The sequence below is a fragment of the Pelobates fuscus genome, chromosome 3 (assembly GCF_036172605.1).
Source record: "Pelobates fuscus isolate aPelFus1 chromosome 3, aPelFus1.pri, whole genome shotgun sequence".
NCBI lineage: Eukaryota > Metazoa > Chordata > Amphibia > Anura > Pelobatidae > Pelobates > Pelobates fuscus.
In genome coordinates this window covers 113,728,914-113,849,002 of record NC_086319.1, presented here as the reverse complement: position 1 = coordinate 113,849,002, position 120,089 = coordinate 113,728,914, and the positions used below count along the sequence as shown (strand labels likewise).

Sequence of the window (120,089 nt, the reverse complement as noted above, 5' to 3'; positions counted from 1 at the left end):
AGCTACTGATAAGAGTTAGAAATGGGATTTTTGCTAGAAAATATTCTAATTGTGTATTTTGTTATTTACATAGAAGTGATTAATGGCTGTTGTATGATAAGGTAAATTGGTTGATTTACGTGAGTTTATTTTGCATCATGTTATTTAAAGTACATGTTTCTAGAGACAGCTTTATGGGCTGTTAAATGCATAATGTTCTCAACTGTCTTATTTAACCCATCAAGTCTGTTCATAGTTTAGTATTTCGTTTTGCAGAACAGAATGTTGCTTCTCTGACTTATTTTATTAGTTATAATATAGTGTAGTGTTGAAAGTACGTCAGCCACCACCCTAGAGATGACGCCTAGTACAAAAGGAGGTTGGCCCTGCCAGTCCCGTGACCTCCACCTGATTACCATTATCTACAGTCACGTACGCTCCTAAAGTAACGTCATTTCCACCCTTACCATGCCCTCACCTCCTGTCTCTTCTTTTCCCACACACATCATGGTCGTCACTTCCACCCTTGTCATCATTTCCTTCCCCGCCCCTGTCATGGCTGCCTCCATTATGAGGCCTACCCCTATCATGCTCATCCTATCTTAAGACATGCTGTTTTCCTTAAACTCTACATATTATGAACAGGAAAGTTATAATTACTAAAACAATCCTGCTATTTGTTTCCCTGTATCAGAAATGTGTCTGTGACAATGATGGAGAAAAAAAAAAAATATATATATATATATATATATATATATATCGTTTCACATGTAAGTAACAAATGTGTTTTAACTTTGTGTACAAAAATTGATAAAATGCTGGAAAAGGGTTATAAAAAGGGTTATAAAGAATGTTTACCCAAAGAAATTTCTAATAAACAAAGCTTTCTTGAACAAATGGTAATATAGTTAAAGGATTGGTCTTAGAATGTTTTGATCTAATTGAAAAGGAACCAGAAAACATTATAAGCATAACTATTTACAAATGGAATAAGGATTTAGATACTAGCATAAACTATGAAGAATGGAGAAGGTGGGAGTGTGCTCCAATCTGTCTTTATTGGAAAATGATAGCCTCCAAGAAAATAAAAAACTGATTAACATAAATGTTGACGTAAGCCCAGATATTTTATTATTACATATACATTTAAGTTGAGACTTTGGGCATTATAATGTATTGATTCCATCTAACAGCAAGTGCATTAACAGCCAGAAACTGGAAACCAAAAAAAAAAGGTAAATTAATGTATAGCTATTTATAAAGCTTAACAAAAATCTTCATTATCTTTTTCATTTATCTCGCAGATAACAATGTTATTTGTCTATTTTGTATGTTTTAATACATTATCAGTGAAGAGCAAAATAAGTTTTATCCCCTTTGCGAGACATAAAATTGTGATAATGTATATTTGTGATGTATGTACGAATTATATTTTGAGATATGTCATAAAAAAAAAAAGGAGAGAGTCAGGGATAGCGTCTGTCTCCACAGGCAAAAGTCTGTCGTGGGAGATGTAGTGGGTTAGCAACTGTGGGATACCCACGGAGTGAAGCGTTCGAGGCCTGTTCAGACAGATGTGCTTGTTAGCCTTTTATTATTTTTCTATAGGGAAAGCATAGGGTCAGTTAATAGTTGTTGTAAATGGGCTATTTGCGGCCTCCATAGCGGAAGAGAATCCTACCTGCCTCCTCATTTCTACCTGGTCTTGAATGCTGATGGATCCTTATTCTCCCCCCCTATCAGTCCTATAGATCTCGTCACCCTCATCCTCTCCTTTACCACCCTCCCCCTCCAATCCATTTCTCCCGTCCGCTCTTCCTCCCTTCCGCCCATCCACCACCCTGCCCACCTCCACTGCTACATCACCTGTCTGCTCCCTTACCTGCGCATCTCCTCTTACTCCTTCCACCGATCCCTCCCCTTCGTCTGTCTCCCCTCCTACTCCACCTTCTTCTCCTCCTCCCTCATCTCCTGTCCTTCCTACTCCACCTTCTTCTCCTCCTCCCTCATCTCCTGTCCTTCCTATTCCACCTTCTCCTCCTCCTCCCTCACCTCCTGTCCTTCCTACTCCACCTTCTCCTCCCTCATCTCCTGTCCTTCCTACTCCACCTTCTCCTCCTCCTCCCTCATCTCCTGTCCTTCCTACTCCACCTTCTTCTCCTCCTCCCTCATCTCCTGTCCTTCCTATTCCACCTTCTCCTCCTCCTCCCTCACCTCCTGTCCTTCCTACTCCACCTTCTCCTCCTCCTCCCTCATCTCCTGTCCTTCCTACTCCACCTTCTCCTCCTCCTCCCTCATCTCCTGTCCTTCCTACTCCACCTTCTCCTCCTCCTACTCCTCCCGTCCCTCCTACTCCACCCGCTACTCATTCCTCCATCTCCCCACCACCATATCTATATCCTTTATATCAGTGATGGCGAACCTATGGCACGCGTGCCACAGGTGGCACGCCGGGCCCTTTCTGTGGGCACGCGGCCATAGCTTTGCCATCACTGCAGAGTAGGCGCCTGCCTGCCCTAAACGGCAGGCGCCTACTCTGCTTCCGTGTCGGGAGGATCGGAAGCAGGGCGGAGGGATCGAGGAACTGTGAATGGAAAGACAGATACCCTCAATATCACACAGAAATGCGAAATGTCTGAAGGAAGACGTGCTAATATCTACACTGACTCAAGATATGCCCTGGGTGTGGCACATGATTTTGGATCAATCTGGAAGACAAGAAGTTTTCACAAAGAAATTGGCACACCAGTTAGCATAGCACGGCTTTTAAGAAGTTGGTGGATGCCCTACTCCTTCTGAAGAAGTGGCCATACTGAAGGTGAAGGCCCACGGAAAACTGCTGCCGAACAAGCCGCAAGTGCACCAAGGGAAGTGGACGGAAGAGTGTCCGCTAAAGAAACTTCTATTTTCACCATGATCCTATCTACAGATCTCAAGCTCCTTAAGGAATAACACCAGCTGCTGACCCTGAAGAAATACAAAGCTGGAAAACAGAAAGGGGCAACCCTTAAAGACGGGCTGTACTCCAACACTCTCAAGTTCTGTTTACTCAAAAGCATGCGCTGGGCAGTGGTCCAGTGGGCCCATGGAGCTTTATACCTATCCAAGACCCTCATGAACTCTTTGATCTATAAATACTCTGAAGCACCTAGAATTACTCCTCCGATCAACGGTTACTGCCGATCCTGTGTCATTTGTGCCGAGGACAACTCAGGCAGAAAAAGGAGGAAAATCCTAAGCATCTAGCTAAACTTCACTATCCCTTTCAAGAATCCAAGTGACTATATCCAGGTGCCAGAGAGTTGCCGGTTCAGATATGCAATAGTTATAATAAGACATTTTGTCAGGATGACCAGAGGCCTAGCCGGTCATCAATGTGACAACCAAGACCATATACCCAGTAATGCATCGTGAAAGTTGCAGAGATCACTCAGTGGATTCACCATTCCAGATTCAAGACTCTCTCTGCTACATGGGAAGTAACATTTGTTGATCTTGACAAACCTTTGATTCTAAGGAAAAGTTACTTTAAAAGATGTCAACAAGTAGGTGTTTTGACGGCCATAATAACGCCTGACCACCTGCCATTGATGGAAAGCCGAGGACCCCAAAAAGGAGACCTTGTGAAGCTAAAGAGATCCAGACGCCAAGCTTCTTCAGGATTATCTGCCCATCTTGAGTTTGTGGTGATATCAATATTGACTAAATGATTTAAGTCCACCTACACTGACATAGCATGGGACAGGTTTCATACTTTGATGAATAAGTAAATGTGCCCTAGCCAAGGTTATTATGTCCATACACATAATACATGACAAGGTACTCTTGACACACCACATTCATGCTTCAGAACAAAAAGGAGCACCCCTGTAAAAGACAGGTTGACCTGTACACATATATATATATATATATATATTGATGCCATAGGTGTGCCAAGGGGGGTACCAGATGATTTCACAGTAAAAGACGAGGGTTGAGTCCATAACCATCACTGCTAATGAAATTTTGTACTATATTTATTACATCCGACTGCACTTTGCAATAACACCAAGTTAGCGGTCATGGGGTTTCTGTGTCTTTGGGCTAACAAGTCTTCTGGTATTAACAAATAAAGTTTATCTTTTAGTAACTAACATTTTAAGGGGGGACTGTTGTAGAATTATTAGGTCTCATAAAATTGTCTTAAAAGAATGCTTTGTTAGAAGGAAATGTGCGTCAGCGGAACATTAGATTCCTGTTGAATTAAACATTGTAGCCAGTGAACAACATGGTTTGTCTCAATAAAGCATGTGACAGCTAAAGCATAAAATGTATATTTACTAAAAGCCTTGAAAAACTAACCTTGAAACTAACAGTGCCAGCTACTCAAAATGGCTGCCAAAGCACCCCTCCCATCGAGTGAACACCTCGTGCTAACAAGATGGTGCTGGAATCCGGGGGAGAACTTCATGACGACAGTAATGACATAAGATGGCACACCCAGTAGGGCGTGCTTTGAATGAACCACTTAACACTTAACCAATTATTAATGCATAAATCAATGTTATCTTGAATTCTTTAGTGATGTAATAATGCCTTTATAAGGGTCTGCGCACCCATTTCCTGTGCTCTTGCCATTACATTTCCTGAAGTTCTTTCATTAACCTGAACCCTGTGTCTCAGTGTGAAATTACTTCTGCGTGCACGCAACTTTGTTATCTTTAATTTGGACAGGAACAGATAGTCATTCAAACTTATTGGTTTGCATAAAATAATCCACTACAGAAGTATAGTCACTAAACATCCCTCAGAATTAAATCCTTTCTTTACAAAAAAATGAATTCAAAAAACACCGCTTGGTATATATGTATTTTGTATTTCTATAGACATTACCTGTTAAAGTGACACTATGGTCACCATAACAACTACAGCTTAATGTAGTTGTTCTGGTGTCTATAGCCTGTCCTTGCAGGCCTTTTAATGTAAACACTGCATCCAAGACTTGGGAACTAGGACATCCCACATAAAGTCCAAAATGCATGAATTCGTGTAGGCTCATAACAGCTTGATGGACCGTGTGTAGCAGATGGAGTCCCAGTTGGAATCATATGAATATAAGCTCATAGACCAAGATGACAGGTCCAGGAGGAATAACCTGCCCTTGAGGGGTATACCTGAAAGTGTTTAATGGGATGCGTTGATGTCGTACCTACATGCTTTGTTTAAAGTGCTGGCCCCAGACATTCCTCCAGATATGTTTTCACTGGATAGGGCGCCAGGATGCGAAATCTACCTGCTTCCACTCCACTAGATGTTTTGGTGCGTATGCACCAATTTCCATGCTAAAGACTTGATCCTATGTGGAAGCAGAGCCATAGGTGATCTCCCACAAGAATATAAGGAAGAAACGTATAATGTATGATTGTCTGTGGGCGTCTCCCTTGCATGGGAGAATTGCATAAAAGCAGAATGTGACTCATTAAACCAGAGTTCTTCTTCACCCTCAATCTAGAGTCCTGTTTCTTATTGGGGGGAATCTGCTACAAGGGATTGCTATGCTCTGCATGCTCCCTTGGATAATCACTACTAAGCTCTTTTAACCCCTTAAGGACACATGACATGTGTGACATGTCACGATTCCCTTTTATTCCAGAAGTTTGGTCCTTAAGGGGTTAAGAGCTTGTTCCTTGCTTGCTCTCGGAAGGAGTCTACGGTGGTTATGGTGTCGGCTGGAGTGCTTGGAGCCCTCTGTAAGCGCTAGGAGCATCCTTCAACGGAGGTACCCAGTCGGGGTGCCAGGTGATCTGTTACACTATGTTTTTAAGATGGAAGCGACACGATTTGGCGATCGACTGGACATGAGGGGTGGAGGAGAGTTTGGAGTCAAAGAACACCTAGGCAGTGAGCCTGTGAGGTAGAGCTGATGGTAGTGCCATTGACTTGATACATGCATATGGGGAGCAACGCTTGAGGGAGGAAAGACGAGAAGTTCTGTTTAAAACAGGTAAAGTTTAAGAAAATGAGCAGCCATGTACACCCTGTTCCAAATTGTTATGCAAATTTTATTTAAGTGTCACAAAGATTAAATATTTTGTTTTTCAGTTTAACTCATGGATGGCATTGTGTCTCAGGGCTCTTTTGATCACTAAAAACAATCTCGGACACCTGTGATAATTAGATTGCCAGATGAACCCAATTTAAGGAAAAACTACTAAAGGAGGGTGTTCCACATTATTAAGCAGAGCACCATTTTCATGCAATATGAGGCAGAAAAAGGATCTATCTGCTGCCGAAAAGAGTTAGTTCAATGCATTGGACGATGTATGAAAACATTAGATATTTCACGAAAACTTAAGCTTGATCATTGCACTATTAAGAGATTTGTAGCTGATTCAGAGCACAGACGGGTTTGTGCAGATAAAGGCACATTGAGGAAGATTTCGGTCAGATCCATGCATTTGATCAAGAGAGCAGCTGATAAAAATACCATTAGATAGCAGCAAACAAATATTTGAAGCTGCTGGTGCCGCTGGAGTCCCACAGACATCAAGGTGTAGAGTCCTCCAGAGTCTTGCAACTGTGCATAAACCTTCTATTCGGCAACACCATTAACCAATGCTCACAAGCAAAAACGTCTGCATTGGGCAGAAAAATACATGAAGACTAATTTTCAAACAGTCCTGTTCACTGATGAGTGCCGTGCAACCCTGGATGGTCCAGATGGATGGAGTAGTGGATGGTTGGTGGACAGCCACCCTGTTCCAACAAGACTGCGACATCAGCAAGGCAGTGGTGGAGTCATATTTTGGGCTGGAATCATGGGAAGAGAGCTCATCGGCCCCTCTAGGGTCCCTAAAGGTGCAAAGATGACCTCTGCAAAGTATGTGGAGTTTCTGACTGACCACTTTCTTCCCTGGTACAGAAGGAAGAACTATGCTTTCTGTAATAAAATAATCTTCATGCATGACAATGCACCATCTCATGCTGCAAAGAATACCTCTGCATCAATGGCTGCTATGGGGATAGAAGGAGAGAACGTCATGGCCACCATCCTCCCCTGACCTCAGTCCTATTGAGAACCTTTGGAGCATCCTCAAGCAAAAGATTTATGAGGGTGGGAGACAGTTTACATCCAAACAGCAGCTCTGGGAGGCTATTCTGACATCTTGCAAACAAATTCAAGCAGAAACTGTCCAAAAACTCACAGTTCAATGGATGCAAGACTTGTGAAGCTGCTATCAAATACGGGGTCCTATGTTAAAATGTAACGTGACCTGTTAAAATGTTTAAAAAGTTAAAATGTTGATATAAGTTGATTGAAATAGCTTTTAATTTCAGTAAATATGCTGCAAACACAACAAATGACAATTTTCGGTTCTTTACAACCTATAAAGTGTTTTGAAAATTACTGTGCGTAATAATTTGGAACAGTGCATTGTTAGATTTTTATGTTTAAAAAAAAAATACTGTTATCATTAGGAGGTTTGTTCAATAAAATTTTAATTGTACTCTTAATAGTTGATAACATGAGAATTATGCTGACTGTTATTTACATCAATTATTTAGTTAAATGAGAAAAATATAATGCGCATAATAATTTGGAACAGGGTGTAGTTAGAAATAGCAGATAAGCAGTCAGAGACGCAAGTCAGGAGGAACGATGAGAGATAAGAAGAGTACAGATAGATTTGTGTGTCATCTGCATAGAAGTTATATTGGAAGCCTAAAGAGAGGATGCGTTTACCAAGGGAGGCAGTATAGATCGAGAACTTTAGGGGACCAAGGATAGAAACTTAGGGAACACTGACAGAGAGGGATTGTGGAAAAGAGGAAGAGCCATAAAAAACAAACAAACACTGAAAGAGCACTGGGAGGGGTAGGAGGAGAACCAGAAAAGAGCAGAGTCCCATAGTCAGAGGTTATGGAGGATGAGAAGAAGTTGTTAATAAACAACAGTGTTGAAAGCAGCAGAAAAGCCAAGGAGAATTAGGAAAGACTAGGAATTACTGGCTTTAGCAACAATGGGCTAAGATTTAATTAAATTAAATTATTGGAATACTTTGACCAGGGCATGTATGACAGAGTGACAAGCGTGGAATCCAGACTGAAGCAGGTCAGAGAGAAAGTCGGTCAATCTAGCATATACAACTCTCTCGAGAATTTCGGAGGCAAACGGTAGAAGTGAGATAGAACAGTAGTGGGATAGGGGATTATTTAGTTTTTCAAATTATCAGAATGATGGTTGTGTGCTTGAAGAGTGAAGGAAATATTCCAGAAGAGACGGAGAGATTGAATATTTAGTCAGGAGCAGAGCAAGAGAAGAAGACCGAGCACAGGTACAGGGAGGTTGCAGGGCTTATTGTATTATATATGAAGTCAATAAACCTTCACTCTAGGGTGTTACAGTATGTCAGGCCCGGTGCTGGTCTTTAAAGTTATCCAAAATGCATGAAAAAGATAACACTCCAAGGACTTGTGGATATTATAATAAAACAACTTTGCCAACACAAAAATATTGACAGTAAGCAGAATACATCAACCGAATTGAGGTATCACTTTGATGCTATGTGTGACAGACCACCTGGCACCCCGGTCAATCGCTGCTTCCTAGTACTTGCGAGTACCATAAGCACTGCACTGGAACACCATAACCACTGTAAACCCCACGAACCGCCGCAGCTTGGTTCGGGGTCTCGCCGTTCTCCACCCAACCTGGAACCATGACCAGGATCCAGCTTCCAGTGGGTAGACCTCTCCTTGTCCAGAGAGCATAGCAGGAACAGCTCTTATTAGAGATAGTGATAATACTCACGGGAGTATAGTGATTAGAGCAATCCCCAGAGTGAATGTAGTTCTCCAATCCCCCAAACATGAGCCAAGACTTTATGAAGGGGTAAACAAATCTCTATTTAATGGGAGTCACATGTGGCCTTTTATGACAATCCCCATGCAAGGGGTACGCCCATATGGACCTTGTTGGGGACTCCAACACAAAGACAAAGACCAATAAGAACAGTGAGTAAAAGCCTGACACTCCCATAACAAACATAAAATCCCTTCTCCCTGCTTGGGAGATAATTGGATCAGTAACTGTACTATTTCTAATCCAATTATCTCCAAGCACAGAAAAATCATACTTTTTCCAAAAAACCCCAAAAGTACCCTAAAAATACATAAAACCCCACAAATGTTACATCCCGTGATAGCACTGATCTGGGTGACCAACATATCCAAAAATCACCCAGATCATTTCAAGGCTTTAGAAATTTTATGGAAGTCATAGTTTTTACCGACCGCAGGCATGGTCTCATTAATGAAAATAGTTCCATAGAATTGCGGCTAAGTGCCGCTGGAAGGCTGACCGGGAACAGCGAAGTTTTCATGCCGAAAATAGTTCCAGGGCATACGCGGCTAAGTCCCCCTGAAGTCTAATCGCGGTTTAGCCATAGGAACCCAGACGAACACTTAGACCACAGAGGTACAAATTGCAACAATGTATCAATTAAGCTTAACAAACTCCAGGGTTTCGTGCGGCTGTTCGGTAAAAGAACCATATAGTCCCAATTGCACGAACAGAGCCTGTTTAAAGTATTTTAGCCAGGTCTATTGCAGGGGCCATAGTCACAGGGTAAGAGGCTGGCAAACAGGTTCTCCAAAAACTTGTGGCAAGCTCACAGGAAAAGGGGAGCTTGTCATACTATGTAAGACTGAAAATAGGCTAAATTTGCATTAGAAGTGGAATTCGCTGGATCCAAATGAGTTCAGAGTTTGGGCTGAACTGTGAATGGCACCCTAGTTAGTGAAAGGCTGAATGTGGGCAGAATACGTCTTGAATGTCAGTGATAGAGCGATAATGCGGGCCGAACAAACAAACTTGCGGTTTGTGGGAGAAATAGCTACCCCAGCCTTCTTACCTTGTAAATCATACTATAGACTATGTTTTAATCTTACATGGGCCGGCCTTGGGAGATGTGTTTTCTATATAAGTGCAAGATTAGCCTTTTTTGGGCTCTGTGTCACAGCTTAGGAGATCCAGGCCATGCCAATATTCCAGCTTTGCATTGGGGGTCCCCACTCTGTGAGCTACAGCAATGTAAGTAGAATTTTGAGAACTTGTGGGGGATGTATTTTGTGATCTGTCCCATTTGTTCCTCGCCCCCTTTAGGTCAAAACAGTACAGTCACAATAGTAGTCACCCCTCTCCATTAACAGCTGCGTAAATTAGGAACAGGTGATCAGTCTGGGTAACCCTACTTGACATCCTTTGGGGGTCAGTCATCCCGCCACAGCGAGAAAAGTGTTAGGGACAGGACCAGATAGGTGGCAACAGAGAGGGGGAGAAGCTTACACATTACAAGACCATGTTGTCGGGGTCCTGAAACAAGCCTGTACCAACATGCCCCTGTTACAGTGTTCAATGGGGTCTGCGGAGAGGTGTCAATTTTCCCCCCATTTCGTTCTCCCACTGAGACCCAAAGCCTGTTTAAAGTGTAAAGCACCCATCCTGTGATGTTGTGTGTGGATGAAGCAAGATTGAAGTGAAAGCCACCAGTCAGCACATGTGTCAGAAGGCTTTGGATCTGTCAGTAGGGGAAGGTATGTAGGCAATATGGAAATGTCGGGTTGAGAGGGATCAGTGAATAAAGTAACACTTAGCTGGTATGGGACCATAAGACTGCAGTAGGTACATTACAACAATAGTTAGGAAGTATGTCACACCCACAACCCATTCTCCCACCTCCCAGCCATATACCTATATTTGACAGAGGTAAAATGTGTATACAATAATAAGCAAAAGTTAACTATACACAGTAGAAATCATCGCGGTCTGATTAAATACAAGAGAAAGGCTCTAGCACCCATACAATTCGCTACCCCTTAAAACTCCTGCCCCCTAGTAAATATGGCTCCTGTACAGATGTGTAGGAGATCACGTATCTGTACAAGTACTCGGCAGGGCATTTTCTTCAGATGGAAATAGCTGTAATAGCTACTTCAGGTGCGGTTCTCAATCCATACCAGTCGCGAGTGAGTTCAGCGCTGGACGTGCCGGCCAAGGTTAGGTGAAGTCAGAAGGTGGCCTGAGTAGTTAAGAGAGCTGGGTCGGTTCCCAGCATCAAGGTGTGAGTTTTACCAGTTTGAAAGGCAACAAGCGTGTCCGCAAATAGAATGGATCTTATTATGTTGCAGAAACTCTGCCACAGGTTTCTATTCCCTCCGTCTTTGCAGAGTAACTAGTGAAAGATTTTGGTGGAGGGAGAGCACTGCATCTTGGTATTGGAGTACATTATCTTTGCAATATTTGATTATGGCTTCCATAGTGGAATAATAATTGGTGATCATGTCACGAGGCACAGATCAGCTCTGTCAATTAGACACTTGTCATCTGGTATGTTAGGCAGCAGGTGTTTGAAGAATTCCTCAATTTTTCGTGTCAGCGGTCCTTTATTGGGTGTTTCAGGGAGGCAGGGATGCCCAAATAATAGATCCCAGGATGTAGTAGAACTACAACTCCCATGAGACTTTGCCACTCTAAAAGCATTCCAAAGGGATGGAAAGCATCATGGAAGCTGTAGTTTTAAAGCATTTGGGGATCTACCTTTTGGGCACCCCTGCTCTAATGAACCTGTTACCAAACTTTGTTTCCTTCACATAGATTAGGTGCAAAAAGATTACGGGCATGTTGTTATTTAAAGGACCAGTTTAAAAGAAAAACAAATCCAGGATTTTTGGGGACACCAACATGTATTCAGTGGGACTGGTAATAGATACTGTACTGTAGGATGCCCTTGATGACAGATTCAAAGCCACAGATCCACAAACAAAAGGAAACAAATATTTTTATAGACCGAATTTATTGCACCAAAGCTCCCCATAAAATTGGGAATGGTTAATATAATACAGTGCATGTTATGGAAAATATTTACAAAATAGGAAGACTGCTCTGTACATTGTCACAGAATTCATCTAAATAATTTAAAGTAAGCAAACCAACACAAACAAATACATTTTATAGCATACCAGGAAGATCATAAAATACACAAACAGGGTGAGTATCAGTTCTTTAGGCATGTAATTAAGACATAAGGTTTTATTATCAGGACTTTGGTCAAATGCACGAGGCCTTTTTTTCGTATTGCAAAAGTAGTTTTAAAATTGGCGCTTAGTATCTCTGCAAGAAAGTTAAAAATATTAATAATCTCATATTATGCGAATCCTGTGTAAAGTGTGAGCAGGCCTAGAATATATATTATATCGTATTTTATGAAAAAAATAGGTCAGATAGAAAAGATAAAAGTTTAATCGCCACAGCGCTCTGTAATTTCTTCAATAAGCAGAATGTTTAGTTGTATGACATTTTCAATATCATTTTAAAAGCCCTTTTTTGTTGAAGGGTGTCATCATGATCTGCTTTTTCAAAAACAAAAATAGCTGAAAAAAGTGTTAATAGTCTCCCGTTTTGACATGCTATAGTAAATAGTGAAATATTATTCAGATCCATTGATTTTATATATAAAACACAAACGTACACATTTAAAATTCTGTGATCCAAAATACCATAGAGCGTAATCTGTTTCTTTCATACGTGACTGAACAAGATTTACATGTTTTTGTACAAATGCAAATACAATAAAATAAAGTGCATGCAATTTATTAGAATCTGCTGTAAACAATCTGCATGCATGCAACATAAAGACAAAATAATGCAGGACAGATTTCTGCAAAATTGAGGATATTTAAACTTCTACTTTCTCTCCTTGTAATTTGCTTCGAATGAAAATATATAGGGAGATTGAGATATTTAAAGACCCCTGCTTATTTATTAGAGATACACTACAGGTATAAACGGCAACTGTCTGAGGACATAAATTGTTCAAACGTGGCAGTACAGCTCAAACAGTTAGCCATCTGGACAAAAACACACACACAAAAAAATGGCTTGATGTCACTAATCAAATGTAAAAAATGCATTCCTACATTCTGCTCACTGAAACAGTCATCAGTCATCATTTATAAATATTCAAATAATTCTGCAGCGCCATATAATAGAAAAATGAAGCATCCAAGCAACTTTGAGAGAATTCTGACACAGGAATAAGAGGTTATGACTGCCCTGGTTATATGAAATTACCAATCAAAGAAACTGCATGCAGCTCTAACCATTACACACATATTTCAACTCACTAGCCATTGGCAACTGAAAATGTAGCCCTGGCTTGGCTTGTTGAAATTGTAAGCCCTGTGTGTGTATATAATCTACATTTCATTATCAGGGTTATTCACTAATTTCATATTTAGACCAAAATAGTTGAGAACAGAATTGGCAAATTGTGATCTAAACAAAAAGTGAGCTATCATACAATCGAAATTCTTAACAATACACTTTCATGTGTGTGAGACAGAATGGTTTTCTAATTATAACGCATTATAAATTATACATACAAATAATCTCTCATTAGAAATTCAAATATTGGTGATGAATAAGGTTCACACACCACTGTGACATCCCACAATTCCTAGCTTGTATATTACACTAGGAATTGTGGGACGAAAGTACACGCATCACTTGTCTATATATGTATGTATAGATTGAATCTGGACATAGCTGAAGGTGAACCGGTCAATTTATTCAGCTCCCACATCACAGCAGCTATCATAACTGGGCAATAAGATTTACCTGGAGTCTGAACGCACTAACATTAAACAGACATAGCAAACTGGAAGAATACTTAAGTTCAAAGAGAACAGTCTGGACAGAATAAGGCAGAAAGAAATGTAAATGCAGAATAACCTGAATATAAAATATTCTGCAGAGATCTAAGGGGGAAAATATGTATCAAAGTACTTTGGGAAGTGAGGGTTATATTCTGTCATTACTTTGACTATATTTATTAGTGTTCTAAAAATAATCTAAAAATGGATGGTTTTCTTTATAGTAAATTCCATCCGTTTTCACCAAAACTTCTATTTCCAAAGACTGGCAAATTTAGAGTGAAGGATAAAAGAGAAGCAAAATTGAATGTTTTAATGTTTAAAAAAAAAAAAAAAAAAAAAAAAGATGGCTAGGGAGCAAAACATATAAAAAAGCCAACAGCTTTAATAAACTGCGCCAGCAATTTGCCAAAAATGGACAAAGTGTCTGCAAAGTATTGATAAATCAACCCCATATGGTTATTCTATCTCAAAACGGTGACAAGACTACAGAAGACAAACTTAAATTCAAACCCAGAATCAATTTGAGGAGTAGAATAAAATTACTTATGCAAAGTTAAATATGTGAAATATATTATTAAATCCAGCTTTTAGTATATCCCAACAAAGTGAGCACAATATTGACCTCAGGAAAAAATGAAGCGCAAACGATGCATTCGCTCAACATTGAACTGAAACAGGCTAAAATATCTAAACTGAGATTATACTCAAGTTGAAGATGTATTTATTTTTGTCAATTGGGCAGCTTTGGCCTACAATTTGTAATTCGGTTTTCAGTTCACTTTTATGTGAATAAACACTCAAACACTAAACAAATAGACATCAAATAAACACCAGGTTTTAGAAGCCGTGGAATTCAACGAGAAGTCCCCTTGCAGAAAACAGGACTCTTGTGCTGTATGCTATAGTAGAAACAACTACTAAAGGGAAAGAAGATTTGTTTGAATATTTATTAGCACTGCACTATATTATTTACATCAGAAATAATTATTATTGCAAAGATTGACTTTGTGTTCGAATGTGAGGTAGTAGAAAAAGCTAAAATCATACCCTCAGGGATTATTTACCTTCATAGAACATAAAACGTGGTGTTGGAACTACTCTGATGAATAATAAATAATTTTGTAATTTGTAAAAAGAATAAAAAAAAGTAAAATAAAATAAAAAATCCCATGTTAAAAATCAATTATAAAGGCAAGCTCCAGGCTAGTTATCCAGATTTAATGCATTCTATGCACAGGAAAAAATACATTTTAAGATAATAAATGTATATTTATTTTTTAAGTCCCTATATTTGCTTTCCCAAAATAAGGGAGCGGCTGAGATCTCAACTGATACTGTGCCACTTAAGCTTACTTAAGGGGTTTATTGGATGTAGCCGATCCAGAGTTAAGCAGTCAACTTTCTACTGAAGGCTGTAGAGCAGGTGGTAGTGCAAAGTAACAGGGACACAGTACTTTTAAAGGAACACTATAGGCATCCAGACCACTTCATCTCATTGAAATGGTCTGGGTACACTGTCTCTGTCCTCTTAACCTTGCAATTGTAATTACTGCAGCTATTACAAAACTGCAATAATTACCTTTTAGGGTTATCTCCACCTCTAGTGGAGGTCTACCAGATAGCGACTGGAAGTACTTTGCAGGAGGACATCCAGCGTCAGCTAACACCCCATAGGAAAGCACGGATACTATGCTTTCCTACGGGCAAATCCTAATGCACGTGAGGAGCCTCACTCAGCACAGAGGGACATCGGTGCTGAAATCAGGTGTCAAAATGTATTTTAACCCTTTCAGCGCTGAGAGGCTGTAATGAAGGGGTGGGGGGGAAAGTGGGGTAGAGGATGCTATACAACTAGGAACACAACTTTGTAATCCTCCTTTAATATAAGAACATTCTAGGCATGATGAAATCTACCATATAAGGCTATAAATGGACTCCAAAGTGAGTACAATCTTATTAGGACAGTGACAAAAAGAAATAAGGTAGGTGGGGTGGATGCACAGCTGAAGCACATTAAATAAAAAATAAAAACTATGAACATGATCATAAATTGTCCAGGTCTTGTACTGGTACATCCCTTTAACGTGAAACTGTGTGACATAAGAGGGTGGTGACAGGCTAAATTATTTTCTTTCCATAGCAGCAGTATGTTTAGAACTAATTAGGAAATAATGTCTTATTAAAGTGGCAAAACTTTGCAGGTTTTACGTTTAAACTAATCCTTTTTGTTCCTCGATTTCTTAGGGTGGTTTTTTTTTTTTTTTTTTTAATGAAGCATAATACAATTCTGAAATACTTTTTCTAATGGGGAGTGCAATCTTTGGTAATGGGTCGCGCTTAAGCAAATTTCCATTTCAGTTGTTTTTTTAAATAGAAACTGCAATGTATATATGGCAAGGATAAGCCACCGCTTGTGGCTGTCTTTCTAACAGCCACTAGAGGTGCTTCCACAAAACGGACCAAGTAAAATTCAGTCACATGACATGTAAGCACCATTAGAAGGTAATTATTCAATGCTTTCTTATGGAGAAGCTTAGGATGAGCATGTGCCTCAGGTCTCAAATGCTCCTCTAGGAGAAGCATTGAATTGGACCATTGTAGAGATGGCCATTGCTCCTCTATAACATTGCAGGGGGGAGAGGTAAGCAGTACCAAGAGAGCCTCAGGGCTGGAGAAAGGTAAGTTAGAAGATTTATTGTATTCAAATTTATTGGAAAAGGGTGGGAGGAACCGCTAGAACTAGAGACAGGATACTAAAGCACTAGGAATACAGGATTGTATTCCTAACACTTCCCTGTTCTCTTAAGATGTTGGGGCATAAGGAAAAGTAAGAGGACAGAAAAATAAACTGACAGGACAATTTTCTTTGGTTAACTTTACAGGACACACCAACATTTTTTCTAGGTTGACTATAACTTTTAGAGCATTATATGTCCCAACAGGAATTAATGCATATAACATTCTCTCAGAGGCAATAGTAATGAATAGCCTATTTGAAGAAGAAGGAAGCAATACACCTATATTATTTGGAGTTTTGCAATTCACCTAGTAGAAATTCTAAAGCTTTTATATTTGAACTCTTCATTAATAGCATTTTTTTTCCTTGAAATGTGTGCCAATAAAGATTAACAGAAAAAAACATTAGCAAAAAAAATTAAATTAGGTAAAATCCGGACGTTGCATATCCATCCTTGGCTTGTTTGTTCATGCTGTGTTACAGACCTATTTACAAAGAAAAAACAAAAATCAAAGTCCCCATAACTTGTTTAAAAGGTTCGTAAAAAAATAAAGAATCCCACAGTTCTGATACTCTTAAAAATGAGCCTATTTTAATTTGCATGGTACCCTTTTCAAAAAAAGTTTCATTTTGCAAACCCCAAAGATCAATGATGCAAAGCACAATCTGTCGATATTTTGGCGCTGACTATGTTCACCGATGCAGGTACTGATATGACCTATTGGTTTCACTGAATACGTCTGTCATCCCTCCTGCCGAGATGTGAAAAGGTCCAAAAGACGAATATTTTCTCCAGGTATTAAGTAACGGAGTTCATTTCCTGCATTCCCTTTAAAGAAGGATTTGTGCAACATATGGAGAGTGAGTACTGGCTACGGCTGCCAACAAAGGAAGATCACTGGATTCAATTCTGGTTGGAAAGAAAGAAAATAAATATCATTCGCACATCTCTTAACCCTGTAAGAACGGAGGCAATTGTCAAAGTTTTGACCAAAACAACAATTGGAATTTGAGCTAAATGTTTGTTCAACTATAAAGTGGCCATTTTATTAATTCCAAATGTCTGCTTGCACAGTATTGATTCTTTTGATAAAGTAATTAGTCACTGTTTGCCTACAGAAAAAAAATGCAATAGTGTGGAGTTGTGGTCTTACCCAAGAATCTCATTGAGCTCCTTCACGTGAACTCTGGTCTGACCTTTCAGATATTCTGACAGCATCCGGCTTTTAAAATACAGTTCCTGCAGCCGATTTTCCAGATGCATGATACACTATGGGAAGCGATAGATAATGTTATCATAACGTATAAGAAAAAATATTCCATTAACACTAAGAATATAGATTCGTATGATATGAATGGTATTTGTTATTCAAGCATACACACGCGTGTATACACACACACACACACACACACACACAGTCCTGGAGAGTGTTTCTTAAATGAGGTATAAAGGCTGTGACTGTGCTGCGGTCATGCAAACGCAAAAGCCTGACACACTCCTCTTGTGGTATGCGAAGAAGAAGAATAATAAACATTGTGGGTAGGGAAAAAGAGAGGTTCAAACTTTGTAAAATAAATTTCTTCCTTCTGCTCTTTCTGTATTTTCCAAATACAACCATGAACCAATAACCAAAAAGATAAAGCTAGCATTAAGCGCCATTTAAAATAACACCATCATCACACATATTTGATTTGATATGCTTTACAAAAGATTTAATATACCATATATATTCGAGTATAAGACAAGTTTTTCGGCACATTTTTTGTGCTGAAAACCCCCCACTCGTCTTATACTTGAGTCACTGTCTGTATTATGGCAACTTACATTGCCATAATACAGACCAGGACCGCCGGGCTCATTAGAAGCCCGGTGGTCCTGTTGGGGGCTGGCAGCGAGCTGTAACTTATCTTTCCTGCAGCTCCTGTCAGCTCCCTTCTCCGTGCCGGTCAGCTCCACTGTAAGTCTCGCGAGAGCCGCGGCGTCAGGGCATTGCCATGGCTCCGCGTGGCATGCAGACCGCGAGACTTACAGTGGAGCTGAAAGGTGAGCCCACACACACATTCTGCGTTCTATACACACACACACATTCTATACACACACACACACACACATTCTGCATTCTATACACACACACACACACACATTCTGCATTCTATACACACACACACACACATTCTGCATTCTATACACACACACATTCTATACACACACACACACACATTCTGCATTCTATACACACACACATTCTATACACACACACACACACATTCTGCATTCTATACACACACACACACACACACATTCTGCATTCTATACACACACACACATTCTGCATTCTATACACACACACACATTCTGCATTCTATACACACACACACACACACACATTCTGCATTCTATACACACACACACACACACACACATTCTGCATTCTATACATACACACACACACACACACATTCTGCATTCTATACACACACACACACACACACATTCTGCATTCTATACACACACACACACACACACACACATTCTGCATTCTATACACACACACACACACACACACACATTCTGCATTCTATACACACACACACACACACACACACACACACACATTCTGCATTCTATACACACACACACACACACACACACACACACACACACACACATTCTGCATTCTATACACACACACACACACACATTCTGCATTCTATACACACACACACACACATTCTGCATTCTATACACACACACACATTCTGCATTCTATACACACACACACACACACATTCTGCATTCTATACACACACACACACACATTCTGCATTCTATACACACACACACACACACACACACACATTCTATACACACACACACACACACACACACATTCTGCATTCTATACACACACACACACACACACACACACACACATTCTGCATTCTATACACACACACACACACACACATTCTGCATTCTATACACACACACACACACACACATTCTGCATTCTATACACACACATTCTGCATTCTATACACACACACACACACACACATTCTGCATTCTATACACACACACACACACATTCTGCATTCTATACACACACACACACACACATTCTGCATTCTATACACACACACACACACACACATTCTGCATTCTATACACACACACACACACACACATTCTGCATTCTATACACACACACACACACACACATTCTGCATTCTATACACACACACACACACATTCTGCATTCTATACACACACACACACACATTCTGCATTCTATACACACACACACACACATTCTGCATTCTATACACACACACACACACACATTCTGCATTCTATACACACACACACACACACATTCTGCATTCTATACACACACACACACACACATTCTGCATTCTATACACACACACACACACACATTCTGCATTCTATACACACACACACACACACACATTCTGCATTCTATACACACACACACACACACACATTCTGCATTCTATACACACACACACACACACACATTCTGCATTCTATACACACACACACACACACACATTCTGCATTCTATACACACACACACACACACATTCTGCATTCTATACACACACACACACACACATTCTGCATTCTATACACACACACACACACATTCTGCATTCTATACACACACACACACACACATTCTGCATTCTATACACACACACACACACACATTCTGCATTCTATACACACACACACACACACATTCTGCATTCTATACACACACACACACACACACACACACATTCTGCATTCTATACACACACACACATTCTGCATTCTATACAAAAAAAACACACACACACACATTCTATACACACACACACACACTCTGCATTCTATACACACATTCTGCATTCTATACACACACACACACATTCTGCATTCTATACACACACACACACACACACACATTCTGCATTCTATACACACACACACACACACATTCTGCATTCTATACACACACACACACATTCTGCATTCATTATATACACACACTGTAAATAAATATTCAATTAATATAATTTTGGGGGGATCTAATTTTATTTAGAATTTTTTTTTCCCCAGTTTTTTGGGGTAAATTTAGGGGTCTCAACTTATATTCGGGTCGACTTATACTCGAGTATATACGGTATTTAGAAACACTTTGCAAATGATTTATCGACACAAAGTCTCAGACTTTAATGGTGACTTCTGTAGATAAATCATTTTGGAAGGTTTTTTCATTTTGATACAAAAATAAATACGTATAAGTAATCATACTCACAAAATTTGCTGACAAGTTGTGTTTATATAGCTGGAGAGTGGAATGAAGCAAACTGGAGACGAGGCTGGATACCAGCACTTCTTTTCCCAGTTTGTTATCTGTTGTCCGTCTCTGGCTACTGGCCACTTGCACTGTCCATTTATCTACGTCTGCGATAATGCAGACAGCTTCCGCAATGGGCTCATCCAAAACTGGATGCTTAAAAAGTAAAACAACAAAAAGTCAGATGTTAATTTTGGACAAAAAGGTCAAGTATTTTAGGTAAGTAATAATCAAATCTTGACTATATTACAATTGACTTCATGTAGGTTATATATTTTATTACCTCCTACCAGTTATACAATTTGCTAATAAAAGATTATTTTTTGTTAAAAAAAGTGCCAGTTTGTGTTTTTGACACACCATATTAACAATTTTTGTGTGTAATTCTGAATTTCAGTTTTTGCTAAATTATTAATTTAATCTGAAATTATAACTGATAAGTTTGTGACTAAAGTGCAAGTAGCTCAAGTCTCCCTAAATCCGCGATATTTCATAATTACAAAAAACATACAGTTCTGTCCCTTTAAAAATGGTGCCTCTTTTGATTGTATGACAACAGAATATGTGCATTGTTTTAACCTAAACATATTTTTGAAAAAGATGCCCTACGTATTTAAAAAAAGCAATACAACAGAAATTAAAGCTTAATATAACCGTAAAAAGCTTTGAAGAAAGAAAGAATGAAAAGCGCATTGCGATTAAGAAGAAAAAGAAAAATATCAGACAGAACTAGTACTCAAAATTAAGTAAAAGACTGTAGAAGAGCAAAGGGGAGAAAAACAAAAAAGAATTAAGGTTAATACAAATGCAAAGAGTGAGATCATATCTTATATTAACAATCAACATCATAATATCAGAAGAACCAATTTAAAATGTGTCTCTCCATGAAGGTTCCTTTTAATATAATTTACCTGTACAGCATGAGACAAGTCTGACATCAGGCACTGCCTTAACCTGTCCTCGCTCCCTATCCCTTGAAGAACAAAGTCCGGTACATAGGAAGAGCAGTAGCCAGCTAACAAAGATCTCCCAAAATTGGCAATGTTGGGTTTTACAGAGTTTACTTCAACCAGTTTCGACCTGTGAGACAGTTCATATTATGTCAGTCATTTGCAAACAATTCTGCAGTTGCAATAAATGTAGAACTAAACTTGTTGGCGAAGCACATCCGTCAACATGCTCAACAAATAAGTGCTGTCCAAAGTGGGACAAAATTATTATTACTAATAACAATATGCTAGGCAAGGGTCCAGGCGCCTGACGATCCCTCTGCGCCGCCAAACCTCTAAAGAAAACCAGGTGATGGATGCCAGCGTTCATGCTGGAATCATAACCACTACAGCCTCTGTGGTTTTTATGGAGTTTAACCCCTTAAGGACACATGACATGTGTGACATGTCATAATTCCCTTTTATTCCAGAAGTTTGGTCCTTAAGGGGTTAAAGCGCCCCTTTAATTGTTAAGCCTTTGTAATGCTTTTTTGTCATGTACGTCAATACACACTGCAGGTGCCATTAAATCACATTGGGGCTCTCTTTTCATAGGCAAATATATATTAAATATTGACCCATTTTTTATTTAAATTAATTAGTATTTATATACTTAACATATTCCACAGTGCTTTACAATTAGAGAAAGGGATAAAGAAAGCCATGCTAAAACAAGCTTACAAGCAAACCATCATGAATTTTAGCAACACCTTAAAACACAGTTGCAACCATACGTACACAATGAAATTTCATTGTTTTTTGTTTTTTTTATATTTTTTGTGCACTTTTACATGTAAACCTATTTTTCTGGATTCAGTGCATTCACTGTGCAATATTTACATCAGGTATTTAAAAACAGAAATAGAACAAACAAAAAAAATATATAACTATACATTTGCTAACAATTTGCCAGCAGAGTGAACAAATTAAATCTATGCCCTGTAAGGTTAGTTTATGATTGGCTTAAGAAGAGCATGCTTTCAAAATTGTCAAAAAATAAAAGTAGACATATTTGTGAGTGAGATAATTACTCTTCACTGACAAGAAAGGAAGACAGACACTTTAACCCCTTAAGGACACATGACATGTCTGACACGTCATGATTCCCTTTTATTCCAGAAGTTTGGTCCTTAAGGGGTTAAGTATTTGTCGGTTATAGACTGTTCTAAGTCAATAAATGCCATGCTGTGGAGTCGGTACATGAAACGTTCTACAACGACTTCTCAAATTATGGTACCACCGACTCCGATTCCTTATAGTATATAATTGTTATGTGCTGTGGAGTCTGAGTTACTAAAATTGAGGAGTCTGAAGTTTTGTGTACGGATTCCACCACTCTGTGTAAATACAAAAATAATATGCATTTTCAAATGTGATTACCCTGGAAAAGAAATTTCTTCTTCCTCCATCCAATCTTCTTGTTCAGCTCCATAATAGTGTATGCTTGGCCTGTGACTCTCATGGCTTGTATCCTCACTCTCACTGTCGCCCAATGCACTGTCTGAACTCTCGTTCCTCGGAATGTCCCAATCAGTGCTCAGGGGAACTTGAGAGTTTTCTTTATCCCCATGGGGGACAGAAACAGAGACTTTGTCTCTTTGGTCCTGCTCAGCAAAGCAGTTTTTACATAAATTTGGATGAGAAAAATGTATTAAATTAGAAGCAGGTTTGTTATGGTTTGTGTGCAGACTGTTAGAAAGTCCTAAACTGCTGTCACAATCTGATCTGTCCTTAATATCTTCTCTTGGAATTTCACCGATAATCGGTGCTTCGATAGAACCATCCTCCGGAAAGTATTCATCAAACACACTAAGGTTTTCTGCTTGAAACATGTTCCAGTTCTGAATTTTGCTGGTTACTCTGTGAAGTTTTTCAGCAGAACCACTTCGACTTTTTTGGTCCGCAATATTTAGTTTTGTCTCGACCTTCTGTACAGCAGTAAGTGTTTTCTGTTCCTTCCCTTGAGTAATTTGGTGCTTATTAATCTGATTGACTACAGTCTGGCTTTTAACCTCTATATCCGAGTCAGGTGACATAGAATCTCCAATCAGAAATTTTACCTTATTCAAAGGAAAACCAGAACTACAAGGCATTGCCACAGACTGGGGCTTATCTGGAGGCTTTTTCTCTACTAAAATTTCACTGCTTCCCATTCCTTTGACGGACAAGCTTTCAAGACCAAATGTTTTTTCACCCTTCTCCACTTTCACTGCTGGTTCAATCCCTGCTACTGGCATGCTATATTTATCAAGGGGAGCAGCCCCTACGTTAATTACTTTCTCTATTTTGGTATCCAAGAAAGATCTTGGTTTGTCCTTGTAGATTTTGGAATAAGAGGTTTCACTTTCCTCTTGACCAACAGAAAGAGGGGATGTCGGACTTGCATCCAAAGATGCTGCCACAGAATTTTTACAAGTGCCATGCACCTCATTTTTTTGGGTCGCATCTATTTTACTATTTTCCGAGTCTGTAAGAGGACATTTACAACACTGACATTTGTTTTCACAAGGTGCAGTTTCATCTGCATCTCTGGTTAACAAACACCCTTTGTTCTTGTGCATGGTTATAAGTACATAGTCTGACTCTTCCACCTCTCCTTTCTGAAGCATTGTAGTTATGACTGTGCCTGGCATAACAATGGCCTCATCTTCCCCACTCTCCAAAAGATGTGTCTCTTGGAGTTCAGAGCATCTGATGAAGTAGGTTAGAAAGTAGAGTAACCGCTGCACAAGATCCTGCCGTTTGCCTATCACCACTGTTCGTGCCAAACGCACAGGAGAACCAATCGCTCCATATAAGTCCCCTATGAATAAAGAGTAAAAAAAAAAAAAAAAAAGATTTAATATATCAACAGATGTCTGGAAAATATTTCATTAGTTTTACTTCTAATGTATAATATAGGCAACATTGGTCACAACCATGAAACTAAGAAAAGGCACAATTGAACACATGAATATGATCCTTTATAACCTAATCAAATATATTAATGAGGACTCTTTTTCAAGGCTCAGGAATCACTGGCCCATCAAGGCCCTGGGATAGAAAGGAGTATTGTACTTTACATTATATCACATACAGCAAGTGACTTTCACCTCTTTTTTTTTCACAAAATCCACTGTAGTCGATTAGTTGCACAGCAAATGGTGGAGAAATGAAAAACAAATAGCAAAATTCAAAGTAAAATAGCTGAATATCTTTTCTTTAAATTGCCTATTCTGGCTTGAATTTTGTAGTTTGATATTCAAGTCATTGGTTTGCTAGCACATTTCGGCCATCAACCATGTAACAGCACATAATTTACACATTTTTCCTGGTTACAAAAACAGATAAAAAGGATTATAGCGAGGGGGAGGGGCCTGATATCCGAGAGGAGCAAACACATGCTGTGCGAGCTCCTGCTCCAAGCAATGATTTAGAGCACTAAGCGACTGACTATTTGCATGTCTGACTGCACAACAACACTTGCCTGAAAGGGGCGAACACGCAGCTATTTTTCGGCCTACAGGCGGACCTGGCGTGGGAGAGACGGCCGCTCTCCTGGCGCCCTGACAGGCTGACCTGACGAGATTGTGCAGATCGGTTCTCCCCCACCTCTGGACTGATGGGGATCATCCCAGTCCCCACGGGTCTGCAAACATATCAAGCTGACCTCCTCTGCTGTGCACCTTAACAAGATGGTGGCTGTCCTCTCCCTGAGAGAGCCCCGACACACACAATATGAGGTGGTCTATCTTAACCCTACAGGAAACTTCATGGAGCGGCTGGAAAAGCTCTTTACCCGTTTCTGTGATGCCCCGGTAGCACGGCAGGTGGCCATAGCACCTCCGCTACAAGGGGAAACTCAGGAGAACAGTACTTGGCTGCAGAGTGAACCTCCCAGGGCGATCACTCTTTTGGCACTCATCTACCCACAACTACTAGCCCGCCTGGGTTGAAGGCCAAGAGGGGCACGACCCCAAAGCATCGCACACAGAGACGGAGGACAAACCACTCTTAGCGGCGCCGTGCTCGTAGGTTCCTCTGTTTCACTCCAAGGGGAAAGGACTTGAATTTTTAGGGATCTCAAGTCCGTGGCGCAAGGATGCAGGCCTGTAACCCGACCTGGGGCAGGTGGGATGCTCCACAACTCGGCCAGATATAGTTGCCTTCCTGACCCTTCATACTCTTGCACAAGATTTCCCAATCTCAGGTGTAAGCTGACTGTTTAATTGTCACCCAGGACAGTGCCACAGTGACTATACTGGGACTTACAACCATCTGCCGATACTTTGTAATGTGATAATACGATCACTGCTGTCCAGACCACCTTCTTAAATTTAATGTGCTCCAGTTATTGTATAATTTTACTTAGTTTGCCTAGCATGTTAATTCAACCTAGTCTGTTACAGCACTTTTCCTGTCTAGAGAGCCGACTCTGCTTCAAAGTTCCTATAGATTCTAGACCGGTATGCCTAGCCAGTTCCACTCCATACTCTTACTCTGCATAAATAGACTAAGACATGTCTGATCCTGCTAGTTTATATATAGGAAATATAGAATGAAAATTATTTATTTCATACATTAAAATGGCCGTACAACAGCCAAATTGGACAATTGCCTGCTGGTGAATATAGTGGGAATGAAGTTTAAATGTATAGTCTCATGATAGAACTGTTAATCCAACTCTGGCGTTTTTTATGGAATTATTGGAAAATATAGTAATTTGACATGTATGCCTTGCTAGCTTACTAAACAAAAACAAAAAAAATTTACCGTTAAAACTTTGCTTCTACTAAAACAAAAAATGTGCCTGAATAGCAAATGTCACTTCTTGTATTGCCCAGTAAACTTTAATATACCTTGATACCGCTGTTGTGGCGTACTAAGGCTGTTTGTTAATTTTGTGCACAACAAAAAAATAAATAAAATAATATATACGGTATATATAAAAACAAAAAAAACAGGATTATAGCACTCTTACTTACATAACATTAAATGGGACGTATGCATGGTCATTCATTAAGCTAAGAGCTGACCAGGGAAGTTCCGATTTTAGGAAAAAATAAACAAATTTGTAAACCAGCTATTTTTCAACTCCCCTATTATGGCCTAAAATTTGGAATTCTATGCCAAGTTTCTGGTTTAATAAATAAACCTGATACAACTACATTATAATTTTGGAAGAAGTCTCTTACACTACAAGAGAAAATTTCACAGATTTACATGAACTAAATTAGATTATTATTTAGAGGACAATTACCTAATTATCATTAGTCCAATTATATATATTTTTTCTTTCAATGGTTTGAGAGCCTAAAAGATTGCTCAGATTAAGCAATGAAATGGACCTTGTTCAAACAATATATTAAAGCCCAAAACACTATTATTCACCCAATGGGGAGATAAAAACTTCAAACCAAAAAGAGCCAGAGTTTAGCAGATATCAAGCAGGTAAGGCAGACAGATCAGCACATCCACTCAACATCAATTTGTTTCATATAAAATAAAAATAAAAACTTTTTTTCAAAGCTTATCTGACTGCCTGATTTTACAGCCCAGTAAGGCAAATACATTTTTTTGTTTTTGTTTTAAGATTTTGTTTTGTGAACCAGCTTCCTTCTATCACTTTATTATGCAACAACATTATAGCTACCGTAGTTTGTTTTTCAAAAATCCTGCTATCAATTAAATATAAATTATAAGATGATTATCTTTGATTCCTACCTACATAATCTATTGACATTAAACTATTAGTTAGTACGGTTACCACCATTTAAACATAAGCAAAATGCATTTCATGCATACCCCATACCTGGCAGTAGATGGCAGCAAAGCTAAGCTCCAAAGTGAAAGTTAATCTGACACACCCAATGCAAATGTCTGAAGTGAAAAACCCTCAAACCACGTTTAAAATATGCGTATCACAAATCATTACAGTACAAAACGAAAGCGGATTTCCATACAATCTAGCAGAAAAGTTTAATTTTGCAATAAAATATGCTAGAGGTTTGTTCTAGTTCTTAGAATATAAACGTGCTGATTGTTCTTGAAAATTGGCAATTTTATAAACTGTCAAAAATGACAATCTCCAGACACAAAGTGCATGGTCTTCCCTACTTCACTCCGCAAATGCAGTGACATCATTAGACAGGCTGTCTGCTTGCAAATACTGAATACATATATGAGTGTGCAGACTACAGTGTCAAAAAGCAAAAGAAATAAATTCAACAAGTGCAGCATAAATATATAAACTGCTCCTACTCCAGCAGCAGAGAGATCAAATAGCAAAACAGAGAGAAACATACAATGAGCCTCTTGGGTAATCAGGCCCACTTGTGCAACCCACATTTGTTTGATTTATGCTCTTCAAATAAATGTTTTGCGACCCCCAGTCCCTTTCTCAATGTAACAATGCCCTGTAGTACCTGCCCTTGACCTGTTCCTGGCCATACCTGTCTCCCTACTGGACCCCAGGAAAGTCATTCACATTGCTAGATATACACAGAGTTGCAGAAGAAGCAAATAATACAAATTGCCCACACATAAACACACACAGTCCCTACAAACACAACACCACTGGCAATCCGCATACACGTATACAACCTCACAAGCAGCCTCTCACATACACAACACCAAACACACAATGTGATATATCATCCACACACACACACACACACACACACAATTCCACCAAAAAGCCCTCTGCTTACATATATAGGTATTATACACAATACCACAAACTACACGTGAACAAATACACTAACAGCTCGCGTACACACAAATACAATGTTGTAGAGTTACAAAGCAACTGCAGCACCCATAAATAACACAAGCACAATACAACAACATACACACCTCAATTTAAAAAATAAATAAAAATAAAGATTGGCACACCAAGGGACTTCAAGATGTCTTCACACAGTACTACTAAAAGGTTGCCTATGCCTGTTCTACACTTTAATATCTTCTTCCTGCATTTGCGGTCCTGGTTCTCAGCAATCCTTTCAATCACCTGCACTATCTCCTATGAAACTTTCTTTCCTGCCTCAGTAATCCTTGCGAAGGGGAGTCCTTGGCTGATTCTGATGGTCAGGCCGCTGGCACCGTTTGTGAAAAAATTATATAGAATTGAAAGAATTACTTATTATTTTTATATGTGGCTAAATTGGCAAAACAAAAGCATGTCATGATTTTCCTCACTATTTAGACAGTGTTAAAATACTGACCTATAAACCCTGACAAGAAGCCAAGCATAGTCTGAATTCAAAGCTTATACATCCTACTGCAGTTTTATTTTTTTTCTGCCCTCATCTTACCCAGCTGTGCCCAGAGTGGGTTGTACGGGTGCGTCTTTGCCAACATATCCACACTTTGCGACGAATGCTTCTCAAGAAAAATTTTAATGGGAGGCTGTCCGTTGGGCATGACTGTTGGAACCCAAGCAAGGTGATTTGTAAGAAGAGCAGTAAGCAGAGCTGGCAAAAAACTGGAAGAGGGTAAAAAATATATATATATGTTAACCCACAAGATAATAGATGGCATCTAGCTACAAACATGCAGGGAAATACTATCTACCTCACCAGCTAATGAACACCAAGATCTCTGCTAGTATGTGTTTGGAAATGGCATGTGATCAAGTGGGTATACATTGAAAGCATGTAAATGAAGATCTGTGTACAGTTTGTTTTTCTACCTTGTTAAAACAGAGTTCCTTGCTAATAGGGCTTTAATTAGGTTCAGCTGTGAATGGGAAGCACTATGAGTTAATATTTGGCTGGCAATCACCCCCAAGGCTATGTTTAGTACTGCTGACTATAGCATTACCATTTGGAAGTGGCACTGTATAAGGAGGGTAAAGGAGAAAGCAATCAGTCTTCGGGAAGACTTTGCAGAGCCTTTTAACTACACAAATGCTAATTACACATTTCTGTCATTTCTGAAGGCTCCCCAAAGAATTTTTATATTGAAAACTTGCTAATCTGTTACAGATTGTTTTGCACACTATGATAACACTATTTTTTTTACCTATACGAGCAATGGTAAATCATGATTGTCTTCAGTGAGTCGAAGGTTGTTTCAAGTCAGAAAAAAATTAAAAAATAATGCCTCACTTCTAGACACTACAGGCTTACTGAATTAATCAATTTATAGAGGAAGGCCAGCAAGTTGCATTGGGTACAGTGCATGTTCTTCTAATGTATTCACAGCAATGGCTGGCTTCATTACTGGACCCTAGTAGCACCCTGTCTATGTCTATGGAACGTAAGTTGAGGAACAAGACTCGAGTGTCAGCATTAGAAGATACAGCTATAGTCTAGAGCAGTGAATCCCAAACCAGTCTCAATGGCCCACCAACAATCCAGGATTCATGTACTTCCCTTTTTTATTTCAATGGAGATACTGAAAAAACCTGGACTGTTACTGGGTTGTGAGGACAGGTTTGGAAACCATTCTTCTGCAATATATAGCATACTAAGAAATCATATAGGATACCATGGGATAGTCCAAACACATATAAAAACTGGATTATTTTCCTATGGATATAATTATTATAGTATCCAAAGCTATCTTGATTGTTCCTCTGTTTTAGTGAATTATTTTTCCTTCCTAAGATATATTCATTGTTTTGATACTTAACATCCATGGCTGTGAGGACAATGAGAAGGAAATGTCCGGAATATAATGATTTCTCCATTATTTTGCACTTTTGATATCTTAGCATCACAGCTCTAAACATATACAAAGACCGTTACTGGCTCTTCCTGTAAGACTTCCAATTATGGTAATTTTGGATTGTTAAAGTACTCTGGACTTTGGGTTATTGTTTACCACGTTGTACATTTGCCTGACCTTCTGTTTTGGAATATTTTCCATATTAAAAAAGTATTAAAGTTACTCCAACAAGCTTCCTGCTGACAATAACTAAATACAAAAGTGGGATCTGAAAGCCCAAACTATGCATATAACTTAATTCATGATAACAATTACCATTCATATTTATTTTCCAAGATTTAAACAAATTTGTTCCCAGTTGTTATAATGAATGTCATAGATAGGTTGACTGTTTTAGCTCTTTTTCAGTAAGTGTTTTTGTTGATATAAAACAAACACAAATTGACATCTGCAATAATCCTCTAATCCTATGAAAGGAACAGAGCCTGATGTGATTCATCAACAAGCCAGAGATTATATATTTTCTGTAATGTACCAAGTCCTGTACCAGCTGATGCTCTAAACACAAAATCTCCAGACCGGACAGCTTCAAACAGATGAAGCAAAAGTGAATCTTCTGCCTTATCGGAGTGGCTACAGATGAGCTGGCCTTTGGTTTTAATAGAAAATGGGGGGTGGAGAGGGGAAGATTCAACATAGCCACTATAATGAGGTGTAGTGTTTATGGTTCATGGAACTCCTCTTTAAACAACACAGGTGAAATACACAAATATGTTTTGTGAAACTGTTAGTATGTACAACATATTGAAAGTCTTCAGATAAATTAAAAATGGTATTGAAAAACAGATTGCTTTGTTTTGTGGCCTTATTTTGTGACCTCTGCAAACTGCTAAGTATATAAATTGCCAAATGTTACATTGCAGTAACATTATTATTAATGTCATTTCGGTACACAGAAGTGGTGTTCGTGTCTTGGGCAGAATGTACTTTGTTACATGACAAATCCCAAGGACAGCAGCAGGATTGCTTTAAGATATATTTGGAAAGAAAACAAACACATACTGGCTTTTCGAGGTGTATTCCATGAGGAAGGCAAACTCTTTCATGAAGCGATGGCAGAGATTATTTTTTTCAGGTGCCCCAGACATCATGGTCAACCAGACAGGCTCAGAAATCCTTGGCATGGTGTATAAATTACTGATCGTTGTTCTGGTAAAAGCAAAGAGACTTCAGTTTAGTAAAATAATAAGGCAACACGTGCTTCTATTTATCAGTAATAATAAACACAAATTGTTGTTTAATGCGGTTTGTTTCATTTAGACTGCTGCTAACATAAAAATCTTAGAGGCAGAGCTAGTTTACTGATGCCTGATCAAAGTTTTTGTATGTCAGGTATTTGTTTTCTTTTTTTTTAATTTTGGGAGTAAACTCATCTACTTTTTTTTTATTTTGTTGTTGTTTTGCTGAAATGTGTATAACTATGAAGTTCCAGTTTCAGAAATGCAAAGTATCAGGAATTAAAAGTGAATTTAAAATCTTAGGCCAAAAGACAAACTGAAAACACAATTGACTTGGAGAATATTTCTAATTCGTTTATTGGACCCTATAATTTGAAATCGACTTTGAATATCCAACAATTCAGACATTAGTATACAATCCTTACAGTGTCACCAAATTTATTGTACATTGTATAGGTATGTATCTGATTTAAAAAAAAAAAAAATTCAAGTTATATGTAGATTATTTCCGATTTGCAGGGTCACTGTTTTATGGTGAAAAACCTCTATTAGGAAATGTGGTTGAACCTGTAAGTACACAGGTTCAGAAATAAATCTGAAAATGGCAAAAGCTAAATCATTTCTCTGTGTTAAATGCACGTATTACAGTGTTGCTTTCCTACAACATCACAATGTCAAGAAAACTGCTTGTGACTATACATGTTAACTATAATACAGAGTAAAAACATGATGGACTCGCTGTGCAAGTAAAGGACACGTCCAAAAAAAATTAATTCATTAACCTTGCATTTTATGGTACTTGGATGATTTACCACCTCCATGAATGAACACACGCCTCACAAGCTCTAATTTAAACAAACTGCACATGAACAACTTACTTTGTTAAGGGTTAAGGGCCATCGGTTCCAGAAGGTGTTAAAATGTGTTTGCTGTGAGCAGATAGACCAAGTCTTGTGACACATTATTTACTATTCTGGTAGCCTCTGGCAGAGATCAGATTCTACTGGCAGCCTACCAGCAGACATGTGCCTTCAATAAAGGGAAACCTCCATGCAACAAATAAGAGTATTTTTGCTCAGAGAGCAAGGGCATGGCAGGTAGTTATATGTGTCATATGCCCACACCCAGTTTCAGTTGATTTCTCTCCCTCTTTAACCCCTTAAGGACACATGACATGTGTGACATGTCATGATTCCCTTTTATTCCAGAAGTTTGGTCCTTAAGGGGTTAAACATGGCACTTAACCCCCTCTTACACAGTAGACTGGATTTATGTGGTAGCCCCATTTAACCACAACAAACTGCTTTACAGAGGTTCTGGTTTAAAGGTTAGGCTTGCCATTGTAAAAATACAAATCTTTGCAAACAATAGTCAAAAACTTAACATGTTGGAAGTTACAATCAACAGCAGCAAGAATACAAGGTCACAGAAATTTGCTTCACAATGACAATGGTGAATGGAAAAGGTTAATTAAGAAAATTCCAACAATTTTTTTCATAAAAATGTCAAATTTAAAAGTGATAGGTCCTTTAAGATCATACTTCATACTAAAGTTTCTGCACACGGAGGAAGCTGATTACAAGTATTTGAGCAACTAAAAGCAGAAGTTATGCCTCCCTAAAATTACTTTAAAACCGGTAGAGAATTGAGTTTGGATCACCAAGGCTGAACTCTTAGATGGGAAATATGTTGAGAAATGATTTGATGCAATGTTAACACTCTTAAATGAATTTAATAAATGCAATAGGCAGGATAATGTCAATGAGTGGAATAATAATAATGTTCCAGTCAATTGCATTATCCATTATTTTACAACAAAAAAAGGGCTTCTCAAATTACTAAATATGTATATATATTAAGTCACATAAAATAATTAAAATGAAAATATAACTATGCAAACATATATGTAAATATGTTGGAGAATCTAAAACCAAATCAAATGTTTTAACAGATAATTTGTGGACCAAATTATGCAAAGCCCTGCTAGCTGTGGGTTAAATTAGGTAATTTCAGGACACTGGCTGCAGTATGAGATGGCTGGTTATTTCACAGGTAGTTAAAGCCATCTGGCTGCATTAATATACCTCGTGAGATTCACAGATCCAGCCCTGATAAACACCACGTGGTAAGATTACCACTGGGGTTCATAGTCCGCAGAATTCTGGGCCACCTAGCATCTCCTGTTAAGGACACTTCTTGCTGTGCACATAATCAGGGCAAAATGCCCTTGACCTTAATGAAAACAGGCAGACAAAAATTCAAAGCTACCACTCTTTTCTTACAACAGTTCATACACGAAACTGGATTAAAATTAGAGACAGCTTATGGGAAACAGAACCCAAAGTCTAGCACTTGCCAATATGTCCTACTGTAAACTTACACGGAGGAATTTGTGCACCTGCTAAGAGTGTATAGTTATCCAAAGTGGCTTTTGGTTTTTCATCACTGCATTCTTTTTTAGTAACAAAAATGCACAGTTGAAAAAACAAAGATACTGAGGGCTCAGGGACAGGGCTCAAATATTCCTAAGCTACAAGCCAAACTTACAATGTACTCACCACCACAACAGCATGCACACTACTTGAGTAAATGCAGGGGGGGGGGGGGGGGGGGGGTGTTTGCAATGTGAATATGTGTATGCAGGGATGTTTATTTAGAGTGCAAGTGTGTATATAAATGATAATGCATTTAAAGGTATATTTGTGAAAAGGAATGTGTGTGAATGCAGGTTTGTATGTGCATGAAAATGTATGGACATATGCACCCTTTATTTTCCTATCCATGCCACTTTAATTTTCCCTTGGTCTCATACCCATCTTCACCTTGTTGCCATGCTTCTCATCCAAGCCATATCACCTCTTTGCAAAGCCCTTCTCATTTATGTCACCTCTCCCTCTGACCCTTCCTTTCCTCATAGCGCTTCTTACTCTCGTCCAGATCAACTCTTCCCATAGCCCTCCTTCCACTCATTCATATTACCTCCCCCTATGTTCTTTCATCTCCCACTGTCCCCATCCATTCTTCATCCTTTGCCTTATTATTCGTAGCCTTTCATGACAATCCCTCCCACCTGCACTTCAGGGGTACTGCCCTTATCCGCAGGGTGCAGTGACAGCTACAGGGAGTTGTGCTTGACCCAATTCTAAACACACCTCTCTTGCAGCATTATAACAGTGCTAACCATCGAGAGCTGTGCTTAGAAATCGCTGCTACACAGCACCTCTCAGCTAAACTCTAATGCTACAAGCGGTGGCTCTAGCCAGATTCTGTAAAGCTTGTGGCCACTGCTGTTTTACCCCACATTGGAAACTGATCCAGGGCAAGCTGAAGTCACTTGCCCTTGGTGAGAGGTCTATTGGAAATTCCCAGTCCTATAATAATTATATATGTTGAGACGAGTACTGCAACAAGCACATATTTAACACATGAAGTGTGTCTGTTCCCTGCTGCCTTATGAATTCTGACAAAAGGCATTGAAACTGTACATCTGTAAAAAGCTGAATGCATGACATGTTTGTCTTTTCAAAATGATAAATGAAACACTTTTTAGATACCAATCCACTACATGTAGAAAATCCTAATGTTCCAAAAAGACCTTTCTCTAATTAAAGTGGTCTGTTCTCGGAAGTTTAATTTAAAAGACAAGTGAGGCTTCTGGTGTGGTGCTTGGAATGGATAGACTTGGAATCTGCATTGTATTAATTCCGTACTTGGTTTCATAAAGGTTAAAAAAAGGTTTGTGGTAGATATCGAGTTAATTTCTTCAGACAAACATTTTTTGAGGGACCCTAATTTAAACAGATGTTCTGAAACATCAAATGTTCCTCTCAAAAGTGTTGGGTTTGCATCCCAATGGTATGCCATTTATCTACCACATTCAAAAAAATAAATGCATACATAAAAAAATGCAAACTACGAGATAGAACATATTCTTTCCCAGATATTATAAAACAACCACTGAGCAAATATGGCTGATCTCATGAGTATTTAAATAAAACTGTCAGAAGGATATTGAATGTTGGTCCACATTTTTAAAACATTTAATGTTCCATTGATGGGTAACATTGAATTAAGAATTAAGGTCATCAGTGGAATGTTGAAATAAACTGCTGTATGTCTTGAAACCAAACAGAGTGTCTTTACGTTAAACCTATAAATGGCCTTTGTTCATATTTGAGAACCTCAGGGTTTGATCGGATGATGCATGGTCCTCCTGATTTATAGAAATCTTACCTACACATTATAACTGAAGTGTTTTTTTTTTTATTACCAAGATTTTTATTATTTTTATTACCAAGATGTGGTATAGACAAATTATACTGACTAAGCACAGGATAAAGGTTAATTTATGGACTTTCGACTATATGGACCTACATGTGATTGCAGGATTTTAAAGAAAAGAGTAAAGAAATAGAAGTCAATTTTTATAGCCATTACGTAAAAATTGAAAAAAAGCTTATCTGTCCGTAAGAAAAGGATATTCACTAATCACATGTCCTTGAAACGTGACTATTACTGTATCCCATGACTTGGCCAAACACTTATAATTCTGCTTCCAAAGCAACAAATACTAAAATAAAAAAATAAAAACAGTTCTAGCTCATTCCCCATGGGTCAATTTGACTCCTACTGAGATGTATGTGACTTGATATTCAAGGACTCCACACACATTGCTGCATTACTCTCCAAAATCAATTTGGCTGCTGCACGTAGAACAAACTGTTTCAAGTGGAGGGGAAATGAAAATCTCAAGGCAGGCGAGGACAAAGACCAGGTTTAGCCAAATGGCTGCTCTCCAGATTCTACTATAGTTGTACGAGCTACAATAAGGGTTTAACAAGTTAGTAGTTATAGTTCAGCAAAAGTGAGGTGTGCATGGGGTTTCAGCAGAGCCTTCAGGTTTGGAAGGTTATTACCTGCCCATCATGCTTAAGAAAAGGCTCAATAGAGAGTGGAAACATTACGCTGGTGAGGAATAAAGGTGCATAAATGCAACCTTTTAGGTACCTGATCTATTTGTTATTCAGTATTGGAGGTGGTGCATCAAACCATTTGGCTTTGGATGAGTGCTTGCATGGCTAATCACTTATTCTTTCTCTATTAAGGATGGATTATTACCAAGACTCCACGTAAAACAATGTAACTCCACATTCTCCAAGCAATAGCAAATGTTCTGATACTGGCAGGTTTATTTCCCATTTGGTTCCAACCACCTTTGTAAATGGGACACCACTTTCCTACCCTAATAAGAAGGGGGATTGAGAGACCTCTATGAGGCAGGTAAGAAACTGCAAGTATGATTTTTACCAAAGGCAATTTGGGTTAAGTAAAGAATCATGTCATTTATTCTGACTAATTACAGTACCATCAAAGGCACCCAAATCACTCCATCTCAGAGCAGTTAAACACTATAAACCAAAACATTTGTATTTAATAGAAACATTAATTTTATAATTGCAGGGTTAACATACCTCTACTGGCAGCCTGCCTATGCTGAATAACTGAGTGAGACTGTTACTCAATCAAATGACTCTCGCAGACAGCATTTGATTGGCGAAGTTCAAATTGATAATCTCAGCGAAAGAGAAGAGACCACCGCACTGGGCGATATATGGTAAAGCAAACTGTTTTTTTTTTTTTTTTAACTCTTGAGGGGAATGGGGGCCATAATTAAATGGTGAGGAGAACACTATAGTGTTAGGAATAAATGTTTGTATTCCTAATGCCATAGTGTTCCTGTAAGGATATCATATACATATTTAAATACTTGCACTTTGGCTAACTTTAACTCTGTAAAACCACTTTAGAAATTTAATATTATTATAATACACACACAAGAAAGAAAAAAAAAAAAAACTTACCTGAAATCATTCAAGGCATCTACAATCTTGATGTACGCTAAACTTCTCTGGCTGGCATCATTTGATCGACGGCTCATTTTCATGGCCTTTAAATGTCAATTGGGAAAACAATGGTAAATTTTCCCTAAATTGTATCAAAGAAGTGCAACAATATTATTTGATATACAATATGTAACCAAGCAAATATATTTCTAAAAAAAAAAAGAAAAAAAAAAGAAAGAAAAATAGGGTGTGCAAGAAAATAATAATAATGTATAATACTGGTTTAAGATTTCTTCAAGAAAAATATAACATATTACTCTTCTTCTCTGTTGATTCACTATTCAAGATAAATTACAGCAAATGGCTGTCTGTAAAAGATGTCAGTAGCTATGCTCTTGACAAATATTGCATTGGTCACATAATTTGGAGGCCGACAGTTGTACAAACACCCATTTCCGACAGCCATAAGTATTTTTAATGTACACATTTGATAAAAATGTTGCAATTAATGCATATTAATTAGGTTACAACTCTTTTGAGCATGTCCCAACCTAGACTTTTAAAGAGACACTAGAAGTACCTAAAGAACGTTAGCCAACAGAGTGTTTTGAAGTATAGATCTTGCCCCTGCGATCTCACTGCTCATTTCTCTTCAATGTAGGAGTTAAATTACTTTGTTTATGGAGCCCTTGTCACACAACCCCTACATGTGATTTACAGTTTCCCTACACGTTTTCTACAAAGAGAGATCCAATGTTTAAAGGGAAACTCCAGTGCCAGGAAAACAATCCGTTTTCCTGGCACTGCAGGTCCCCTCTCCCTCCCACCTCCCAATCCCCAGTTGCTGAAGGGGTGAAAACCCCTTCAAGTCACTTACCTGAGACCCCTGCCGATGTAACTCGGCGCTGATTTCGGGTCCTCCTCTACATTACGTCGGCCATTGGGCGAAACTTATCCCGCCGGCCGGCCGGGGAGACCTAATGCGCATGCGCGCCAATGCCACATTAGAGCTCTCCATAGGAAAGCATTAAAAATGCTTTTCAATGCTTTCCTATGGGGAATTGAGCGACGCTGGAGGTCCTCACACAGCGTGAGGACGTCCAGTGATGCTCTAGCACGAAATCTGTGCTATGATCCAGGAACTGCCCTCTAGTGTCTGTCTAGTAGACAGCCACTAGAGGAGGAGTTAACTCTGCGAGGTAATTATTGCAGTTTATAAAAAACTGCAATAATTACACTTGCAGGGTTAAGTGTAGTGGGAGTTGGCACCCAGACCACTCCATTGGGCAGAAGTGGTCTGGGTGCCTACAGTGTCCCTTTAAACTTCTTTTACCGCACAGTCTCTTTAATTCAGAACTTACGCTGTTAATAGGCTGCTAGAGCCGACAGGAGCATACTGTGTGTGATTAAAGTTCAATTTACAGAGTAAGAGATATAAAAACATCTTAAGTAAATACACTGTGCTGACAGATATGTTTGGGAAAAAAAAAAAAAAAACATGGAGGCTGCATGAGTCACAACCTTGAGAGGTGTGGCTAGGGTTGCATTAACAGACACAATTGTGATTTAACTCCTAAATGACAGAGAATTGAGCAGTGAGACTGCAGCATCATGCTTCATACACTAATACTGCTTCATTAACTAGTTGTTTTGGTGCTTAGAGTATCCTTAGAGTATCCCTCTAGATCCTTTAATAGAGCTTTAGAGGGATACTCTAAGCACCAAAACATTGAGCGACGCTGTTAATGCAACCCTAGCCACACCTCTCAAGGTTGTGACTCATACAATCCTATAGTGTCGTTTTCCTGACACTATATCATCCTCAGGGTCCCCCCACCCTCAGGGTCCCCCTCCCTTGGCGCCGAAGAGGTTTAAACCCCTTCAGTTACTTACCTTAATCCAGCGCCGGGCTCCCTCTGCGCTTGTGACCTCTCCTCCCCCGCCGATGTCAGCTCCCAAGTGGAGCGGCATGCGCGGCAAGAGCCGTGCGCGCATTCAAACAGTCCATAGGAAAGCATTCCTCAATGCTTTCCTATGGACGTTCTGCACGCTGGATGCAATTTTTGGTGCCAGCGTCGCAGAAGCACCTCTAGCGGCTTTCAGGAAGACAGCCACTAGAGGCTGGATTAACCCTGCAATGTAAACATAGCAGTTTCTCAGAAACTGCTATGTTTACATCTGAAGGGTTAAAACGTGGGGGACCTGGCACCCAGACCACTTCATTGTCAGATTTTATTTTTATTATTATTTGTCCATTAAATGGTATATTTGTGATTTGTTCACCTTTTGTGGATGGGAAGCAGAGGAAAAAAAAAAAAAAGTTTCTATATCACCATGTTTTTCTTTACCTGTTCAATTGCACTTTTCATTTTGTTCATGTGACTCTCAAAAATTGGAAAGTGAGAAAAGAAAAACTCATGAAATTTGTTATTTTCTTCTTCATCCTGCGACAATGAAAAAATCACTCCAATGGCAATCTTTTTCTTTCTTGCAATTCCTAGGTTAGTCCCACAGCCTTCATCAGATATATTGAAGCTTTCTTCCACAGACCTGTGTAGGAAACATTGGAACGAAAGAAAATGTGTGAGCAGACTAACCTCTAAAAATGATGTACAATAGCAATGTATATATTCTATCATTTTGTAAACATTGTTGCTTACTTCAATAAAGTTTGAGATTGTGAGCGGTCGATTGGAATGTACATACTGGATTGGGAAAATTACATTAGATCAAGTATAAATACAGACAATCCTCACTTACTGACTGGGTTCTGTTCTTTTACGATTGCTAGAGAGCAGGTCTGCATTCGGGGAATTCGCTCGAACATAGACCAGCTCACTAGCGCAAAGAATCCCTAGAACCAATGTTTGGGGCAAATTCCCAGAATATAGACTAGCTCACTAGAGCACGGAATCCCTAAAATCTATGTTCTTCAACATGGAGCCTCCCTCCAATCCCCAGGCCAGAGAACTGGTCGTAAGTCTGAGCAGTCAACGTGCAGGTAAATCACTAAGTGAAAACTAGCTGTATGTATTTTAAGTTGTGTCATAAAGCTTGGATTCAATGATTTATTGAGAGAATACCATACAAACACCTCACCATCTAGGAAAAACCCCATTCTCCAAGCTTGTGGTCTGACTACGGCGCCAACGACGTTGATAGCTGCTTGCGCAGCTGCTGTTGAGTGAAGAGCTTGGTGAAGGAAACGGAGTAATAAGAAGACTGCTCAGAGAAGCTATGGACAAAGAGAGAGAGAAAGACAAAAACTATCAATGGCAACAGCTGGCTACAACTTACATATTTTTTTTGCAGAAAAATAATAGTAAAATCTGTATAGACCTGACATCAGTTTGTATTCGAACTTTATGAAATCAAGGAGCATAAATTGTTAAAATACAATAATGGATTCTCACCAGATCGTGCTATGCCGCTATCTCGATCCTCATTGAATCCCCGGTCTGGCATGTCCATTGGGTTGCTGTGGACTGGAAAACAAAATTAAAAATGATTATTAAAATGCAAATGCAGTGACAGCAGGTCCAAACCCATGCACTTGGTAGGATGTAATTCTGTAAAATTATCACAGCTGTGCCAATAAACCTTGTGAGTGAGACAGATGGTAATATTGTGCCCTCCAATGTATTTATTTTCAGAAATTTTATAACTACAGTGAACACAAATTATAGAGATATTTTATTTGAAAAACTGATTTTACGTGTCCAAATGATCATGCAAACCACCACCAAAAGCCATTGCACAGCTGAACAAGTCTGCAAGTTCGGGCCAATACGACTATGATTTTTTTGTTTGTTTGTTTTAGGCTTCCCACTGCATTATTTTTAAATACAATCCTATAGTCCGATTCGATAAATAATACAATTACCTGACAGCCAGCAACAAATTGTGTTCGTGTGAGGAGAAAAAAAAAAACCAAAAAAACTCACTGTGCAATATCATACTTTTGGTTGAGAACTTGTCTTGTTCAGCTGGGTTTTGAAACTTCTAAATTAACAGGTCATGTGCTTGTGTGAGAATTGAGAATATCAATGTGTTAAAATTAAAACAATATCGGCATGCATTTTTTTTTTTTCTCCATACAAATAGTTTTTGGTATTGACAAAAGTGGTGCTCAACTCCGGAAATAAGGTCGTTTTACCCTCTATGCAACATACATTTTGGCTGCTCCACTATATGTCAATGTTTCAAATTCTCCGTTGTGACCTTTGCCTTATAAGACAACTGAAACTTTGTGAAGATTGTGCAGTTGCATTGCATGGCAATTATATCGCAAGTCCATATTGGATTTGGCTAATCAATCTGAGCCACAAGGTAATGTTCAATAACGGACTTTTTAAGATCCTCTTATCTTTTTCAAAGCAAAACATTAACCAATTCCAAGTATGGACTGAGCAATTAAATACGAATTTGAATTAAATTCATCACGTTTACTGCACATCAATTAATTTTGTTAAACATGCTCATCTCCTGCTGATCCAGCTTCTAATAACACATTGTGTAACGTACTAATTTAAGCTGTACTGTCATATCTCCGGGTGCCATAGGGAAATATTTTACCGGTTTATCATTTTAATAGGACTTAACAGAACATTTCAATGTGAATGTTTTACTAGGTAATATAAATAAAAAATGAAATAAATATAATGCACTGCACCATTCACAGTCCTATTCAACTAGCTATAATTAGAGAATAGCACATTCCATTTTGGAGGAGCAGAAGCACGGAATTATAGGGACACTCTACTGCCCAAATAAGAAGAAATCACTATTTAGTAGATATACCCCAATGAATACATACATGTATTTTTCATACATGTATTCATTGGGTGTAAATTATAAGCTTGAGAAGCCACTGAAGCTTCCCTTCCGACAGATGCACGCACTGCACATTGTTCTGATCTGAGAAGGAGATATGGGGGGAGGTGACATGCACAAGTAGCACAGGGGAGTTAAGGAAAGCAGGCAGTTTGATGGACAGCTAATGGGTGTTTCATTAATCTCAAAAGTGCTGATTTCTCATACAAAATCGCAACTTTTATAAAGTTCCTTTGAAATGAGGTACTCCTCACCCATAAAGCACTTAACCAAGCTGAAGTGCTTTATGGGTGTGGAGTGGTATTTTATTAATTAAAATTCAGCAGATAGGGTATCATCACTGAAGGTTAAAAGATGGATGGGTGGCGGGGGTTTAAAATACAATATTTTGTAAATAGTACAGGCCCATTTAAATGCTTACTCCTATTTAATCTAGATTGTCCATATTGTTCCCTAGAAGGATATTTGAACTATGTCAAAGAATTATTATACAGTGACGAAAACACAATCCTAACAAAACTAATTGGAGATAGAATGTCAACTGTTACAGTAACACATGTACATATAGGTTTTTGCATATGGTTGTCCTTTGTGCACTACACCGAGTCTTTTGTTATTAGTAAAAGGTTTTAGCCATTTTGTTCTGATTGCCTTAATTATGGATCTTGTAGTTCCTTATTTCCACAGTGAAGCCCCAACTTAACATGCATCGAGACAAACAGTCTACACTAAGCCTCACACAGCACGCAGCACACCTGCAAAGAAAGAGGCACTCCGGATCAGGCGGAGCGGGCCCTGCTCTGAGAATGCCCGCCTAGGGCTGCAAAGCTGAGACAGACCTACATGTCGAAATGTAGAATAGGTTTGCAAAAAAAAAGTTAGTAGGACAGCTAACAGCCTAGAGGAGACAGAAGAAAACCATAAAGGAAAAAAGCACAAACATAAATAAAACAAAATCAAAAATAACAAGACAATAAAGTTTTAGACGCTCTAACAAAATTGGTTTTACATGAACAAATAGCAGGATGTCGGCAAATATGATTGTAAACGCTTTAAATTTGTTTACTCTTGTTTATGGAATTAGTTAAACTTCCCTTGAGTGTAAATGCACTGGACGTAAAAAAAAATACAGATAGATATTGGAGTTCTTAGCACATTAATTCTTCTCTCCCAAACGTCCTTTTTATGGGTTTTATAAATAGTTGATGGTAGCAATTTTATTTTGCACATTAACATTCTGGAACTCAATGGTTATTAACATTTTTTTGTTTTGTTTTTTAAATAAAGTTAATGACAAGTTATTTACCACAGGACTTGCATTTTAGATGCTAGAGAATGTATAATAAAATATGCAATATGCCTTCATTAATTAGACTTGGATTTTTCCAGTGACAACCACTGCACTTGGAAAAGCAGCCACACAAAAGACTTCATTGTGGATAATTGCCTGGGGCTACAATGTATTCATATGTATTCTTCAAATGATCATTGTCAGAGAGCATAGCACAGGGATCTAGTTTTGAGTGTCAACCCATGGGTTAAAAGCAAATTCTACAGATGTTTCAACAGGAAATAAATGGTGTAAAAAAAAAATAACCTTAAATAAAAACTTTCCCATGTCGACCAAAATACAACAGTGACATTTAAAAGCGCTTACAGGCATATTTGTAAATATTGTTACATTTTTGTAGCTTACGTTTTAACATTGCTCTGAGCATGTACATGGTCATTTTTCCGTACCATAAAATGTGATAAATAGCAAGGGCCATAACATAGTGTTATGTGAAGCAGATAACAGAAGGTTAGATATGTAATCGATATAGTAAAATCTATCGAGAGATTCAAGTAAAGTTTATAGTTTTGGTCTGTCAGGCATTTGCAGTTTTGCTGAATAGTAAAGGATCAATGAGGACCAAACAAAATTGCTTTGTATCATTCAACATTATCTTTATGAAAAATGTAGAACAGTACTGTTTCCTAATAATGTGCAGTTATATAAATACTTAAAACACAGATTTGGAAAATTACTTTTCAATTCCCATAGTATGTCAACCAAATGGATTTTAATATCACATAGGTAGCCTTCATAGAAAAGCCTGTCTGGAGAACTTATTCAGGCTACTAACGTTACTAAACAGTATTCAGAAAAAACATGTACAGGGGTTGCCCTGCCAAAACGGATAACAGCGTAAAGGGACACTATAGTCAACAGAACAACTACAGCTTATTGTATTTGTTCAGGTGAGTAATCCATCCCTTCAGGCTTTCTGCAGTAAACAGTCTTTTCAAAGAAAATGCTGTGTTTACATTACAGCCTTGTAATAACTCCACTGGCCACTCCTCAGATGGCTACTAGACGTGCTTCCTCCACCTCCACCCTCTGCATGCAGACACTGAACTTTCCTCATAGAGATGCATTGATTTGATGGATCTCTATGAGGAGATGCTGATTGGCCAGGGCTGTGTTTGGCTTGTGCTGGCTCTTCCCACTTGATAATCTCAGCCAATGAGGCAGATCGGGCCAGAGCCAGCAGCAGCAAACTGAAATAAAGGAAAGATTTTACTATATTTAGGGGGCAAGTGGTGGTCCAAGGATGTTTTTAACACTATAGGATCAGGAATTTCTGTTTGTGTTACTGACCCTACAGTGTTCCTTTAAAGAGTAAAATTTTAAGTATTTTTTTTAAAGACATGTGTTCCACCTCCCCATTTCTAATTATTTCTATTTAAGGATAATCATGAAAGGTATTCAAGACCTTTAGTTGAGAAATCTGGTTTTACTTCGAGATTATTAAATGTACATTGACTGTGACACCTGAAATATATGTAAAGGTAACCTGTACAGAAAACAATCAATTTAAAAAAAGAAAAAAATTAAAAGAATAAGCCAAAATAATGTTTTAAGACACCTTTCTGACATTTCAGTACTAGTGCACCATTTAATAATGCAGGTATGTCATGTTAAACTTATTTTGTTTATGATGCCAATATAACCTTGCTGAAAACTGAAAATTAGACATATATAAATATACAAGCATAAATTGCTGAAGGAAAAATGGTTATACAAGAACAATATCCAATTACCAGACAGTAATGTATCCAATAATTTCACACATCTGAAATTGTGCTTCTTAGAAACGGAGGATTATTGGTAAAAAATATGCTTAGTGCCTATAATTCACAAATGTGCCTTGAATATAAATAAGCTGTATATGTATCTCGGTCTGCTTTTATAAACCCTACCTAAAGTTGTCATTTAATGCTAAACAAACAAAAGCTAAAAACAGAATGCAGAGACAAATGTCTTTAAACTGTAGGCCAACTAAACTAAAAATAACCAAGAACCTTCATATATACTGCTCACTATGACAATAATAGGTTTTTTTGTTTTTTTTAACCAGTTCTCATATGATCAACAGCCTGAATTTTTTTTTTTTATTATTATACGATTCTAGTCTTCTGTATAACAAGTCGAAGATCAGCAGATCCATGCCTCAACTGCGAACGACGATCTTGCCATGAGGCAAGAAATCTCACAATGCTTTCATCATTTGGAACACTCACCTTGTAAACCTACCCCCTTCAAGTTGCTTTCCCCTAAAAAGGGAACGTTAATCACCATTTCAGCTTTGCATTATAACAAAGCTGATGGTGAACAGGGCCCCCATGCAGCCACTCTCAGCTCTGAGGGTAGCTAGGAACTGCAGTGATGTGCAAAAACTAGAATTCCAGATTTCCGATATTTATTTTTCCAGGTTTTGCATCTGCATGCACATCCTGGTCTGAGCATGACAAAACTCAGCTTACTACACAGTGAAACGTGCCAACTATAAATGAATACTGCTATCAGCTTACAGAACAGTTACACTCATTCTGTGTAATGAGTGAAACTACTTTTTGGAGACAAACAACTTATCATTAGGAACTATGTTGGGAAGGGGTTTATTGTATTATAGAAGATCCCAGAAACAAGAATGAGATGCTCCTGAATGGGTGGAGGGGGTCTTCTGCAAATGAAGGAAGACACACTAAACAGTGGTCTGCTTGGGAGCTTTTAAGGAAATGCCATTTTAAATTATTTTGTTTATATAATATATGAACAATAGAACATTTAAATATAGGGGGTCAACTTTATACCATATTTTCCCTTTAATCTCATATTTCAAGCTGCTCAATGTATGCAAGTCTTCTACAAGCAATGAACTGTAGAATTCTCTGATAATCCTTTAAAGGAGTCCCCAGATTCATTAACTGTCTTACTATGCAACAATGATGAGTAGAGACAGTAACAGAACAAGAGGATATGTTTCTAGCGTTAGTGGTGTGGCTAATGGAAGGCAGCCTACATCAGAGTCTCTCTTCTATCCTACATAGAACATAGAATATCATTGACCTATATGGACCATTGATATAGTGTGTGTCTTATGCTATTCCAACAATAAACACAATATCTATTTTCTGTAATGTTTACAGAGTTCTGCATTGCCATACTATTCGAGATGCAATATCGCAATAGACAAAAATTAATCTACAAAACCACTAAAACTGAAGATCGTCATTAGGCAGTATGAAAGCTCTTAACAACTAAAATGTGAAAATCCAAACCTGCATACATTTATATAGAATACACCTTACATTTATCATGATTTAAAGCAAAAAAAGCAACAAAGAAAAAGCAAATAATACCTATGTTTCCAAAGAGTCCATTCATGATGCTGCTGTTGTCTGGTTTCAGCGTGTTGTTGTTGTCATGGCTAATGCACTCAAGGCTATCTTGAAGTCTGTAAAATTAGAAAAGATTTGAGTGCTTCCAAAATGAAGTACTTTTCGAGCACATAAATAGCACGCCGGCTGATTAGTTTTAATTAACTAAAGCAGAAAAGATGGGAAGTTAAAAAAAGCAAAAAGCCAAGGACTACCACAACCTGAATCACTATGAATAATGCCCCCATACTTTTACAATTTAAGTAACAAATATGTTGGATACCATCCTTCAAGTCAGTTTGTTGTCAAAATTGTTACTTTTAGAGACAATGACCACAAGTTACAAATGACTGATTCAGTTTATATATTTGATTGAAAGGTGGGCAAATCTGAAATCTGTATCTCAATCAAGCAAAAACAGAATCTCAGTGAATTTCTCTAGCCTCAATTGTTACAGGCTAATGCTAGGTGTAATCTAAAATAAGACAATATAATTATATAAATTTATCAATATCAAAGTAATATATTTCTTAACTGCTGCTCCAAGCAGTCATACCCGATCGCAACTAATTTAACAATTACCACCCAATGTTGCAATTGAGCAGGGTAGACGGTCACTCTGTATTCATCCTAAAACTGTCATTAAAATAACGATGGGGTGAATTACTGCCAATCGCTGATCACTGGCTTTCACAGCAAACAGCTGTTGCACCCAACACAGAGCAAGCTAGAGTTGAAATGGGATGGACTGAACTCCAAATAAACCCTTCATAATCCCACGACAGATAGTTTGACGTTCAGGGTACATAGAATGATTGTTTCACTAGACATTCAATTGCCCGAATACCTTTCATGTGTTTGGCTTGTGTTCAAAATATACTCACGTGTTAAGACTTCCATAGATGCTGCTTCCAGTCCGCGCTGTGAATACCTTGCTTAGCATTAACTGAGGAGGAGATCTGGAAAAATAAAGGCAGTATTTACAAAAAGATTATGCTTCCTGTAATTTGTCACTGATGAAATAACAGATCCAGCTGCCTGTGAAATGAGCTAAAAGTTTTCTAATCATTTTGATATAACTGATATGGAAATTAAACACAAGTGTAATTTAATAAAAATGAATACACTCAGGTTATTTTTTTCTGCTTTGCACTACCATAATTAAAATGGTTTTGTTGTGAATCCCTCTGGAATACACAGATCCATGAACGGAAGGCATATGACATGGTGAAACAAAAGCTGTAGAAGTGCTCCTTTGGCAACTGTTTTACCAAGTTCTGATATAAATCTGTTTTAGAGGGGCGGAGCCTGGCTGCTCAACAGAGCAGATGCATGCAGCTTGAGCTCCAGCAATAAAGCAGAGAAAAAAGCAGTTTTAAGCCTAAAATCAGGACTCAAGTAAGAAAACTTGGAAGCTATCACTCACAGGGGGCTCCAGGCACAAGATATAATACTCACCCTGAAGACTACTGTTGCCGATGGCTCGAGAGCCCTATGGCGGCCTGCTGGGACTTGGATTTGGGAGAGGCGCCCTGCACAGAGCCGCCACACAACCTATGTTGACTGCACCCTGATGGACTGAGGTCCCCTATAATATGTTTGATAGACAGCTACAGCTTGATGATGTGCAGGTCTCTAATAAGTCTTGAACAAGCTTGATGTATTTTTTTTTTGTTTTTTTTGCACGCTATCTAACTAAACCTTCTAAAAACACATCACACTCATTCCTCAGACTAGCAAACACACAATCACATAGTCCAAGCGATTACCAGGGCTACGCTGAGATAACCGGGAGGTATTACATGCACCAACCTAGGCTCTTTTGTACCGCATGACTAGCAAAGCTTGTAGCCCAACATGTACATAATAGATAATATAGGGAGATTGCTATCTGAGTTTCAACAAGCTAGCTAGGCTGGGAAGAAACACTAATTAATACCATGGGTGAACCCCCAGCACTGATCCTAGTGGCGTGGCGACCATAATGTATAATGTATGAGCATGGGAAGTTTTACTTTTTGTAGGATGTGGGCCTCTGCCTCATCTCCGGGGACCCCATATACAGTATACACATAGCATACCCTCTGTCGGGCAAGCATACACAGTCGATTGTGCCATACTCAATAACTGTAACAGTTCAGCATGTTTAAGTTTCATTACTTAAAAAAAAAAAATGAGGCATTGTTTCTTTGGGAAATGTTATTCTCTGTTGTGATCTCCCCAACGTGTATTTATACTTGCACATTTCCCTTCTTTTACTTCTTTATCCCAACTTATTTGCCTTAATAAAAGAAAGATTTACAAATAAATCTGTTTTAGAAATGTTTTGCTTTTCGGGTCTGTATAAATCAGGTTATTACAATAATGATAAAAGAAAAAAAACAAAAAAAACAATACGGACTAGAAATATTGAAATTATCTCTTTGTTAAGCTCGTGTTATGTTTTGAGTTTTTTTTTTTTCAATACAGTTGCCATTTTCAGTAACTTATTTTGAAATAGGGATAGACAAGTTAAGTTTAACCTACTCTTTAAATAATCGCTATAAGTGTCATTTTTCCATTGTAAAAAGTATGTAACAAGTTTCCTTCTTTTTTAAAAAAAATAGTTTATGTGTGAGTATTAGTCCTTCTTGTTCTACTAGAACACAACTCTGACCACTTGTGCACAGTACTGGGAACAAAGCTTGCAATTGTCATGTTTTACAATCATGTCTGGGTTTTATAATGGCATGCAGTAGTGCCTTATTCTCCAGCAGGCAGCTAGGGACTTGCCAACTCACCTGTTGGTTTATCATTTCAAATCATGTTTGCATTTGTGCAAGTCATTCTGTTTTTCAAATGCGTCCCACCTAGCAACACAACTCTAACGGACGCACATCACATACAATATGGACTGCCAAATACCATTCAGGAATGGGCAGCTGCACCCACTGAAACCAGATTAAATTTCAGTGCCCGTTCTGGAGGCGGTCTATACAATCTTAAGATAACTACATTGTTCAATGTACATTTGATTGCAAATGTAACTCTTCAAGCAAGAAAATGTATTTAATAAAAATATAAATAAATAAATAAAAAAAAGGGCAAAGCAATTTTTTTTTTTTTCTTTCTTTATTTTTAAACGGAGATCCCCATTTGTGGAGTGTCATTTAAAGTATTATGGATGTTCACAACAGTTTGTGTAAAATCCTAGTAATCGAAGGCTAAGCAAAACAGAACCACTGGAAAGGTCATGAATTGTTGTTATTGTTACTCAATTATTACAAATCATGTTGGGGGGAAGCAGCAATATTCATGGAGAAATTGCCAACGGCCCTTGGCTGGAACACTTTGTAGACTTTCCTCTGTTGATGAATTTCCTGAAGGTTTGTAAATAGGGACTGACATTTCTTTGTGTGGACAGCCTTGAGGGCAGAGAGGATTATTCAAGTCCAGGCCCCTTCTTTCTTACCATTTTCTATTTTCCCTTGCTCTACACTGTCCCTTTTTCTAACGACTCCCCCTATAAGGCCCCTCTAGACATCAGGCTTACTGCAATATAGCCTGTTAGCCCAAAATTTTAACTCCTGTAGATTCCATGCCTTGTGTCTTTGCTACCCACTTATTTATTTTAATAGGATAGCTAGTTGAAAAGATAAAAACAAAACAAAAAACACTATAAAAAGTACCATCTTGTTACAGATACCTTTTGTTAAAGAAGACGAAAATAATTTACCAGTTTGGAGTTCATAAGGTATTTGGATAGAATTTCAGACTTTTTTGCTTTTATGGCTCAGCAGGAATGTGGAAATAATAGCCTTGATAGATATACATCTTTTTAAATCCAATTCAAGTAATGTTTTGCTCCAGCACCACAGAAAGCTCTGCTTCTCATATCATATCATTTTTTTTTTTTAATATTATTTATTAGAATTTTTTTTACATTTTCTTATTCATTTCAACTCTGTATGCTTCTCATATCTTAATCATTTTATTTATTTCTGCACAGACTGAATCAATTATGCTGATTGCGACGGACCGCTGGCACTCCGACCGAGTACCTCCGCCAATCGATGCTCCTAGTGCTTGCCGAGGACTTCAAGCACTCCACCAGACACCATAAGCACTGCAGTCCCCACTTCCAGCGATGCAGCTGCGCCAGGGTCTCGCCGCCGTCCTCCACCCACCCTGGACCCAAGAACAGGATCCAGCTTCCAGTGGGTAGACCTCTCTTACTCCAGAGAGCGTAGCAGGAACAAGCTCTTACAAAACCTTATACTCAGGGGAGTATTGTGATTATAGCAATCCCCAAGAGTGTAGTTATCCCATCCCCCAAATATGAGCCAAGGCTTCAAGAAGGGGTCAAGCAGGTAAGCCAGTACTTGCAATAAGCCAATTTAAGCCAGTACTTGCAATTTATACAATTCCTCAGGCCAGATGGAACCCAGGCACACAAACCAATCAGAACAATACTACAATGTCCGACAGTCCCACATACAGCACTCAAGCCCTCCCCTCTGCCTGTGATACAATTAACTAAGACAATGGACTCTAAGCAGAAAAAAAACATACATTTTTACAAACACCCAAAAGTACCCCAAAAGTAGCCCCGATCTGGGTGAACAACATATCCAAAAATCACCCAGATCGGTTCAGGAATTTCCTGGAATTCTTATTTTTGCCCCACCGTGCACATGGTCCCATGCACAAAACAGTTCCATACACTCGACGGCAAAACCCTGCTGGACAATTTAAGATGGCCGCCGCAACATGATTGAATCTGGTCCAGTTAGAAGTCCAAGGGGCAGAAACAGTGCTTTTAAAATCCAATATGCCCAAATAGTGTTTTTAAGGGCAATATATCGCAGGTTCCATAGTCACAGGGCAAGAGGCTAGCAAGCAAGCCTCTCCAAGTACAAGTGGCGAGGTTACTTTCGCCACACTGATTACTAATCCACTTAAGGATTTGAAGTGCGACATACCGTATCTGGTGAATTTTCAGTGTAGATCCTTTATAACTCATTGCCACAGATCCAAACATCATCTCCCCAAGCATATTTGCATCAGAGGGGTTCCGAGAACTCTGAAGAAAAAAAAAAAAAAGTATTAGAAACAATTATAGATTAAGAGGATGAAAGAATTTATCAAACTTGGGACACTTAAAACAACATTTTAGCATAGACATAACACACGAGACCATATACACTGTGTATCTTAATATAATAATGTTGATAATGTTTTGTCAGTAAAAACCACAAAAATATGACTTTTTAAGGTTTATAACAGAACGAAAGGAGAAAAAGAACATACCCATGAGCATAAAAATATAATTACTAGTGTTTCCTCTCACCTGTAAATGTGCACAACTCCCCTACGCAAGTACAAGGTATGTTTGTGCATTTTTATTTTATTTTTGAAAAATAAAAATGACCATTTCAGTATGTGCAGCACATACATTGTAGGAACCCTCAATCATGACAGGTTTACATGGTCATGGAAATTACCTCCCTTAACGCGGTTACCATAATGTTGAAAGCCACATGAACACCTTGTGTTCAGTGAAGGTCCATCGTAAACCAGTTTCTTACTGGTTCTCTGTGAAAGCTCTATCAAGCAGAGCTGCAAATCTCAGTGTAAATAGTGAATGTGAAGAGCTGTCCCACTCTATGTATTAGAATCTTACAAACTTAAAGGGACACTGCAGTCACTATAACAATTTCATCTCTTTGAATTGGTTATATTGCTGGTATTGTCCCTACATTCAGCGTTGAACCATTTAAGAGCAGTTTAACACTAAATAAAAGTCAATGGCCACCTACAGTACGACCCCTTCTGTAGATGTGGCTAAGGCAAAGATTTTACACTTCCTTGTAGTCATTTGGAGCTCTGATAGGCTAAAAACTGTCAGCTGACACTCTCAATCACAGTTGCCCATTACTGCTCATTCTAATACGTCCTTATTAACCAAAGAAGCACAGATGAAATGGGCTGCTAGGGACTCTTATTTAGCGTTAAAACATAAAACACTAAAAAAAACTGTTTAATGCTGGCACCAGGGGATTCCAGATACCATATCCAGTTTAATGACATGAAGCAGACACAGTGCCTACAGTGTCCCTTTAAATGCATAAAGTCAGTAACCAGACTTTTTTTTACCTATCCAAGACCAACACTTTTATTGCATATACGTTTCCACTTCCTCTAACTGACCAAAGGTAAGCTTTTGGAATGGTCCTGATGGTTGTTGTAATAGGCATATTGTATGCATCAGCGCCCAAGAAACCACCTAAAACCACCAAAACTAACATAAGTGATAAGCAGCATTAAATTTGGTATACTAACAAAATCCATGAATGGGTTCATTATACAATTCAAAAATAAGGACAGCGAGTTAACACCATGTACACACTTTGGATCCATGTTAAAAACATTTAATAACCACAGCATTAGACCGGTGCTCATAATCCACAGAATAACTATATCATAAGATAGTGGGAAATCAAAAGGGAACAAGGTCCACTTACATGCTCTGAGGTGAACATTTTACTTTTGAGCACAATTTATGCACTACACAGTTCGTAATTCATTTCAGGAGCAGATTATGTAACTACAGACTAGCAATATTTAAAGTTCCGGAGTTTGTCATGTTTTATGTGGGTTCCTGTGAGCTGAAATCACGGTGTTCATAATGTTGTTGCGGAGGTTACTTCAGTAATCCCTAACTGCATTTAGCTCTGAGGAGACATTCATTTCATCCTCCAGGACACGTCCTCAGTTTTCTTCCCTCAGGCTGGCCTCTGGGTCTTTCTCCACAATGTGAACAATAAAACAACTCTTAAGGAGCAGAGAAGTTGAGCATGCTGCAAAGTATTAGATCTTCTGTTAAAAGGTGTGAAACGCCAGCAGTCTCATGCTCTGCAGTCGGTAGTTGTGGTTTTACAAAGGCTCTACTTGATATGCAAAATGAAGCTGTGATTTTGACTAAACTTGTATGTTTGAAAAAGGCCAAGCCTAATAAAATAAATACAGTTAACATCTTTGTTAAGCCCATGCACATACAGTTGCTGTATTACAAAGAGCCAGCAGGTTTACTCTACTATTTTTGGGCTGCTGTAACAAAACACTTGTGATCTCTGCAAGTTCGCTTGACACCAAGAAAATGTATTTGTGTCATATGACTGCCTTATTCTCCAGCCAAAATCTCATCTCTTATGTAAAATGTAATTCAAGCCAAGTGAGGAGAACCCAGTTCAACTGCTAGAGAAACAATTCAACATTTGAAAGTCTCACGCACTTGTCATTTAACTATTTGACCACTGAAGGACAGAAGCACATATTTAGATATAAAATACACCAGTTTTTGTTGTTTGTTTTAGGTTGGCCTAGTATTGACAGTAGTTTAAAAACCCTAATGTGTAAATACCCAAAAATAATCTACATCACTAATAATGCCAAACAAAGAAGCCACAAAATTGTCAAGGTTCTTGCACAGTAAAAAGTTAGAAACTATATACACTGAACAAAATTATAAAGCAAAACGTTGTTTTTAACCCCCATTAGATGAACTCAAAGATCTAAGACTTTTTCTATGTACACAAAATGCCTATTTATCTCAAATATTGTTCAGAAATCTGTCTAAATCTGTGTTAGTGAGCACTTCTCCTTTGCCGAGATAATCCATCCACCTCACACTTGTGGCATATCAAGATGCTGATTAGACAGCATTATTATTCGACAGGTGTGCCTTAGGCTGGCCACAATAAAAGGCCACTCTAAGGATCTGGGGGGGGTCCGAACACGAGTCAGTATCTAGTGTGACCATCTCCTTCTCATAGTTGATCAGGTTGTTCATTGTGGCAGGTGGAATGTTGGTCCACTCCTCTTCAATGTGCGGAGTTGCAGGATATTGGCAGGACCTGGAACACGCTGTAGTATACGCCGATCCAGAGCATCCCAACATGCTCAATGGGTGACATGTCCGGTGAGTATTCTGACCATGCAAGAACTGGAATTGTGTACAGTTCTTGCAACATGGGGCTGTGCATTATCATGCTGCAACATGAGGTGATGGTTGTGGATGAATGGCCTCAGGATCTTGTCACGGTACCTCTGTGCATTCAAAATGCCATCAATAAAATGCACCTGTGTTCGTTGTCCATAACATACACCTGCCCATACCATAACCCCACCGCCACCATAGGCCACTCGATCCACAACGTTGACATCAGCAAATCGCTCACCCACACAACGCCATACACGCTGTCTGCCATCTGCCCTGTACAGTGAAAACGGGGATTCATCCGTGAAGAGAACACTTATCCAAAGTGCCAGATGCCATTGAATGTGAGCATTTGCCTGCTCAAGTCGGTTACGACGACGGACTGTAGTCAGGTCGAGACCCTGATGAGGACAACGAGCATGCAAATGAGCGTTACTAAGACGGGGTCTGACAATTTGTGCAGAAATTCTTTGGTTATGCTAACCGATTGTTGCAGCAGATGTCCAGGTGGCTGGTCTCAGGCGATCTTGTAGATAAAGATGCTGGATGTGGAGGTCCTGGACTGGTGTAGTTACACATGGTCTGCGGTTGTGAGGCCAGTTGAATGTACTGCCAAAACATTTTCATAACCCACTAAAAGAAGAGTAATCTGCGTGATCAGTAGATACTTAAAGAGACACTTTGTTACCAAAGCAACTCTCACTGCTCAATTATCTGTCATTTAGGAGTAAAATCACTTTTGTTTATGTCCATGGAGCATATGCCACAACTCCTCTGGCTGTGTCTGACACAGCGTGCATGAAAAACACATGGATTGATGTTCAATCAGATGTTAACTTGCTTTAGATGTTTTTATCTCCTGCTCTGTAAATTGAACTTTATTAACAAACAGGAGGGCTCCTGCAAGGTCCAGCTAGATATTAACAGAGCAGTATATAAGAAATTCTAAATTAAATAGACTGTGCAATAAAGGAAGTTTAAACAATAGATTTAGAAAGGCGGTGTAAGTCACATGCAGGGAGGTGTGCCTAGGGCTGTATAAACAAAGTGCTTTAACTCCTAAATGGCAGGGAATTAAGCAGTGAGATTGCAGAGGCATAGTCTATATACAAAACCAATTAATTAAGCTAAAAGTTGTTTGTGGGACTATAGTGTCCCTTTAAGTAATAAACCACAGTTTTCACTATTACTTCAGGAATTTAGAAGACATGGGACAAAGTAGTCCAATAAGTAGAATAAGGCTGGTGAAAATTAAGACCACTACCTGATTTTTTGAGTTTTGCTCTTTTGTGTCAGACGACAGGGAATTTGAAGAACTGTCTAAAGACGTGGAACTGTCACCTCCAGGTCTCAGCTGACAACATTTCCCAAACACTTTCACTGGAGCGTCACTCACGAGTTTCTGCAGAGACAACATGGAAAAAGAAATATAAGCACTTTAGTTCTGACCAACGAAATAAATGTACGACAAGGCAAAAAAATTAAAAAACCGACTAGAAAAACAATTGTGAAAGGCTGTACTTGAAAGTGGAACAATAACATACACGTTTACAACTTTTTGGTAAAGAGAACTAATAATTTATATGAATAAAAAAAAACAACTTTTCATATCTTGCAGGAAATAACTGATTCTCTGCTAGTAGCAGCTATCGCAATTAATGCAATCCCGGAATCCCCTCCAAAATACAATTTGCTTCTGCGTAAAAAGGGGCACTAAATTCTACATTTCTATTATTTATTTTATTTATTATTGCCATTTATATAGCGCCAACAGATTCCGTAGCGCTTTACAATATTATGAGAGGGGGATTTAACTATAAATAGGACAATTACAAATAAACTTACAGGAACAATAGGTTGAAGAGGACCCTGCTCAAACGAGCTTACATTCTATAGGAGGTGGGGTGTAAAACACATTAGGACAGGAATTTACACTCAAATAAGGTGGGCTGCCCTTTAGGAGAGGGCAAGAGACAGGTATGTGAGGTAAGGGTTAGTCTTGGAGGCCATAAGCTTTCCTAAAGAGATGGGTTTTAAGGCACTTCTTAAAAGATGCAAGACTAGGGGAGAGTCTGATGGCGGTAGGCAGGCTATTCCATAGGAAGGGAGCCGCCCGTGAGAAGTCCTGCAAGCGCGAGTTGGCCGTACGAGTGCGGACAATGGACAGGAGGTGGTCACGGGCAGAACGGAGAGACCGAGAAGGGACATACCTATGGATCTGTGAGGCGATATAAGAGGGGCTAGAGTTGTTCAGTGCTTTATAGGTGTGAGTTAGTACCTTGAATTGACTCCTATAGCATACAGGAAGCCAATGTAAGGACTGGCAGAGGGGTGAGGTGTGAGAGAAACGACTAGAGAGGAAAATCAATCTAGCAGCAGCATTCATTACGGACTGTAAGGGTGCAGTACGGCTATTGGGAAGACCAATCAGGAGAGGGTTACAATAATCCATGCGGGAAATTACTAGAGCATGGACAAGCTCCTTGGTAGTATCTGGTGCAAGAAAGGGGCGGATGCGGGCTATGTTTTTAAGATGGAATCTACAGGATTTGGCAACATGCTGGATGTGAGGCTCAAAGGTGAGACCAGAGTCAAGTATGACGCCAAGACAGCGCGCTTGCAAGGATGGACTAATGTTGGTACCACAAACTTGGAGGGAGAGCGAAAGATGAGGATCAGTATTAGGAGGAGGAAAGACAAGGAGCTCAGTTTTTGAGAGATTGAGTTTCAGAAAGCGGGAGGACATCCAGTCAGAGATGGAAGAAAGGCAAGCAGTGACACGTTGCAGGACGGCAGGGGAGAGGTCCGGGGAGGAGAGATATAGCTGGGTGTCATCAGCGTACAGGTGGTAGTGAAATCCAAAAGAGGTAATAAGTTTGCCAAGAGAGGCAGTATAAAGAGAAAATAGAAGGGGACCAAGGACGGAGCCTTGGGGAACGCCAACTGAGACAGGGCAAGGGGAGGAGGTATCATTAGAAAAAGAGACACTGAATGAGCGTTGGGAGAGATAAGAGGAAAACCATGAGAGGACAGAGTCACAGAGACCAAGCGATTGAAGAGTTTGAAGAAGGAGAGCATGATCAACGGTGTCAAAGGCCGCTGAGAGGTCAAGAAGAATTAGTATGGAGTAGTGGCCTTTGGATTTAGCTGCGATTAGGTCGTTAGTAACTTTGATAAGGGCAGTCTCTGTAGAGTGGAGAGGGCGGAAGCCAGATTGAAGGGGGTCAAGGAGAGAGTTGGAATTGAGGAAATGAGACACACGGGTAAAGACAAGTCTTTCCAGAAGCTTTGAGGAAAAAGGGAGCAGGGATATGGGACGGTAGTTAGAGGGGGTGGATGGGTCGAGGGATGGTTTTTTTAGTATAGGTACTACAGTGGCATGTTTAAGGTCAGCAGGGACGATGCCAGAAGAGAGCGAGCAGTTGAAGATGTGTGTTAGAGAAGGCACGAGACAAGTGGAGAGAGATCTAATAAGGTGAGATGGGACAGGATCGAGCGGGCAAGTGGTGGGGCGAGGGGAGCAAAGAAGAGCAGCCACCTCTTGGTCAGTAGCTGGGGAGAATGTTTGAAGGGTAGGAAAGGCATGATCTATGTGTGATTGAGAAACAGAAAGGCAAGGAGGGGAGAATTCTTTCCTTAGCTGTTCAATCTTGTCAGTGAAGTAAAATGCAAAGTTATCAGCAGTAAGGTTAGTTTTGGGGGTGACCACAGCAGGGCGAAGAAGAGAATTAAAGGTGTGAAAGAGACGCCTGGGGTTGCGGGAACATGAACTAATGAGAGTGGAAAAATAGGACTGTTTGGCAAGGGCAAGGGCTGCACTGTATGAACACAGTATGAATCTATAATGGAGAAAGTCGGATTGGGTACGAGACTTCCTCCAGGAGCGTTCAGCACAACGGGAGCATCTTTGCAGGTAGCGCGTTGATTTAGTATGCCATGGTTGGGGGCGGGTCCTCCTCGAGGTGCTTGTTTGGAGTGGCGCTGCAGCGTTCAAGGCAGATGTAAGAGTAGAGTTATATATGGAGATGGCCTGTGAAGGACAGGAGAGGGAAGGGATGGACAGCAGTTGTGAATCAATGTCAGCTGACAACTGTTGGAGATCAAGAGAATTAAGGTCCCTCCTGAGTTGAGGGGGGTTAGGCTGAGGTTTTTGGGTGAGGGGGTATGTGAGAGCAAATGATAAGAGGTGGTGATCAGAGAGTGGATATGGAGTGTTGCAGATATTAGATACTGTACATGCATAAGTGAAGATTAGGTCAAGGGTATTGCCAGCTACATGGGTGGGAGAATTTGCCCACTGCGATAGCCCGAGGGAGGAAGTCATTGAAAGTAGTTTAGTGGCTGCAGAGGTCAAAGGTGGGTTTATAGGAATATTGAAGTCCCCGAGAATTAGGGATGGAATGTTAGAAGAGAGGAAATAGGGTAGCCAGGCAGCAAAGTGGTCAAGGAAGAGAAGAGGGGAACCAGGGGGACGGTAAATAACAGCAATGTTAGCAGAGAAGGGTTTGAAAAGGCGAATTGAGTGTATTTCAAATGATGGGAAAGAGAGAGAAGGGGGGGTGGGAAGAGGTTTAAAAGAGCAGTGAGGGGAGAGGAGAAACCCAACACCACCACCTTTACATTCAGAGTTTCTTGGGTTGTGGGTAAGTTGGAGACCACCGAAGGACAAAGATGCAGGGGTGGCAGTGTCAGAGGGGGAGAGCCAGGTTTCTGTTATGGCTAGTAAATCTATAGAACGAGAGATGAAGAAGTCATGGACAGCAGTGGATTTAGTTATATTGCAAACAGAGCGTGCGTTCCAGAGGGCAGTATTGAAGGAGGATTTAGAGGAACATGAGATGGGTATGAGATTAGTGTGGATCCTTGGGTTAGTATGTGCTGAGTTTGTTCCGAGGGGGCCGGGGTTAGGAGAGACATCACCAGCAGCTAGAAGCAGAAGGATAGAAAGGAAGTGAAGGTGGGAGTAGGATTTGAAAGTTTTGTAGGAGGGTATGTATGTAGAGAATTTGGGAGGAGTTGGTGGAGATAGGCTGGAAAGGAATGTGTAGAGTGCATGGGATGAATAGAGAGGGGAGGGGAGTAAGGTGGAAGTAATAATTATGGTGTTGCTAGGGACAGGTGAGTGAAAGGATAGGGATATTTTAGTGATGAGAGAAGTTAGTGTTAAAGTGAAAAATAGAAGGGAGAACATTAGAAAAAAATGTGTATTATATAGATATGTAGATCATATATACAAACACACAAATATCAATGAGTGATTAAACCAATGTAAGGATGCAGTGTGTTAAATAAATTCAGGTGAGGAGAGGTTTAGTGATTTGATTGGTGTGTTAAGGAAACCAGCTGATGTGCACTATCTATACGTAAGTTGTCGACCATGGGGTGGGATGGTGTGGGGAGGGTAGGGTGGGCAATCTTCCAGAGCTTTCTACAGCAGAAATCTTATCAATAATGAAAACCCATCTACTTATACAAAATAGCAGATTGTGTAAAAGCCCTTAAAAACATGACTTTTTATAAACTGTATTTAATAAAATTATTTTTTTATATAGAGTTGCTAATATTCAATGGGTTACTGAAGTTGTAAAATGATTGCATGGTACCGGTAGTTTAAAAATAATGTTTCCCTTTTTCTTGATTTCAGATTGCCTTCATGAGACTGAACCTTCCTCCAAAATATCAACAAAACCTTAAAACGTTTATGGCATCTCATTGTACATGTGTGAGATCATCTATGGAATAGAGATGCATAAGCACCATAACCACTACCACGTATGACAGTGGTTATAGTGCAAGGGCTTTTCAAAGTATGACATATGACATATTCTGCCACCTGCATTATGGTAAAATTTTGTGGAAGCATTGCTTGCTCGTATGGTCACGCAAATGTTTTGTGTGTTATGGTCACACACTGCAAGTTTATGCCAAGCAATTCAGCTTGAACACTGCCGGAAGGTGTGTTATAAGATTGTGTGGCCCCTGCAGGCTTATAGCAATGTTCGCACATACACTCTGAGCAACTAGAAAGTAGTGGGTATTTTTCCAATTAGAGGTTTTGCCTTTTAGCTGAAAGCATTAAGATGGATTTATATGGTAGGACTCACATAAGCAATTTGCCTTGACATGGCAATTGAACTTACACTTAATGGAACTCTCCAGTGCCAGGAAAACAAACCCATTTTCCTGGCACTGCAGGATTCTGCAGTTCCCCCCTCCCTCTCACCGCCCATCCCATGTTGCTGAAGGGGTTAAAACCCCTATTTATTGCAGTTTATAAGGGCGATGGGAGTTGGCATCCAGACCCCTCCAATGGGCAGATGGTGCCTGGAGTGTCCCTTTAAAAAGGGACCATTATCCAACTAAAGAAGCCATCAAGTAAAAATGTTCTAGATATATGGGAAATTACTACAACTATCTCCGGTGCCAACATAAGTCCTTCCTGTCCTAAGAAATAGCTCAAATACAGAAAGAAAAGAAACAAGGGAAAATAAATCCACATTGTTGTCTCTTTGGGTAAAACTAATTTTACCAGTTGTATCCAAGAGCAAATACAATCATTAATAAATACATGGCAATGAGTGAACCCCTTTGTTTATAGTATAGTATCACTGCTTGACCCATCCAGTAGCAACACAACAGCCAATAATATCTCCAGTTACGGAGCAGCCAGCTTCCATACCCATTTAGAAAGTTGACAGAACCGTCTAATTTTCAAGATAAATAGAACTTGGCTGCGATAGCATCTATCAGATTCATCCTTGGTTATACAGCCTGTAACCCTAAACATTAAATCTTTCATTTGTTATTCAACTGACCCCAAGCATGAAGGAAAATATTTAGCACGACGAATAAGGTTATAGGATTCCAAACACATATGTGAATCTACATCGAGTTATCATTTAGACTTGCCAAACACCTGTAATGGACCAAAATGTTGGCATTCATCAAGAGACTGACTAAATGAAATGACAACTTTCTTACACAACCATAAATATAAAAAATAAGATAAAGAAACCACTGACGTGTTGCTGTTGCTTTATGAAACATACACATTTCTTTTAGAAATGGATTAAAATACACACTCATCCCATGAATGAGTCTTTTACCACAATTATTCTGAAAAGTCTGACCTTTTGGCAATAAACAGTAAAGTAGTCACGGATGAAATAACCAAAAACAAAACTATAAAAAAAAATATATATATATATAAAAAATAATTATAATTTTAGGTCTGTTAAACAGCAAAACTGTGCTCATGAATAGGGGTGTCACAGTATGTTAATTATTTTGCTAGATCAGTCTTTTTTCAGTATTATTTCACTGATGTAACAATCCCGAGGAGAAAAAAAAATGACATGATTTACTCCTTTTGGCAGAGTTGAAGGACTTTTTTTTCTGATAAACTATTGCTATAGGCCAAAATGTAACCCAAAGTAAAAAAAAAAAAAAAAAAAAAAAAATGAGTAGCTGCAGGTACTAAAGTTAAATGGCCAAGTAGGACACCATGAATTTGTCACATTCAGTGTTACTGTTAAAACGTGTAAGTGTGTATGCTTTACGACTGTGTCTAAATTTATCTCCAATGGAAAAATAACAGTGGAGATTCAATTTACAAAAGATTATCCTATGGCTAAATATTTTAAACATGGGGCAGTGGGATTTCACACAGCTGCTAAGGTTACAGGTTGGTCACAGTCACTTTCAATGTAGCCAAGATTATCAAATAATGCAAAACATGTAGTTAATCTATTAGGTATATTTAAATATGGGGCTCTGCACTGATTAGTGATGGCTGTGTCACCTTTTTTTTTTTTGCTTTATCTATTCTTCAAGGGATACTTTATAGGAAACATTAATCCCATAAATCCACCAATGCCCCATCAACGCCCAAAATGGATACCTATGTTCTACTGCAAGGTTAGATTTTATAAAGGAAGGAGTTACGGTCTTTCATCATCTTAATTAACTGTTTTAAAGCAGCACAGCCACTTTTAAACAAGATACATGGGATATTTACACACACAACACAGTTTTTGCTACTACCCACACATGGGCTTTGTTTATATGTAATCGGCCACCAATACATGTGCCTGGTAATGCTTTTTTATACAGTTGGCACAGTGGAATTGTTGCCAAATATGGCTTTTTGAAACACGTTTCCTACACAAATGTGTTTTCTGCCTCTACAGTATCAGACACTGCAAACAGGGTGGAGACTGTGGGAGACAGTCATATGATCCTAGTTTAGACTCGTGAGCTACAATTGCAATTTATCTCTGACCCAACAAAGTTTCTGGCAATGCTCAGCAAACACATGACACACACCACATTAACTGCTGGCTAGTAGCAATTTTAACATACAAGACCACATTGGCCATATTCTAAGTTCCTCTGCTACCATCCCCATTTGAACAAATGCTATTGCTTAAGCCTTAAAGTTTGAGACTGAAGAAAAATAAATAAATAAGGGAAGGGGGGAAAAAAAACAAAAGCAAAAACTATGTTTTAAGGACTTCATTTTCTCTCTTTGTAAACTTAGTTATTCTGACCAATCTTTTGCAATTTGGCACAGTTTGCCATTTAGTGGATTTAGCCCAGGATGCTATTTCTGCATTAAACTATTAATACGCTTAAAGCAGAAAAAAAATCCATGTCGCTGATTTAGAACGGATTTGACTTACTGCGGCTTTCTCCATGTTGATTCTTCCTATTTTGTCCGTAAAACAGATGGATTGTAAGCAAACAGTGGATATACCACCATGCACATTACGCAGGAGCAATAGACATGGATAACAGTAGCGTAAACCACACATGCACTACACTCCTGCTTTGCGCGGTTGTAAAATGTAAACACCGTGTTTCATGACTTTTTCCTTCAGCACACATCTGCTAGGCGGAAACCATAACCTCCATCATGGGTGACATTGAGAATAAACTCTGTGTCCAAGCTAATACCCTCATGGGTGAAGCTGCCATGTTTGCTTTGTTCCCACTAAAATGTTATGTATATTGTGATCAAAAATCTCTTAAAATACTTAATCCCTTTAACCATGAGAAATCCATGGATTTGTGTTTTATGTAGATTTTAAGATTTTTTTTCATGCATTATACAGATGGCAAAACAAGAAAGGAACACTACAAGCACCATCACCACTACATCTCTCCGTAGTGGTTCTGGTGCACCCAATTTTTAACAGCAAGACTCTTTAACTGGGGTCCTCTTGCGTGCTACTCCCCTTGCCAGGAACTTCTGATAGTGTTCCTAAGCTAAAACCAGAGGTGCAGTGGCATCCAGTGAACTCCAGGTAAAAAATAAAATAAAATAAGAAGTCAAACCACAATGTAAGTGAACCAGGTAACTCTGGCATCATAACCACTACAGCACAATGTAGCATTGGAGTGTTACTTTCATTTTTGCCACGTACACAATGCAAGTTTAAAAAAATAATAATTGTATGTATTAACGAGAGTATTTTACTTAACCCCTTAAGGACACATGACATGTCTGACATGTCATGATTCCCTTTTATTCCAGAAGGGGTTAAATAACATGTATTAACTGGGATACTGCTGCACAGAACAAGACGGTACGCAAAATGCACATTAAATGAAAATTGCTCTAATTCATCATTGATCTAGTGCTCGACTAAGCATTATATGTTGCTACAATCTAGTACATCATACAGAATCAACAAAAATGGTGTGCATGTATGGATGTACACTCTCTGATCAGTGGCACTTTTGCCCAGCCTCCATCACAGCATATTCTGCAGCCTCTCTAAATTATCATAGGAGCCATTAGTGCAAACAGATCACTTAACCTACGTAAAATTATGAATTTTGGCTAGTCCAGAACAATCCAAGTTATTGAAGTGTAACTCAATTAATAAAAAGTGGACGGGGCCCGGTGTCAAACCAGGCTTTTGTGCAGAGAACAAAAAAAAAAAAAGTAATTTGTGATAATAAATATGAGCAGTAAGTGCTTTATCCACAGACTGTATTTATCATCTGGTGGGTTAAGCAGGTGCAAACTGAACTGCACACATTGCATTAAATGCTCCATAAATCACCAAGCCCCCATGATCCCTGATTCCACTTAATGCCTAAATGTTTGCAGTTAGGAGCCTGACATAGAGAAGGGCCACGAATAGACATTTAAAACATCCAGAAACCGATTCCCAATTAGAAACAATGTAAACAGATCAATAACAGGCACCAATTATAGTTGAGGTATATTTCTAGCACCAAAACCACGTTGCTTCTTGTATATGTTATGTGTATGAATGTTTCCTGGTCTTGTCTGCCTGCTCATAGTGCCTTATAACTACAGCAAATTCCTTAAGTAACTGCAGTTATACGCTCTCTATATCGACTATGCAAGTACTTTTGCCATCCTGAGAGGCTGACCAGTCAGGGTTTGGCGTGAGCTGTGGGTCAGTTGTCCTCTTTCTACAGCAGAAGGCCAACAGCTGAACTATAAATTTCACAAACACATTGAGCCCACATATCCTATGTGTGTACTGGGCTTATACAATAAACACAGCACTGCCACAAAGAGGTATGAACGCATCAAGATTGACTAGCATTTAGCATTTTCTCATCTAGTCAATACACACTGAAATGCAACATTTATATCAAATTTGGGAATGGCAAGTATCTTAAGTGTTTTAATTTTTTTCTAAATGTATTTATTTATAACACTGACATGGTTATTCACTAAACTGAAAATTGTCAGAAACTCAAAGTGAATCTCAAAATATTAGCTCAAGTAGTTCAAACGGAAGCTTGGTTGACTTGAAGATATTTTTACAGTTTGGCTATTTATTTTCTTAAAGGGACACTATAGTCACCAAAACAACTACAGCTTAATGTAGTTGTTCTGGTAAGTACAATAGCTCCCTTCAGGCATTTTCATGTAAACACTGCCTTTTCATAGAAAAAGCAGTGTTTACATTGCCCCTAGGGACACCTCCAAGTGGACACTCCTTAGATGGCCACTGGATGGGCTTCCTGGCTCAGGGCTGCACAGTAGGCAGCTCTGCCGTTCAGCGTCCCCACGCTCTGCATGGAGACGCTGAATTTTCCTCATAGAGATGCATTGATTCAATGCATCTCTATGAGGAGATCCTGATTGGCCAAAACTTAATTTGGTCCCGCTCCCGTACCGATTTTAGCCAATCTAATGCCTTCCCTATGGGAAAGAATTGGATAAAAACCGCCCATTTTGATGATGTCACACAGCGCTGGAAATAAGATGAGTTTTAAACTTTTATATGGGGGCAAGCCACCTAAGTGGTGGGTTTAACACTATAGGGTCAGGAATACATGTTGTTGTTGTTCCTGACCCTATAGTGACCCTATAAATTTGAAATTTGCTTTGAAATCCCAACAATTCACACTGAAGTGAACACCTTGTTAATCTAGATGATGCTGTAGAAAAGAATTTGTCATTTGAAGCCTGGATAGAAAAATATCTAGAACAGGGCTTCAAAAGATTTTAATTATCCTTTCCAGCCTTTGTTATCAGGTTATAAAGAGTAATTAGCTTGCCTGAAATATATATTTCCATCAAATAATGCACAGCCCTCCGTGTGAGCAGAAAATAGCCCTAAAGAATCCAAACCAGTCTAGGATGGATACAAATAAGCAGAGTATCTGGAAACGAAGTCTAGGTTATAAATAAGCACTTAAGAGTAGATTTAGTAAAGTCAGGCAGAAGGCGATCAAGTGTCTTGACAAGGTCACAAGGTGTGATCTCCCACTTTGGAGGCAAACGCATAAAGCATATAGCTGTTCCGCCTCCCAGCCAGGCACATGATCTTTAGTGTAAAATAGTTGAACTCAAGCTGCGATGCAGTCAGCATGTTCAGAATACCATATGTCAGCAACTTCCAAGTCACAAATCACACAAAAAAAAATGTTTGAACATGAACATTAGGGAGTGTCCATGTGTTCTATATATTAAACTCCTATACACGCATAGTAGTCATTCCTTGAAGTTATTTTAGAAAAATGTTGGCAGAAGCCAAATAATGCAGCGTTTATTAAAACACTGACCAATACACAGAAACAAAGTTGCAAAAACACATACGATATTAAAGGAACACTCCAAGCCCGCTGCAGTGGTTGTGGTACAAGCAGTGACCTGATGCCCTCCCAAGTAAGTAGTCAAGTAGTTTGTGAATGATCTGACAAGTTACATGAGGTACGAGGGGTATCGGTCCCAGTGCTCTTACAGCTGAGTGAGCGTAGTCAATATTTAGCCCTTCAGCATTAAGCTAGCTCAATGTAGAGCTCTTCTGGCTTAAAAAAAAAAAAAAAAGTGGTGATGGGTGCTGGTCAAACACCAAGTTAGTTGCCAAATAACGACTACTTATCCTCGGAGTGTGTCAGAACACTCCCAATACTATAAGCTCTATAAGCTATATAGCGGGCTGAAGTGGTTATGGTATTTGGAGTGTCCCTTTATGGATACAACAGCTGTTTGAAACAAAGGTACATTACATTATTCACACACACACACAAAAATAATACAACAAAGGTGACATTTGGCTTGAGAGTCATATATATGACAACCCCGGTTTCAGCTCCCACTTTTATGGTCACATTATATAAAAGAGGTCTGTGGAATTTAGAACCTAGGCTAGGTGTTAAATATGAAGAAATCATCACTTTGTGAAAACAATCCTTTCGGTGAAAATAAAATGTGGCATCAACAAATTGCAGGTTACATTGAAAAAAAAATCAAAATATTGAAAAGTGGAGCGATTTACAAATTATGATAGGTCCCTCTCCCACATGCACCAAAATTTGCAAAGAAAAAGAAAGGGAATACTTATATTATTCACTGAATGATGTTCCAATTCATGCCCGGCATGTAAAAAAATATAGAAACAGAAGGATCATAGAACAGATCTGTATGGCTTGCTAGAGAGCCTCTTAGGTACTATTCAAAGTACAGATGATGGCTTAATTAAGTTTTTATATAAAACAATTTATTGCTAGTGTAACAATTCCAATGATACAAAAAATTAAAAATAAGTATAAAATTAAATATAAAATTCAATGCATAGCATATCACTGCTTAGTTGACATTCTTGAAGCAGGTAGTGCTTTATATACAGACAAAACAAATTACTGTTAGACACATAAGGAAAAAGGCAGGTTGGCTGCTTACTAGATGGAGTGGTGAGTAAAACGGTATATATTCCCGTTACTCACAAACAGGCTTTCCCGCACTGGGAGATGTCTCCTGAGTTGGGGGGTAAGTGGAGTTCCTTTTGCTGTAGTCCGGGGGATATGCCAGCGATCAGCTGTTGCTTTTTCAAAAATCCCGGTTAGTTGATAGGCTCCGCCCCTTCCCAAAATACTTCCGTGTTCGTCTACGCGTTTCTCCGTTCACAGACGGCTTCGTCAGGACGTAAATTTGTTAAGTCCCTCCTCACTCTCAAGGGTTTTATACGAAAAGTCTTTCATCCCATTGGTGTATTCCACCTGCTTCAATCTGCATATGTGGGACGTCCAGAGAGCCTCCAGATCGGCAAGCTAAACATGCCTGCTTGTCTTTCATTTGGAATGGGCAGCCCACATTTGCAAGATCGATATGCATATGGTTATTTAGCAGATATATATACCTATACACAATATGGATAATAACTTTACTCCATTGCAACATCACAAAACATATGTATAAAATCAAATTATATCCACACTCATTTTCTTTGAAGCCTAATTTTAGAAATACACATGGAAAGAAAAAGAGAGAATATATGTTAGTGTATATATATTATTCTCAATTGTATACACATATCTTATAATCTTCCTCTTAACTATACTTGAAATGTTATTTAAAGTGATAGTGACATTTTTAAAGTGATAGTGACATTTTATTGCTTAAGGCTAAATACAGACTCAGAGCGGATATTTGAATCTTATTTATGTATAAGTATTTAAAGAGAGAGTAATTCCAAAATTATACATGTATCCAGAACAGAAACTTTGAAATGAGAAATTACAAAATCAGTTTTAAAATTATAAAAATTACCAAATTATAAAAAATGACAGATTTCGAAGTCGTTATTCATTCCATTAGGAATGAGAGTGTTTAGTTCAAATATCCATCTCATTTCTGTACGGCCTAAATTCTGAATCAAACTGCCTCCTCTCCAATTCTTATTAATCTGTTGGATCCCCATAAACTTTAAGAGGGAGGGGTCTGAGTTATGAAACTCCTCAAAGTGTAGAGAAACTTGATGTAATTGATATTTTCTCTTGATGTTATATACATGTTCACATATTCTTACTCGTAGTTGTCTAGTTGTACGGCCTATGTACCTCAAACCACATGGGCAGGTTAGCATATAGATTACATTCTGTGTTTGGCAAGTTATAAGTTCTTTTATCCTATACATCTTTCCATTGACTGTGAAGTCTTTAATGGTTTGTTTTCCACTATTTGTATTGCGACAGGCATTACAGTACCCACATCCGAAGAATCCCTTTAGTTGGTTAATGAAATTCGGTTTAATTTGATTTTTATTCGGGATCCTTTCCGTTAGAATTCTTTTTACATTTTTCACACCTCTGTGTACTATTTTTGGGATAGGAGGTAGAAACTTTGACAGAACGGGATCTTTTAATAGCCAATGCCAGTGTTCAGAAATAATTCTTCTGACTTGGTTGTTTTGTGGCCCTGAAAACTGACAGATAAAAGGGACTTCATTCCCTTCTCCCTTGTCTGTTGTCTGGGCCTTATATTTCAATAGGTTACTCCTACTTAGGTTCTGTGTATCTTCTACAGCTTTACATAGAATATTGTCATGATAGCCCCTCTCCTTAAAGTCAGTCAAAATCCGTTGGCTTTGATGTACAAAAACATTCTCGTCCGTACAGTTCCTTTTTATTCTGGTTAGTTGCCCCTTTGGAATGTTAGTAAGCCAGGGGCTAAAATGACAGCTACTCATTTCTATGTAACTATTTACATCGATGGACTTAAAAAAGGATATGGTCTTAATATTCCCTGTCTCTATATACACAGTGAGGTCCAGAAAATTGACCTCTTTGTCACTATAGTCAAAAGATAAACTGATCCCCCATTGATTAGAATTGACATGTTGAATAAATGATTTGAGAAGTTCTTCTCCTCCTCGCCAGATGAAAAACAGATCATCAATGTAACGCTTGTATAGCACCAAGTTCGACTCCCAGCCACTCTCATTCCCAAAATATAGGGATTCCCAACGAGACATAAAGAGGTTCGCGTAGCTGGGAGCGAACTTGGTGCCCATGGCAGTGCCACATGTTTGCAGATAAAAGTCTTGGTCAAACCAAAAAAAGTTGTTACACAGAATGAACTCAATAGACTCCAAAATAAACTGAATTTGATTATTAGGGTATGAAGATTTATGTTCCAAATTATATCTTATAGCTTGGATGCCCAATTTGTGGTCTATATTAGTATATAGAGCAGTTACGTCCGCTGTAACTAGGAGCCAGTCATTATCCCATTTGATTTCTTGCACTGCCTGTAGGATGCTGGTTGTGTCCTTCAGGTATGATGGACACGTTTTTACTAGAGGTTGTAGTAGATGGTCTACATATTCCGATAATCTACACGATTGGACTTACCATGAACCAGACTTTAATTTGCACACTTTGAATTAACCTCTTTCAATGGAATAATAATGGAACTTCAACTTGGTTCAAACATAAGCTATTCTGTTATTCCCTATATCTACCCAGCATTGTACTACGCATTTTATGGAAATATGAAAGGCTGAGTAGAGAATACTAGGCATAGAAACTACAACTTTGAGGTTTACTCTGCTTTTTCTAGATGCCATATTACAGCACATACTATACAAGGTCTCTGTGTACAATGAATTTGAATACAATGAAGTGCTGACCCTTGTGATGAGACCAGAGGTGCACAAACGCTGCTGTGTATGTAATAACAGGAACCACAACATTGACGAGAACAAAATAGAATGCCTAGCCAACATTACATGATCATACCCTGCTCATGTTGGCTTTCTAAAAAAAAAAAAAAATGAAAAATCAATGAAATGCTATGGAACTTACAGAAACCAACAAGTCATCTGTCTTGCGCTTGATGCTGGAGTCAAACAAGACATTTCTTCCTCGTTTCTCACAGTCTTGAGAAACAATCAGGCGGATCTGGCTTGGATCAAATTCATGAGAAGGCCAACTGTGGAGAAAAGATAGTGATGATTATTTATCACAAAATAATCTTTATTCATGGTCATATAAAATTATTATTATTTTTAACCATTCTAATAGTCTAAGCTTGTTTAAAAGTTTACCATCGACTTTACACATAATAAAAATAAAGATATACATTTTTATTTTTTTTAAAGTTCATTTTAATGACCGACATCTTTAATACCGGCTAGATCAACCAGTGTCACTCTAGATGTTTGCACCCTGTAATGTAGTCACTAACAAGGAAACATCTTTGAAGTATTTTTCATCAGGACTCTTGGATCTGGTCAATGCGGTGACTCTGCTAACATTACGGTAGTGCAGTGACATCATGCACTTACTTTGCAAAATGCCCCAAATTCAACACAAGTTAATATGCCCAGTGGCACTCACACACAGCAACCTGGCAAAACTGATTGTCAGCACATGGGAAATGCTTGTTATCTTGACAACCTTGAAATAAAATTAGTACAGTTGCCTTGCTATAACACCCTGGCAGCGGAGTTCAAAATCTGCAGACACCGCTTGGCACTGCTGCTAATAATCAACAGCATCAAAGGAAGTTCTGCTTGCAAATCTGTTATTATTATTATTATTATTGCCATTTATATAGCGCCAACAGATTCCGTAGCGCTTTACAATATTATGAGAGGGGGATTTAACTATAAATAGGACAATTACAAATAAACTTACAGGAACAATAGGTTGAAGAGGACCCTGCTCAAACGAGCTTACATTCTGTTGAGTAACAAAGTATTCCGTTGTGAGTGATGAAGGGCTCTAGAACGGTGTTTAGCTGGGTACTTGCACCCCTTCTTTACAGTTGTACATGCTGGCAGCATGGTGCCCATATTACTTGGTTTAGGTACTGTGCTACTTCCAATACATAGGACTTAATGGAGGCCCCAGAAGTCTATTCCCACCAGAATACCTTAACTCTGTCCATTCCAATAGCATCTGGTAACACTGGATATATGTCTGCTGACAACAATGAGATGGAGAAAAATGTGTCATGGACAGCATGTTGCTAACAATCCTAGAGAAGTGCAGTGCTAACTGGGTTGACGTGACAAACCATCTCCAAGTGTCCTTAAAGAACTGCAGACATCCACTGACAGAAAACTTTGGCAGTAAGGGAAAGATAGCCCCTCTCCCCTTTGAGGAACACCAAGTCCTCTATAGTTCAAGCATTTCCAAGGAGTGCATGGGTTGAAAAGGATCCCCTAGTGAGGTGTAGACATCCGCCTAGTGGATTCTCCTGTATCCTGCTTGGCAACATACCAAGTATTCGCTCTCTTAGGTCGTCCAATGATGACCACACGTGATACAGGCACTAATAGGCACAGTTATCACAGTGATTGTTACCTAGTTTAGGAAGGTCACCACACCTGCAAAATCTGCATGAAGTTGCCCTGTTTATTTCAGTAAGAGTTTCAATGAATTCACCTTCCATCTGGGAATATAAACAGAACTGAGGATTTTAGAACAGGGGGGCAAAGATGAAAAAGCACGCTGAACCATTGCATTATGGATTTACTCATCTTCTCTGGATGAGAGGGACTTTATCTCATATAATGACTCATGGGTTCTTACCATGTAAGGAGGGAAATATGTTGTTTAATGTACTGGTATTGCTCACTCAATCACTGCTTTTACCATTTCACCCTTGTTTGCACTACATCCCCCAATGATAACAATTTCAGCCATAGGAGCTAAAATTTACCAACTATGTGTGGACATCTAGCAGCCTTACATACATACATACATACATACATACATACATACAAGGCTTTAAACAAATTCCCACCCAAATGTTGTCTTTACCAGGCTACTACTAGAATATTTCCTGGGTGACTACTTGTATCCACTGGTATTACAGGATCTCCATGATGCCCCTATCTAAATTAAACATTGAACATGAATGTGTGAAATCCAGAGACAAGTCCAGGAGTATTTCCAGAGATTCTAGTGCTGATAATAATATGAGGATACAAAATAATATGAGGATACAAAATGCTTCCACAGGGAAGCAGTGGATCTGCACTACTAACCAAATAAGCAAGTACCAGAATATTATTTGTGCTGCTATAGTAGTACAATCACATAGTAACATCGGACGGACTAAATGGAGTGGGAGATACACAGAGATACACAGAGTTGGCATACAATGTAAAATTCACTTTGTCATGGTTATTCAGTAAACTGAGGATTCAGAGAATAATAGACTGTGAGACATGTCAAGGATTTCCCGAATGGAGAGAACAGTTTTATTTTAAGAGAGAAACCAAATATTGATTTCCCCGAAATTACTTTCAAGTATGTGGAAGTATCCTATTTTTTTCAAGCACTGGTACGTGAAGCATTACTACCATTTCTCTCTCACATATAACTATTTATAAAATGTACGCAGTTAGTCTATTTTTGTACATAGCAGCAGCTTATCTCAATTGCATGCTGGTCACGATGTTAGCACACACACACACATATATATATATATATATATATATATATATATCTACACACACACACACACACACACACACACACAAACACATTCACTACATTATATATTCAGCTCAGTGGGCATTGCTCATTTGCATTATCTTTCGCTATATCTCGCTATATCTCCAATTTATTAGGCGAGTGGTGGCACACATGACAAAGCAGAAGATAGCACCTCCAACAGACAAAAATAAAGAAATAAGTCATTTAAATTTTGCAATTTTTTGAGATGACATAGCCAATGCAAGGTTGAAAAAAATAAAACTGCTATTTTGACTGGTGAAATCAGTACTTGCGCTGTATAAAATCAACAGTTTATGCATCCAACATTAAAAGGGACTCTCAAACACCTAAATCACTTCAAGAAGTTTTCAGGCTTCTGGTGGCTGTCAAGACAACCGGACACTAGGGGTTTTGGACTAAGATAGATTCAATAATGGACTATTTTACTTCAGGCATCAGCATCTTAAGTATGCCTACATCAGATTCTGGGTGTGTGTTTTGTGATTGAGTAGCACTGGATTGGCAGAATGTGGTGATTGACTATGGTGAAGTATTTGACTGAACAAAAAAAACATCAATCTTGAAGATATCAGAAAACAACTAGATTGAGGAACATCAAAGTTTAAAGATGATGTATACATTTTTTTATTTAATTTTAATATTTGTTTTTAAGCGCTACAGGTGACTTAAAAACATTTTGCTGTAGTTTGGATTTTACAGATGAAATAATGTACATTTAAAACACACAAATAAAAGGTCAACACAAATTACATTTTAAAAGTAATCTCAACAAAAAGTGATTTCTTTCTAGTTTGAAGGCTTCATCAAAATCTCCTCTGATTGGAAAAAAAAAATCATCACTGGGCCTATGGATACATCTCTATATACAATCGAAAGCGACAGAGAACATCATTGGGCAGTTAGGAAATAAACACACAGATGAAAAATTCCATTGTTACCATGCAAATTACCCAGCTATTTTACACGCCCCAGAATTTGAGAGATAGATAGATATATATATATATATATATATATATATATATATATATATATATATATCTAGACACACAAACCATATAGATATAGAAAGTGACATGAAAATTTTAATATGAACTCAAAGTTTAGAAAGAAAATGCGATAAATATATAGGGCAAATAAAAAGCATGTATATTTTAATTAAAGATGTGTAATTAAAGTGACAGTAATAAGAACAAATTAATTAAAGTAGAATTTTTTTTTTATCATTATAAATTTGGTTTAGACCTGTGCCACACAATACCTACACAGAGACTGCTGTAGACTATTTATAAACATTTTTCTTTAAATTATTAAGATAAAAATAGAAATACAAGGTTTATCTGATCAGTAAAATAAGCAACGTTTATTGTAGACAATGAACAAGAAAATACATTTTTTAAAAGTAGAATTAGGTAACTTTTACAGGTACCTGGACTGCATCTTGCTCCTCTCTGCAGCTTTGCCGTTTGCAGAAACTCTTTATAAGTAAGAAAACAAAAAAATAAACAAACTAACAAATAAAAGAGAGAGGGATAGTAAGAGCCTCTGGGAGAAAAGCGCACAGGCCCACCCAGCTTTTAAAAATAGCAATAAACCATGCTCGGCTCAAAGCACAAGGCTGTCAGGTGATGCACGGAGAGATGTAATTGGGATAATACACTGTCCATGCTGTGTTTCAGACTGGCTAGTATTAGCCACACCAGAATAGCCACCTCTGAGCTTTCGGCTGCCAAAGGCAAAGTCTGTGCTTTTGCATCAGGATCCATTTAACCAGCTTTGAATCTTAAGAGGCTGCAAAACAGCCCTGCTCTCCTTTAAAACACGGTGGCTTTTGCTTTCTTCTATGGCAAAAAGAGTGGCCACCCAGAGACTAATTATCAGTGAAGGGCACTCTACGATGACAGTTCTGTGTGCCAGGCAAGTTTATCTCTCTTCTTAAATAAAGCTCATATGTCTTCAACCACCTGACTACGGTCTCTTGGCAACTGTGGCTGTGCACCTCTTCAGCCAAAAAGTGTCAGACAGCAAAACACGAAGGGAGGAGGGGGGTCTGCAAAATGAAGATGCCTTCGCTGTAATTCTGTCCCTGCTGCCTATTCTGCACCACCCGAGGTGACATTCTTGGGAGCGGCAGGATTCCTGTGTGCAAAGCTGTGATCCAGACTAATGGTGAAGGAGGCACTAACAGCCATGTGACATGGAACTGTCAGTGCTTGCCACCTGGATCTGCAGCACATGTGCCAACCAATCCCAGAGATGCTTTCAATTAATGTGCAGCTATAAATTAGACAAGGCAGCTGTCAGAATACAGTTACTAAGTACAACAATACTGGAGGGTATTGTACGACTCGTTTTCCTCACCATCAATTTACGAAGATTTGAACTTGTGTGTTTATTTCCCACATTTAAAAATAATAATAATAATAATAATAATAATAAAGGTTATTCGGACATTTAAGAGGAACAGTGAATGCAATATAACATGTGCTAGGAATTAAAGGGGTATTACATACACCCACACAGATAAACTAGGTAACAGTTCTGCTGTGTGAGTTCATTTTACTATTGTGTTTTAACTCACTCTTTTAGCTCCGTACCTGCAGAATATATTTTTTTTATTTCATCATGCAAAAAAAATGTACATTGGTTTAAAAGTGCTGCATTGACTTATCAATAGAGCTGAACTACAACTCCCATAAAACCTTGCAACATCCATGGTCTATGAATGTGTGAGGTGTTTAAGAAGATGGTGAATACGTTTTACAAGGTAATCCTATAAATATAAATATATATATATATATATATATATATATATATATATATATATATATACACACACACACACACACACACACACACACAACATAACAAGAAAAAACACTAAGGGAGCAGAGAGATTTCATAAACTACATCCTGGCTTGGGTGACGCCTCAGTGCAGAAGATTAAAACAAGTGGATTTTAAGCAAATACAAAAATGAAAAAGTCAGCTCCAGCATATAGTGTTTATTTAACAGCACCCTAGGCTAGACAAACACTTTATAGTTGCCTGTGTCTAACAAATTTTAACATAATGCTATGTTAACAGTATTAATGTTAATAATGCCTTCTACTTGAGCACCATTAGATTCATATTTTGTGCATGTAGGTGATGATTGGTTTGGCAGCGAACCACTCACGACATGAAACTCATTTTTTCAGAAGAACAAATCATCATATGGAACTGCTCGAAATTGCATTCGACCACATTCTAATGTGATACAGATAGAGCACTGCAATCACATGATGCTCTGACCTCTATCCCTGTTTGCTAGAAAAAGAGGAAGTCTTGTTGTTTATATAGTTGCTAAAATTTTTGTAAAGCCACAAGATATACAGTAAGAATACAGGAGAAAGCAGAGTGACAGGGAGTTATACACCCCACCACTATTCTAGCCTACCCTCATCAGAATCACAGAGCATCATCAAAACACTGAATGGAGTCACAGAAAGAAAAGAAAAAAAAAAAAAATTCTTTTAATTTCACCTGATCAGTGAACACAGGCAATGACATTATGTCACCATTCACTGCGAAATAGTATTTTCTACACGCACAGTTGAGCAAGTCCTTCCTGTGAACTACAAACCACATTTAAAAAAAAAAATAAAAAAAAATAGCCGTGTAGTAAAAATAATTAATAAAAAAAATGAAAAAGGAAATTATGAAAGTCACTTTGTGAGACATGATGTTAGTACAACAAATTAAAGTATTGTAAACACAGACCAAAATGCAGATCTTCATTCTGTACAAGTTAAAGATGCCTTGTTTTAGGTAGACATGCAAAATGGATAATACAGAATATCTGCTACTTTCCCCAGTTCAATTATTTTTGTGGAAAGACACGCAATAATTTGCTAGTAAAGGCATGTATATATTATGGTTTACAATAGATTGCATCAGGATATATACCTCCACTTACGTTACAATTGCCTAACGCAAGCTACCAGTTAGGAAACCTGCACTTTAACTGACAATCATTAAAATAGTAAATGTAAAAGTTCATCCAACAATATTAAGTCATTGAAAATCTTATCCAACCATATTAACCCCTTAATGACAACTTCTGGAATAAAAGGGAACCATGACGGAACATTTCCGTCATGTGTCCTTAAGGGGTTAAATTGAGGCCTATGTTGCAGCTGTAATACCCACGAAGAGTATATTTGGGCTATATTAAGCTGTAGATTTTTATTGTGTATAAGTAATTATATTAGGAGGGAATTTGGAAATTTGGATAGAATACACTTGTCAAGATTGCAGTTTTATGGTAACTGTCACTGACCTTGTATTTTAATAAAAAGTAGATGTTTATTGACTTTTTGAAGAATTTACAAGCACTCACTGAAGAGGCATAGAAATAGAGTCCTTAAATGTGTCCTGAGCTTAGTGAAGCCCAGAGTCTAAATTGGGAGATGATGTCCTTTTATTTACTGAACAAGTAAAATATGTCCTAGATTATTGCAATTTGTTTTCCCATTACTCTGCTGTAAAACTCAAAATGAGCCACTGGCCCAAAAACAAATATACATAATACCAGCTGGCACTGAAAGACAATGGGACATTTCTCTTGGTATGCCGAGGGAAACATTTAGCAGTGTTTTTACAGCTTCACAAATCAAGCAAATTTCTCTTGTCCTCCACAAGTATTTTAAAGATATCCGCTAGCTTTGAAATAGCAGCAATCTTAATTGAAATACCAGAAATTAAAAAATAAAATATATATATTATATACATACACATATTTATACCATACAGTAACACACACACACAGTAAATTTGTAGGGGCTACAGTGGGCATTCATTTTTTTAATTTTTTTTTAAATTAAAAAAAAAACAAAAACCTTCTTGAGAACGAATTTATCTCTGGATCAACAAGCTGTCAAAACATACTTGCTAGAATAACTGAATAACCTGCTTTGAAAAAGAAAAGGGAAAAAAACAAACTGATAAAACATCATCTTTAGTCGGAGTTTAGGGGGGGTTTTTTTGGTTTGTTTTTCTACTGTAAAGAATCCCTGCCTACTTCGGACGTGAAATCCCCTTTCTTCAAGTCTCAATGGATGACTTATTGTAGTTTGTACAATGTTCTTAATAAAAAGTCACCAGAAAGCAGTTTGTACTGTCCTTATATACAGTATGTTTGTAGAATGTTATCATATACCTTCTGAGACCTTTTCAAAAGTAAACAATAGCAACTTTTTGCCTTCCATCAGAATCTTCCATTCACCTTACATGTTAAATAAATGTTGCGGCTTCTTTAAAAAAACATTCATCATTGCTCTGCATTTTTCAGTTAGAATCCTACTGCTATCTTAGCTTGCACTTCCCACCCATGCAAGCCTATATCCTTACCTTATAGGCTATTCCTCATCTAAAAATGTATAATTTTACAACTTGATAAATTCTAACAACTATTTTAAAGGGACACTATAGACACCAGAACATCTACAGCTTACCGAATTTGTTCTGGTGAGTGGAATCATTAACTTCAGGCTTTTTGTGCTGTAAACATTGTCTTTTCAGAGAAAATGCAGTGTTTACATTACAGCCTAGTGATAACTTCACTGGCCACTCCTCAGATAGCTGTTAGAGATCCTTCCTGGGTCATGGCTGCCTAAAATGCATCCAAACATTCAGTGTCAACTCCCTCTGCATGCAGACACTGAACTTTCCTCAGAGATTCATTGATTCAATTCATCTCTATGAGGAGATGCTGATTGGCCAGGGCTGTGTTTGAATTTTGCTGACTGCCCCTGCTCTGTCTCCTTGTCAGTCTCAGCCAATCCTATGGGGAAGCACTGTGATTGGATCAGGCCACCACTTCTGATGACGTCAGCAGATAGCTTGCTATTTTGAGGCAAACAGCATGCAGATTTACAGCTTCAGGCTTGAATACAAGTAAGATTTGGTATATTTAGGGAGGCATGAAGGGCCCAGGGGGGCTAGATGGTGGTTTTAACACTATAGGAATACATGTTTGTGATCCTGACCCTATAGTGTTCCTTTAAAGGAATTTATCACAATCGCCGTTATTAAATATGGACATTCATCTTATTTAGATTCAAACATTATGATAGCACATAAAAAATATGTGGGTATTACAACATGTTTGTGCCCAATTTGGTTAGTTTAATTAAACTACTGTAGATTTATTCTGAAATTCTTTTGTTGGCTGGTGTAATTCGAAGAATTAGAGTAAGTTAATAAAAAAAACCAGAGCAAGCATTTCATTACATTTAATCACACAGACTGCCCATGCAAGAGAGCTTCCGTAACCGCTCTGTATGGACAAATCTGATTCGCTTTTCCCTATGTAGAACAAGTAATGTTTTCCATGGAGCGTTATTGAAAAAGTTCGAGCTACCCGTTGAGTTTTACTAAGTTTTTAGTTGTTTTTTTTTTACAGTAAAGTGAATTGTGGTGAAATATTCACATCTCAAGACAACTCAGGGAAGAAAAAGTACATACAATTCCATAAGGATACATAGCAAATTCAAATTTCCTTTTTTGACACAGTGATTCTATTCCAGAGATTTTACATAAAGATGCATCTAAATCCATGATCACCAAGTTATGTGGATGAAATTTGTACCATGAAATGTCAACTGCTATTAATATTAACAAATTAACCTGCTTTGGCTTCTTGTGTGTATGACGGGCTTACACTTGTGACTGGATCAAGTTTAATAATACGAGTTTATGCCAAAGTACGGTTTGCCACTATCTTTAAAAGCCATGCCTGTGTAAATAGGAAGGCATTTTATTACTGAAAAAGAACAAGACATGTTCTTACTGTGTCAATGATAATGAACTTAGAGCACTGGATCTCTTTAGTATAACGTCAGAATAACTTTACTTTAACCATTTGGGCGAGTTATCTTCATATATATGAAAAATCATATATTTGCACATTGTATGAAAATGTATAGTTAACATTACAAAACTAATTTAGCAGTCCTATATGGACTATCAATATAACATCTCAAATAATAACTGTAAACAATTGAAACGATTGAATTATTATCTCTACACATGACTGGGATATTAGATTAAATGTATTACATTGTTGGTCAGTGTATAAAAATACACACTCTGCAAACCTCCTGTCCATGGGTTTCACAACATCTAGCACATGACTGCATTCACAAACAGCCAGGTATCCATTATCCAGGTAAGCCAGGTAAGCTCTTGACAAAGGCGAAAGATTAAGCGCCGAAACGCGCGTTGAGCAAACGCCGGGACCACTCGGTCCGAGATTCTTTTTAGGGATCTATCTATTTAACACCAAGTACTTAGAAACTTTTCTAAAATAATGATAGGAATCGCTGTTTAGCTAGCATTAGTTAGTCTAGGGACCTTTGGGGTCCGAGTTTCTATTTGAACTACGTGTGCAGTAGCTATAGGGGAACTTATGCCGCTGAAATATAGACTTTAAGGCTCAGCCAGTTTTTGCTATTATAGCACTTAGACAATCTACTATAGTCCTTATCTTATTTAATGTAGGCAGGAAGCTCCCCTATTAGCTTAACTGGTTTATATACCAATCCTCTTAAGGTTTTGCTTGGCTCCTTGTGGGGTTGTTTACCCACCATTCTGCCCTTTAGACTTAGACTTTGGATTTCTGTCTCTGTCCTGTGCGTTCCCTAGTAACGTACTTTTGGGGAAAGGATACTGGGAGCCTATGATGATTTTTTCTTTACAGGCTTTCATCACTACAGCATCACTTCATGGGATGCCAAGCTTTACCCTCCATTTACAGCTAGTGGGCTACCCATATTAGGGGTCCACGGTTCGCTTTTTCTACTTAGGAGGGACGCATGTTAAACAGCTCTATTATTTAGGGGCCAGTTTTCAGGACACTGGTCTAAATCACACAAATCTCTCTGAGTACAACACCCTATTGCTCTGCACACCTTGCCAAGGGGGGTTTTATGTTGTTATTCCTCTCTAGCGACTTTGCTATTTTGCAATCCTTATTAGGGTGACACCACTGTCTTTCCCTAGATACAGATTTATAGCTACTTATAGCGTTCGAAACAGTGTTGCAATCTATACAATTGTATTTTGATAACAAGGTTCGCTGTGAGGTTACCTCTCGATAGAGGATCCCTATTCCGCTCACTGTATATACACTTTTTTTGTACACTGTATATACACTTTTAAATGAATTTAATTTGATTTATTTTCCTTCACTTTATATTTTATTGAGTGTTTTTTTTTCCCTACAAGGGACTAATAAATATTTATTATTTTTCATATTTTGCATATATGTCCCCTACTGGCAACTCCTAGCCAATACTATGGACTATTCTATTCAGGGGTATTGAGACTGACGGTTGGGAGGACCTGTTCTGTAATCCCTCTCTGTCAGCCTTTCCTTTTTTCCATATTTAAATCCCACGGGTTATGCCCATATACCCTGCAACCCCTACCAACCCCAATGTAGGATTGTATCTATTTATTTATTTATTCTCTTCCATTGGTGGCTGTGTCTTTTCTCTAGGTATCCATTATCCCCCAAACAGAAAACAGTCATCTATGTATGTGCCCATTAACCACTTCATGGCAAATAATGTGATACTACTGCCATGCAATCACATGATTTGATTATTTGCTTGTCCAGAAGTGAATTAAAGAATTATTGCCAATTTGCTAGTGCTTCATTAAGAAAATGTCAACAGGTTCTGCAGCTGTGCTCAATGGAATATGTAATACTATTTGTTAAACTAGGATTTCCTTTTGACAAAGAAGGGGTTGACAATAGGGAAGTCTTTTGTATAAATCAATTTTTTAAAGGCCCTAAGAATGCAATTTATCAGTATTCCAATAGTAGAACATTTAGAAATTAAATTGATCAGATTAAAGGAACACTAGTCACCTAAATTACTTTAGCTAAATAAAGCAGTTTTCGTGTATAGATCATTCCCCTGCAATTTCACTGCTCAATTCACTGTCATTTAGGAGTTAAATCACTTTGTTTCTGTTTATGCAGCTCTAGCCACACCTCCCCTGGCTATGATTGACAGAGCCTGCATGAAAAAAAAACTGGTTTCACTTTCAAACAGATGTAATTTACCTTAGATAATTGTATCTCAATCTCTAAATTGAACTTTAACCCCTTAAGGACACAGCTTCAGAAGCTGGACATACCCTTAATTTTTGCATTTTTTGCTGTTTGTGTTCAACTGCAATTTGCATCTCTCTCATTTATTGTACCAACACATATGATATGCCGTTTTTTAGACAACAAAAAGGGCTTTAATTTGATGTGACCTATACATGTATAAATTCTCATTTATTACAAAAAAAATGCAAAATAATGTGGGAAAAAACAAAAAAAAAAACGCTTTTTTCCCCACGTTTTGGCAATAATAATGTGTGCATAATATGTACAGCTTAGGAAAAGTAATTCAAAATCAATTCATTTATGTGTCTTGATTTACCAAGTTCATAATATGTGTAGGATTTCAGTTTATTTTGAAAGTTACAGGTCACAAACTACAAGGTCTAAAATAAAATTTCAATGTGAAACAATTTTAGAAGTTGGTATGTTTGTCTTGGAAGTTTAATACCCATTACAGGAAACAAAATTGCCACACAAAAGTATATATTTATATAAAGTAGACATCACAGGCTATTTACCTAAGGTTAGTTTGACACTTTTTGCGTAGCCATTTCACCGCCAATCTCTGCTAAATATTGGAGTAAAATTGTGTTTTTTCTCTATTTTGGCATATTCACATATAACTAGGTTTTCGTAATGTGTATTTCGTAAATCTAGTGTGTGCTATCCCTGTACAGAACCCCATATTGTGTTCAGCTACATCTGCTGAGTACAACGATACCCCCATTGTATACCTTTGCCGCTATTCTGTGAAGCTACAGTGCCATATAGGAGACCATGCTATTTCAGTTTCTATAGTTGGTATTTTCATAGATGGTCATATGTCTGAATTTGTGGCATTATAGCCATCTGACTCTTCAAATAACCCCATAAAGGCCTTCCATTTGAGAAAGCAGACACTCCAGGGTATGTTATTAGGCATATATTATACCTTAACTTGCCACCATGTTTTCACCAATTTATTTCAAATTTTGTGGTGAGAAAAAAAAAAAAAATTTTACATACATGTTGCATTTTTGCTGGGTATTTCTTACATTTGATAAGTGCCACTGTCATAAATTCCCCCTAAGTATGCTCAGTTACCTCTTCTGAGTAAAACAATATGCCCAATGTATGACCCAGACACTATTTTGTGAAGTTACAGTGCTGTGAAAGAGATGTGATAAGTTCAGGTTTTTAAGTGTGAATTTACATGGAGAGTTTGAATGGGTCCGTATTCTATTTTTAAATATGTTAGCAGGCTGCTTTATCCAATTACACCAAAAAGGCATACTATTTCTTAAAGAAGACGCCCAAGGGTATTTCAAATGGCAAATTTTGAACCTTAGCGTGGGATAATTTTTCCGCTTGTATCAAGTGCAGTGGTAAAAAGCATTTTTTTCTGCCTTTTTGACACACAGTGAGTTTGTACTGTATATTTTGCAAACCTTATGTGTGCTATGGCTTTATAATACTTTATATGTTGCTCAGCTATGTTGTCTGAGTACAGCAATACCCCCATATGTACCTTTGCCAGTTATATGGGGACGTTGAAGGGGCACATTTTAGACACAGCCATTGCAGGTTTTGTCAAACTTTGAATTTTTACGCTGTGTTGTTACCCCACTTTGAAGTTTTTTAGCAGGCTATATATTCCAACTATCCCATAAAAGCATACTATTTCTTAAAGAAGACATCCCAGGGTATTTCAAAAGGCATATTTTGAACCTTAGTGGGGGATCATTTTTCTGCTAGCTTGTACCAAGTGTAGTGGTAATAAGCATTTTTTCTGCTTTTTTGACACACACCGTGAGTTTGTACTGTGTATTTTGCAAACCTTATGTGTGCTACAGCTATATAATACTTCCTATCTTGCTCAGCTGTGTCATCTGAGCACAGCAATACCCCCATATGTACCTTTGCCATGTATATGCGGACATTGAAGGGGCACATTTGAGACACAGCCATTTAAGTTTTTTCAAACTTTACATTTTTACGCTGTGTCCATACCCCACTTTGGAGGTTTGTTTGTAGGTTAATTATTCCAGCTACCCCATAAAGGCATACCATTTCTTAAAGAAGACACCCTAGGGTATTTCAAAAGATGTATTTTGAACCTTAGCGTGAAATCATTTTTCCGCTAGCTTGTACCAAGTGTAGTGGTAATAAGCATTTTTTACTGCCTTTTTAACACACACAATGAGTTTGTACTGTATATTTTGCAAAGCTTATGTGTGCTACGGCTATATAATACTTCCTATCTTGCTCAGTTATGTCGTCTGAGCACAGCAATATCCCCATATGTACCTTTGCCAGGTATATGCGGACATTGAAGGGGCACATTTGAGACACAGCCATTTAAGTTTTTTCAAACTTTACATTTTTACGCTGTGTCCATACCCCACTTTGGAGGTTTGTTTGTAGGTTAATTATTCCAGTTACCCCATAAAGGCATACCATTTCTTAAAGAAGACACCCTAGGGTATTTCAAAAGATGTATTTTAACTCTTAGCGTGAAATTATTTTTCCGCTAGCTTATACCAAGTGTAGTGGTAATACGCTTTTTATATGCCTTTTTGACAAACTCAATGAGTTTGTAAAATATATTTTGCAAACCTTATATGTGTTACAGCAATATAATACATCATATGTTGCTCCGCTATGTCATCTGAGTACAGCAATACCCCCGTATGTACCTTTACCAGGTATATGACAACGTTGAAGGGGCACATTTGCACACAGCCATTCAAGGAAGAATTTTTACGCTGGGTCCATGCCCCACTTTGGAATTTTTTTTAATAGGTTGTGTTTTCCGTTTACTTCACAAAGGCATACCATTTCCTAAAGAAGACACCCCAGGGTGTTTCAAAAGGCATATTTGAAACATTACCGCGGTATCATTTTTTCGCTAGCCTGTACCAAGTGTAGCGGTAATACGCATTTTCCCCCTTTTTAAAACATTTTTTTAACTTTTTAAAAGTTTTTTTTACTTTTAAAAAGTTTTATTTAGCTTTTGACAACTTATTTTACTATTTTAAAACTTTGTTTAAACTTTTGAAAAGTTTTTTTTAACTTATTGTTTTTTTTTTTTACTTTTAACCCCTAACTAGCCTAACCGTAAATCCCCAAATTTCCCACTAACTTCTACCCACCTTAGCTAAATAAATAAATATTTTAAAATATTTAAACGAATTAAATACATTTAACCCCTGAGGATTAAAAAAAATAAAAGTTAACCCTCAGGGGTTAAAAGAAAAAAATCAGATCACAGTGAAATACATGCAGGCAGTGATCAAAGGGCAGGGAAGGGGTTAAATTTTATTTGAAAGAGGTGAGGGGGGGTGGGATTTTGTAACTAACTTTTTTTTTTACAGCCAGAGAGAAAGATCAGCACCGATCTGTCTCTCTGCTGTTCACAGCTCACAGGGAGCTGCAGGGAAACAGATCGGGTTTCACTGCAGCACGTGTGATCACTCTGACTCCCGATCAGAGCGATCACATGGGCTGAATCAGTGAAACAGCCCATGGTAGTGTGCCTCCGATAGGGAGACACACTAAAGGAAGATTAACCCCACGATTGCCGCGATTGTGGCAATCAGGGGTTAATTTTCATTTTGGACGGAAATTTTCCGTCCAGCGTCCTTAAGGGGAGTGCTGCAATGACGGAAAATTTCCGTCATGCGTCCTTAAGGGGTTAATCACATACAGGAGGCTCTTGCAGGGTCTAGCAAGCTATTACCATAGCAGGGGATAAGAAAATCTTAATTAAACAGAACTTGTAATAAAGAAAGCCTAAATAGGGCTCTCTTTACATGAAGTGTTTATGGAAGGCTGTGCAAGTCACATGCAGGGAGGTGTGACTAGGGTTCATAAACAAAGGGATTTAACTCCTAAATGGCACAGGATTGAGCAGTGAGGCTGCAGGGGCATGTTCTATACACCAAAACTGCTTCATTAAGCTAAAGTTGTTCAGGTGACTATAGTGTCCCTTTAATAATCTACAAATAAGAAAAGTCATGTTATTTTATGAAAAAAATAAAATAAATAATAACTAAGGAAATATATGCTTGATAACCCCCATCAGCATTAATACTGTTTATTAATAATAATAATAATAATAATAATAATAATAATAATAATAGCATTTAAAGAAAAAAAATCTCTATACAGAAAGTGACAATAGGTTATCTGTAAAGAGTGTAATGATTGCCAATTGAGTGTACAAAATCAAATTGTTTTTGAACAGTTTGACATTTAACACAGTGTGCATGGCCCGATCTACATCTACATTACTACTACTACCGAAGAACTGTAAAAAAGCGTTGGCTCATTGTCTAAGACAGCCTGCTAATTGTGTAGCTGATGAGTAGTAGTTGCACCCAGTTATTCCAGTTACCCCATAAAGGCATACCATTTCTTAAAGAAGACACCCTAGGGTATTTCAAAAGATGTATTTTAACTCTTAGCGTGAAATTATTTTTCCGCTAGCTTATACCAAGTGTAGTGGTAATACGCTTTTTATATGCCTTTTTGACAAACTCAATGAGTTTGTAAAATATATTTTGCAAACCTTATATGTGTTACAGCAATATAATACATCATATGTTGCTCCGCTATGTCATCTGAGTACAGCAATACCCCCGTATGTACCTTTACCAGGTATATGACAACGTTGAATGGGATCTCATTCCTTACACAGAGGGGATGACAGGGAACAGCGGTAGGGTAGGGATTATAATACTTGTAGGGTTCCTTTAATGTGATTGTTATTTTTACGCATACAGCATTCTGACATTGTACCACAATCAGTATAGATTTTACTCTAGCACTACAATGCAAGGGATGCATTCCCGTATATTTAGATTTGTTAAACCACTTTCGATCAGTTTGACAAACTCTCACTTCTCCTTTACCCATCCAAATTCTTGGGCAGTATGAGAACACAGTGTTGCCAGGGGCTTGAGACAACAATGAAAAGAATGATGTGCCCACATTGTACAAGAACCTAATGAGGAAGCAAGATTTCCTCACTAGAACATTTAAAAGCAAATGGGGCCCACAGCTTGCTAGCATCACAACACAATCAGCAGTAAGTATGAACGCAAGCAAGGTTCATGTAAAATGCCTATATATATATATATATATACACATACACACACACACACACCACTATATGTGTGTATATATAAATATATATATATATATATATATATATATATATATATATATATATACACACACACACAATGTTATTGCTGTATCAATAATGAACATTAAACATACTGTATCTCTATAGTATAATGCCAGAATTACAATACACACACACGTACATACACAATTTTTTCTTTTTACATGTATCCTTTGTAATGAAGACTTGCTCCAGAAAAATCAATCAATAGAAGATAAATACAAAAAGAAAAGTCCTGCCCAGGAGTGATGGGAGTGAGCGCAGGACTTTTCTTTTTGTATTCACTATTTGTATCACACAGCCAGGTTACAATGCTGCCACCCATCCCATGTGTTTCCTCTAAAAGGTTAATAAGTATATAGGGGTGTATATAAAAAATATACATTTCTGTCTCATTAGAGATATCTTTGCCAAAAGCTCAAGGAAACAAGGTGAGGGGTTAGAGTAGGACCCGTCTAAGTGGGTCTGCCTTGACGTGGCAGGCGGGCATTGCCTCCAATGGCCATTGAAGTAACTAAATGACCTCCATTTGTTTAAATATACGTAGGGATTAAGGAGAGAGCGCAGGTAACTTTTTTTTTTCTTTAATCAATAGAAGATGATATCCGTTTGTGCGATTTGTTTTTTATTTCAATACTCCTGGTACCTTAAAATTAAACCAATACTATTGGATCAAAAAAGCACAGATTACATTCTACTCATGGACCTTAAAATTTGACAGCAATGATTAAGATGTTACAAAATATATTGGTATGCCAGTCACATGAAAATTACGTCATTTACTTGATGAATTGAGCAAATAAACACACTGTACTGACAAATCTAGTGAGTTCCTCAATAATGATTACTACACAGCCAGAAGTATATGTATGTCACACCCAACATAGGCGAAAGAAGCTCAAAGTTATTATCTATGGAATTTGTCATTAGGCTATGAACAGCTTCCTATTCTGGATGACATGTGACCTGTTAAGTTGGATGTTGATTCATTCAGTCATGAGACACCAATTGTGCGTGAGTAAATGAGGACACAAAGATCTACACATCAAAGAAACAGGAAAAGACAGTTCTTCCAGTTTCTTTTTTGATAAGGTCAGACAGGACAGGGAAGTGTAGTATACAAATAAATAATAAATGGATATTAAAAATAGAAAAGGTTTCTTTACTCTGCATACCGAATGCTTTAATTGCGTTACTTAGATACAAAAGCCAATAAAAGCACATGGGTCTACTGAAAGTGTTGTTTCAGGCTTATTAATTAAAGGAACACTATAGTGTTGCTCTGCCCCACCCACCTCGCAGCCCCCCACAGCGGAAAGTAAAAGGTTAATAACTAAAATAACTATTTTATCACTTAACCAATTCCAGTGTGGCTGGAGCACTTCTCCGACGATACCAGCACGCATTAGGCCTTCCCCATAACACCAATGCACAAATTACTATAAACGTTATCTTATATATGTGCTGCAGCATGTGTGGGTATAGGGGATGTACTGAGTTTGGGCATATGGCATTCATCGTGAGTATTTAGGAAATGTACTTTACATGTGTAGGGGATGTAGTGTGTGTTCAGTGAATATAATTTGTGTGTATAGTGGATGCATTGAGTGTGAATTTATGTGGTGGGACAGGTAGGAGCTCTATTGTGTAGGGAGGGTGAGAGGGGTTTGGTATTATGTATTTTTACTAAAGTATAATCCCCCCTTCCTGCATTTTATATTTGACCAAGGAGGAGAGACACAGCGCTCCCTGGTGTTCAGGACTCTAGCATATTGTTTACCCCACATTTAGTGGTAAAAATTAAAATAAAAATTGTCCCCTATAGTTTTAAAAATACGCTAAAGTAAATACATTATGCCATACGGACACTTTTCATTTGGCAATGTTGTCACAAATCTCTGCTAATGTGATCAAGCTGTTGGAGCATAATATAAGCCTTGATCACATCTGATGACACCGTGCAGCCTAGTGAACGCAAAAGTTTGGCCACAGTAATAAAGAGCGGTTTGTAATGCTCACACTGTAGCATGGCACACAGCTTACCCAGTTTGAAGCTACTAATTTGGTCCCAGATGACAGAAAAGACTGCCAGTTTAAAAAAAAATAATAATACGGTAATAATAATAATAATAATAATAATAATAATAATAATAATAATAATAATTACCAGGGCATACACATTACAAGGAAACAAAAAAAAACTGAAAGAAAGAACTTTTCTATTGTTATTTTTTATCATATATACCTTTATAGTCCTGTGATACTGGCACTGTATCTCTATATCGTATAAGGCAGAACATGTTCGACACAAATACACAATAAAAGCTAAAATTATAATAAAAATGTAGACTACAAGAGTAAAGACTTCACAAAAACGCTACTTCCCTATTGAGTAAGAAAATTATGGTGAATTCCAGAAACTAGACTTCCTGTAATGGAGATTAAAAATGGTAACGCCATAACCATTTTCTAAAAATAAAAAAACTCTTCATTTTAGTTTAAACGAGAAGAAACACCAGACTAGTAATACACTTCCTCCTTTGCCTTGTGCTTCAGTTACAAATATGTGGGTTGTATCTGTAAGAAACAGAAAGTAGCCACAAATGCGACCTTTTTTTACCGGACAAGTATCGGTTGAAAAGAGAATAATTCACAACAAACTGGAAGGTACACACACAGTTCGATGAGATCACTATAAATGCATCACTTAGCAATAATATGTACACATTCACCTAGCCAACCAAGGTTTATATTTTGGCGTAAGGAAAAAAAAAACAGGATAAAAAAAATAAAGAAACAAATACTATTACACAATTGTGTTTGTTCCTTTTTATGTATTTTGCTGCAAGGAATATTTGACTAAATCGTGATTAAACACACAAATTACTTTTTTGCTTGTTGGATTGTTTAACATTGCTTGCACTTATAACCCTAACATTTTTTTAATCACATGGCATTCACACATTTTAATTAATTTGAAGAGGAATTAAATATATTAAGATTTGGTGTAAATTCCTAATATTTATAATTGATGGTTTATAGTGGTGTATACTTGTGGGGATGCACAAAGGTAGTAGTGATTCTATTTGGTTTATATTGAGCAGGTTTTAGTTGCATGTTTTATTGAAGGAAATAACAAATGAGAAAAAATATATACCTGCCTATTAAAAGGCCTTTGTACCGTACCAAAACATTGCTGTGATTGTTATTTGATTACTAATACTAAATGCTCTGTATTTGAAAGCAAGATTCAGGAATGCACTATTTTCTCCTCTAGTTAAGTATAATGTGATTCAACAGTAGCACCCAGACATTGTAAGGAGGGCCACATTTCTAAACTTTCAAAAAAAAAAAAAAAAAAGCCGTCAAAGTTATGTTTTAGATTGGTGCCAATAGAAACCCTTTCTGGTTGATATTCACTTTATTATTGATACACTGGTCTAACATTAAAGAACCAACACAAGCTGGGAAGAACAACAGACGATTATATGTTTCTCCATACCAGTTTTTCTGTGTTTTAATTAATATTCTCTTTAATTAACAACGACATTTGGAAATACTGTTACTGAAGTGTAAACCATGATTAGACATATACAATTCACATAACTTCCTTACGCAATTACTGGAATGGTTTTGTGCGACCAAATGCTTCCTAATGCTTTAGGGACCTGCAAGTCTCATGATAACATGATGATATTTTCTCTTTTCTGTTCACAACAAAATAAAACATTTGATATGATGATATATATAGATAGATATATATATATATATATATATATATATATATATATATATATATATAAATAAAAAAAGAGCCAAAACAAAAAAATCCGACACATTTCAATTTGATTTCTAAAACTTAGAAGGAATAAAAATTATGGGAAAAGGGAATTGTAGATTACAAATTGAAATTCATAGAGTCTTCAACCAACAGTGACCTAAAATTCAAAGCAACAGAAAATGATGCAATTTAGTATCTCTCAAATAAGGATCACCTGCAAGTACATCCGCTAGGTTTTCAATTTTAATTACACTAGAGCAGCACTGAAAGCACATTTCTTGCTTTAAGACTGTTTGCCTCTTTCACAACATTCAAGTGAAGTGCGCACAGAGCATAAGGAAAAAAAAAAAAAACAATATTCCTCACCAATGACCGGGTATAAAGTGAAGATGCGCCCCTTTTAAAAACTTCTAATATTCATGATAGCAGGGGTTTCAGATGGAAGCAGTCCCTTTTTTTTTTTTTTAGCTCGTCCCCCACCCCTTATATTCATTATTTGTTGGGTATCTTCCTTCTGACCAGCCCTGTTGTAAAGTGAATGACATTATGTAATAGCAATGTGAATCAGATTTCGGCACACGTTGATAAGATTCTCGATACCTGGAACTATGCCAGGTTTTGTACCATATAGCAGCTATTCTAAAAAGAAACACCCAGAGGGAAAACAACTTTTTTACAGCTTATTCCAATTAATGGTTGAACTAGGGAGTTGTAAATAAGGTAAGCCACAAAGGCAAACAAACAAAGTATTACTAATGTTAACCACACTATAAACTACGCACGGTGTGAAGGTAAAGACCTTTCATTCAAGGAAGCAACGCTACAGAGAGTCTGATAAGAGATTCAAAATATTTACACTTTGTAAGGCACGATGTTGCTATACATCTAGAAAGTGCAGGAACTTCAGAAGAATTATTTTATATAGTGCAAAATCTTTACACACATCAACAATGCATAAAACCACCATACATTTTCAGAGCCAGAGTATTACATTTTCACTTTTAGTTGTTTTTTTTAAATTATGTATATTGTTTGTTTTTTTGTTTGTTTTTTTTGTTATTTAAAAAAAAAAAAAAAAATTGCACATATTTATCTGGCTGAGCAGCTAAGTTGGGTCAGACTCTACTGCTATCTGACCAACAGCTGCTCAACAGAACTTGTGCAGTGAAAGATGATATATTATCTACAAATGGGTGAATGATGTGGGGACTTACAACAATCACGGAGGAAATTGAAAATAATAGATTTCTGCAGATAAAATGCTAAAATGATATCTGCTAGAAATCTGTTTTTACAATGTACTGAGGGCATGGTGTTCTAAAAGTATGATGGATACCTGAAGGCGCGTTCTTATTTACAAATGAGAGTATCAGCCATTTTGATTGCCATCTACATACACGACGGCTTCAGGTGTTTCTACTGAAACACCTGACTATTATGAATTTCGAAATTATCTGAAGAACTGATAGTACTGAAGCATATCGGGGCTAGTTTGCAAAGACATTTAGGAAAAATTTGAGTCAGAAACTCAGAATTGATATTTTGATAAACATATCCATTGAAGAATAAAATAAGATTTTGGTTCTCTTAAACAGATGCACAATTGTAAAATGCCTGGATGGCGTATCTATCCATATATTTAAAATAAAAAGTACATTCAAAAAAGAAACAAAAGCAGAGTTCAGAGCAATGGGAAAGTCTACAGTAATTTCAAAATGTCACATTTTTAGTAATGTCTTTCCATTCCTCTTTATGCCGTTCTGTAAATGAAAGTCCTACATACGGATATAGTGATATACGAAAACTGTAGGCCCATAGGATTTCAGTCAGGCATCTGACAGCCAATGACACCTCACATCTAACAAGGCAGAAATGATTCATATGTAAATAGGAAGAAGTGTGGTTTAGCCCAGAGGGTTTCATTCAGTATCTTCTGTGTAAAGTATTCCTGACCTTACCACATGTATTAAATTCAAGCTACACCAAAATAACCAATGGCAACCTAAGTTATGATATCGAAAGCATGGAGAATGGGACAGGGCTTGGATGTGTGAGGTTTTGCTAAAGCGCCAGTATATCTCCCATCTTTCCTTCTTTTAGTGGACGATTAATACTTTGCATATGCTGTAAGTGAATCAAGTTTACTTGACAGGTTGGAATCTGAAAAACACTGTTTAATTGTTGTTTGATGCACCATACAACGCAAAAGATTTACACAACCAGATTGTGATGCCTTGATATTGCCCCTTCCTCCCTTTCCTTTTGTTTGGTACCATTTACCTACTTTTGAAAATATTCAATTAAGATTTAAATATGAAAAATTAAAAATTAAAAACCAAGACTAAGAAAAGCTCATGTGACAGAAGTCCAGACTGAAATATGACCGTGCAAAGTCAGATCTTCAATTTTTGGAGCCGTGCATACTATGTAGTAGCCCACATTTTTCAAATGTATATCATCTAACAGCTCTGACATTTCAGTATAAATGCAAGTGCAATATAAGGGCAATTTTTTGTAAAACTGAGAACTGGCAGGTCTGCTTATACATCAGCTAGGGAAGGGAATTGGAGGACGATGAATGGTTGAGATCTGTGTCACTTCCATTTTCCTGTAGACATCACTATAACATTGGATGCTTATATATGTTTTATTTTCAAACACTTTCTTTTTTTTTAAATAAAGTGTTTGTTTGTACATTGCATAGCTAAACAGCTGTTTACACAAAAGTACAGCAAAATAAATTGACATGTGTCAAACTAAATTTCTGCACAAAAATGTGTTAAATTGAAATAAAAGATGCTGAAGTACTATTGTCTAAATTATATTTCCACCTTAGAGGGTTTAATGAGAAAGATGTGAGAGACATTATATACAAAAAAAAAAAAAAAAAAAGGAAGAAGAAACATGCAACTACAGCAGTAATGAGTTAAGAAGCCTTCAAATCAGAACTCCTCCGTGGCTTAGCCAGGCTTGTCATGACAGGAGATGAAAACAGCCACCATGGCTGCCACTCAGTCTATGCCCACCAAGGGCAGGACACAGTCCCACAAAATATTAAAATAGCACTACTGTGCAGTCTCCATTCCTTCCTAGGGTGGCTGTTAAGCTTCTAAAAAGAAGCAAACCTATCACAATCCCTTAAAGTAAGGAATGTGACTCATCACATGCAGAAGGGAACTGCAGCTTGACAATTAGGATATTTTTAGTACATAAGAAAAAAACATCTTCCAATTTCCTTCCTTTCTACTCAAGTGAAAAAAAATAATATGTATTAGCAACCAGTCATGAATGATCGAAGCATGAGAAACAAGCAGAGTAAGTATAAGGCAGTTACATAAAATAACGAAGAGAAAAAAAAAAAAATGTTCCTTCCCTGCTGAGAATTGTTTCTGCTTTACTGATTAACTGATTTAAAAGAAGTTAAATGAATGTTGAGTTGTCCTCTTTAATAGCGAGGTGTTGAACACCCTCTAAAAAGTAATAATAAATGTCAGCTTATCATTATTAGTTAAATGTGACGTCAATCTAGTCTATGAAAGTGCAGGTTTTCCTCTGATATTATTTCAAGTCAATGTCAACTAACTTAAAAACACCATGTGCAGTGTGTGGGTAGCGATCTGAAACAGTCTCAGAGTTCAGATCAGATGCCTTGTGGTTCTAGTGAATTACAGAATTTAAAACAAGCATGCTAAAACCAGAAAATGTGACACCAAAAAGGTGGGCAGCAGGGATTTTCCTTCTGCTTCACTGCTTACTTTAATCACGCATACAGCATTATCAATAAACCTGTGAATTCCCCTTCCACTGTTATGCATGCATAGCTCACGATAGACCCCGAAGGCTTAAAAAGAGAATAGAAAGAATGCAGAGTATTTGAATGGGTAATTTGAATAAAGATGATGTCAATTCATCTTAATATACCAGTAAATATTTCAGATGAGTAACTAAAAAAACCCCAAACATAGCTAACAACAAACTGCCATTAGGAAAATCAGTCTACTATTACTTGAAACCAATGCGTTCCATTTTGTACAACATATTCAAGCACGTTTATTCCGTTATTATAAAAAGAGGTTTAAAGGTTAGCACTTCAGCTCCAGGAGCCAATGTCGCTGCTGAAGTCTCGCGCATGCACAAACTATAAGAATAAATCTAGAAGGAAAATGATCACCATTTTTTTCAATTCAGATTTTTACCCCCATGATGCCAGATATTTAGTTTTTTATTCTAAATGCTTTTAGGGTGCCAATCTGGTCAGATATCTCATCCAGCTATAGGTTTCTCATAAACCACCGCTCAGTATTATCACTGTAAGTATATAAAACACAACTGCTCAAGCAAGAATATGGAAGTTGTACTGTCCTTGCACATCAGAACTACAAGGAGAAGTCAGTCTGTATCTATGCATTTAATATTATAGAAATTTACAGATCACAAATTATCCCAGTTAAAAGTTGAAGAGATCAAGGCAAGCAACAAGAGACTTTCAGAAACGTCAAGTTAGGATGAGATCTGATTTTTTTGCCTTTAAGAAACTGTTCAGGATATTTTATACAGCTGATGACATAAGAGGGAATCAGGAGAGGAGTCAACAGCTATGGATTAAAAGATTTGCTCCTTGATCTTCAAGGCACATCAATCCAAATTTACCTTGATATTATGGTTAAACACCCATGTGGGATCCCTTTTCCCCACACATGAAGAGAATTCTAAACACAAAAGAACAACAAAGGTGAAACAAACAATAAGTACGTTCGTGGAATAGGAAGAAAAGTTCCAGAAAACTTTTCCATATAAAGTCTCTAAAAGTCAATTGGAGAACTAAACTTAAATGAGAGGTATTGAGGTGTAAGACTATAGCTACCATCTCCTTTATAACTTCTAGAAGTTATGGTATAAGGTCAGTTACTTTGATAAAACATTGTAAAGCTCTATAATACTTTCAAATAAGGATGGTTCTTCAAAAAAAAAATATATATATATATATATATATATATATATAATCTCAACAATATAAGGGAAAGGTTCATTCCCAAAGTCCCAAACGCATTTCAACAGATGGTGTCTTCAGTGGGATAATTGTGGGCTCCTCTCCTCCCATTTTTATAAATTTTTCATCAATGAAATCAGAATTTGGTGGTGGAATGTATTATCTGTGCCAATTCCATTAGTAAAAAAGGTATAAAAATGGGAAGAGAGGAGCCTACCATTATCCAACTAAAGAAGCCATCAAGTAAAATGCATTTTGAACGTATGCACCATATTCCCTTATATTGTTGAGCTGTGCTTTTATATATGCTTTGTTTTTTGCAATTTGAGTTTTATCAGGCAATACAATGTATAGAATGTACCGCATACGGTAAATTTAAGATGGTTAACAATAATATTATAATCTTTGTAAATTTAGTAGGATCATAGTTACACAGCTGAAAAGAGACTTGCGTCCATCAAGTTCAGCCTTCCTCACATATGCTTTTGCAGTTGATACAAAGAAGGCAAAAAAAAAAAAAAAAAATAGTTTGAAGCGCTTCCAATTTTGCAACAAACTAGGAAAAAATTCCTTCTTGACCCTAAAATAGCAGTCAGATGTCTCCTTGGATCAAGCAGCTATTAACCCACCAATTAGAAATTATATCCCTGTATGTTATGTTTTTGCAAGTATTTATCCAATTGCAGTTTAATCATCTGTATAGACTCTGACAAAACCACCTCTTCAGGCAGAGAATTACATATCGTTGTTGCTCTAACTGTAAAAAAATAAACACTTTTCTTTGCCTTAGATGAAATCGCCTTTCTTCCAGCCTAAATGTGTGACCTTGTGTCCTATGTATAGCCCGGTTTCTGAATAGATTTCCAGATAAAGGTTTGTACTGGCCTCGAATATATTTGTATAACGTTATCATATCCCCTCTCAGGCTCCGTTTTTCCAAACTAAACAGATTTAAATTTTTTAACCTTTCTTCGTAACTAAAATGCTCCATTCCTTTTATCAATTGTGTAGCTCGTCTCTGCACTTTTTCTAGTGCCATGATATCTTTCTTTAGAACAGGTGCCCAAAATTGCACAGCATATTTAAGGTGTGGTCTTACCAGCGATTTATAAAGAGTCAAAATTATATTTTCATCCCGAGAATTTATGCCCCTATTTATACGACAAAACCTTACCGGCCTTACCAACTGCAGATTGACATTGCATATTGCCGTTTCATTTGTTGTCCATAACAATTCCCAAATCCTTCTCGTGTGTGGTTATCCCTAATTTACTACCATGTAGGGTGTAAATTGCTTGTACATTCTTAACCCCGAAGTGCAAAACTTTGCATTTCTCTACAAGATGTTACATTTTGACCTGTGATATGTCTACAATCTTAAGTTGCCCCCATCAGAATTCATTGTTAACCCATCTTTCAATAAGGGGGGATAAAAAAATGTAATACGAAAACCAAGCAGGGAAGGGTAGTTAAGGTAGGGGGAAACAGAAGGATATTTGAAAAAAACCTTTGTTCAAAGAATTTCACATTAAACAAGCTGTACTATAGGGGAAAGAAGCAGGGGGAGCTGGGAGAGGGGTCCTGTGCATACCATTGTGAGTAATGTCTTGTGAGATAGAAAAATTCCTACTTACATAAGTTTCAAGAAAGGTCTGGGTATGTCTAAAGTTAATAGGGAGAGTAGGAAAACTTTAGAACTATGTTTTAGCCTGTAACCTCGTGGGCCAGGTTGGCTATATCTTTCCAAAATTCCATTATTGAATGACATGACCACCTTATGTGACGCATTGACCCAGTGTCTGGCATCTCCAGCATTAGTTGCTTACATTTGGGTAGATTTTCACCAATATAGTGGGTACCATAAACCATCTATATAGTAATTCGTGTGTGGTCTCAAAGTGTGAAGCACTGAGTTATGTCTCAGCCCAAGTCTCTATTGCAGCCCTCCATGTACCATCAAGGCGGTTTAGTGGTGTTCACAGTAGTGCTTGTGTAACATGCTGAGAGGGTTTTGCGAGTTGGGAGCTGGTGTAATCACATCTTTTCTAATGAGGTTAAATTAGGTTAGTATTGGTTAATTGAGTGGTTAAGAGGTTTGGACCAGTAGCTAATAGAGCTTTCATTAGTAAGAATGAGAAGGTGATGCTAGATGGAAGAGAATATGTGGACTGCAAGTCCGGCCATGAGTGTAGGCCGTGTGCTGAATGTAGTTGGTATAGATGGGAGATTCCATGTTGATGCCAAGTTTGGTAATTGAATGATTATAAATGTGAAATGAGCTTATTGGAGAATATTTTATGCTTTTGGTTTTATTGATTTAATAATCAAATACATGTTTTATTCATCCCTACTCAGAGGAATCATCCTTCTTTGAAAGTATGACAAGCTGACTGAGTTTTATCAAACGTACCTGGCCTGATACCAAAACCTCCAGAAGTTATAAAGGACAAATACATCTACCATCTCTATACCTGTCATTTAAGTTTGGTACTCAAATTTGCTTTAAAAACTATACGTGAAAGAACATTCATTGACTTTTCTGAAAATTTCTTCATATTCTACAAAAGGTATTAGTTATTGTTTGCTTTACCTATGTTGTTATTTTGTGTTTATAGCCATTTAGATAAATGACTAGAAGACTTGGAGGCAAAGCTGGAACTCTGCCAAAAAAAGTGGCACCTCCAAACCCACCTTCAAGTCATTCAAACATTGAAATGCATACACACAGTATATATTTTTTCCTGGAAAACATTCTATCTAATTATTAAGTCTTAAACTTCACACAGGGTTAAATTTTTTGTTTACATATCATAAAACTGGTTACAAATACATGTCTGTTCGTCCACCCATTGTAAAGCGCTGCGGAATTTGACGGCGCTATATAAGTGGCATAATAATAATAAAACAGTTCATGTGTATCCTTGGTCAGCTGTTGGACAAGAAGAGTGGGATATTTTTTATTCCTTTGATGCTTATACACACAGGATTTATATAAACAACACAGGTAAGAGAGTACTGTACCAGTATAGGATGATACAATGTTTACAAATGTACAGTAAAAGATCATACCACACAACATAGGTATTACATCAACAGGTTTGTAGATGATACATTATGTATAATATAAACCCTCCTGTCTCGTAGGTGGTCAGCAGCCTAGTTCACTGATGGCTATAACTGCGGACGATGTGCCGCCATAGGCCGGGCTAAATACCCAGAGCCATAGTGGAGCTACGTCTAGGTGCATGGGATCCCGTGTAACGCCCTACCTGTATGGACATCGGGTTATTTGCAAGAGTTCCCAGCACCGGGCTGGAGTAGAGGACTATAGTAAGAAAGAAAAAAGCGAGAAAGAAAGGAAAGGGAAAGATCTAAGCAGGTGGTTTACCCCTGTGTTGGTGGAGTTGGTGAGTGGTGGTGTTGGAGTCAGTCCATGTGGGTTCAATTGGTTGCAGACGGTAATGTGAGAAGGGGCCTACCCAGTCTCCATTCGCCCTCCGTCATGGGTCTGAAGCATCATGGACTACAGTTACGAGGGTATAGCTTGGCCTCCCAACCATTCTTCCCATTTGCTCCATTGGTTCTACTGGAACACTGATGAGCCAACTTTTCGTACTGGTCGTTAAGAGACACCTGTTGAACCACCTCACCTGGTTGAGTTGCAACATGTAAATGATTTGTGTATCGTGAAGGCGCAAGACCTGGCACCGTCCAGTATCACTTAGCCCAAATCTTTCCCCCACTCTTTGGTATACTTAGGCATGGGGTGTTTGGTATGCCACAGTAACGTGTCATAGCAAACTGATATAACCTTCCTTTTCGGTATAGTACCTGTGCACATTTTTTCTATAATGGACATGGTTTGCACTGTGGGCAGGGTGGAGTATCTAGGTTGGTTCATTTTCTTCAGTAGGGATTTCAATTGTAGGTATTGAACAAAGCCCGTCTGGGGTAGATCATCTTTCGATCTGAGTTGGGAGTAAGCTGTCAAGCTTTCTCCGCTCCAGATTTGGTGGTGAAATTTTAGTCCCCTATTTTCCTACCGCCTGCTATCAAAAGTAGGGATAAAGTATTTTTTTTTTTTTTGAATTTGACAATTTTTATTTTTGTTGTTAACGGGGGGGGATACAGAAAGGAAAAAGGGGTTAGGCATACTTGAGACATTATTGACCATTGACATGTGTTAAGTTTAATAAGCATTATATATACAACTGTACAAAGTAAGGTGAAATCATTATTAGTTGGCAGCCTAGTTTCACAAGATGAGTAGGCCTGTCAGGTTTGGTTAGAGTTGGTGTATGTTAGCGGGTCTCGGTGAGTGGAGGGCAGGATGTTATCCCATGCCTTACTTATTATTGTATGCCATTGTAAGTTCGCTTATGTGTGGACGGGAGGGGGGAGAGGAGTGGAGGTAAAAGCAAAGAGGGTGTGGGTAGGGGTGAGGGGTAACAACAGAGTGTGAGAGTGCATAGCTAGCTACGTGGCGTGTCGTGCTTGTGATTGACTATGTGTCGGATATGTGTTTCGTGGTGCCCTGGGATGTGGTGACGTAGTTCCAGTCAAGGAAATTATGTGCTTGGTTCAGGAGTGAGTAGTTCTTATACGTTAAGAGGTTCAAGTTGGGTGTTGTCCCATAGTTCCCATGCTTTTTGCCAGTAGATGTTTCCCTGTTTTCTCTTCCGTGCCAGAATTTCATAGGTTTTGGTATTGTTTATCACTGTGATGCATTGGTTTATCGTCGGAATGCTTGTTTTCTTCCATTGGCGACTAATGAGTATAAGAGCAGCAATTATGATGTGGTACGTTAAGTATCGAAGGTGCAGGTGTGGCATTTGTGGCAGTAGGAGGAGTAAAAAAGTCTCTGGCGAGGCGTCGAGGCGAACTCCGGTGCAGTGTTGTATTAGGTTTGCGACTTGGGCCCAGAAACTGCCGGGATAAAGTATTTTAAGCATCAAATTGGCATTCTTAGCTAAATCAGACTCCAGGAGGAGAACTTGTCTTTGTGTTCATCCCATGCCCTTAACATCGCAGACTTAGTGGGTAGTGTGGTATGCATTTTTGGTCGTAAGGTCTTTGGTACCCAAAATAAGTAAGATACCACTGCCAAAGGCCAGTGGGATTCAATCTCCACCCACGGGGGTTTGGTCTTGGTGTCCTGTGCCCCGGTGACATGATTGAGGAGTGTAGCTGTGTAATAGGCGCGGATGTCTGGTCTACCCAATCCCCTGTCTCCCATTTTACTTGTGGCCGTGGATTTTGGGATCCGAGATTTGCGGCAGCCGGTAATAAACCTGTAAATGTGTCTTTGCAGTTGCATGAAATAGGACCTTGGGACATCTACAGGCAGGGAACGAAACAACAACAGTCGTTTATGGAGTAGCATCATTTTAAAGGCTGCCATTCGGCCCAACCAAGATAAAAACTTGTCTTTCCATTTGTCCATACATGAGGTGATTTCAGAGGCTACTTAAAGGTAGTTGGTATTAACGATGGCATCTAGGCTTTTAATCAGTTTTATGCCCAGGTAAACTATGTGGTCATCTCTCCAATCGAAGTCGTGGTGTTCTTTGAGGCAGTGTATTGTTTTTTGGTCAAGATTAATTGGCATTGCCTGTGTTTTAGTCGTGTTTAACTGGTTGTATTAAAATTTACTATATTCTCTCAAAAACATCTGTGAGTGCACAAAGGAATGTTTCAAGTTCAGTGATGGGGAGGATGACATTGTCTGCAAAGAGACTGAGTTTGTGCTCTGTCTGCCCTATGTGGACCCCTTGTATTGCCATATTAGCTCTAATTTGAGTCGCCAAGGGCTCGAGTGCCAGGGATAATGTATTTTGATGTTGGAAAGACATGACATTTACAGTGTAAGGGCAAGGAGCCATTTGGTTTGCGTACTTGAATGTGTAACACTAAAAATAAATAATAATGCTGACGCATTCTGTATGTCACTGTATTACATAGTACATATCTACACACAATGCCACCATAAACATGAAAGCGATAGACAGCGATGAGAACACTATGTCTAAGGTTTGTGGTTCTCAAATGTCTTATAATTATGATCTAAGAAGCATAGCTTGGCGCAAGCAAACAAGAATGTGCTGAATATCAGCTGTCTGTTGAGTCTTCCCAGCTGTAGCAGCACCTTTAATTATGCCAAAGTCGAACTACTCTACAAATGTTAAAACCATGCTTTACTACAGAAACAGTCAAAAATTGAACATCACTTATTATGGTAATGTTTGTGTGTGTGTGTGTGTGTGTTTTTTTTTTTTGGGGGGGGGGGAGGGTTTATTCCACAATAATCAATGGCCATTCATTAAAAGTTCCCTACACTATTTATTAGTATGACAACAGTATGCTTTAATTTTAAGGGTCACTGAGCACCATTACCCAATTTACCTTACTAAAAGTACTTATGAAATAGTTAAGGGGCAAAAACCCTGTTATTGCACCCGTTTTTACAAATGTTTAATTTCACAGAATAATACTTTTTTGTGGTATTAGGTTGCCTACCTTGGCAGTTAGCCAGCCAGCCAGCTGGAATACTTTCTTTCTATCCGGAAATATACATTTCGTAATTTATGTCACCGCACACAATGTGAGTTTTCTGTGCCATATTAATTGAACATCCAAATAAAATCATTAAAGGTAACCTAACTTTACAGCAAGGAATGTTAAAGAGTTATTCCAAAAACAACAAAACAAAAGTGAGAAAAAAAAAAAAAAAAACAACTTGTGCCCACTTCAAACCCCGAAAAAAACATATCTGTAATCTCATTCCAAGGCCAAGTTCTCCCTGCAGCCTGATCTTCATCTGGTGACATTATTGTCCTTTACTAAGGGGAAAGGTATGTTCTGGAAGACTGCCATTGGTTTTCTGTAACCAGAATGCTATGCTTGCTGACGACAGATGCCCAATATGCCAGAATTCACATTTACCAGCCCGGAACTCTTGGTCCACATTAGTTAATGAAGCTCTTGGAGGATGAGTTACACAGTCTGCTTCTATCAGCTGCCTGTGCAGCACACAATGAATTTGCACCACTGTATAACTGTATTAAAGGGACTCTCCAGCCAACCCGTTTTACTCACCTGGTTCCAGCGCCGGGAGCCTCGTGAAGCCGCGCCCCCTATTTCGTCAAAATGACGAAACAGGCGGGCACGAGCAGGGAGCAATCAGGTTCTTCCATTTGGAAGCGTCATTGCTTCATTGTGCGCATGCGCGGCTTCGCCACACATGCGCACATACTTCATAGGACGGCATTCATGCCGCCCTATGAAGTCCGGAGCGCACTACCGCGCATGTGCACGGCCGCGAGCTGAGCTGACTGACAGCTCAGCTCGCGGTCTTTGCCCGCCCCCTCTCCGACAGGCTGGAGAGAAGGCGCGCACACAGTGCCTTCTCTCTCCTGCACACGTCAGACGTATCTTAATACGTCTGACATGTACAAGGCCTTTTTAGGGCCCTACATGATAGGAAGTCCCTCTGGTGGCCGTCTGAGTGACGGCCACTGGAGGTATTCCTATCAATCAATGTAAACACTGTATTTTCTCTGAAAATACAGTGTTTACATTAGATTGCCTACAGGGAGCTATAGATCTCACCTGAACAAATACATTAAGCTGTAGTTGTTCAGGTGACTATAGTGTCCCTTTAAACCCTCTATAGAAATGACCCATATTAGCTAAATTGCGCATGATCTTGACGCAGTGAATACAATACTGAAATAAAATATTATCCAGCTTTGTCCATCTTCTCCATAGATTGGTGTCATGTGAGGACATTTCACAACAAATAGTTTTATTTAATAATAAAAATTAAAAAAAAATTTAAATTAAAAGGGGGGGGGGGAATAATATAAAAAGGATTTAATACAGGATTGTTTTCTGCACTGATAATACTCTGCAAACACAAAATGCTAAATAGCATAATTTATCTAGTCTGCCCTAAAGGGGTAAAAGCCACGGTTCTCCTTTGATTAATAAAATATTTATACAGTAATGTAAAACTATGCTCACACACACGATTCCTGAAAGAAAATGTCACATATTATAGAGATGCAAATTATTTAATGAGGATTGATGCCACTGAAACATAGTTTATCCTACTATGCAACTCCCGAAAAATACAGTGTAAATTCTAAATTGTACGTTACTGGTGCCAAAGTCTACATTGCATACTGTACTTTAAATATTTTACGTGGCATGCCCTATGAATTATAAACACCAAGCAGCTAGATTCAAATGGACTTCAAAAATACACGTGAACAAAAGTAAACATACCCATGATTGTAAACTGTAACATATCCTATATTTGCTAAAACCATCGACTGTTAGAACCTTTGTAGCTCAATAAGAGTAATCTCTCCACAATACTCAACACTCACTGATACAGGTTTTCAGTATTTATTTTCCATCTAAGCCAGTAAAAGTTGTGCCAAGTAAAGTATATCACACATCAGCCTTTTTACTTTAATACTGTGATTATTAAATTACCACATTATCAAACATCAACATACAGATACTGAAGTAACATATTGGAAACACTTATTTGTCTGCCTGGGCATCATGGAAAAACAAAGCTCACAAAAGATGGAGTCCCCAAGATTTACCAATTGGTGACCAAAATTTGGATTTTCAACTGTTGTAGTCTTACGGCTCCCATAATGCTTTGCCGGCCTTCAGTCAGACAAAGAATTAAGTAGAAGTTCTACAACCGCAGGAGATCTTCTGTTTGACCACTACTGTCTGCATCAATCTCCACTGAGTGTGTTTTGAATTGCAGGCCTCCTGTATTATTGGACTACAACTCACATAATTGTCTCTACATAACTTTGCAAAAATAAACAAACATGGACTTTGCAGTCCCGTAACATCTGAGGACGCAATTCAACAACTTAAATTTTATTTTATTTCAAGAGAGATATATATATATATATATATGAAATAAATATAAAATGACACGATACATACTAAATATGTCCAATGTAAAATCGGCACACTTACAAATGTAAATATAAAGTTAAATATAACCAATGTAAATGTCTTAAGGTAAATACAGCAATGAGTCCTGTCAAACCTATGGTCAGAATACTAACAGACAGTACTTATACACAAGTTCAGGACTAGGCAACCGTTGACACTCCAGATGTTACAGCCACAAAGCACTGGCAAAGATAAAGTCCACAACATCTGTAGTGCTGAAGTTTGCCTACCCCTGCTGAAGTTTGCCTAGCTTTATCCATCTCTAAGTGGCACACCAGGTATCCAGCTGCCTTCCATAAAGATGGATTACAACTCACCTGATCAGCCATAAGCAACAGCTGTAAACACCATTTATTTAAAATAAATAATGCTTCAATCATGTCCAGCAGGCAGTGAGGACACCCCAGCCGTCTTGGACTACATTTCCCATGATGCACAGCTAAACTGTCAACTGTTTTCTGAACAATAATATGTCAAAGAGTTTGCCAAGTAAATAAATGCATTAAACGATGGAGATACAAAGCATCAAGAAACCTCCACTAGAGTTAAAAAAATAATAACTAAAACATAACATAAGGCATGTACAACAAGTAATGCTGTAAGCACAATACCTGAACACATAGTCGTCCCTGGGGTCTCTGCTGGGAGAGAGCTGCCCATTTCTTTTGTTGAAAAGCTTTTGGAAGAGAGTGGGTGGCATGGTGTAGGAAATACCCAAAAGCTGGGTGTTATTAACTCCTTGTGCGAGGCATTGAGCCTGGCACCCTGCTCCCACCGCACAGCTAGTGCTGCCAACCTGACTCCATCAGTGTCACGGTCATATGACTGACTCACAGGCAAACCCTGCATAGACAGTCTGCTGCTAACTGGGCGGGGCCAAGAATACATCACTCCCAGGTCTGCCAGCCACTTCCTGGACTGACAGGGGAGAGAGAGAGAGACATTACAATGCTACTTTGTGATTGGTCGATTTCTCTATAAAGCTCCGCCCCGTAGAACGAAGCAGGTTTTTGTTGTGTTCTAGTGTCGAATGTGCGTGAGCGCACGATCTTAGTGAGTCACGTGAGGTGGGGAGATGGAGGGCCTCCAGCAGGGAGGTCACATGACCATGAGTCTTGCTCAGCCCAGTGAGCAAGCGGTCTTTGTTTAGAACGGTGTTTCCTTGTGTGTGGGTGGAAGTCTCAGTGGAAATGCCTTGTTCTGAGGTATCACTTAGTTTCCTTACACTCCATGCCCGATTTTGTTTTCGTCTACACTCATAAAAGAGAAAAAAAAATACTATAAGGGTAAATCCTTACATACTCTGAACTGTAAGGAATTCAAAGTGAATTTAGGGAAAAGTAGTTAAAGTGGACAAATTCCCAGTCCGCTATCTACCTCTAAGATCAGTCCAAGACATTGTGCTGCCTGGGTCCAATGATGAAATGCGTATTTGTTAGTGACAATGTGGGGGTGTTTGTGTTAGTTACAGAGAGGAGGCAGTGTGTGCTGGTGACAGAAGGGCAGTGTATGATGTGACTGTGTGTGTGGGTGACAGCGAGGGGGCTGTATGTGTCTGTTGGTTACAGTGTGTGGGCTGACCATGGGAGGGGCAGAGTGTGTGTGTTGGGGGCAGTGTGAAGGTGGGCCAAGGGGTGGGAGGCTGTGACATACCTTTGTTTTTAAAATCATAAATTAGCTCTCTGGTCGGCAGCTCCACAAGATGCAGAGCTGCAGACCATGTGATAGACGTCTTGCAACGTTCTGGGAGCTCGCAAGACCTCTATCATATGGTTAGCAGCTCTGCACATGGTGGAGTCACTGGGCTCTTTCTCAGGCAGACTGATTTAAGGGTCCAGCGGCTTGCCCTCCTGGTCAGGGGCGTCACTGAGGGGGGGCCCTACATCATGCAGTGCCCCCCCCCCCCCCCCAATTGAAATTGAAGTCGGGAGCACTGAGGGGGCCCCTACATCATGCAGTGCCCCCCCCAATTGAAATTGAAGTCGGGAGCACTGAGGGGGGCCCCTACATCATGCAGTGCACCCCCCCCCAATTGAAATTGAAGTCGGGAGCACTGAGTCTCCCTTCACAAGGCGCAGCAGCACTGTCACTGCACTCTTTTCCCACGAGCGGCCAGAGGGGGCACTGTGCTGGGAGGAATTTCTCCTGGATCACAGAGAGCAGCGCAGGGGAGAGACAAGCAGAGGAAGCTTAGCTCTGCACAGGCATCCAGGCAGCTGCTGGTAAGTGTAAGTCTGTGTGGGTGGAGCTCAGTCTGTGTGGGTGGGGCTTAGTTTGTGTGTATGGGTCAGTCTGTGTTTGTATGCAGGGCCGGCGTTTCCTAAAGGCCAAGTAGGCGGCCGCCTAGGGCGGTTGCTTAAGGGGCGGAGTCAGCCCTGACTTTATATTCAAGTTTGCTCCACGGCTGTCCCTCCATTATTTTGAGTGTGTAGCCGGCCATGTTACTTACATTGCTGCTCACTAGCGCCTGGTAGAACACCGGTCCGGCGGCACCCACGTCAGCCCTCAGAGCCAGGCCCCCTCCCAGGCATCCAATGCTGAAGCAGCGCGAGGGCGCTTAAAGGAACGCTATAGTCACCTAAATTACTTTAGCTAAATAAAGCAGTTTTAGTGTAGATCATTCCCCTGCAATTTCACTGCTCAATTCACTGTCATTTAGGAGTTAAGTCACTTTGTTTCTGTTTATGCAGCCCTAGTCACACCTCCACTGGCTATGATTGACACAGCCTGCATGAAGTAAAAACTGGTTTTACTTTCAAACAGATGTAATTTACCTTATAATAATTTACCTTATAATAATTTATCTCAATCTCTAAATTGAACTTTAATCACATACAGGAGGCTCTTGCAGGGTCTAGTAAGCTATTAAAATAGCAGGGGATAAGAAAATCTTAATTAAACAGAACTTGCAATAAAGAAAGCCTAATTAGGGCTCTCTTTACAGGAAGTGTTTATGGAAGGCTGTGCAAGTCACATGCAGGAAGGTGTGACTAGGGTTCATAAACAAAGGGATTTAACTCCTAATGGCAGAGGATTGAGCAGTGAGACTGCAGGGGCATGTTCTATACACCAAAACGGCTTCATTAAGCTAAAGTTGTTTAGGTCACTATAGTGTCCCTTTAAATTGCTCGCTCCTGCCCCTTCCACTGTACGTGGGGGCAAGTGGGCTAGGGAGGATAGCAGAGGCGGGGCTACAAGGCTCAGGCAACATAGGAAATGCAATGGAGGTAAGATGTGTGTCAGAGAATGTGTGTTAGTCTGCTTCAGTCAGTATGTTTGTGTATGTCAGTCTGTATCGGTCAGTGTGTGTCTGCATGGGTCAGTGTGTGTCTGCATGGGTCATTGTATGTCTGTATGGGTCAGTGTGTGGGTCAATGTTTGTGTCTGCATGGTTCATTATGTGTGTCTCTGCATGGATCAGTGTGTGTATATGGGTCAGTGGATGTTTATACTTGAGTCAGCGTGTGTATTAGCCTGCATGAATGGGGGCAGCAAAATATTTTTTGCCTATGGGCGGCAAAATTGCTTGCACCGGCCCTGTGTGTATGAGTCAGTCTGTGTAAGTGCTTAAGCTCCAAGAGAGAGATACCTCTCGTCTTGTGACCTCCCCTGTACCCGATAGATAGGCAGCATTCTCAACCACCACGGATCTGATTGTGCCACCCATTCCCTGCAAGGTAAGATCAGGGAAAGGGGAATGTTCTTTTTTTTTTCTTCTATCCCACTCTCTACACCTCTTGAACACTGTACACCCCCACCAACACAGAGTACACCTTTGCATACACACACAGTGCTCCCCTCAAACTTATCTATTCACCTACATGCACACTTCTTCCCCACATACCTTCACCCCCACACATACATACATGCTTCACCCCATTACAAACCTAACCTTGTGTGTGTGTGTGTATAGATATATTGTTTATTATATATATATATATATATATATATATATATATATATATATATATGTGTGTGTGTGTGTGTGTGAAAATAAAAACAGTGGTAAACCGCGCCAAAAATATTCAAATAATCATATCATACATACATATCGTTCTTGAGTGATACAGCATGTAGAAACCTCAAAACAGATCTAATCTAATGCATAGAGTTCTTATGTAGAACATGAACTTGGAAGTAGTGAGGGGACTGCCTAGCAGAGTAAAAAGTGGTGAATGTATAGAAGTGTCCCTAACCCGGTGTAAATAAGTGTCTAAAACTATGACCGGGCACCAGTGATTCTCGGTAGGGTAGAAGGGCACTTCTAGCGGATGGCCCGATTGCTTAGTTTTGGAATGCCTGAGCGATAAAATATAGTGATCGTTCACCTTTTTTAAGTCTTTAATGGTGAGGCACAGATGTCTGATTGGGTTGTTATCGTGAACTCCCTAGGCCTCAAGAACCCATAGAATGCTAAGTACGTTGTGGTTTTTAAGACCAAATTGGTATGAGCGTCAAATGGTTGTGTTTCCAGCATGTCCGATAAAGCCTGGAATTAGATGTTCCTGTGTAGTGTGGTGATCTAATTTATTGATGCCTTTCAGTATGTTCTTTATAGGGTAAGCAGTAAGAAAAGGAGCGTGGTTTCGTATAGTGGTCATGATGTCGTGTTGTACTCCTGATAGATGGAGTTTGATTGTGTTGATGAAAGTTTAAGATGAAGGTAGCAAAATGTGGCAAATGGTACCATAGTTTGGATCGAATAATTGTGAATGTTAAATTCTACAGTGAACCGCTTAAAATGACCTTAGCTCTATTATAGGTTTTCCTAGTGTTTACGGATAATGCAGCCTTTGCCAGTTTCCTGCCATGTGCCAATAGCTGGATCAGTCCAGGATTAAGTTGTTGAATTCCGAGGTATGGGTTGGGTACTTGTTGGCCGATGGGTGAAGAATGAAGAATTCCTGAACTTTGCAACGAGATAAGGCATCAGCGGCAGTGTTATTGTAGCCTGGTATATGTTTGCTGAAGAGGAAAAACTGGTATGTGGCAGCCAACCAGGTCAGCCTGCAAATTAACCTCAAAATGGTCAATGAAGATGACCGACACTTATTAATTATATCACAGGCCGCCATGTTGTCAGTATAACATTTACCTGCCATACCTGACCATGAGTTGCCCCATGTAAATGCAGCCGCTACTATCGGGTAGATTTCGAATAATGCGGACGTTTTTGTGAAAAGAAGGCAGTTTGAGCGTCTCCTTCGGCCAGTAATCTCTCAACCAGTGATTGTTGTAAATTGCTGGGAACCCGGTGTTAGCAGCTGCATCTGTCCAAAAAACTGGGGATTGGTCAGAGGAATGAACATCGAGCTCCTATTCCAGTGTGCGAGGAACTCTTGTCACATGACCAGATCTGCCATAGCCGGAAGATATAAACGAATAGTACTGCCATCAGGCAGACCTGATAATAGGCGCAGCAGTCTAGATATAAAGACTCTAGTATGTGCCCTAAAGCATATAGAACACACGTGCAGTAATCTGCAGGCACTGAAACTATACACTCCTGCATTAAAATTGTTGCAGACTTGTGCCTTGCCCAGGAAAAAAAATGGGTCGTCAGAGCTTATCTTTTAATGTGTACTGGGGTAATTCCGTGGGTACAAAAAAAAAACAACAATGTGTAAGCGCTATGAAATAAAACAAAATACAGACAGTATGGCAGCACTTAAACCAGTGATACACAATAATGTACACAAAAATTGATAGTTACCAAGAAAAGCGCACTAAATTAGTCAGTAGATATAAAAAGAGACAAATAATAGTGCAGACTATCTGGACTAACATAAAAGTAAAAAACGCAGATCCTATGGGAGGTGGCTCTATCTGAGCCGAGCTGACATTTTCCAATTTTGTCAGTATCATTTATGGACTGCAGAGACGACAAAATGGTGTCTAAAATTCCTTTTAAATTTGAGTTGTGCCCCTGTGAGCTCGTACCCAACCCATAATCTGCAGGATGAGCTGAAAGCAGTTCAGAAGAGTTCAGTTTTCCTTGCCGTGGCTGGGAAGGGTTCTTGAAACTCATTTGGCCTAACAGGGGTACTAGGTCTAGGGGGTGTGCTAGGGGGGATGATTCTTTGCCTATGTTGGTCTCCTGGGACATACTGCAAAACAACAACAAGGTCTGATTAACATATCCCTGGTAAGCTTTGTAGAACTGGCTTTCTAACTAGTGCTGAAGCGAAAAACTATCTACTCCGTGACAGGTGAGGCTCTGCTAGTTGCCAAGCGGCAGGAGAGAGGCCCTATCTATGATTTGGGCCGTGGGGCTCGAGCCACTAACGTGGTGGAGGGGTGTTGGCCTCTCGGTGACGGTAAAGATTCAAAAACGTGTGGCTGTGACAGGTGAGGCCCTAACTATAAACCCAACAGGTGGGTGAATGCAATACTCTAACTATGATTTGGGCTGAGGGGCGAAATCTCCTTATTGAGATTGGGGAGTTGGCCTTGCGGGACCAGCTATTAGAAATATGACTAAACAGCCAGTTCTCTAACCCTGGACGGGGGCTTGATGAAGGGGCGATATGAACAAGAATTCTGAAATGTACCTAGCCAACCACAAATTGTGATTTCTAGTAACAAAGATTCCCTATGAGACCTAAAACATAAAATAAAAAAAAAAACACCTAAGTACTGTATAGTGAGAGTTCCTTAATAATATTGCTGACAGTTATATCTTTGTGACCGGGACCCGAGCATTCTAGAAAAATATAGAATTGTTACTATATTCCTGAAAGGAATTCCCATGGTGATGCCATGATATTTAGGAGTTGTATTAGCAGAGGGAAAGGAGGAAGTTGAACAAAAGGTATGTGTGACTTAAGAGACCAGCAGAGGAGTGGACATAGAATATGATCGTATATTAACAGGTAGTGAAAGTTTAAGATAAGATCGTATGATTGGTCGAGTAATGCCGTGGCCTATCGAGGCAAGACGGGAATCAAGCCCCCAGTCCCTGTTCCCCCTTCTTATGGACGAAGCGTGTCAGTGTTCAGGCTAATAGAGAGAGAGAAATTCAACCTTTTTTTTTCTTCCTTTTTTTTTTGTACCTGTCTGTAAAGCAGGAGCAAATAAACGAACAGTCAATACAGGCCTATATGGTAGAATAAAATTAAGGTATAGAATGGGCAACAATTGGTAAAATATCCTCATAATTGCCTGATGAAATGCCATACATAAGCCATGAAAGTAACCCCTTTTTAAGTGCATATATGACATGCCAACGCATATTTAACCATGACTATGTAGTTCTAATGCACGTAAGGATGTTAGAATACCTTAATTACTAAGAATAACGTACCAAGTAGAATAATTACCCTGCTCCTGACATAAACCTATATGGATGGTAACTTGTAATGTTACTTAACCTTATCGTCTAATACCCAGGCTTGTTTTGAAATATGTTGGGGAAAACCTGAGCATGGTCAGCTAGCCAGATTAGGTACAATTATAGTAAATAAAAAAAAAAAAAAACTAAATTAGCAACCAGACTAGGCATAGGCACGAATTAGCAAGGTATGCAAAAGGTAGCTATAAACAAAAGGACATTGTACAGTAAATGTAATAACCGAAATCGTTTGCATGATTTGTTCGAACACAAGTAGGGAGAGACATGGCCGAACGGCGGGAATAGCCCGAACGTGGCTATCCTCGCCTGTTACCTGAGGATCTGTTCATGTCGTTTTGAGCAAGAGGTGATTTGTCTGTAATTTCGTGTGAAACCCCACGAACGGAGTTGTGTTGCAACTCCAAGGACGCTGAAACAGGAGGTAACTTCAAACAGAGGCTGGAACCGGAAGTGCAGGTTGCCGAGGAAACGGGTGAACTGAATGCCATGGCGAAGGTATGAAGGGGGGAGTAGGGTTTTATAAGAACGCTAACTCTTCCCACAAATACAGGCCTGCGGCCTATAAACATATTTATATATATATATATATATTTATATATATATATATATATATATATATATACACATGCACACAATGCAACCCCAATATACTTACACTCACAATGCAGCCCCTATATGCACACGCACACGCTTTACAGTCCCTTTCAGCACACACACAATCTCAAAAGCTCCTATACATGAGCATGTGCTCACACTACAGCCCCTCGTTACACATAGTACACCATAAACAGCCTCCTTTATACACACACTTCACCACTGCCCCTTCTAAACACCATGGAACCGCTTCCATGCTCCCTGCAGCGGCCCGGCTTAAATGTTTCTTTTGCAGCTTAGCAAAGAGATGACAAATGCCAGACCTGGAATTTGTTGAGCTTTGGTATACTATGGTATACATAGTGATATAAGCCACTCCCATACCAAGTCCCAGTATAATAGTCAGCACCTCCCTTCACACTTCGTCTTTCTTTAAACACATTAAAACAAGCAAGAAACAGGAACCAATGAATTAGTCCAACCACACAAAAACATTGCAATTAAATCCAGTTGGAGTCCAACCAGGCAACCATCCATCAAGCCGTAACAAACCAGGAACAGGAATTCGCCAACTGAGGGGATCCCGTCAAAGGATAAGCATCAGGAATCCATGGAACGAATCCGAATCAGGCTGGGAAAAGATAAATGAACAGAAGCCACATGGTTACTTCGGTCTTTGCAACTTACTGTAAACGTAAAGCATAAGCAGCACCTTCTTATCAAACAATCATGAAAAAACCTTGAACAACCTCACGCTCAAAACATACTGACAACCAAAGCATTAGTGTACTAACCTTATTAAACAACTAACATAACAGGGAGGGAAGATGTAAACAAATTCAGAAATATACATAGGGTGGGACAATACTCACCTCTGTGTCTTTCATAAAATCATGACTTTTCGTCATGTAATAGCAAAATCATGTAATGTTATAACGACATGCAAGTTCAAAGGTGACTGACGAACGTGGATCCTGAAACGGACGGAATTGGGCTGAAATAACAGTCTAACATAAGCAGTATTGATACCGGAGAAACTGACGGAAGCCAAGCACAGAGAGATGGACACAGGTTTCTTCAGGAAGGAAGAGATCTTTATTCGATTCACCGACCGGGACTCAGAGGGACTAATGTCACCAAAAACAGCTAAAATCTGAGCCCTGATCATACAGTGTAGGTCCCTTATATAGGCATATAGCTCCTCCTATAATCAGTTCAACCTACATGTACTCTAACCCAATCAACAGAATAGAGACTAAATTCCTGTTTGATCACATGGCTTGCCCAGCACAATGGAGGAGGGGAATACTCGTATATCCTGTATTCCTGCACATGCTCCGTACACTACTGATTGTATCGTTGCCACGTGCAACCAACCGACCTATACATCAGCATATGCACGTGCACATACCACGTGGCAATCTCGGCCTACTAAATTTATTTTTACCGAGATTCCACCACAGTATAACTAGAAATCTCTAGAGACAAAAATGTTGTTACTTAACTGACTGTGGAGCAGCAAGAGGAAATGTGAAGGGAGATGCTGACTATTAAACTAGTACTTATGGGAGTGGCTTATATCCAGGGGAGGGCTGGCAGCCTTAGGACATGGGGCAAATCCAGTCAAGTGGCCCATTTCACCACTGAATCCGCTCACCACCCATGCCCACCTTTTCCTGGTTATATAATGTATATTAATGTTATGCTAATTAGTAGCTCTTTGACATACCCAATCTGCGGCACCATTACGCAGCAGCACTCTTACCTTTCTGAAACTTAGTTTTAGAAGCTGGTTCCTGCTGGGGGACCTGAAGATCTAGGATAGGTTTTAACCCATGAAGTAAAAATAGGGGGCGGAGCCTAACCGCTGAAACGAACGGACGCACACTGCAGAAGCTCCGATCGACAATCGAGAAAAAAAAAACCTAAAAACTGAATATTTCAATCCTAAAGACAACCACACAACCAGGGGAACTATCCTGACCTCATGGGACGAAAAAATAAAAAACTAGGGGCGGACAAACCTGCTCCAGGGCTGACGATAGGAGACATGTGGCGGCAAGCACGCAGCATGGGAGAATCCAATATGGCGGCCCTCCACGGAGGCTGCTCGGATTTCTACTCGGACGACTACTCTGAAGGTGCAGAGGAGGATTTCCTCCCACCACCAGCCCCTAAACAGCCGGCGAAACCTAATAATCCCACAGCGGACAAAGATGCTGACCTGGTTACTACCGGGGTACTGAAGGCACTGCTAGCCGACCTACAGAGGAATATCCTCACGGACGTCACTGCACTGAGGGGAGAGCTGCAGGGCCTGACAGGCCGCATAACAACACTGGAGGCCTCCTCCCAAGATCACCAGCAGCACATATCCTCCCTTCAGATGGCCGTACAAGACTTACAACGCCAAAACTTATTATATGAAAGGCGTTTTGCTGCCCAAGAGGATAGCAGAAGGAGCTGTAATCTAAAGGTCAGAGGGGTCCCAGATGACCTGCCAGAGAAGGAATTACCTCAAACGTTGAAAAAAATGCTGACGGCCATACAACCCGCCAGCCAAGCTAAACCCATCACTCCCACGGACTTTTTCAGAATCCCCAAACCTTCCGGGGCCCCGGCCACAGCCACCAAAGATACCATCCTCACCTTCCAAAACAGGAAGGACAAATCGGCGATCCTCGCCACACTCCGAGGCAAGACCCCACTACAGTTTGAAGGCATGAGCCTGACATTCTACGCTGACCTGTCCGGGGCTACACTGGCATGGCGCAGGTCACTCCGTCCCTTCACAACCTTGCTTCAGCGAAATAATATAAGGTACCGCTGGCGACCCACCCAAACACTCCTCGTTCAACAAGGAGACAAAACACACTAAATCCACGATGCTCAAGAAGCAGCCAACCTCCTACAAACCCTGGGCCTGCCACAGGTTACATAGACCCAGGTGAGTGCCCAAGAGCCTACCTCCCCAAACCGCAACTGGGACCCGGCACGAATCCCCGCATTTGTGCCGATAAATAATACACCGGACGCCTACGCCTCGATCACCACTTGAATGGAGAGGCATAGGCAATCCCACTCACCTGCATAGAGCAGTGAACTACCTTTCAGAGCTCAACACTCTTGGACGCACCACTTGTCCAATATCCAATTGCGGAAACCTGATCCTCTGTCCACCGAACTACAAACAACACCTTTTTATGTGGGCATCGGCCTCCACGGAACAACGCAGCTTACCCGAAAACCAGTGAGCTCCAACTCCACGGACAGTTCTCTCTTATCCCCTGACAGCGACAACTCGGAAGCGCACTATGTACACAGATCGACTGCTCCTGACAACGTTCGCCTGCAACGACGTCCCAACATCAGATTGGCATACCAGACCACCGAGGTAGGCATGGGCCGACGGCGGGGTGCACTCGCAGGGACTTACGCTACCCACCGTTGTTCTGGCCGCACTATCTAAACGCGCAACCCTGGGACATCGTCTCTGAGTTGGACTTTTATTAGGACTGCTAATGTTAAGGACATGTTTTCATGTATCCTCAGTTATTACTGGTCAAGCAATAGCCAGGCTGGTACCCCAAACCGCTGCCAAGCGAGAGCGTTGTCCAGCTGCATAAGTTAAGTTTTGTTGTGTTTTTGTTTTGTTTTGAGCCACTACTGTGACACTGACATGCATTGGGGGAATTCGGCCAATCCAGCACTTGAGCAGGTGCGATAATATAGTTTACCACATGGCGCAAAGCAAGCTTATTTCTATGCTTCGCGTTAAAATTACCCTACACACAGTAAGTCACGCTTTCCGTTTGACTTCCAGTTTCACCCACGCTAAGACATCTATTGGCTAATACACTACACCTTATACCATAAATTGACTGCCCTGGCAATTCACCTTAGCAACACCAGCAATCATTTGAGAAAGTCAGCCTAGATACGGGCCCCCTGGGCCCCCTGGGTTGGGTACCCTGAACCTGGCAGGATACGCTTCTACACACCTTGGGCAGGCAATCGCTAATTTCATGTGCGTCAGTCTTCTGGCCCACTCAGCATGCTACCTAGCCGGACTCAGGCTAGCTAGAGACACCAGCTATCACCTGTAGACAGCACTAGGACTACTCAGCCGGTTTTAGTCTCTTGTTTTAACGTTTATACTTCTGTATTAATTGTCTAGATCCGCTCTTAGGCTAGCTAAGCGTTATGTGCGTTATGTAGACATGACCAAACAACATGTAGTATCTAACACTAATTCACTAAGCAAGCTAAAATACCGACAGTATACACTTTCATTTTGTGACCCATTCTTGTTTATTTTCTCAAGCCAGCCCTGACCTGTAATGCTCAGTCCGACTGTAATTATATAACTGCGGGACGCACATAGCTACTTGGTTAAGGCGACTTACACCAACCAGTAAAATGGCCCCGATCTACATTGTTTTAGGCAGCATGTATAACTTGAATGTTGCTATATGGACATGCCTGTCTCTGCTCACACTGGAATGTTCCTCTCATGCCTTGCTTGTTAAGGTTAACGCTAACCAATTGCGTTACTCGTTCTTAGTTCGGAACCCTGCACAGCCTCACCTGCATAACTTTTTGGTTCTGTGTTCTCACTCTTTATACGCAGTACAGCTTTGAAGATGCAGAAGGTAACTCTGCGGATGCAGAGAAGAGCTTTAGGGATGCAAGGAGTAGCTTTATTTCACATACCGTCTCCACAATGCCCTAACTAGCCCTAGCATAAAAGCGACACACGTCCTTCTTAGTAACTGGACGTTCGTGAAACATGTATAGCACTCAGTCAACTGTTATGTCTATTTCCTAAATCATATGTCAAACATACAAATTGCCAGTTAGTCCCATTCCTAAGGCTCACCCTCAAATAGTCAGCCAGCATGGCCTTTGCTTAATCATTTCGCAACACACAACTAGCGTCCACATAGCAGCAAGACTTAACGCAGCACACGTACTTAACACAGCGAGACACTAAACTATCATAACTTACAGGGCAGCACACCTAACCATGCCATGTGCACATATATGTGCACATATAACCGGGCGTGTCTATTGCAACGGCAGATGTCCCATAGCCTGTTTACTCTTAGTTATTATCATGCTAAAACAAAAACAAAGCCCTTTACCCAGACCCAGTAGGAATACTTTATAATGTACGTTTACGCTTTTTATTCCTCTGCAGCACTCCGTAGGCAAGTGGACAGATCGCCTGTTCCCATTTAATCTTACTTAAACTAACATGTTTGCCTAATATTTTATTTGTTTTTTGACTCTTGTGTTACTTTAATTTGTTAGCTTGCTACCTACCCATGTGTCACCAGATGGCGGACTATCGTAATTTAGCAAGTTACCAACCGGATCTTATGGTCCATAGCTTGTGTTATCTACGAAAGTTTAACGACAAAACACATTTTTTTTTTTTAAAATGAGGCATCGCAACTCTGGAAATGTAATTTAATTTTGCTTATGTATGTATCAACCCTATACTGTAATTCACTCAAACTTTTCCTCCAATTTCTCTTCTGTACCCCGTCTTACATGCCTTTAATAAAAGAAAGATTAAAAAAAAAAAAAAATAGTGCCCGGGGGCCTACTGGCACCATAACAACTTCATTTAGATGAAATTGTTATGGTAAACAGTTGTATGGTAAACAGTGTTACTTTAAAAATAACCAATATGTTTACATCTTACATAATTAAAAAAGTGAATACATTGATAGTTTATTTTTTATTTTTCCTGGGATGATGAGAGGGTCCAAAGTCTGCCTGTCAGGTACCAAAGCCTCAGCCCAGTGTCCAGGATGAAGTGGAGGGATCGCTTGTCTTGCACGTTGTCCTTCCTGCTCCAATCTCCTTTTCTTTGCCTTCTTCTGACACTGTCTTCTCCTCCTTGACTACTTCTACTCTCCCCTCTTTTCATTTTGCTCTCCTTCTGCTGCAAAGCCACTGCCGCAGAGACGTATTAGGAATGGCAGATTACTGTAGGATCTGGTAGACTTAGAGTTGTGTATAAAAGGCATATTGCACATTCGGTTGCTGTACATAATTAATTTTCTGCACTTTCAGAGTGTAATGGTGTTATGGAGACAGGCTCAGGCACCAGCTGTATTGGTGTTATGGAGACAGGCTCACCTCTGTGTGTATTGGTGTTGTGGAGACAGGCTCAGGCACCAGGTGTATTGGTGTTGTGGAGATAGATTCAGGCACTGAGGGTAATGGTGTTGTGGAGACAGGCTCAGTCGCTGAGGGTAGTGGTGTTGTGGAGACTATGGTGAG

General features: G+C 38.9%; 1 protein-coding gene across 4 annotated transcripts; it reads right to left on the bottom strand.

The window, feature by feature from the left end:
• Positions 1–14,969: 14,969 nt before the first annotated feature.
• Positions 14,970–106,682, bottom strand: FNIP1 (folliculin interacting protein 1). 4 transcript variants are annotated; one of them, XM_063447428.1, is made up of 18 exons: positions 106,462–106,682; positions 71,099–71,225; positions 56,283–56,420; positions 52,002–52,102; positions 47,925–47,999; positions 47,023–47,117; positions 43,092–43,175; positions 40,917–40,988; positions 40,603–40,738; positions 39,852–40,053; positions 37,522–37,607; positions 31,485–31,631; positions 29,066–29,235; positions 23,151–24,573; positions 21,693–21,861; positions 20,740–20,937; positions 17,566–17,681; positions 14,970–17,321 (listed from the first exon to the last, which is right to left on the bottom strand). In XM_063447428.1, exons 1-18 carry the CDS (start codon positions 106,548–106,550, stop codon positions 17,243–17,245), a joined length of 3,507 nt encoding a protein of 1,168 aa, XP_063303498.1. In that variant the 5' UTR covers positions 106,551–106,682; the 3' UTR covers positions 14,970–17,242. The 4 variants fall into 4 exon arrangements, with proteins under 4 accessions (XP_063303498.1, XP_063303499.1, XP_063303500.1 ...); XM_063447429.1 differs by lacking the exon at positions 106,462–106,682 and adding an exon at positions 75,192–75,896; XM_063447430.1 differs by lacking the exon at positions 43,092–43,175.
• Between the last annotated feature and the right edge of the window lie 13,407 nt (positions 106,683–120,089).

Excerpts from the sequence above, each read along its gene's own strand:
- FNIP1 (XM_063447428.1), bottom strand. The coding sequence starts at position 106,550 with ATGCCACCCACTCTCTTCCAAAAGCTTTTCAACAAAAGAAATGGGCAG. Across the intron at positions 31,632-37,521 it reads GATGCCTTGAATGATTTCAG|AACAACGATCAGTAATTTAT; the intron begins GTAAGTTTTTTT and ends TGCTTTTACCAG. Across the intron at positions 20,938-21,692 it reads ACTTGTCTCATGCTGTACAG|CATCCAGTTTTGGATGAGCC; the intron begins GTAAATTATATT and ends TTACTTTTTAAG.